The sequence below is a fragment of the Mchenga conophoros genome, linkage group LG23 (assembly GCF_057382185.1).
Source record: "Mchenga conophoros isolate Kocher_MC1m ecotype Shallow Benthic linkage group LG23, M_conophoros_male_GT1.1, whole genome shotgun sequence".
NCBI lineage: Eukaryota > Metazoa > Chordata > Actinopteri > Cichliformes > Cichlidae > Mchenga > Mchenga conophoros.
Window position 1 is genome coordinate 44,690,203 of NC_140547.1, and position 107,776 is coordinate 44,797,978.

A 107,776-nucleotide genomic window follows, 5' to 3' on the forward strand; every position below is an offset into this window, starting at 1 on the left:
TTAGTGAGCCACAGCTGCTTCTCAGCTGGAGGTGAGTGTGACTGCATGTCTGCTAACACATCATGTGTGATGGGCGTAGTTTGCTCCTGTGACGCCAGAACATGAACCCCATGTGTTCCAAGGGCCGCTTCCTTTGCAATTTTATCTGCAAAGGCGTTGCCTAGTACAATGGGGTCAGTGCCACGTGTGTGTGCTGCACATTTACAAACCGCAACTTTACTAGGCAGTAAGACTGCTTTCAACAGGGCCTGCAACAATGTCGCATGCTCCACAGGTTTACCTGTTGATGTTGTCATGCCTCGTCTTGACCACTGAGCGGCAAAGAAATGAAGTGTAGCATATGCATACTGACTGTCAGTATATATAGTCACTGCCTCCTGTCTCTTCTGCGCCTGTTCTAACCACAATTTAGCGGACGCCACTTGTAACTCTCTCTCCTGTTTCAATTTCCCTGTCGCACAAGCTGCTTTCACTGTCAACTGGTCTACTAACATTTGACATTGTCCTACAACCAATTTACCTTCAAAATCATATTTCTTGCGCCAATGTCCTAAATACTTTGCGCTACCGGGAGCGAATTTCACCATAAACTTCTCGTCACCCTCTGACACACTCTTGGTTGCTTGGGAACCCATAATAACAACAACAGCTGCCGACGTCACAGACCACGTGTTCTGCTCCGCACACACTCACACAACAACAACAACAACAAAAAATATCCTCACACACAAACAACAAAAATTAGGCCTATTGTCTCAACGCAGTCTCACACAGTGACTGCGTGCTTTGTCGCACACAGTGGCAAAGACTTACATAGCAGTGATCACGCGCTTTATCGCACACAGTGATAAAGACTTTCAACGCAACCTCACACAGTGGATGCGCGCTTTGCTGCACACAGCGGCAAAGAATAGTCGCACACAGTGACTACACGCTTTATCGCACACAGTGATAAAGACTTTACAACTCAGCCTCACACAGTGGCTTAGATTTTTCACATACCTACTTGGTGTTGCTTATTGCGAGTAGCATCAGTCCCGAATCCCGTCAACCGTCATCCATCGAGGAGAAAAAACAGACGGCTAATCCACCGGCTCGATGACGAATTCTCACGCCTCGGGACTTTGCTGCAGGACCTCTATAAGTCCTGGCTGACGTCAGTCTGTCGGCGTGTCTCTTTTCCCCTCGGTGAATGTCGACTCCAGGGATCCGGCTCTCGAAGGACCAATTAATGATAGGTTTGTAGTTTGAACCTATCCACTGGAACGTTAAGGACAATCTGCTACGCAGCAAAAAGCAAGACACAAGGCACCAAAGTTCTCTGGTTTACTCATGCATGAGGGAGACCTGGCTGGAGCCAAGCGTCGTTCCACCACTTGACCACCATCAGACTCTCAGCCAGGCTCCCCATAGCACTCCTTTTATTGTGGTTACATGAATATGCATAGGGTCATTAACATATAGCATCTCACATAGGTATACATGTGAACAAAGAATACTGTGTGTGTGTGTGTGTGTGTGTGTGTGTGTGTGTGTGTGTGTGTGTGTGTGTGTGTGGTACTGCTGATCAAAGGGTCATATAACATCCTTGATCAGGAAGAGGGTAGACCCCCCTTCACCCTAGATGGTTCACCCTAGATAACATGGTGAGGAAGTCCAGCAGTTCATCTAAACAAAAAGCACTTAGACTAGAACAGACGTAGCTACGTTAATCCTGCCATAAAACAATAAGAGAAGGTACGACCTCTCTCGTGCTCCCAGGATGTGGGTGTGCATTCTAGTGTGGAATACACACCAAGCCCCTGCAGCCTGCTAAAGATCACACATCCTATCACTACACAATTGATTATACACCTCTAAGAATATATGGTTAAATATTTCCTAATACAAATGACAATAATAAAATCTAAACCCATCAGAAAGCGAGAGTTAAAACACTGAACAGTGTCCACTGAGCTTCTTATGCTATTCTCATGCTCAAAGAAGTTTAACAGGAAGGACGACTCGTCCATCAGGCGTCCAGCTGTCCGTGACCGTGTCCACAGCAGAGTGTGACTGAGGCTTCATGCTAACACGCACACATGAAGCTAATACCACCACGAGCAGCTGCTCAGTGGATTTGGAGGACAAATGTCTGCAGCTTCTCACAGGCAGTATGCAGAATGTGGATCTCCACAAAGACTGTGGAGAGCTCGTCCCACACTCTAAATCCAAACTTGTCTGCACAAAACTTCTCACACGTTCCCGTCACAAGTGTCTTCTAAGTGAAGCTACCAGGTTCAGGTGCAGCTTGTTTATCTGGAGCTGCAGGAGATGATCCATCCTCACAAAGCAACACAGCAGATATGCAAACACACAACACAACCAAAGGATTCTCTCTGCATGTCTGTGGCTGATGCTGCTGGAACGAAGCTGTTTGAAACCTTGTTGTTCTGCACTTTGGGACCAGAAGAGGAAACTGAAGCTCTGTGCAGAGGGTCCAATGGAAGCAGCCAAGCGCGGTAAGTGTCTGCTGTACAGGGATGCTGGTTCAGCTGTGGCTCAGTTTCACAGTGTGACTCAATAAAAGCAGCAGGAAATCAAAGCTTGATGCTTTCATCAGTGTGGAAATAAGAAAGTTTCCTGTGACAGACGCTGGAGCTCTTTCACTCTCAGCTTCACAGTTTCAGCTTCAAACTTCTTCCAACATGTTTCTAACACGGCCACATTCCACCTTAATGGAGCTGATATCTTGTGCATCAGCACATTTTCTAAAGGCAGCGATCACATCTTTAGTTTTGGATGTTTAACTGCAGATTGTTTATGTGTTTATAGCACATTAATTACAGCAGCAGCGTTGACCACAGTGCTGTACAAGAATCCAAAATAACTATTAAAATAACTCCTAATATTAATATCACACATCAAATATCAAATAACTCTCATGCTGTATTAAAAGCCAGTGAATACAAATGTGTTTTGAGAGCAGATTTACAGAGACTGACAGCAGGAGCTGGGGCTGTTCGATAGAACGATGTATATATGATGACCATATGAAAACGTCTATCGTTTCATATCACGCTCTTTGTTTCCTGCTTATGTGTTTGTGTTTTCCAGATAAAGCTTTCAAAATAAATCTGAAGATCCTGTTGAGAGTTTTCAAAATAAACACAATACATTACTGCGGTCGCTCGTTTATCGAGTTACGTTCTAAAAATAAGTCTCAGAATGAAGTAGCAGCTTTATGTTTTACAAGTATTATAGAAGTTTTAAGGCAGTTAAACCCTCACTGCACACTTTCTACACTTTTCTCAGACAGGCATGAACATTTTCACACTTTTCTCTCTTGTTTAAACAAAGTTCAAACCTTCATAGAAAAATAAGTTCATTATTAAAGAGTGAAAGCAAAGTGTTTCTGAAACGTGTCAAATCAGCCTTTGCTGGCATTAAATGAGCTTCTGTGTGAGGAGCACTCGTCCATGGCCTGGGCTCCTCACTGTCAGGTAAAGTTTCATAAAGCTTTTGAGTTTTTCTGCAGATAATGTTGGTGTCCAGCACGATGTTCTTTTTCCTGCGGTCACTGAGCCACAAAGCCAAAGCTGACTCCATCCTTACGATGTTCTTGTTGTGGACAGTTACAACCTTTTTGCCTCCTTGTTGAAACTATGATGGTCAGCATCTTCCTCTGCCTTTGGCTGCTACCACAGGTGCAAAACGTCTCGTCATCATTGTTGTTTGTTGGGACAAAACGTACAAACATACAGTGCAGCACTGCAGAGTCACACTGCTGTAAATTTGAACACATTCTGTACTGTACAGGAGACACGGCACGAGATTGGCTGACAATGGTCTACAGCCAATCAGGACGCAGAACACAATGCGCTGTAAAAAACAAAAACATGCAAAATTGCACAAAAAAGATCAGCGAAACAGCGAGGCCGCCAAAGGTGAACTGTGTTACAGCGAGGGACCAGCGTATATGTGGTTGTTGGGACGATAAATGTCTTTGAGCTTGTGTCAGAAGACGAGCTGCAGCTTTCTGGACCAGCTGCAGTCTTGCCAGGCAGGTCCCACTAACTCCAACATATAAGGAGTTACAATAATCCAGCTGGGACGTCATGAAAATGTGGATCGCCCGTTCAAGGTTTTTAAAAGATATAAATGATCTCACCTTAGATAAAAGCCTCAGTTTGAAGAAAGACCGCTGTACAACTGAGCTCAGCTGTTTTTCAAATTGCCGTCAAATATAAGCCCCAAATGTAATAATGCGATTTAATAAAAGAGCTGAACCAGTCTAATAGAGCGCCCTTGATGCCGCCATGCTCCAATGGTGAGGTCAAGATGCTGTGGTCAAGGCAGCTGTCAGATCCAAAAGCACAGCGGAGTCTCCTGATCAGTGGCTGATAAAAGATCATTAAGAACTTTTCAAAGTGCAGTTTCAGTGCTGTGAAGAGCTTTAAAACCAGACTGAAACCTTTACAACAGATTGCAGCTGAACAAATATAATCTTTTACAAAATCTTCGACAGGAAGGGAAGCTTTGAAATAGGCCTGAAGTTTGAGCGGACAGAGGATCCAGATCAGGTTTTTAGTACAGGCTGTACAACAGCATGTTTAAAACAGGCTGTACAACACCTGAACTAAGACTGCTGTTAAAAATCGCTAAGATGTCGGAACCGACAACCTTTAAAATCTTTTTAAACACGTGTTGGAACAACTTCATTTGGACAAGATGATGTCTTTATAGCATCACATCGTTCCTCCACCTGATCAAACCACACAGGCTCAAACTGATCAAAAACAGCTGAGCAGGTGAATATTTTAGCCCCGGTGCGATCTCGGGCGAGAGTATCGATGATGGCCAAAGGGCAGCGTCCAGCTCTACGGCCGCTGAAGAGCAGACTCAACAGACGCGCGTGATGTGGATCCTACTGCTCTAAAACTGGAGCTTCTTCAATCCATTAAAGAGGACATTAGTACGCTGTTAAAAGAAGAAGTCAGAAATGCATTGAAAGAAGATTTTGACAATATAAGGGCTGACGTGCAAGGACTGAGAAATGAGATCGCTAACAGCATGGCGGCAACGTGCGGCGAAGTTGATGGAGTAAAGGTTACAGTGAAAGAAGCTGAGGATGGGCTGTCAATGTGGAGCGATGAGGTGACCACCCTGCAGTCTACAGTAGAGAGTATGAAGGAGGAGCTGTCTGACCTGAAGGATAAATGTGATGAAGGCAGGAAGCGGAGAGCTAACATCCACATCATAGGGATCCCAGAGGGCCTGGACTCGAGCTCCTCCACGGCCGTATCCGTGCTACTACGTGAAGTGCTGGGTATGGATAAAGACGTTATTGTCGATCGCTCACACAGGAGCCCTATCCTGAGAAAGCCAGCTGGTAACCCGCACGCCGTCATAGCCGAGCGTCACTACTACCAGGATTGTGTGGCTACGCCGTGCCAGGGCCCAAGCCCCGCTTGAGTTTAACGGACAACCTATTGCAATATTACGACTTGGCGATATGACCCAAAGTTCATATCTCGATATTCTTTAGCTGGATGGTGATATACGATATATATCTCGATATTTTTGAAGCCAGAAAGTACGAACAAAAAGAGAGTTCTTAGTCAAAGCTGTGTCCCAAATCTCACACAGGCACATTTATTAACATACAGCGTAGATGTACATGAAACAATTACTCAGGAATAAATGATCAGCATTTATTAAATAATAATGCTCCATAAATAAAAGAAAACAATGTTGTTTTTGTGCATAACAAAAAGCTCACAATCGTGCAGTCAAAATGTAAACAGACGCTGAGCATAATAACAAGCAGCTGCTCTGTTCCCAGGTTCTACTGCGTGACTGACAGCCTGGAGTTTGAAACCCTCTTTGTAACCGTGTCTCTTACAGGTGCCATTTATGGTCCTTATACACACTCAATACAGTAATATTACGTTGAAGCAGAGTACGTATCACTCCGCGAGGCTCCTCGTAGCTGTAATGCTCCAACAATCCATCAAGCGGTGCGGCCTCGTAGCTGAGCAAAGTCGTACCAAAACATCTTTTAAAAGGTTTCTGAGCGCCGTGTAGCACATAAAATCGGTTCGAGGTCAGTAAGCACAACCAGAATTCATCCATAAGGCGCACTGTCGATTTATGAGAAAATTACAGGATTTTAAGTGCAGAAAACATAGTTTATGGTTTTCATTTGATCTTAGCAAATATCTACGCCTCTAATTGGGACGATCACAGATTTTTCACTAATGTCTTTGCGCGGCTCCCCAATATGTCATCACACAATATCATCTTTGAGGGAGACCTAAACTGCTCATTATCTGCTATGGACCACACTTCACACAAAAGTACACTTAGTCCAAACTCAGCATGCGTCATTCAGAGCTTTCTTGATAATTATGGGCTGGCTGATGTATGGAGATTTCATAATCCTGCTTCACATCAATACTCTTTTTTTTTCTAATGTCCATAAAACATATATTTGTATAGAAAAACGTCTCCCTTTAGTTACAGAATGTGATTATAAGACTCTGGTGATTTCTCCTCTTGTTTTTTCAATGTGTATTCCTGATGCCTGCTCCAACTATCAGCCATGGAGATTCAACTCAGTGTTGTTAGCAGATGAAGAGTTTGTCAGTTACAAAAGGTCTCAAAGACATTTTTTTTCTATCAATCAGACCCCAGAGATGTCATCATCAGTCATTTGGGAATCTCTAAAAGCATCTGAGAGGCCAAATAATTTCATTTTGTGCCAAACAAAGTGCAACACTGAAAGAACATCATCCATAAATATTGAGTAAGAACTGGACTCTCATACAGCGAGACTCAAATGCCTTTAAACATCAGCTTATCCTGCTGATCCAAGTCCAACACTGAGTTTGTAAAAACATGTTTGTCAATCATTTTGTTTGGTTTCTGAGGAAAAAGATTCAATAAGTTGCTGCTAATACACAACATTTCATCATATTTCCTCATAACCCTCTTTTGTCTGACCATTTGATCCCATTTGAATTTGCAATAAAGGATCCACAGAGTTTGGTGACAATAATGACAGTAGATGTTTGTGTGAAAGTGCTGGAAGCAAATGAGTGTGTGATGTTCTTTCAGTGTTGCACTTTGTAGACGCTCCCTGAGCACTGGTCTCACAGCCAGCTGCACATAGAGACCAGTGTTGTTAGTCCAGGTCAGAAGATGACTTGTTGGAATGAAAATGAGCTTGTAGTTTGTCTGCTTTAATAATGTGACTGGAAAAAGGTGTTGGACTTCAAATATGTCCATTTCTTTCACACTTCACCTTTAAAAGTGAAGCCATGTGGTTCCTGGAAGGAAAAACACGACTTTTTCAAGTCTTTGTCCTGTTTTTATGAGAAATGTACGACTTTAATGTGAAACATTCAGAGTTTTTTCTCTTGTTGTGTTTGTTTGAAGCTGCTTCCTGTTGGCTTCAGCTGTTTGGAGTTTCCATTTTCTAAACTTCTACATTCTGAACCTTCTTCAGCTCTGAACAGATGATGAAACACTGAATGATTTCAAGCACTTTGTCTAATAAACTTACATCTTTCATTCTTTATACAGATTGATGGGCTGTGGTTTGTCAGAGATCAGCTGTGATTATCTGGCAGCAGCACTGAAGTCCAACCCCTCCCATCTGAGAGAGCTGTACCTGAGTAATGACTCCTCCTCTTCTTCAACTAAGAACAACCTGCAGGATCCAGGAGTGAAGCATCTGTGTGGTTTCCTGGAGAGCCCAGGATGTAAACTTGAAACTCTGAGGTCAGTCAGCATGTTTTAGTTGTGCTGAGATGAATATGATGTGAAAGTTGTGCTGACACTAAACTGCAGACATCAGGCTGATATTATACTGATCCACACTGAGGATCTTCATGGTAAAGTCTGTTTTCTTCTTCTCTGGTTTAGTCCATTGACTGCAGCAGAACAATGTTCACATTTCAAACAGTGATACTCAACGTATGGCCCGCGGCCCACACGCGGCCTGCCCACCTTTCCTAATTCAGAGAGAGGGGACCCTGATTAACTGTGTAGCTTCTTCCTCACAGTTCTAAGTATCAGACACAACAATGAATAATCCACAGCTGACTGTCTTTAGCAGGTCAAAGGTCACGGCACACAGCACTCTGGGAAACAGTTTGGAGCAGGAATTCTTGCACATTTACAAACTGACACTGCTGCACGGCATGCTGGGTAATGCTAGCTGCTCAGGTATGGGTGTGGTAACGGCTGTGAGACTCTGTGGCTGCAGAACACTGAAGAAGAGAAAAGAGAGGTGGAGGATGAAGAAAAGAGGCGGAGATGAAGCAGACGTTTAGCTCCAGAGAGGAGCTGTGTCTGTGTGGGCGGGGCTCAGGCAGCTCCGCCCACACAGTGACAATGAAGCAGGTGAAGAGTAATAAATGAAGACAGCAGACAGGATTTGATAAGCTGATGTACAAACATGTAGTATGATGGTGGCAGCTACAGAAACAGGTCCATACAGACTGAAGCGTGTCTCAGTCTGAATGTACACTGCTGTTATAAGAGCTGTGGAAACTCAGGTCAAAAGGACGTAACCACACTGCTGACAGTTCCAGGACAGTCACAGAGTTACAGCATCATTTGTGACCATAAAGACAGAAAGCTCATCCAAATCCTGGGATTAAAAGTCTGTCCTGGTGGTGTCCAGTCAAACACGTCTCTGTGAAAGCTTCAATCCAACAGGCTCCAAAGTCCTTCTGCTCATTTCCTCGCCGGGTTCTTGATGCTCCTGTACCATCTCTCTGTCATCCTCCTCGCTCCCTCTTTGCACTCACAGTCTTTGTGCATCATTAACACTCACATGTGGAAAACCAAAGTTTTACTGGGCAGAAGATGATCATCAGTGACGCTGTCTTTAAAACACTCTTGTTAGAAATGTACGACTTTAATGTGAAACATTCAGAGTTTTTTCTCTTGTTGTGTTTGTTTGAAGCTGCTTCCTGTTGGCTTCAGCTGTTTGGAGTTTCCATTTTCTAAACTTCTACATTCTGAACCTTCTTCAGCTCTGAACAGATGATGAAACACTGAATGATTTCAAGCTCTTTGTCTAATAAACTTACATCTTTCATTCTCTATACAGATTGAAGAGCTGTGATTTGTCAGAGATCAGCTGTGATTATCTGGCAGCAGCACTGAAGTCCAACCCCTCCCATCTGAGAGAGCTGGACCTGAGCTCCAACAACAAGCTGCAGGATCCAGGAGTGAAGCATCTGTGTGGTTTCCTGGAGAGTCCAGGATGTAAACTTGAAACTCTGAGGTCAGTCAGCATGTTTTAGTTGTGCTGAGATGAATATGATGTGAAAGTTGTGCTGACACTAAACTGCAGACATCAGGCTGATATTATACTGATCCACACTGAGGATCTTCATGGTAAAGTCTGTTTTCTTCTTCTCTGGTTTAGTCCATTGACTGCAGCAGAACAATGTTCACATTTCAAACCTTCAAAGAAGAAGAAAAATCCTCCACTGGAAAATTCACTGTGAAACTCTCAAACTCTTCATTGCACCTTAAAGTCTGTGTGACACTGAAATCCAAAGCAAAATGTGTGTTTGCTTTACAGACAGCAGTCCAACACAAACATACACACATCATCCAAAACACAGTCCAACATCCAAATCTCCTCCACTGCCAGCATGAATGATGGGAAAGAGAAGGAGGAACACTCTGACATTCAGGGTTAGAATGAGTTTCATCAAGCAGACTGTGAAGATCAAAGCTGCATTAGAAAGCTTACATGAATGAATGAGTGGACAGAAGTGGACAGAGATCATCTGAAGCACTTCAAAGGCTTTAAATCAGCACATTTCTCTTTATTCTTTATCAACTCTGTTAGTTTCTCTCAGTTTTCTGTGGAATGAAGCTAACAGCAGGCTAATAAGATGCTGACCAATAGGTTTCTATTAAAGGTTGTAATTTGTATATGAAAAAGTGCTTTGGCTCAGCAGGGATCAGCTTACAGGTAGAATACAGCTGCTGGATGGGATTAGCATGTCATAGCTATCTACCAAACTGCTAACTGGGGGATTTCAGGCCATCTATGGATCATTTTTGCTAACTGTTTATTCAGCTTAGGCTCACAGGGCTGCAGCCTGTGCCCTAGCTGTCATAGGGCAAGAGGCGTGGTCCACCTGCACAGGTGAGCAGTCCATCACAGGGCCAACAGAGAGCGACAGAGAAGCACTCCCTCACATCCACACCTACAGCCAATGTAGAAGCACCAATGAACCTAAGCAGCATTTCATTGGACTGTGGGAGAACATCCAACCTCCACAGAAAGGCCCAGCTGACCAACAAGCTTCAACCTACAACCTTCTTGCTCTAAGGCACTAGTGCTAACCACTTTTGCCCATTTCAGCCCAAATCCTGCATCTTCCTGTTTCTGACTCCAGGCCAGCTCCACTAACACTTTCTCATCAGACACTGCCACCTAGTGGAGGAAGTCTTAGTTCCATTTGAAGCTTCAGATTACAGTTAGTTCCTTTACAAAGAGGTGGAGGTGGTGGGGCCACAGCACCATCATCACTGAGTGCCATAGGACACTTAACCTTTGTTTCCATATGCTGGGAACTTCCTGTTGTTCCAAGGAGGACTGGAAAATGTGTGAAAATCTCCCAGTCAGTTCCTCACAGCACACTTCAATCATTTCCCTCCCACAGCATCAGGACCAGGGCTTTTTCTCTCTTTGGTCCCACTAAGAGATTTCCACACAAACACCTCATCAGTGGGACTCTCAGAGCTACCAGCCCTTTGCTACAATCACAAAGCTCTTCATTGAAATCAATGATATCAAAGCTGGAATCAAATGAGTCCAAGTCTTCTGCTGATTCAGCATCACATTCATCTTTGCTCCTTGTTCTGCATCCCCACCATGGACTTCATTCCTTTCCAAGCCAGCCTTGAGTGTCCTTTATTCAGCTCATCCTCTGCTTTACTTTTACACCTGATTTTAGCTGCTTTATCTCTCTTTCAACAGGTTTCTGTGCCTCAATCTTTTTCTTCTCTCCCTCATAACAAGACAGCTTCTTCTGCCTGAGAACATGTTGGAGTGATTTACTAATCCAGGGCTGCTTATTGGGGAAAATACTTCCTGTTTCCAAAGTAATCCCCATTTTTCCCAGAAAGAAATGTCAGTAGAAATCGATGATCTAAGTGAGAACATGAGCCTTTCAAAAGTCCCAGTGGGTGCAGTCAAAGCAGTCCCTCAGTCCCAGTATAGAGTCTTTGGTCCAGACTGGAACAGCTGTGTGCCCAGTTTGAGCTCTCTTCAGTGCTGTGACCTGACAGACCCAGAGGGGCCATCACATCACATTTAGAAGCTTCCCTGATGGAGCCACAACACATGTCCAATACTTAGTCTGTCTTGTTGGACCAACTGGAAGAAATGATTCAAGGACTTAGTCACAGAACAGAGATTCAAATCTCCAAAATCCAACTGGCTGCATCAGGACATATAGTCTGAAACTCTGCACAGTTTCCTGTTTGAAGCTGCTTCCTGTTGGCTTCAGCTGTTTGGAGTTTCCATTTTCTAAACTTCTACATTCTGAACCTTCTTCAGCTCTGAACAGATGATGAAACACTGAATGATTTCAAGCACTTTGTCTAATAAACTTACATCTTTCATTCTTTATACAGATTGAGGAGCTGTGGTTTGTCAAAGATCAGCTGTGATTATCTGGCAGCAGCACTGAAGTCCAACCCCTCCCATCTGAGATTGCTCAACCTGTACTTCAACAACCTGCAGGATCCAGATGTGAAGCAGCTGTCTGATCTTAAGAAGAGTCCAGACTACAGACTGGAGACTCTGGTGTAAGTAGAGTGATGGAGTGAGTGGGTGGTGCTGTCAGCAGTATTGTACTAAACACAGTCAGTATGAAACAAAGATCCAGTGTTTCCTGTAAAGCTGCAGCTTCTCAGTGAAGCTGTGAGAGGAGAACGGTGACAGGCTTCAGGATTGGACACAAACACTTCCTGTTTCTCACCTTTATGGTCACCATAGTAACGGCTGACACGCTCTGATCAAACACTGTCAACAGCCAATCAGCTCTCTGAACAAAGCAGCACGCAGACCAATGACTGCATTGATTTCCAAGTTTAAAGCAGTGAAGAACACAGTCTGTAGGTGAGGAAGAATTTAGTGAGAGCAGATGTTTGGATGGAATTCCTCCAGTTAACAGCTGGAACCGTCCATCTGGATTGTTGGGCTTGTTGTTGGGGTTCCTACAGAGCTCAGAGTGGACACACCAAGGTTCTTCTAATGAATGAAAGTCCAAACTCAAACTAGGAGGGAAAAACATTTTCAGCAACTTCAATAAAAATCCAAAGATTAGAAAAAGTGAAGCAACAATGAGTCCTAGTACAGTCCCAGCACTGACGTCCCTGCTGCTCTTTATACTGGATGTGCTGCATCACTGACTGACAGCTGATGAAGAGTCTCTGGAAACACTCGTTTATCTCCTCTGCTCTTCCTCCTTCTCTCTGCAGGTGGAGCTGATGATGGTAAACAGGACGGTGTGTGTGCTGAGAGAGGAGCAGCTGTGTCCTGATGATCCAGAGAGGTTGAAGCAGCAGCAGCTTGTGTGTAGAGACGCTCTGACTGGGCCATGTTACTGGGAGGTGGAGAGGAGAGCTTCATCCAGCAGTGACTGACAGAGGAATGAAGTGCAGATGACTGTCAGTGCTGCAGAGTGAACTGCTCTGAGAACAGCTCCACTGTCAGACACAATGTAGAGTCCAGCATCAGCCCTGTGTGTCCCTCTGGATCTGACAGAGGATCATCAGTGTATCTGGACTGCTCTGCTGCTGCTCTGTCCTTCTACAGTCTCTGCACAGTCTCTGTCTCACTCTGGAAAGATTTTACAACTTGCTGTAATTACAGAACGTTAATATAATATTCAAACATGTGATCTTCTCTTTATTTCTGAATCTTTACCAAATAAAGAAAAACCAAACTAACAAACAGAAGCTGTCGTGTCCTTTTTCACCACATCTGTGAATCTTTTCTGTGTTTTTCCTCTTTTCCTCCTTCCTGCAGCTCCATCTTCATCATTCTGTGTCCAGTATATGTGAACACGTCCAAAGCATCTGAGCCTCATGTTACCCGTTTGTGTGAGTTACGCCTGTCGTTGTGTTGTGGTGTATAAATAAGGGGCAGGAGACAGCGCTGGATCTCTGAGTTCTTTACTCTCAATTTCTGCAACATCTGCAATATCTAGAAATGCAAACCTGTGAGCTGTGTGTGTTGTGCGTCTGCTCGGCCACCTCTCCTCCGGCCGTGCTGGAAGCAGCTGTGCGTTTGACAGTTTTATCGACTCGACAATAATCGAACAAATTAAATGTTCAAAAATATCAACTTAAGCACTTCAAAGTCAACAAAAAGCTTAAAACAATGAAATAATATTTCACTGACAAAACAACAGCTCATAAGAACGATACACAAAATAATACAGAAACAAACAAATAAAAGTTATTAACCAGGATCCATGTTTTTGTCACAAACACTGAATCAGCTGATTCACTCTTTATGTTTCTGAGTTTGTTTTGTGATTATAGTTCTGGTTTCTGTTTCTGTGTCTTCACTGTGTCCCACGTCTCCTTACTTTGGACTCTGTGTTATATTTCCTGTTTTACTTTGACAGTCCTGTGTTACTGTTTCCTGTCTCGTGTGTGTAATTGGTCCCAGCTGTGTTTCCCTCCTGCCTCCCGTTCCCTGATTACTAAACTGCGTCCACGCCGCCGGCGCTCCTCTCCACAGCTGGATTCCAGGATTTCAGAGCATCCAGCTGTGGTGAGTGATGGAGACACTTTCTCTGCTCCCTCAGTAATCAGGACAGTTTATTGAACATCAGAGGACATAAAGGACTGTTTTTCACCTGCCCGTTCTGAACCTGGACATTAAAGACTGCTGGCTTCAAGGACATTAATCCCAGTGTCAGCCAGCCAATAACAGCCTGTGTTTTTCAGCTCTTTAGGAGTCAGAAATGAGAAAGACACAGACTGCTAACCGCTCCCTGCAGGAAATAAGCTCCGCCTCTTCCTTTCCTGTATATGAGTGATTTGATTCTGACATGAGACACAATGAGTTTCCTGTTTATTGTGACTTAAAGCGAGCAGCAAAGACACTAAACTGTGTGTTTCCAGCTGAAGCTGCTTTTTGTGTTGCTCCCACAATCCTGTCTAAAACAGTCAGTGAGGAAAACTCAATGTGACTTCAGAGTGACAGAGGTAAGCGACTCATGTTGTAACTGACGTCAGACGCCGGAGATTTTGGCGGAAAATTAAAGCGAATGGTAGTTTAGAATTGAACAAATTCCTTTAAGCTTCAGTATTACCAAATACACTTATCAATAGTCTTCTAACTAACAATATTTGTCTAAATCATCTCCAACACCCTGGAGAACAACGGGGAGAGTTTAGAGGCTCTCCAAGATTACATTGATCAGTGCTTCCAGGATCTTGTGATGAAGAAGGCTCAGAGTGCAAAACCTTCATCAAAACCCACCTGAAGCTGCTGGAGGACACGGTGAAGAACATCGCCTTTGATAGAGTGCATCGCATCGGCCCCATGCGGGCTGCGACCGGGAGACCACGTCCTACTGTGGCCAAGTTCGGCCACTTCAAACAAAAGGAACAGGTGAAAAGTCTCCGTGTCCATCGGTGTTTCTCCACGTCTCTCTGCCTTCTTCGTGTCATCTCTGTGTTTCCCTGCTGCCCTCATGTTTTCTGCTTTGTCTGTTAGTTCTTCCCAGTTTAGGTTGATGTTCGCTTCTTCCCTCACCTTTGTTATTTTCACTGTAAATAAATCTCCACTCGCATCTCCACCGCCGTCTGCATCTTGGTCCTCATTCACTCCACCACACGACTGCTGCCCCAGCCGTGACAACTTTTGATGTTTCCTCTACATTTACTTTTAAAAATTATTTACTTTGCCTTGTTTGGTATCATTTGGTATCAGATGGCCGACTTCTACATGGTCACCATGGTCACCACCGAACTTGAGGAGTTTGCCCCCTCACATATACTAATGTGCCACAAACAGGACTTTAACATCACCAACCATTCCCATGTTATTACGGTGTATCCATATAACTGGCCCACCCTGTACAGTTATGCTTTCATGTTGACATACTGTATTAACACAATTCAGGGAGGATTCTAGGATCAGAGCTTTGGGGGGCTGAGCACCCAGAGAGCTGCCCAGCCAGCCAAGATACACTTTACTCGTCACAATGAGACTTCTTCCCCGTCTCTGTCCCTGCATCCTCCCTGTCCTCATCGTCTGTTGTCTTCGCCTCCTTTATCAGTCATCATAATTTTACCATCTCTGTGCAAGTCTGCAAATTTCTTTATTAAATCAAAAGATTCTTAAATTCATCAAGTCTCTCTGTGCCTGGGTCCTCGTCACAAAACATGACATCACTGTTTTGTACTTTTTAACAATTTAATCCCACATTTGTGAAAGAAAAGCAAAACACTTTTTTGAAAAGTCTGTAACAAAACCATCAAATCTGATCAAGGTTATTTAAATGCTGCCAAAGAAGAATGGATTGGAATAAAAAAAATACATATCCTAACCTTAATTACTGGAGGAGAATAATGAATGATGCTCATAGTGAGTAAGAAGTAAACTGAGTGCATATTTTGGACAGAGATTCACTTTTAATGTGTTTGTATAATATAATACAGATACATAAAAACACTCCTGAAACAGAATAAATTATTACAAATAAATTATTACAAAATATTAAAAAATATTATGGATACTTTTGTTGTTAAAATGTTACCTCTCAACCAAGTTCTGCCTTTTATATTTTTAGTAGTGTGTCACACAAACAGGAAATATTGTCAAAAAAAAGTAAGTAAGTGCTGAAGCACCCCAAAAATGAACCAAAGCACCCCAAAAATGAACCAAAGCACCCCAAAAATGAACCAAAGCACCCCAAAAATGAACCAAAGCACCCCCAAAAATGAACCAAAGCACCCCAAAAATGAACCAAAGCACCCCAAAAATGAACCAAAGCACCCCAAAAATGGGCTAAAATCGCCCCTGTTAACAAATAATAGCCCAACAGTCACTTTTATGCTTACTGTAGCTGTTAGCTAAAAACACTAATTTAGCTTAGTTTGCCCTGAATTCAGCTTTGACAGACATGATCGACTGTTTCCAGTAGAATTCCTCGTTGTCATCTTGTTCCCTCTCAGAGCCCCGTATGCTTGCAGAGACCCCTACAGTAGGGAAATGTGCCAAAGAACGTCCAAAACATTGCATTTTAGGTTTATTTATGCCTTACACACAATCCCAACTCTTTAGCTAACTTAACAACTTTGGCTAAAGTCTATAGTTAGTCTTACTCGTTTGTACAACATTTCTGGATCGCCACTGTTTGAAATGATATGACATATGACTCTCACTGAAACAGCAAACTTTGTAGAAAACACAACACTTCTGATTCTCTATCTAGCTGTTTGGTCACAGCTGTAGATTACATTATAAGTGGTTGTTCACTCTTGTCAATAATTACATTTCTAAATTCTATTTGTGCAGTTACATGTAAACAAAGTCCAATATTGTATCTAAATGATTGTGTTATGGTGGGACAGTTTCCAATTTTGTTGTATTATTGTACTAGGTATGACTGTGCAAGAGTTATCTTATCTTCCTTGCTTGCACCACACTCTTTGCAGAAATGGTGCACAGCAGCACTGCATCATGTTATTGTGTTGTATAATATACCAGAACTAATACAAAGCAACATCCATGTACACTATAGGTCCATGCCAATGTGCCCAAATGGGACCTCCATAAATGGTAAGGGGCGCAAAGGCACTTTAAGACCAGTGGGCACACCATCGGTGCACATCCGCTCGGATGCTTTTTTCTATTCATTTATTTCCCTGTTTATTTATCGATGCACAAAAGCAATTATCTCAGAGACACCATCCTCTTAACAGAGACTCAAATCAGGAACCTGCAGATTATTAGTCAGCAGCTTTAACTTCCTGTCTTTGTCTCACTAAACCTTCCACGTGGAAACTTGAGCTGCCCACTCAAGCACAGTAGGCTTTAACTGGCTCTGCTCAAGTCACTTCAGTATCTGAGAAACTGTCTCGATGCATGCCAAAGAACACTTTGACAATACGCTTGTGTTGAGTCAAATCCACCACAAGCATATTCTATGGCAGTTTAATTCCACTCCACATAAAAATAGTCACGTATTATTTCCCCCCACCACACTTCCTGCCAGTAGCTGGTGCCCCCACCCACAGTGCATTAGTGGTTCTCTGTGTTTAGTGGCTCACTCTGGGCGGCTGCTCGGTGGGGCCCGGCCCCCTGGCTCTGTTGGGCCTGTGCTGCGGGTGGGGTGCCCTCAGGTGTCGGCCCTCTGGGCCCATTTACTGCTCAGTAACATTTAATATCTATTATTTACTACTACTTACTAGCCTACTTACTGCATATTATTGGTTGTTGCTGTGGGTTCCCCACTGTGTTGGTTTTTCCTTGTGTTTTTCAGCAGATGATGAAATAGATTTTCAGTATTTTTTCTCTCTTCCTCTCCATCTATTTCTCTTCTTCTCTATTTTTCCCTCTTCTTCTGTTAACTTTCTCCCCAGCTTATCTTTTTTCTTCTTTCCTGACCCCCGTTCTGATTCTAATGACTCAAAATAAAGTAAAATCATCATCAAATATGACTATCAAGTGGACCAGTATAGCAAAAACCATAATGGTGGCAGAGGCCACAGAGCCAAGTGGAGGATTTTCAACGTTCAAACCAGATAAAAAACAGAAATTAAATGGTGTTAAAAGCCATGAATTAAGGCAATTCATTCACAACATCATTACAAGTTTTACTGGACGTTAATATTTTTCTCTTTTTTCAGTGCAAAACAAACTAACAGTACACATGATGCTGGCAAGTTAAAATGTCAGTGTCTTTTATAGATAGCATGTCTAGCATCATAGTTTTATAGATCACGTAGTCAGGGTAAAAACTCCATCTCTGATTATTATTGTACATGACTGTGACATGCAGTGGCCTCAGCATCATGATGAAGGCGACCGGAGGAGATAGTTTGGTAGACATCGATGTTTTGCCGATGAAGGCTCATGTAGCGGTCCTCTTTGTCCTAAACAACAATTTACACTGTCATTTACATTTAATTAAAGTGCAGCTTAAAACACAGACATAATGCACTGCAGCCTCGGCACAATTAAGTGTAAAACAGAACTATGGAAAACTCACAAACATCTGGCGAGTTTCAGATCCTGTTAAGTTAGTTAGACCTGATCTGTTTTCTCTGTTAGGATAAAAACATCAGAGGTCATGGGGTGAAAAATACCTCAAAAACAAGACTAGCTATGTCTACAACTAATGTGTGGTGTTTTAAAAGAACCTATGAGATACTTTGAACACCACAGTGGCTGCTGTATGCAGTAATGTGCTCAAGTGATTTCAAAGGGTCATTTCATGAGTTTAAGTGCGTCAGTAAAAGTTTTCACCTGCGAGGATTTCTCCTCAGGCTGTAACCACAGGTTATCACAGCCACACTGATGAGTGAAGCAGCAGCAGAAATGATGGGAACTGTAGCCATGAACTTCATGCCAGAAGAATCTCCATCGTCTGTTGAATGTTGCCACACACACACAAAAAAACTTCATTTTGAAAACATGAAAAGTCACGAAATTTGCATTAGCCTGTTATATTAAAGTGGAAAACATGTTTATCTTTTCATTACATTAGAGTTACAATTGCATCATTCAAACATTTCACTGATGAAATAACACCAAAGTTGTGATTGGAGCAGTTTTATAATGAAATTTTAAAAAATTAGCCAGAAGAAGAGCTTAAAAACATTCCAGATGTTCATCTCCTGACTGAAACCTTTCATTAATCCGCTGCAGGCGGGAATGACGACCTCAAACCATGTATGACAGAAAAGAAAGTGTTAACGCAGTTCCAAACATCCACCTTGAATCTGCGGTGTGGGTATAAATAGAAAATGTTTTTACCTCTCACAGTCACACTGAGATGGAGAACATACAATCCACCACGAAATCCACACTCACAGGTGTAGTTCCCACTGTCTTCAGATGTTAAGTTGAGCAGGTGGAGAAACACAGTCTCATTTTCTTTGATCAGTGTGAACCTGGAGTCACAGCCATGAATAAAGCCTCGGTCGTAACGATAGAGCAGACGACGCTGTTCTCCTCGGCTCCTCTCTGTGCTGATCTCACACAGTATCATCACAGTAATATTCAGAGTTGTTTTGCTGCATATTTGAGTGGAATCGGGTTTCTTTCCAATTGTCTTCACAAGAGTCTCTATAAATTGTTCCAGTTAAAATGAAACAAAATTGGGATTATAGTTTCTATATATTTGTTGTTGTGGGAAAATCAATCACATATATTATTTCACTAACCTAACTAAAGCTTTCTTCTTAAACACCTGGCTTTACAGCTTTTCTTTTTTAATTATATATATTTACCTTCACTGCTAAAAACCACAAGCAGAAGCAGGAGAAAGCAGAGTTTCCGTGCAGTCATGCTGGTGAGGAAGTAACTGTGGCTGACAGTGTGAGGTAGACTATAGTGAAAGCAGGAAGACTTGCACCCTCCTTATTTCACCTCTTGTGTCTACACTGAAACTTTTACTATGTCTAAAATAGAAGTGCATAAAAGTGGAAGGACAGTAGAAGGTAAACCACCAACATTGTTTAAGCCAGACTGATCTCTCTGTTTATCTGGATGGACATTGTGTTCAAATTATGATGAGATGTTTGTTCAAAAACAAAACTAGTCTGATACAAAGAGTCATGTTTGCCACAGTTTATTGTGTTTGTATTGTATTAAATCTGAGAGCCTGAGTTGGAGTATTATGACTGAATGGTCTCCATTACTGGGAAACAACTATCCAGTGTGAAAAGATGGACGTTTATTTTAATATATGAATATTATTATATTAGTATGTCACCTAAAGTTTTATATACTTTAAAATGTTTCATAGAGCTTTATTATCCACTCCCACAGTTCCTGCGCTTCTTGCTGAGCGTGTCTTGTTGTCGTGTTGATGGTTCACTGAGATGAGAGTCTGGTAGGAATCACTCGATGGCTGCTGAAGGTTTGTATAGGGCTGATCTGGCTCATCGTCATCCTTTAGAAAAGTGAAATATTTTAGGTATTAATCAAGTTCAACCCGGTCTACCCACACACTCTATTGATCTTTAAATCTCTCCATCTGTTGCCTGGATTATTTAATGTTTCTGCTCATTTCTGTAAGAGCTTCTTCACAAAATAAAGGACACTGAAGTTGGCACTAATAGTATTATAACACTAATCTGTAATTATCTATATAAGTAACATCCTAAAACATAAATGTACATGTTTTACCAAGTCTGCCAGAGCTCATATTATATTTTTACATGCTGTAGTGCCATTTTTGGGAGCATTTCAAGTTGATATACATCAATACAACCATTATAGCCCAAATTCTAATAATATGTCTGCATTAAGTGCACAGTAATTACATAAATTGCAAAAAAATGCAATAAACTACCAAAAAATTGAAAATCGTTTTTGTTTTTTAACATATATTTCTAGTTAGAGAAATTTAAGAGGCTTATCTCTCAAAACTGTAAATACAAAATAGTTGCACAAAATAGTTTCCCACCACAGGAAATTTATTTTGAGTGTCTTCATAGTTTTATTTCTGAAATACACCAATTTTTATATAATGCAGGAAAAACAAAAATAAATATTATAATGCAAAATTAATCATCAAAATAAACTATTTCCAGCAGTGCAATTTGAGTTCTAAGCATCCCAGAAATGACACAGAAAGTCATAAAGTCAAACATAACTTTTAAAAACACCAGTATAGGCTCATAAGGCCCTGATGGTAAAAAACTACATTTCTGCAAACTTTTAACTAGCTGCTGTAGATCGTAGCAATAAATTGCTCACCAAACCGTTGGGATTTTCAGGTACGGACACTCCAGATGTTCCTGACCTTAAGCAGCCACGTTGATAAGAAAGGATGTCAGCATTAGTGTAATACTATTCACATTCAAACAGAGAAAAATCAAGTAAGAACATCTACATTTATATTATCTTCTCTCTTAATAATGATAATTATTTTTGGAAGGATAAAAAGTGTTCATTCTAGACATGATGTTTAACATACACCGAATTCTCATTTATTGAAATGTGATGTTTCCTTTTACTTTCTCTACATCTATATCATCTTTGAATTACTACAGCAAAAATAGTCTCACCCATTACTTTTCCTCCAGTAGATAAATCCCACGATAACTCCAGTTATAAAGATGATCACAACACCGGGCAGATAAACGGAAAAAGATTTGTCTGCTGAAGTGTGGGCCTCGTTTGTGTCTAAATCATTGAAAAGATGCATTTGTCAGTAAAGTCATTTACTTTCATTTCCTGGAAATCAAAACACAAATCAAACACAGTTTACGTCTACTGAAACTCTGAGTGAAGTAATGAAACCCCAGTTTTATAACCACAGAGCTTTAAATATTGTCACTGTGCTCTTTTCTTTTGTCTTCTTCTTCTTCTTTTGCATCTTTTCTGAATATTACTATGAACTGAAATTGGTCCAACTGCTTATATACATTCACTGGCCACTTTATGAGGTATACTTGTTCAGGGTGTAACACAAATATTTCAGTGTTCATTTCATTTGTCAATCACATGTCAGCTTCATCTTCCTGGTTAAATAAAGGTTAATAAAATAATAAAATGTCAGCAAATCAATGCTCAAACAGAGCAACATGGCACATGTTACTGGTCCCAGTGCTTCACAAACTGCTGATCTGCTGGGATTTTCCCACACAATCATCTCTGTTCACAGACAATGGTCTGAAAAATAGAAAATATCCAGTGAGCTGTGATTCTCTGGGTAAAAATGCTGTTTACACATCAAACCTTGAGGCAGAGCGGACCACACTGGATATCACTGCTGTCCTCTAACAACAGCAAGCTGAGGCTACAGTTTGCAAGTCTGGACAACAGAAGACTAAAAAAACGATGCCTTGCCCGATGAGTTGATTTCTAACAGTTCAGACTGCTGGTGGTGTAATGCTCTGTGAAGGATTTTCTTTGCAAACTTTGGACCCTGTAGTAACCACTGAGCATCATTTAAACACCACAGCCTGCCTGAAGGTTGTTGCTGACCACATTCATGTCTTTATGCCCAAAAAATACCCATCGTCTGATGGCTGCTTCCAGCAGGATACCACACCATGTCACGGCGCTCAAATCATGTACGGCCTGCGCAGTCACCAGATCTCAATCCAGCAGAGCACCTTTGGGATGTGGTGGAACAGAAAGTTTGCTTCAAGTAAGAGCAGCTGACGAATCTGCAGCAACTGTGTGATGATGTAATTTCAATATGTCTTGAGAATCTTTGAGGAATGTTTTTAGCGCCTTGTTGTGCCACAAAAAATGAAGACATGTTTGATGGCTGAAGGTGGTCCAACTCGGTTCAAAGATGTACCTAATAAATGAGTCAGTGAGAGTATTTAAACTGCTGTAAGTGAAAATAAGAAGAAAAGAAATGAACAAATTACAAGAATAAAAAACACATAAGCAGGTCAATACAATGCTGACACAGTGCTGAATAACTGTGTCAAATAAAGAAACCAAAATGCATTTACCTTCCACAGTGACACTGATATGGACAATATATGTCCCTTCAGTGTTTGTACACTCACAGGTGAAGTTCCCACTATCAGCTGGTGTTAAACTGGTCAGCTCCAGAAAGGCAGTCTGATTTTCTTTTGTTATTGAGAACCTGGGGTCACATTCCTGAGTAACGTTCTCTCCGATACAGCAGATGACACTCTCCTCCTGTGTCCCTCTGTCTTTTGATCTTACAGATAATCAAAACAATAGTAGTCTGACTTTCCTTGTTGCAAATCCGAGTGACATCGTGTTCTCTCCTGACTGTCTTCACAACAGTCTCTGTAAACAGGGACAGCAAAATACGGTAAATACAAGATTCAGCCTGTGTCAGAGAGGACTTTAGTTTCTATATTTTGTGAATGTTAAACCATCTTTTTAATCCCATAATAATGTGTTTAGTTTAAACTAAAAGCAAGGAGGTTATAAATTTAAAAATATTAATAATGCATAATGAAAATAGTTTCCTTGTATTACCTTCAGCATCATGGGACACAGCTAGTGGTAACAGCAAAATCAAGCAAAGTTTTGATACGTCCATGCTTGTTAACATGTCTGTGAGCCACCGACAGTGAAGAGGAAGATGTGCGGAAAGAAACAAGCTGAAGCTTTCCTGGCTAAGCAGACGTCAGACTGTTGCCCTTCACGGGGCAAGTGTGAAATGATGTAAAAAGGAAGTGTACTGACAGGACTTTCATATTAAAAGGCTGTAAAGTTGAAACACTGTGCCAGCTCCCACACAAAAAGAAAACAAGCTAGTTTTTCTTTATCACAGAGGAATTATTACACTGCTAACTGTCATGTTCGCTGAAGCTGAAGGATGGATAATATTGTAAAAGTAACAACAAAACTACCATTTATCATAACATTATAAGTATTTTAAACTAAAATTGCGTGTTACGTCATCAAACCGCTTCATCCAATCACTCATATACTTACAACGTTTTGCCTGCATTACCTTTAAAATTTGTACGAAGATGAGCATAAAATGAATAAAACTGACATGCTTGCATTTGTTGTGTAGTGCAACAGGTGTATGTGGCTGAGGGATTCCCATGATGCAATGCGTATTTCTTCTTCAGTCACCTTTCCTACTCACTGTGTGTTAATGCAGCTCTCTGCATTGAATCATATCTGTTATTAACCTCTGTCTCTCTTCCACAGCGTGTCTTTATCCTGTCTTCCTTCTCTCATCCCAACCAGTCGCAGCAGATGGCCCCGCCCCTCCCTGAGCCTGGTTCTGCTGGAGGTTTCTTCCTGTTAAAAGGGAGTTTTTCCTTCCCACTGTCTCCAGACTGCTCACTCATAGGGAGTCATATGATTGTTGGGCTTTTTCTCTGTAAGTATTATTGTAGGGTCTGCCTTACAATATAAAGCGCCTTGAGGCGACTTTATATTGTTGTGATTTGTCGCTGTGCAAATAAAATTGAATTGAAAATTGAATTGTGAAGGCCACACCAGAAGCTACACAATTGGGAAGTCAGTAACGTCAGACACCAGCATCTTTATTTTAATTTTAATGCACATTTCCACAAACATGCAAAGACATGCAGCTTGTGGGGATAGGTTAATTGGATAATCCAAATTGCCACTAGGTGTGAATGTGTGAGTGAGTGTGAATGGTTGTCTGTCCCTATGTGTTAGCCCTGCGACAGACTGGCGACCTTTCCAGGGTGTACCCCGCCTTTCGCCCTATGACAGCTGGGATAGGCTCCAGCGCCCCCCGCGACCCTGAAAAGGATAAGCGGCAGCGAATGGATGGATGGATGGATTTCCACAAACATAAATAACAACACATGTCCCATAAACAATTTCTGGTTAATGTTTTACTGGTGCTGGAGGTCTGTTGGACTGCTGAGGGTAACTGGAGAGAAAATGATGTGTTGTTTTCATTGGGCGTTAAGGCGTCTGGGAAGGGATCTCAGACCATTTACATCCTGGGCCATCTGACCTCAGGAAATCACATGATAAGGTGGGGCCAGGTTTCACAATGAACACACCCGAAACCCTGGCTGATTAGGACCCACATCCGCTTTCACACCTTGGCTCATGTGATTAGGTAGAGGATCATCAGGGGGTCCTTTGTCCCTCTTTGGGGGGAAACTCCCACTGGTTTTAAGTCTGGGACTCCCCACCATTGACCCTTAGAACTGAAGAAGCTTCTCGGATGAGAGGTGAAACGTCTTCAAGCAACTCAAGAAGTCCAGACGCTTTTCCTTCCAAGCTCCTTAGACTACGATGACCTGGATGACTGAGAACCTTCACAGACTTAAGTATTAAATTAATAGTTGGTTTTCATTCTTTGTTTTTAGATATTTTTTTTCTATTCGTATCCCCTCGTGTATTTAATTGGCCAGTTCAGTCCAATTTACTTTGGGAAATATTTAATCTGAGGTAGGGATGCACCGATACCGGTATCTGGTATCGGCCTCGATACCACATTTTCTAAAGTACTCGTGAAAAGTTCCCCGATACCGAGGACTGATACCACGGTCTGAGACCTGTCTATGTTTGAGCGGCATGTAAGGGGTTAATCACAGGCGCCGAGTGCCTGCCCCCAGGCCCCGGCTGCATCTCAGAGCTGGGAGAAGGCGAGGCGAGACAAGTCAGCCGTGTGGAACTATTTCAAAGTGAACGAAGACACGAAAACAAAGGCGGACTGCAAATTGTGCTCATCGAAATTGTCCAGAGGAGGCTCAAAAGGTAGCGCATTTAACACAAGTAATTTAATCAAGCACCTAAAATCCCAACACGACAACGAGTACAAAGAGTTTGCCCACGCTTATTTACCCACGCTTATTAGCACAGAGGAGCATAGCTGATGCTAAAGCAGTGGGACGGAAAATAGTTGGGCATTTTAAACATTTTAAACGCCTTAGCCTACTCCCGCCTCGAGGACATTCAGGGACAGCTCAACCAGCCAATAAAGAGACTGCAGCAGGACGTACAGACACGCTGGAACAGCACGTATTACATGACATCAGTCCTATTTTTCCACATATTAATACATTTATGAATTTTGTGCAGGTATAAAGAGCGCTTCTTCTCCAACACTGCTCCAGAGGCCAAGCTGCACCTGAAGCAGGAGCTTCTAGAGGTGAGGCAGAGGGGAGTCGGGCAGAAGCTGCAGAACCTCCTGCTAAACTGTTCCTCAAGGCCCAGGCTGCCGCTGGCAGCAGGTGCTGCCATTGAGCTCGACACATACCTCGGAGAGGCCCCAAGCCCTCGTGAAGACAGTCCTCTGAAGTACTGGGGTGTCAACAAAATCAGGTTCCCCACTTTGGCTAAAATAGCCTGTAAATAGCTCTCAGCCCCATGTAGCAGTGTGGACAGTGAAAGGCTTTTTAGCTCAGTGTCACACATTATAGATGAAAACAGAAACAGTCTGACTGCTGATGATGCAGAAAAGCTACTTTTCTTAAAAAACCCTGCCACTCACTGTTTCTCTCCATTTAGTGAGTCATCTTAGACTTGATGTTAATACCTACCTCAGCTGCACTGACTGCCACAGTTCTATGTCAGTGGATGTTGTTAGTTTATTCACATATTGTGCACTAAATGGCAAAGATGTTTATTAATGCCCCTTGTGTTGTCCAAAGCGGCAGAGTTTAAAATAAACTGAAAAATACTTGAGTTGCACTGTCACTGTTTACATTTTTTTATAATTATTTATTCTGTAATATGTTGCATACAACATGCTTTTATTTTAAATAAATGTTCTTAATTCCAAACCAGTCCCTTGTTTGTTTGTTGTTAAATTATAGGACTAAAGCTGTTACCTGTAAATTTAAATCATGTTTTTATTAAGTACTCGGTATCGGCGAGTACTGAAATGCAAGTACTCGTACTTGTTTCCAAAAAAGTGGTATCGGTGCATCCCTAATCTGAGGTAAACATTTTGCTTTTCATTTGACCCCTGACCTGTCTGCTGTAATGCAGGAGGCAGGTTTATGACCTATACTGCAGACAGACACCACAGGAAGCCTTCCTCCATGTTTTCTTTACAGTAATTGATTCAGCCAGTTTAAGTCTCCTTTGTTTTTGTGCATTAGATCACTGTGTGGGTTGTGTTGAGTGCTTATGTATTTGTAAGTAGCCATTATGACTTGACTAGTGGTGTTTATCTCTTTTAAGGGTCTAGTATCATCAGTTAATTAGTTTTTACACTTTGCAGGCACTTTGCTGTAAATACAACAATGCTGCTGAAAACTCTAATTTAAATAATTACTACTGATGCACCTATCAAATAAACTAACATTTGCACAGGTGTTGAAATGCTGGACTCTTCCTCTCCTAAATCTGTGGCAGAGAAAAAATGTTGCAGGAGTGTTTTTTTACATGATATGTAAGAAAAATAAGAAAAAGAAAGAAACCCTGTGATTTTAATGTGAATGCATTACTGACATCTTATCCAAACACACATTGTGCACACCACTTTATCCCTTATTACAACTGCAGCTTTTATTAGTGCATGTTCACGGGACTTCTGATTCTATAGGGTCTTGACAAAAGTCTCTGCAATCAATTGATTACAATCAAGTGATTCAATTGAAACATGGAAATCAGCATTTCACCATTTTATACTATACATACATGTTTTGCTTTCAAGACTGGACAGGAGTGGCATGTGGGCGGCATTGTAGAGTGTGTTGACAGGAGGAAAACTTACACGCTCAGTAAATCACCCCCGTCACTACCTAAACCTCAAAGTCTCTAAACAGGAAGTGCATCTGCATGAAAGCTTCTGTTTTATATGCAGACAGATGACCTTTTGATGTAAAACCTTTCTCTGTATCTAGAGAAACACTTTAACTATATATTCAACTATATAGTTTAACATTTGGTCCGTAACTATCATTTAAAAACAATAAAAAGGTTTAAAAGAATATACATAGGCGGCTATAAAGACTGCAGGTCAAACATCGTGCAGATACAGAAGGACCTCCTGGGGTCCAAAATGTCGCACTATTACAGAGCAATGCTTACAATAGTCTTGCATGGTTAGCCAGTTAGACAGATGCAAATGTTAAAGTGCTAAAACAGACATGTAAATAAAATACAACATCATGTTAGCAGCTTATTGGTATTAATGTCTCTTAAAGCTCTCCATGACCTAGCTGCATCTTAACTCTCTGAGCTGCCACAGTCTTATAAACCCACCCGCTGTCTCAGGTCAGCTGATCAGCTGTTCCTGAATGTTCCCAGGACTGAGCGTAAACTTAGAGGACATCGTGCTTTTGCTGCAGCATCTCTGAAACTGTGACACGATCTGCCTTTAGAGATTAGACAGGCTTCTTCTCTGCCTGTTCTTAAATCACTCCTGAAAACTCATCTCTTCACCCTGACCTTTGACACCTTGTAAGATGTTGGTTTTTAGTTTGAGTTTTTTAGTTTATTTTTGCTGTTTTATCTTGTTTTGAAATATAGGGCTGTTTACATTTTTTATGTATTATGTGTTTTATTTTTTTACTGTTATGTTTTATTCTATTGTTCTTAACTCATTTACTGTACAGCACTTTGGTTTTGTCCTGGGTTTTTTAAAGTGCTTTCTCAATAAAGATGGATTGGATTGGACTGGAAGATAAACACTTTAGTTTGCAGTACTGTGGTGAGTTCACAGTAAAGCACTGTGTTGGACTGGCGCACAGTGATTGTGGCGTTCATGGTCAGTGTTAGGTTACCTCAATTACAGTGGATTCATTTGCATTTAAGCTGATGATGCTTCGATTAAGTCATCAAATTTCACCTTTATATCAGCTCTATAAGCCAATTCTCAGGATACTGTTAGTGTAGGAAATGGAAAGACAACCAAGATATCTGTGAAACGTCTGCTTACATCTTGAATTCAGCTCCGGCGTATGTGGTAAGTTGTTAATGAGTGACTTTAATTTATTATTTGTTCACATGTGGCTATACACTCTACTGAGAATAAGCATACTGTCATGATATGAGTGGATCTTCAAAATAGACATCGAAATAGGTCATGGAGAAAATAAGTATAAAAAGTAAAGATCTTATTAGGAATAATTCAAATTCAAATTCAAATTCTATTTCTATACACAACCATACACAGTATGACATGGGGGTGAAATGCTTGTAGCTGTACAATGCCCGACCATTAAATGACAGAAGAAAAGTTTTACAATATTTACAATTTACTACAAAGATTTACAAATTAACTTAGGAATTTACAGTAAAGAATGTGCAAATAGCAGAAGAGATTATAAAGATAAGGATTATAAATTATAGGAATTATACAGTGGGGCAAAAAAGTATTTAGTCAGCCACCGATTGTGCAAGTTCCCCCACTTAAAATGATGACAGAGGTCAGTAATTTGCACCAGTGGTACACTTCAACTGTGAGAGACAGAATGTGAAAAAAAAATCCATGAATCCACATGGTAGGATTTGTAAAGAATTTATTCGTAAATCAGGGTGGAAAATAAGTATTTGGTCACCTCAAACATGGAAAAATACTAATAACACACCAGGAAAAAGCCAACAGCACGAGTCCTGAAAGGCTTAAAGAGAAAATAAACGCACAAAGAATGAAACAAAAAAGCACAAAACCTCAAAACAAGAGTGAATTAAATCTGAGCGACACACAAAGATGCTAAAAGCCCCAAACATGAACCTGTGAGGTCATTAATACCTGTGTGTGTGCATGTTTACATGTCTTTGTGGGGACCAAAATGCCCGTCCCCACAAGTTTGAAGACATTTTTGAGACTCAGAATGTGGTTTTAGTGTCAGGGACAGTCAGGTCAGGGTTAGGCATTCAGTCTTAATGGTTAGAGTAAAAGGCTGAGGAGAGCATGATGTCAAATAGATGTCCCCACAAGGATATGAAAACACAACCGTGTGTGTGTGTTACTGTGAATTTGTGAGACAAGTGAAGATTTCAGAATCAGTGAGAAATGTTTCACTTCCTGTTGGTGAAGAAGAGCAGACTCCTCTTCAGCCACAGAAATGAAGAAGCTTTTATTTTGTCAGCCTGACAAACACGAGCTCAGCCACGAGCAGAGGCGACCCTGCAGAGGTGAAGGTCACAGTCAGAATCAGCGCCAGAGAACCGCACAAGGACGGCCTCATTGGTCACGGCTGAGTTCATTATGTGATGGTAACAAGCTGATTATTACAGAACAGGAAACACACGTCTGCTCATCAAACACCAGCTGCTGCTGCTTTTATCAGTCTGCCAACAAAACCTCACAAGAAAGAAGTTTTTGTGAGTTTGCAGCGTTCCTCTAAACTGAAAACTAAAACAGACTGAAAATGGGAACACGCACCCACACTCGAGAGTCAGGCAGCTTAAATGTGTTTGTCTTCATCTGTAGTTACGTTTCATTGGCTGGAAATGTGCTAACTGGAATCCTTCATGAGTCCAGATGAACAAAAACAAGTGTTTACTGCTCCACGCTGCACGAATCTGAATCAAAATCACTCAGACGCGCCCACGTAGGCATTCCACTAAAACCATGTGACCACCTTCACCTTTAAACCTGTCGTGAATATAATTTTAGACTCTTCACTTTATTTTGAAAGAACAGATTTGCAGGAAGTGCGGCTGCTGCAGAAACTCTTCACTTTTCACTGGCTTTAATCTTGAAGGTTTCTCCAGATGTGGAACATTCATGCTAAACATTCAACATCTGACGACCGTCTCCGTGTAAAACACTGACAAACTCAAACTTTATACGGTAACTGACAGATTTATTCCTCCATTTTCAGGCATTTCACAATGAACTTGGATTAGTTTGATGATTTTATTCACGTTGGTGAATAAAACCAGCCAAGAGGCTGATTCCTGCAGAGGAGGAGGCAGAGTGGAAGAATCTGCAGGTTCTGTCTCTAACACACAACCAGAGCTTCAATCATAACGTGCACATAATAAAACCATGATAATAATAATGGATTGGATTTATATAGCGCTTTTCAAGGCACCCAAAGCGCTTTACAATGCCACTATTCAGTCACTCTCACATTCACACACTGGTGGAGGCAAGCTACAGTTGTAGCCACAGCTGCCCTGGGGCAGACTGACAGAAGCGAGGCTGCCATATCGCGCCATCGGCCCCTCTGGCCAACACCAGTAGGCGGTAGGGTAAAGCGTCTTGCCCAAGGACACAACGACCAGGACAGAGAGCCCAGGGATCGAACCGGCAACCTTCCAGTTACAGATACGCTTCCCAACCCCCTGAGCCACGGTCGCCTCCCCCTGATCGACTCTTTTAGCCTGTTTCCTCTGGATCGAACAGGATCTAACAAACCCCTGCTTCTGCTGGGACACTGGTCAGCATGGGAGGAAAAAGATGGCTGCCGTGTTGCTGTTTCCTGTCTTACACCAGCGTTATACTTCCTGTATCTGTGGGTCTGAGTTTTTAATCAGAGGATGAACTTAAAGCTTTCAGTCTGCTCTACAACCCACCACCTATCCACACGTCTGCTAAGTGGACTGGAAATCAGTAAAACTTCTACCAGACTTTAGTAAATATTGCATTAAGATGAGCAGACAGATTTTAATCTCAGCATCGTGCACACAGATTTTTCAGGACACTGGAAGAGTTCCTGCCGTGGATTTAGATGTTAGTGTTGTGTGGATGATCCCATTCTGTGATCTTTGTGTTACTAACACTGATGCTTTTACACTTTAGGACCCTCGAGACCTCTGCTGCTCAGCCGTCCTGATCGCTGCCTCCACTTTAACCAGAGGCTGTAACCTCTGATCATTTCACCTGCACCGACAGTAAAACTCTTCTCCACAAACGTGCCATAAACCCATCACAGCTTCATCATCAGCTCAGTCTCAGCAACATGCAGACGACCGAGCAGCAGAAACTCTGCAGGGAACGTCTGAAGTCTGTTCTTCAGTTTTCCCAGCTCACTGTTTATTGAACATGAGACAGAAAAATAACTTCACCTTTAATGTGAAACGTTTATCGCCTGTGACATGTTTGCAGGAAGTTTTCATGCTGTGATTTAGTGTCACAGCCATAAATATCACACAAGGTAAAAACTACAAGTCCCAGCATCCTCTGTGTTTAGGGAGGAGCAGTGAAAGTGTTGATCCTCCATTCAGAGTAGTGATGGGATTTCCGGCTCTTTTTAGAGAACCGGCTCTTTCGGCTCCAAACCGGCTCTTCAGGTTGTTTTGTTGCTTTAATTAATTTATTATTAACAATAATATAAAATTATGCACAAAAAGGAATTACTAACGTAAAAAAAAGTGGTTATGGTAGATATATGCGGTGGCCCCTTGAGACAAAACACGTACAAACTCCAAAACACATTTCTAGCATGAACTGAACTTCCAAAGCAGAGCTACTAGATCACTTAAATTACACAATTGAAAGCATGTGTGTATTGTTTGTGTATTTATACACAGGCACTCATATATATATTCAAATAATTTAAAAAAATTTTTCATTTACCTGTTACTACCACACACCAAATCCAGTCGTCGGTACTTGCTGGCTTGTGTAGCCACTAGGTAACAAAAGCTCAACACTGCGCCCAGCATCCTGGAGCACTTCTGTTGTCTTTTGTACGTGTTTTGAGTTTTTATGTGCTTCTGAGTTTTTATGTGCTTCTGAGTTTTTATGTGCTTCGGAGTTTGTATGTGTTTTGGAGTTTGTACGTGTTTTGGAGTTTGTACGTGCTTCAGAGTTTGTACGTGATTTGAAGTTTGTATGTGCTTTGTCTCTAGGGGCCACCGTAAATATACTTTTATTTATTCACTCCACATAAAATGTAATAAATAAATCATATAATACAAAAATCAACTATTCACATTTCAACTTTTAACTGTTTAAATTTTCAGCTTTTTCCTTTTACAAATTTAAAGTGAGACAACACAACACAATTAAATATAAATTAAAATATGAAAACAAAAAGAACATGCATATTCTCTGTCATATGGACCTGCATGAATAAACTTTCTGAATCCTTTATCATCTCCAACTGAAAATAGTTGTGGATGATTACTATACCTTTCTAATGTGACGTTGTTGGCCCTGCCTCTTTCTCTCTCTCTGCCTCTGTTCCTGTGAAGCAGAAAAAAAGTGCAAGAGAGAGAGAGAGAGAGAGAGGCTGAGAGAAAGAAAAAAAAAACATGTGACGGCTCATGATAAGGAGGCGGCTGCGTTGTTCACGTCTACGATCCGGCTCTAAGAGCCATTTCGTTCGCGAACGACCCATCACTAGTTCAGAGCAGCAGGAGGAGGAAGGTGGAGCTGAGGCAGGTGAGTGTTAACATGAATATGTTTCTTCTTATGACATAAAATAATTCCACACTGTTCGTGTCTGTGGGTGAAACGTGAGGCCGGTCGGCTCCTCTGAGCGCTGGTTTCCTGTAAGTAGAGAGGAAGTGAGTTTAGCTGAGAGAGCAGGAGGAGAGTGAGAGCTGTGCTGAGGCAGCTGAGTGTTAACACCGCTCTGACATTACTGTGTCTCTGTGGCGGGAACAACAGGCTCCGTCAGTGGAGGCAAAAATAATCAGACTTTGGTTTTTCAAAGGAAACTACTTTATGTTGGGAGAAGCCGCGCGCTCATTGGATAACGGCTTGTCAATCTCAAGTTATTAGCCAATGAGCGCGCAGGTTCACAGTAAGACCCGCCCTTATCACGACGTCTTTTAAAAACTAAAATGGCGACAGAAACTTTTTTTTTTTTTTTAATTAAACTTTATTTACAAACAACAGTATAACATACAAGGCACCATAATTAATCCGATTATGTTACATCCTTGGTTGAGCATCAGAGGCGGAGCCAGATATTTGAAACACCCGGGGCTTAGCCCAAAGAGTAGTATGCATGTGGGACTTTTTTTTTTTTTTTTTTGGGGGGGGGGGGGGGGGGGGGGTAGAAATGACTGAAAGATTAATAGGCTCTGTTGAAAAAAGAATGACTTCATATAGGGAAAAATATATATCACATGTGCAGGACACCTTAAACGAGTTTTTTAATTAAGCAGCAAGGCAGAACAAGGTCGGGCCTGTATCAAGACACGAGGACTAAACCCCAATTCAACCAGACCCAGAACTGATCCAGAATTAAAACAGGACTACAACAGTTCAAAATCAGGACTACTGAGGACTTAACCAAGACAGAACCACAATCAGAACTAGATGATAGCACTAAAAATCATCATAGACCTGCACTACACTTGTTTTTTAATTCTACCAAAGTCCACTATTTAGATTGAGAAAAGTTTATATAATTATTTAGCCTTGTTGTACAAACAAGCCTGCATAACTTAATAAATACAGAATTTGAAAAATAACAAACCTAAAAAGAAACACTAGGTACGAGATACATGAGGACCTATGATACGCTGATACTTTTGGTAAACAACCATTTGACTAACATGTGTGTCTCACCTGCTCTTGTTCATCTGTTCTGTCCTCGTTCTCCTCTCTCTCCCTCTTTGTGCTGACAATCATCAAATATACAGTTGAAACCAGATATTTACTCTTCAGATAAAAACACTTTTTTAATTGTAACATCAAATCAGACAAAATGTTTATTTTTTTAGATTGATAAATATAAAAACATATTTGTTAACTTTAAGAGTAAAGAGAGAAACTATCTGTATTTCTTAATAGCAAATGGCACCAAATTGTATTCAAACTGAGCCACACTTATGGAGCTCCACAGTTCTTTTCCTGGTGTTTTGGTTGATATCTCTTGATGTTCCCATGTCAAAGAAACAGGCTCTGTGTTTTGCCTTATATGCATCCACAGGTGTGTCACCAACTTACTCACATGGACTCTACTAACCTATCAGAAGCTTCTTCAACTCAGAATGGAATCGTCTGGAGTTTTCTTATTAATTAACAATAAACTTAATGTATATGTACTCCTTAATATGATGAAAGTGATAATAAATAGACAGCTCTGTCTCTCTTTATTCTGACATTTAACTAATTCAAAAGATATTTCAATATTTATCTAAAACAAAAGTTTACTCTAAATTGATGTTGTACAGTAAAAATGTTTTATGTTTTCTCCCTAAAGTGTAAATATCTGGTTACAAATGTGAATATCCTGCTGTGTACTGAAATCCCTCTTGTTTTGCATAGAAATATACTGAACAACATACAAAGCATAATATATAAAATAACATTTACCTGAGTTTTTTCTTTGAAAGAACCCTCTAATGTCCATTCTTATATTTCAGTACATAACTGAAACCGATTTAGTCGGGGAGGGTAAGAACTGAAAATATGAAATAAACACACGTAAGCTAAGACTCTCTAAAAAAATAGCATTTGTTCGGCTTTTCATTTCGCCATTTGTTGATTCACTCGAAGAGCAAGTAACGTAATATTGGTCAAGTGATCAGTTTGATATCAATCTTTCGTGATGCACCGTCATATTTACATTATTTGTACAGTACGAATGATTTTCTTTGGTACCTGGTCAAACTTCAGCTCTCCTTAGTATGGCTGGCTGCGTTTCTCCAACAGCGCACTCACTGCTGGCAGCAGCTGCCCCGCCCCCTCGCTCAGTCGCTTAGTGCCTGAGCTCGGATCATACCAATATCAGGGGGGGATTCACGCACAGTCGTAAATTCCCACAGTGTGCACTATGTGCTTCGAATATTGTGTGTACTTTTTGTTTGATACAGTTGTCAGCCAGGCATCTAACTATGAAAAATTACACTCCAAAAGACCCCGGGCTTCTGACAAAACAACCCGGGCTTAAGCCCAGTAAGCCACCCCCACGCTCCGCCCCCGTTGAGTATTATAGCAAAACAAACAAACAAACAAAACGAACAAAAAAACAAAACAACAACAACAACAAGAAGCACAAAGCTAAAAGAGTTAGCACAAAAAGAAAGAACAGTCATTGAAGGATTTGAACCAAAGGCAAAAAATAACGTGCAAAAAAAGGGCAGTCGTGATTATAAAATAGGGAGTTTTTTTTTTTTTAACATAGGTTAAACTCTTTAAATAAAACAACAAGTTTATGGGCTTTCTTGTTATTCACAAGTTTCAGCGATTTAGCCCAGAGTCTAAAGTCATTCAGCCATCTGTTTATACATGGTTTAGCTTTAAAGTATCTGCATTTGTGAAGAAAAAATTTTCCCATCGTAAAGAAAACTCCCTTAAAATATGGACAATAACAAACCTGCTAAATTCCTTCCAGAATCTCTGTGTAAAAGAACAGTACCAAAAAAGATGTGTCACAGTTTCTGGATGATCCCCACAGAAAGTACAATTAGTATTAATGTCCCTTTTAAATTTTACCATGTAGTGACTGGCTGGATAACATTTATGTAGAATTTTAAATGAGACTTCTTTCACCTTATTTACAATCAAATATTTATGGGGGACCATCTAGACTGTCTTCCACTTGATATCTGGAACATATCGGTTCCAATAAGATATTACATATGGGAGAGAGACGATATCTTCTTGGAATAAACTACGTATTCTCTTATTGCTGTTACCAAGTTCCTATGAAAAGCAGATTTTTCCTATTGGTGACTCAGCTGGATCAGGGAGAGCATAGGTGTCAAACTCTGGCCCGCGAAGCCATACCAAATTACTATTAGAGCTGGCCTACTGGTATTATACAGCTAATATATATATATTGTTTAGTATTAAGCTTTGCTTGTTCCATATTCAGTTTTTCAGAAAAACTTGTTTGAGTCCATAAGAAGAGATTCATTCTTAAATCTGGAGTGTTACAGGAAAAATGATTCTATGTTTCTTTACCTTCTTTTAAATGTACAAAGATGCCTTTTGTCTGCCCTTTGCCTATGGTTAGATTAGTTTAGAATTATCTTTTTAGACTTTCCCAGCAAACACATCTTGTTTCTGGGACATATTGTTTTAGATTGTTTTATCTTCCCTAGCTCTCTGCTGACGAGACTAGCACCATATATGGAGTTGTTTTATTTTATCTGTTTATTATTTGTTATCCTGTTCTCACTGTCTCTGTGCTCTGTGCCTATAAAAATTACCAAGCCACTGTGCATGGTGTGAGTTGTTCTTAGCAGCTCACCCGTGTACACGTTTGATAAAGAAAGTAACTTTGTCTCATTGTGTCTTTATTTCTCCTGGGTCTTTTACAGAGTTTTCCCCCAACATTTCTTGGTCCTTCGACAGCCGGAGCGCCTCCATCGTGTCCCATCTCCGTGACCAGTCCACGTTGTTCGTCTGTCGACAGCCCACACACTAGGTGTGTGGTCAAAGACCAAGGGCGTTAAATTCGAGTCTTGGCCAACGTTTTAGAAAGCGACCCACGGTGGTGGGGCCCGATCGAGGTGGACCAGACCCGGCGACACCGACCAGGTAGATACAGACACACTGACACAATCTTGCGTAAAAGCGTATTTTAAATTCAGGGAATTTAAAATAGCGAAAGTAGCTCGTCGCGACTGGAAGCTCCCCACCTCTGTGGGTTTAAAGTAGCTCGTCGGCTGGTAGCTTGGAGCTCGTCGACTGGAAGCTCCCCACTTCTGTGGGTTAGGTTTGGAGCTCTGGGTAGCTCCCCCAGCTGGGTCTAGACAGGGTCTAGGGAATAAGTAGCTCGTCTACAGAAAGACTGGCAGCTCCCCTTATGATAAGGGTTCCGATCGCGCGAATAAGTGTGAATGTGAATGTATGTGTGTGTATTGTTTTAATTAACGGAGCAAGCTGAATTTTCACGGTCCAATAAGAGACTGAGCTGCTCCTACTGTGTTTTTCTTTTACTGCTATTCACTGACGTGCTGGTGAGTTGAGAGAACGGTCGAGTTCCGTCTCGTAAAGTTCACACCGCTTTTGGAAATAGTCCGAAAGTAGAAGGGCGTGTGAGCAACCACTCTCGTCTCTAATACCAGCGAAGGTGATAGCAGCTGTATTGTGTATATATTACTTAAACAAAAATAAGTAAATACATAAATAAGATGGGTAATCAAGCAAGTGAAATTAAAACTCACTCCTGCTGACGAGCAGTGGTGAGAAAAGAAAAGTCCAGACGCCGGACAAAAACAGAGAGAGATTTAAGAAAACAAAATATAAACAGTCAGAAGAACAGAACTCAACTGCCAGTTTAGTAAAACCAGAAGACAAGACACTGTGCAGTTCCCACAACCCTTTTAGAAAGCCATCACTCATTCCTGCAGCCGCATCTGCAGCACCACCCATATCAGGAAGAACATAATAATCCCTTATTAAGTGAAAACTAGAGATCAAAGTAGTTTGAAGTAGTTTAAAAGGGTTGAAAACAGACCCCACTGAGTAGATATAAATATAAAAAGTACGAAATAAAGATGAACAAAGGGAAAATTACAGTAGAAATTATCTTTAGAGTATTTGAAATTAATAATAGCAAGGATAACAACCTGTAAAGTGATATTAACAATGAAACACAGTTGGCATGATGACCATGCCCAGCATGTATAAAATGAATATAAAGCAAATAATTCACACGAAAATATTTTAATAAAATAAATAAGGTATATTAAGGCTGTGTCACTGTTCAGCCAAGGACAGTGTGTGAAAAGGTAACTGTCTCCACCCTGGGAAAAGGATGATTCTGCAGGTCATCTGAAGCCCTTGATGGATACAAAATAAAATATAAATAATATATTATAATAGACCTGCCTGGTCCGCCATGCAATAGAGAGAACAAATGTGACCGCAGATTAGATGAGTTCTAAATTATCTGTTTGCTGAATAAGATGATCCTAACTAATAAATTGGCTCAGTAGTAGTATAGTGGTACACACTGATAAAATATTATAATATGCTATTGCTGTTATATAAGACAAAGAGGATAATATTAACAATGACATAATATTAATATGAAGAGGCACCTTAATCGGTTATGATGTGAGGTGAATAATTGTTAAGCAGTAGTCTGCATCAAGCTTAAGGTTTGCTGAAACTCAGTGTAATGACATGTGAGATGAAGACAATACAGAGAATAACTAAACTAATGAAGTGCATAGAGGCACTTGACCAGCTTGAAACTTATCATTCTAGAATGACACATTGCTGAGATATAGAGCACACCTATAATAACAAACAATAAGCAAAACCCTGTAGACAACAGCTAAAACTACAGGATTGAGAAGCTGAATTAAATATGTAGACACTGCTAAGCTGATGAGCATGTTCCACATTTTCTTTTTATTTATTTGTTTCTTTTAGAGCAGAAGCTGCTGTAACACACCCAAAGAAAGACTCTAGGTCTGACCAACCGTCTCAGTCGTGGGCAAAAAGATGTCAGTCAATAAAATTCTAAAAGATAATTTATTGACAAAAAATATATCAAGAGATAAAAGATAAAACAGTCCAGTGTCCCACTTAAGAATTGTATAAAAACACACAGTCCCAAGGCCAGAGCCAGCTATGCCACACAGCCAAGTTGCACCCCACATGTTGCCTCTAACAGGGTTAGAAGTTGTCCTTGGAGACCCACCACCCTGCAAGCATATAGTCAGTGGTCACTCAAGCCTCTGCAACTCTGCTGCCTTTAGGCTGTGGCATATAATAGGCCCTGGACTGCACAGAGAGACAAAACGACACACTTAATATAAAATTCATAGCGCAAAACCAATCCATCCCAATCATATCTGATTTCATCACATTACATACCTGCACAGAGAGACAAAACAAAACAGCAGTGTTTGTAGTGTGGGCTATAAGTAGACCAGTGTGTCAGTGCAATCAAGTACACCTGCCTCTAATTAGTCCAACCCCATTCCAGCCATTGGCTCACCAAAAATGTGACACACACAAAACCACTCCCAACCCAGTGCAACTTCACACAATAATATGGAGCTGAATTAACACAGGCACATTAGTCTACCATGTTACAAGCTGCATGCTATTAAAAGCCAACATATGCAGACTTCTGCCTTGTTCGGGTGGCAGCATTTTTCTTTTTTCTTTTGTGTCCTGACACGTTTATGTTTTTGTTTTTCTTTGATTATTTTGTTGGTTTTGGAAACGAATTTAAACGAACTTGTGACCATACTTGAGAATCACAGTGACACATAGTGATTAGGCATATGATTGAAAAATGCCTAGGTTTAGAGCTGTGAGCTATGAGCTGTGAGCTATGCAAAGTTAAATATATATATTTGTATAAATGGGAAACAACCCTAACTTGAAAGTTTGAAATGTGTGAGATCCATGCATTGTTTGAAGAACTAGAAATTATCTAAAACTGCCTTAAGTGAAAATGTAGAGTTGCATCTATTCTCCCAAACAAAAAAACAAAAAACAAAAAAAGGGAGAAGCATTCTGTAACTTAAAAATAAGGCTGACTGTTGACAACAGACTAAAACACTAATTCGCAGGTGGCTATCAGGAACAGAGAGGCGAGCAAAGTCACAAACACCAAGGCCGCAGACAGCCACGCAGAAACAGCAGATAACATAGAGACAACGCCTGCTAGAACCGTGGAGAGGAAGGTCACTTCACACGAGATTGTTGCGCATGTGAAATACACAAAGATAAACAAATAACCATTTATGTAGACAGCCAGTATGTTTTCTCTGCTGTGCATCATTTTGCAAAAAATCTGGAAAACCAGAGGAATGATTACACCAACCGGCAAACCAGCATGCCAACCTCTTACAACGCCTACTGACTCTTTCATTACTACAGGCAACAATTTTGCTGACAGAGCAGCAAAATAGGCGGCACAACAGGCAAACATCACATTGATGGCAGTACACACACATCAGATTCCACTGGATGTGTTGAAAAATGAACAAAAAGCAGCAAGCACAGCAGAGCAGGCAAAATGGCTAAAACACGGTGCAGTTCTGACAAACGACTTAATGATGTGTTATGGCAAGCCAGTGTTGCCAAAAAATTCCTCCACAAAATGGCGGCATTAGTGACTCATGGCTGTACGCATTTGTCAACGGGGGGACTGACCAGTATTGTCAACTCTCATTTCTAAACTGTAAATTCTACACTGTAAATTTTGAAACCTCAGCAAAACAATTTGTCAGAACGTGCATGACGTGTCAAAAAAAAAATAATATAAAAGAGGCCGTTTTCCCACACCACCTTATCTTTTTCACACAATCCATATGGACTTTATTGAGCTAAATGAATGCCAAGGGTAAAAATACGTCCTAGTGGTTATAGATGTATTCTCAAAGTGGCCAGAAATCTACCCAGTGAAAAAGGCAGATACAATTTCAGTAGCAAAATGTATGTCTAAGTTGTAGGAAAATAAAGAGATGATTGTAAATGACGAAGAATGTAATGATGTCTATCAAGTGTCTTGCAGATCACAGCCCGGTGACTGGGTTCTGATCAAAGTGCTCCAAAGGAAAAACTGGAGCTTGCAAAATAGCGGAACGACCATCTTGCATCCATCAGAGCCAGTAAGTGAAGCCATCTAAACACAGCTGACGGCAGGCTTGCCCACTTGTTGTGATCTCGCCCGGTGGAGGGGTCAGCTTTCCTGGCCGGGGGGTCTACTCGCGACAGGAGGGTGTGTCCCGTCGTCATGAGGTGGTGGCTCTTAACAACTGCAGCGGCCCTGACCATGGCCGGGCTCCTCATCTTTGCTTCCGTGAGGGACAATAAGTCACGCTATATGAAGAAAAGGCAGACACTGTATGACAAAGGAAAGTACACCAAGTTTCCCCATGGCTATGCCACTAATTTCTGGTGGCAGTTTATGAACACTACAGCTTACTTGAATAATAAAACTGACTGCTATGCAAATACATATACACTTTCTGCCCACCGAGGAACGAGAGGAAGTGTATGGACTGTTCACTCAACGAAACCTGTGCCAGTAACGCGACACTGATGAGCCTCAACTGTCGCTCCAACTACAGCTACCGAATGATACTACAAACAAAGACTCATTACCAGACAGGATGTGCACGGACGGCACCAAGCAGTAAAGGAACCAGAGTTTCGCATCTGAGGAGGAGTGAAATTCTTACAGAGCTTGATCCCCGGCATTGGAGTTGCCGAGGTGCGGGATCATGTGGAAATCAACCGATATGCTCTGCTACGACACATCAACTTGACTAAGACCCTGGGAACCGCCTTAGCAGGAGAACAGCAGGCCATCAGAACGATGGTGCTGCAGAACAGACTGACTCTAGACCTGCTAACAGCATCACAAGGAGGAGTTTGCAAGCTGATCGGGGAAACATGTTGCACTTTTATCCCTGATGGATACGAAACTGGAGGAGACATTTATGAAGCTTTGCAGAATTTGTCCATTCTGCAAAAATATGTCACTGACCACACATCTGGAGCAGCTACACCGCCATGTCTAAGAGTAATGATTTCAAAGATGATAACAACTACAATGACTGCTTATGTTGCCGTGCCTCAAGAAGAACAGCATCCAGTTGCAATTCTGTTAGAGGAGAACTTGTAATAACAGCTAATGAATGACGTGGTGATTAAAAATGACTTGTCAAGTGATCACGCACTGATTAAAACATTAGTAGGTTATGCAGGTTTTCATCCCTTTATTTTTTGAAGTTTTCAGTTTTAAACATAAAGTTTTTCATTTTAAATATAAAGGTTTCATCCTTTTATTTTTGAAGTTCTCATCCTTTTATTTTTTTTTAAAGTTTTCATTTTAAATATGAAGTTTTCATCATTTTACATATAAAGTTTTCAATTTAAGGTTTGCATCATTTTAATATAAGGTTTTCATCCTTGTATTTTTTGAAGTTTTCATTTTACATATTAGGTTTTCATCATTTTTAAATACAAAGTTTTCATTTTAGTTTTCATCCTTTTATTTTTTGTAGTTTTAGTTTTATTATTTTTTCTTGTTTATTCCACTTGTTATTTCATTTACTATGATTTTCATTTACTATGTTTTTCTTTTTATTATTTTCTTTTGTTTTATTCTTTAGACCAAATGACTTCCATTTCTGCTATGCTGACATTTTGAAAATTAAAAACTTGCTAAAGATGCTTAATAAATAACCTTCACAGACAATTGTTGTATACATTTAAAATAAGTTAAAACAGGAGGGAATGTTACAGGAAAAATGATTCTATGTTTCTTTACCTTCTTTTAAATGTACAAAGATGCCTTTTGTCTGCCCTTTGCCTATGGTTAGATTAGTTTAGAATTATCTTTTTAGACTTTCCCAGCAAACACATCTTGTTTCTGGGACATATTGTTTTAGATTGTTTTATCTTCCCTAGCTCTCTGCTGACGAGACTAGCGCCATATATGGAGTTGTTTTATTTTATCTGTTTATTATTTGTTATCCTGTTCTCACTGTCTCTGTGCTCTGTGCCTATAAAAATTACCAAGCCACTGTGCATGGTGTGAGTTGTTCTTAGCAGCTCACCCGTGTACACGTTTGATAAAGAAAGTAACTTTGTCTCATTGTGTCTTTATTTCTCCTGGGTTTTTTACAGAGTTTTCCCCCAACATGGAGGAAGATTTTTTTTTCAGTAAATATTAATGTTAGCCCGCGACCTTGTTCCAGTTTTGAATTTTGGCCCACTGTGTATTTGAGTTTGACACCCCTGAGGGAGAGTGACTGAGGTAGATATTGAGCTGTCAGTGTTTTTATATAATATTAAAGTCCCTGAGGGTATGGCACCAAGCACCATTGAGAATTCCTGAACACTGATTGGAAAATTATATAGTGCAATAAAGTCGTTGTAAGTAAGTAGTTGTCCCTCTTTATTAACCAGCTGAGCCACCAATAGGATCCCATTTTGGACCCAAGTTTCCAGGAAAAGTGATTTATTTTTATATAAAATATCTCTGTTGTTCCAGATAAGGTATTTGTGAGGTGAGAAGTTGTGTTTATAAATGAGGGTCCACGCTAAGAGGACCTGCTTATGGAAGGATGAAAGCTTTACAGGGAGTTTCTCAACATTGTAATTACAATTTAAAACAAAATTAAAGCCACCAAAACGAGAGAAAATATAATGTGGTATAAAGTTCCAGATAGAGGTAGGGTTTTTAAGAAAATGTTTGGCCCAATTAATTTTGAAAGTGTTATTTAAAGTAGAAAAGTCTAAAACGTTAAGCCCACCTGATTCGTACTTATTCATCACAACAGTTTTTCTAATATAATGCGTACGGTTTTTCCATATAAAATTAAAGAGCATACGGTCAATATCTTTACTAATTTTCTTATCCAGATGTAAGGAGACAGCAGCATATGTTAATCGGGATATCCCTTCTGCTTTAGTAATTAACACTGTACCTTTCAAAGACAAGTCCCTTTGCAGCCACTGGTTGAACTTTTTTAGGGTTTTCTGTATAATTGGAGTGAAGTTTGAAGAGAATCTTGATTTTTGGTCTTTGGATATTAACAGTCCCAAGTATGTGACTTCTTGTTTAACAGAGATATTACAGATAGTATTTGCAGGGCAGTCTTTAAATGCTAGTAACTCACACTTTTTTAGATTTAGGCATAAACCAGAGGCCTCAGAGAAATCACTAATCACAGTAAGAGCTGGAGGGATTTGGTTTGCATTCTTCAAGAAGAGTGTGGTGTCATCGGCTAACTGGCTGATGACGAGCTCCTTATCAGCTATGGTGATTCCTTGTACAACACTGTTTGAAATATTAGTTGCAACAATTTGTGTACAAAGTAAAAATAAATATGGTGAAATAGGACATCCTTGGCGAATACCACGTTTCAGGTCAAATCTCGGGGTGGAGCCGTTAATCATTTTAATAGAACTATTGCCATTTGTGTATAAGGTTTTGACAGCTTTACAGAAAAACTTGCCAAAGCCAAATTTTTCCAAAGAGTGGAAAATAAATTGATGTTCAATTGTATCAAAAGCCTTATAAAAATCCAGGAAGAGAATGAAGCTATTGTCAGATACCAAATCAGAGTAATCAAGTAAATCCAAAACCAGTCTAATGTTATTAGAAATGTGTCTGTTTCTCATAAAGCCTGATTGTGTCTCATCAATAATTGTTTCCAAGACCTCTTTAATTCTGTTAGCAAGTATTAAAGCCATAACCTTATAGTCATTATTGAGCAGGGAGATGGGTCTCCAATTATCAATAAAGAGTAAGTCTTTGTTTGGTTTTGGAATAAGTGTTATGAGACCTTGAGTTAGAGAAGGAGGGAGGATGTTATTCTCTATACTTTCTGTAAAAACCTGCAGTAAAAATGGAGCCAGGAGATTAGAAAATGATTTATAAAACTCTGCAGTCAAACCATCTGTGCCGGGAGATTTATTGGCCTTAAGTGCAGAAATGGAATTACAAACTTCCTCCACAGTCAGAGGGCTGTCACAATAACTTCTATCTTCCACAACAATAGATTTTAGGTTTTTAATATTATTGAAAAATCCTGTTGAGACAGCCTCATTATATTTTGAGTTGTATAGTTTAGTATAGAATTCGGCACAGAAATGTGAAATTTCTCCAGGATTGTCAGAGACAATGCCATTAATATTTAGTTGATGAATAGAGTTTGTTTTTGATCTGTATTTTTCAAGTCTGAAAAAGTAAGCAGAATTTTGTTCGCCCTCCTCCAGCCACCTCTTCCTGGATCTTATGAAAGCACCCTCAGCCTTGCGTCGTTATAAACCGTCCAATTTATTTTGAAGTTCTAGTAAACTTAATTTATCTTCCTCTGAGATTTCTTCTGGGGACTTCTGGTAATAAGAGGCAATTCTGCTTATTACTTCTTGTTCTTCAGCTTTCCTTAATTTAGCAATTTGACTCCCATATCTTCTCAAGAATTTGCATGCTTCAAATTTAAAAAGTTCCCAATTGGTACAAAAGGACTTCTCTCTGTTAGCTTTGTTCCAATAATAAACAATTAATTTATTAATCTGCATGTTAACCATTTTATCTTTTAGTAAAGAATTATTTAACTTCCAATAAGAGAATTTATGAGGTATATTATCCAGTGTAAACATTCGGACGTTAATGTAAATTGCTCTATGATCAGTGAGGGGAGTGGCAAGTATATTAACAGTAATATTATCTTTATCAATACAGTCAGAAACAAGCCAAAAGTCAATACGTGATTGCCTGGATCCTGTCTTATTGCTCCAAGCAAAGAGTCTATCATCTGGAAATTTTTCTCTCCAAATATCCACAAGATTAAATTTTCCCATGAAATTTTTTAAGTTTGCACTGTATGAAGACTGCTGCCCTGGAGGCCACCTATCAACCGTATTGTCTAAAGCAATGTTAAAGTCTCCACCAATTAAGAGGACTGAATTTGGGTATTTGGAGAGCCAGCAATTAATTCTTTCTTCTAAGGAGTCAAGTAATTTATCATTTTCAGTTTTATTATTGTAACCATATATATTTACTGCAATGAAAGTACTGTTATTGTGTCTGATTAGTGAGCAGAGGTAGTGTCCTAAGGTGTCACAGTCAGAGTGTAACACATCTACAGAAAAATAATTTTTAAGCGTGACAACTCCAGCAGAACGCTCAGAGCCATGGGACAACCAGACTTCATTACCCCATTGTGATTTCCAAAAATTTGTATCAGCAGGTGTGGAATGACTCTCTTGGAAAAAGCAAAAATCTGTTTTAAATTGTTTGGCAAATAAAAACAAAGCTTTGCGTTTACATGTTTGTCTTAAACTCCTGGTATTAAGAGAAACAAATGAAAAAGACAAAGTTATTAGAAAAAAGAAAGAGAAAAAGTAAGTTCTAAACTTCTACAACTAAGAATAGATCTATAGGATAAGGGGACCGGGTGCTGCACAATTTAGGTAGTAGAACAGTAAAAACCCTGAGTGACTAAGCTTATAAAAATACAGTATTTAACTATCTGCTATGGTTTAAATATAGCATTTTATAGATAAACACACTCTTCAACACTAAATAAAACTTTAACCTGAGGGTGAAAATATCAAGTTCACCATGTAAACAAGCTTACAGAAATGTCATTTCGGAGACTGAATAAGCGTCTCTATGAAGGAGGGAAAACTTCTGATCCACTGATGAATCCTCGGCCTCCCACGAAATAAGCCGGCTTACCCTCCTTAGGGGCTTTGTCTATCATCGGCCACAGTTTGTCACGACGTTCTCTGTCCTCCCTGGACAGATCTTCAGCGAACCTCAAATGATTGTCCTGCAGGTAGGAGGATGTTTTGGCTGCTTTCCATACAGCATCTCTGTAGATTCGGTAGGTGAACTGCACGATGATGCCTCTAGGTCTGGTGCTACCTTGTCGCTTGGCTCCGAGTCGGTGTACGGTGTCGATGACGTCAGGCAGCCTATGATTTTGTTCTGGCAGAACAGACTGGCATATCACAGTCACCTTTCCCCTTGCGTCTTCTTTCTCAGCCTCCCTGACTCCATGTAGTCTGAGATTCCACCTCCTGGAATATCTTTCCAACTCAGAGATTCTCTGTTGGCAGTTGTCCACTCGACCTTCCTCTTTAGTTACTTTTTTTTCCAAGTCGCAAACTTTCCCCTTCATATCTTTCATTTCCGCGCACACAAAATCAATCGTCTTTTTGAGACCCTCAATCTGGAGCGTATTCTCTTTCACCATGTTCGAGTTCTCTCTCACCATGCTCTCAATGTTATCAGACCTGGTGTTTATTAGTGCCGACAGACGAGAAATTATCTCATTTACATCAACTGGGTCAGAGTTGCTGCGTTCGTACATCACCTTCTTCGGAGCTGGCGATTTGAGAGGTGTAACAGGGAGAGGTGGGAACTCATCCACTTCTTCTTCGGCTAACGTGAGTGCCACCGTAGTAGCTGCGTAGTTATGGAAGCTATCCATTAGCACGTTGCTGGGCGTAGCACTCTCCTCGTTAGCATTCTCAGGCGCTATCTTAGACTTGGAACTTTCCAGTCCCCTTTTCGCTCCTTTCTGATTAAGCATTCTGCTGCTTCTTGCCCTATGATTGCTGCATCTTCTCTTATTTAGTGAATTGTTAGTGTTAGCAGCATAAAGTTGAGGTTTTACCGTTGTTCACGAACTTTCTGTGCAGAACTCGGTAGAGAGCGTCTACTCACTCCGCCATTTGGCACACCCCCGATCGGGTAGTGACAGTGTCCAAATTCATCGGCTGCATCCTCCCGAGGACCCGGCCTTCGCGGCGTACGTGGGCTGGGTCCTCAGAAGGTTGGATATGCTGGAAGTAAACAGCTGGGGAAATTGGACGGTCTAGCCTTCTGATTAGCGTCACCGCTGTCTCGGTGGAGTTTAATAAACTCGGCCGTCTGCTCCTTGCTATCTGCAATATAACAGGACACTGGAGTAAATTCTCGACCGTCTCATACTTCTGTTTAATCAGTTTTCTGTTTGATGTTTATTCAGCTGTGTAAAAACCAAGGAGGAACCCACCCGGGGGATTAATAAAGTTTTATTTTATCTAATCTAATCTAATAACTTTAATCTCAGCCAAACCGATTTACTCACGAACAAACAAAACACTGAAAAAAGCCAAACAATAACACTTTTAGGTTGTCTATACAGGCACGTGCAGAGGGGGGGGGGGGGGGGGGGGGGGCTAGAGGGGCTTGAGCACCCGCCCCTTTCCTGATGGGTGCCCAAAGTGCCCTTTTGTTGAGGCAACTTTTAAAAAACTTTTTTTTTTTTTAATTTATTTTTATGTGTGTGTGCGTGCGGAGTCCTGTCTGTGCCCTTCAACAATAATATTTAACTATTAATCATAGTTTTGCTAAATAAAAGGATCTGGCTTGCATCAGTCACATGATCACATTTAACCAATGATCGCCCTCGACGGCAGAACGCGCTGGTTACGAGCCGGGAACGAGCTCACAAAGAGCACGCGCATTTTTAGCGGTCCGGAGCTGTAGGAGAAACACAAGTTAACTCAGAGACACAGACTGATGCGACAAACCCAGTAAGTAGCTGTACAGCGTACACTGTAGTGTGTAGCACACAGGAGTATTGGCTTATTACGTACACGTTGGTAAGCTGTCTTGTGGCAATTTGACGAACTGAAACAAACGAGCGTGCTGTGTGTGCAACAGCGCGACAAACATTACCTGTCCTTTTATTAACTGCACAAGTAGTGCTGGTCATAGCTGCTGGCTACCTGTGTAAGGCTGTCATGGGTCTGTAGCTCTGTCACCGTTTTAGGGAACATATTTAGTTTTAAAGTAAGTTACAGAGCATTTCCTGCCCTTCTGGGGGGATTATATTTCACTAAAAACGATCTAATATACATGTCCACATAATTATGCATTATTATAATATTTTAAAAAACACACGCTGTATTTTAAAGAACATACTTTAAGAAGCAGATTATATTAGATTTATATTTTAAATAAGACAAAATTTGGATTTTACAGCAGTAAAGTTATTGTATCTCTACAGTTTAAAAATGTAATAAGCTTTGCCCCTGCACAGAGTGGATAGTGAAACAAATGGAATCATCATAAATACATTATTTCATATTTATTACTTCCCCCTCCTCATTGCTTTATTATTGTAGCTCTAGTAATAAATAATAATGTAAGGATTCTGGATCAGCACCATGATGCCCATAGTATATACAGTATTCTGAAGAAGGTCTAAAATGTCACTGTGTGTGCATGTGTGTGTTTTATTTAGCTGGATTTAAAAAAATTATTACTCATGATATAACATTGTGCAGACATGGCTGGTAAGGACATGAGGAGGAAACAGTAGGAGCTGTGTGAGGCTACTAAAGGCAGGGCTATAACATTTTTCTGTCATCATTTTATTATAGATTAAGTGCAAGAGTTGTTAGGTGTGGATAATTAGATTATAGTTTATTGCAATAGCAAGTTGTGCCTTGTTCTCAGATAGACAGCAAGTGGAGAGTGATATATGAAATGATGGGATGGAAGGAAGAAGAGAAGCAAAGAGTGATTCACAGGCAGAGCCTAATTTATTTCTCACAGTTTTTTGTTGCCTTATGGTTCCAAGCGCTGTCACCAATCTTTGCATTTTGTTATTATCTCATGACACTTGTTTAATCAGCTACCATCTCTCCTGTGGACTTTTTAATGTCTACAGTCTCAGATCAACACAGCCCTGCCCTTTCCATATTAGATTGTTGATGAATGTGTGTTGTTGTTATTCAGCCTGGTTCAATGTGCCCCTTTTTAACTTTGAGCACCCGCCCCTTTAAACGTCTCTGCACGGCCCTGGACTTATATATCACGTTTAACCTGAGTAGCGAAAGTCCGCGGTGATCTGAAAACGATGTGCCGGGAGTTGTGCCGTTCTCGGCGGCTTCAGTGACCCTCGAGCTCCCGGCTGGCTATAGTGCTGGTGGGTAGCAGACGTCTCCGAAAACGTCGAAGCACTTTTGCAAATATGCGGTATCTTGATAAACCGAGCAGATATTTGATGTTTACACAGCTACTTTCTCGCCTGAAAATATGTTAAAAGTTTATTTTGTGACCCAGAAAGATTAGTATGAGTAATTTTAAAACTTAGTAGCGGCCGCCAAATTGAGGAACTGGATTTGGTGGTCATGAAAATGGCATTAAACAAGTCCCCAGGGACAGATGGACTCACTACTAATTTTTATCAATTCTTCTGGAAGGACCTAAGAACTTTATTGTTTGATGCATTAAAGGAATCGATAGAGAAAAAAAGAACTGATGCCGAGCATGAAACAAGCGCTGATAACCCTGATCCCTAAATCGGGTAAGGATAAAAGAATTTTAGACAATTTAAGACCCATCACCTTAAACACTGACTATAAGATCCTGTCTGGAGCTGTAGCTGAGAGGCTAAAGAAAGGCATCTCAAACATTATCAGTGAAACACAATCAGGTTTTTTGAAAGGAAGACTAATTCATAACAATATTCGGCTGGTTTTGGACCTCCTTGAGTACAGTGAAATAATCCAAGATGTCACGGTCCTGAGTCTGTGGACTCAGTGTTTTTCTGTTTGTATTCGTTATCTTTGATTTCATGATGTGTTTTGATTCTCTTGGGTTTGATTTTTGTCGCTAGTATTCCTAACTCCCTAGGTCCTTGGCATTTCTTGTGTTCTCCTTCTTAGGTCGTGGTTCTGTGTTACTTCTGTTAGTATACAGTCATCTCTGTCAGTGTGTCTCTTGTTCTGTCACTGTATCCCCTAGTTTAGTCCACGTCTGTTCAGTTTCCTGTTTTACTTTGAAAGTCTGTGTACTATGTCAATGTGTTGAGTTTTGCCGCCCCTTGTCTTGTCATGTCTGATGAGTCCCAGCTGTGTTCTCCTCCTGTTTCACATTCCCTAATCACCTCAGTATGTATTTAAGCCCTGTGTTTTTCTCTGCCAGTTGTTGCGTCCTCCACGTTTGTTGTGTGTGTATTCATTGTCGTCTACCTTCATCATCTCCAGTCTAGTTAGTTTAAGTTGTTGTTTATGTATCGCCAAGGGTGACTCACCAGCAAATAAAGCTGTCGTTTAAGTTAATGTTTTGTCTCCGAGTCCTGCACGTGGGTCCAGCCACTGACAGCCACACAACTCATCGTGACACAAGAGAGAGGATACATCCTGTTCTTGGATTTTTACAAAGCATTTGACTCAGTTGAACATACGTTCATATTAAAAACTCTGCAGTCTTTTGGTTTTGGACAGGAATTTATCAATTTTATAGAGATGCTATATAATGACATTGACAGCTCTGTTTTGCTAGAACATGGTACATGTTCAAGGTTTGAGGTTAATAGAGGGATAAGGCAGGGATGTAGCAGCTCACCACTTCTGTTCATCATGGTTGCTGAGCTGTTGTCTATTTTGATTAAAAACAGTCACATTGACAGATAATAATCAGTCAGCTTGCAGATGATACCACCCTGTTTCTAAAAAATGAGGACCAGATTCCTTTAGCCTTACAGGTGATCAACCACTTCTCCAAAGCTTCTGGCCTACAGCTGAATATTAATGAATAAGAAATTCTAGCTCTGCATGAGTGTCCCCTGCAAGCAATAAATAATATACAGATTAAAAAAAGAGGTGAAGTATCTGGGCATTGTAATTTGCAAGGATAAGACATCAACAGAAAATAAGAATATCTGTGCCAATATAGAAAAGTGTAAGTCAATTTTAAACAGGTGGCTGCAAAGGGACATAACTCTGTTTGGGAGAATCTTGCTAACCAAAATGGACAGTCTGTCCAGACTAATCTATCCAGCCTTTTCTCTGCCCATACCTCCAAAACGAATTAAATCTATAAATAATCTTAATTTTAGGTTCATATGGAGGAACAAATGTCATTATATAAAGAAAAATGATATGATTAAGAATTATGAAGAGGGAGGGGCTAATGCCATTGACTTTGATGTTATGAATGGTGTACTAAAACTGAAATGGTTAAGATCTTTCATTAGGAACAAAAATTCCTTTTGGAACATTATTCCCAATGTGATTTTTGGCAAAATGGGTGGAATAGACTTTTTGTTACGTTGTGACTTTGATTGCAGTTCGTTACCTGTTAAACTCTCAGCTTTCCATCAGCAGGTCCTTCTCTACTGGAAGATCTAAAGGGATTTGGGCTGTAGCTCATTTTACGGATGATAATGGGGTCTTATTAAAACATGAGACGTTTTGTGAGAAATTTGATGTAAGATGTACTGCTAACAGATATAAATCCCTAGTGAAAGCCATTCCAGTCCCTTTGAGATCAAGGATAAAAGAAGATATTGTGCACTCTAAAATTTCTCCTGGACTGAGGCAGCTCTGCATAGCTGGAGCTGAATTTGGTGACAGCAGGTTTACAAACAAGGTGATCAGGAATATTTTGATCAACGACATTTGCCCTAATCTGGTTAAAAGAAATTATATCCTTAAAGAATTTGAGACCATGGAGGTTAAGGCGATAAGAAAAAAGTATATTTCACTTCCTCTTTCCCCTATAGTAAAAGAGGTTCACTTTAAAATCATTAATGAGGTTTATCCAACCAATGAATTCTTAAGACGGAAATTTAACTTAGATGTGAACGCCTGCACATTTTGTGAAAATGATATTGAAAGTCTGGATCACTTGTTTTTCTACTGTGAATCAGTGCACTCCTTCTGGACTGACATGTGGAGCTGGCTACAGTCCAGGAGAATTCAGTTACCACATTTGACGGTGACAGTAATAAAATTTGGAATACTTGCTGAGAATGCAGATTTTGACCTGTTGATTAGGACGTTTTTGTTAATGGGAAAATTTTTTCTTCACAAATGCAGATACTTTAAAGCTAAACCATGTATAAACAGATGGCTGAATGACTTTAGACTCTGGGCTAAATCGCTGAAACTTGTGAATAACAAGAAAGCTCATAAACTTGTTGTTTTATTTAAAGAGTTTAACCTATGTTAAAAAAAAAAAACCTCCCTATTTTATAATCATGACTGCCATTTTTTGCTCATGGTATTTTTTGCCTTTGGTTCAAATCCTTCAAAATACATACAAAATCAGTATCGATACTGACGTAAATTAATAGAAATAGAGATGGACCGATACGTAATATCGCATTGGTCCATCTCTATTTCCCTTTCTGGATTAAGGAAGGTTGTAAAAGCAGCTCGATGTACAACCTGTTCTTTGGATCCTCTACCAGCCTGGGCTATAAAGGAACTGTGGTCAGCATTAGGACCCTACAACCTGTTTCTTTTAAATACTTCATTGAGTCTTTCCTGAATGTTTTAAATCAGCTGTGGTAGTACCAATCTTGAAAAAGCCTGGACTGGATGTTGACATGGTCGCAAATAGGGCAGGGTATCGTCACTGAATTCTAGAATCGATTTGATTCCGATTCACAAGGTCCTGAATCAATTCGATCCACGATTCGATTCAATTCGATTTGAATCTGGGAAATTTTGCCTCAGACAGTCAGAAATATTATAATTCAGATCAGTATATTTACATATTTTTGTATCTATAAAAAGGAAGCTGACACTCGCAAGACTTTATCAAAGGTGTGAGCATCACAGCAGAGGCCTTTGTGTCAAAGTAGCTGAAGATAAAACAGAAAAACATGAAGGTGGTTTTATAAAAATATTCTACAGTAGATCAAAAACGAAAGAAAACCATTAATCGACATATGAACATTACCTCTGAAGTTACAGCGGTTTTATTAGAGACACAGCGTTTTGCAATTTGCATAATTTTAAAAAGTTTAAATTTGTTCAGAAGCCTGTTGAACGGCAGAAATTAGGTTTTCTTTTCGGAAGTAAGTAAAAGGAAAAAAACAGCGGCCGACAGCGCTGTAAACAACGGTAGACTTGTGCGTAACAAGCAAGCGAATAATGCAGAAAACAGATTTTTAGACAGGAAACTGTGTGTGTGAGAGAGAGAGAGAGAGAGAGAGAGAGAGAGCGAGCTGTGCATGACGTGTGATTTTATCCTGGTGGAAGCAAAACAGCAAAAGTCAGAGTGAGTTCATGACGATGTTTATGTGAAGCGTAGTTTGGATCTTCTTTTGCTGCTGGTTCAGTCAATATTGTTTGGAGAGAGATAAAACTAACAGCTTTAGAATCAGCGTAAAAAGGACGTAAACACAAAGCTCGGAGCCGCAGAAACATCAGAATCAGTGAGCTGTCGGCTTTCAGCCCCGACCGTGTCCGTGCCATCGGGTGAGAAAGGCGACATCTCACTGATTCTGATGTGTCGGCGGCTCTGAGCTTTGTGTTTACGTCTTTGTGCAGAATCCGTGTTCCTGCTCTCATTTACTGTTTCAGCTGTTTGGTGGTTGTTAAAGTTTTGTGAGGTTTAACCTGAGATTCTGGCGTTGGTGCAAAATGCAGCTGCTCGCATTTTAACAAGAACTGGGAAATTTGAGCACATTACCCCTGTTCTGAGATCTCTTCACTGGCTACCTTGTCAGGTTTGAGCAGATTTTAAGGTCCTGCTGCTCACCTACAAGGCTTTAAACGGATTGGCACCTTCATACCTCTCCGACCTTTTACACCTTTATGTTCCATCTCGTGCTCTCCGATCTCAGGACTCTGGTCTTCTAAAAGTTCTTAGAGCCAGAAAAAAGTCAATTGGAGAGCTTTTTCTTTTCATGCCCCGTTTCTGTGGAACAACCTCCCACAAGATATTCGGCAGGCTGCTCTGTGGAGGTTTTTAAAACCAAGTTGAAGACACATTTGTTCACCCGATCCTACATGTCTTAATTCTATGGCTTTTAGTTTTTACATTTTTATTGTTTTTAACTTGTATTGTGTCTTTTACCTGTATTGCTATGTATCGCTTTTATTTTATTTATCTCTTTAGTTGTACAGCACTTTGTTTGAAAGCGCTTTATAAATAAAGTTGTTATTATTATTATTATTATTACAAGGTCCACGTTTACGGGAACATCTGCCACAGATATGGGAGAATATTTGATTTCTATTGTAGACAGAAGCCACGGGTGTGTTCAGTCAAACGTTTAGAATAAACTTTGGTCTATAAATGTGTTTCATGATTTATTTTTAACTCCAGCTGCTTATTTGTACTATGCTTTCATTTCAGAGTGCAATGAGAAATAAAAAGGATATTTTCAATAAAACTGTCACGATCCTGGGTCTGTGACTCAGTGTTTTCTGTTTTGTATTGTTAATCTTTGATTTCATGATGTATCTTTGTTTATTCTTACGTTTTGGTTCTGTGTTTTGTTGTACCTCTAAGTTCAGTCTTTGTATTTCCTGCTTTGTTGTGAAGGTCCGTGTCTCATGTCAGTGTGTTTAGTTTGCGTTTCCTCTGTCTCGTCTTGTCAATCACTCCCAGCTGTGTCCTCCTTCTGTGTCTCATTCCCTCGTTATCCCTCTGTGTATTTAAGCCTTGTGTTTGCCTCTGTTAGTTGCTGGTTTGTCTGCGTATCTGTCAGGGTCCTGGGTCTCCTGAGCTAGTGGTTTCAGTTCTTTGTGATGTTTGTGTTATGTCAGTTTAGTTTGTGAGTTATTCTATGCTTCCTAGGTTTTGATTCCCTGCCCCCCTTGTTTCTCTGTGCGCTCTGTTCTGTGTTTAGTCTTCTCTGTCCATTTGTTCCGCCCTGTGTTGTTGCCTTCTGTGTCTCCCTCTGTGTAACTGTCTATATAGTGATGTGTTGTGGTGCTTTGCTCCCACCCCTTGTGTTCTGTGTTTTCGTCTTCCCTTCGTGTACTTCTTCATATTCATGTACTATTAGTCTTTAGGTTTTTGCTTAGTTTCCATGCTCACCTTCGCCATTTCTGTTTGTATCACCATGTGATGAATAAACTCACTTGCATCTGAGCTGCCTGCATAAAGGGTCCTTTGATAATTTACACACGGCTCGCAAACCGTGACAAAAACACTGGAAAAATTGGGCTGTTCTAAAACGTTTGACGGGTAGTGTATATATTTAGTTTATATATTTTCTTTATTTATAATAGTTTGTTTTATATTGTAGCAAAGTGTTACTTGGATACTTCTCTATGTGCTTCTTCATGTGCAATTTTGTTGCATTCTGAGCCTAAGAAATTTATTGTGATGAACTGCTGTTAGAATCAAGTTAAATTCTGATAAATCAGACAATTACCTCTCCAGCTGTTGTTACAGTCTTTGTTTATCGGGTCCTTACAGGGTAAAAGATGACGACACCTAAAGAAATCCTTCTGGGGACTTTGGAGGATTTGGGACGTGATGACTTTGAAAAATTTAAGTGGCATCTGAAGAATGGGTCTGTAGAAGGTTTACCAGCAATCCCAGTGAGTGAACTGGAGGATGCAGAGAGGACGGACATAGTGGATCTGATGTTTGATACCTACTCTATCAACACTTTTGAAGTCACTAAAAATCTTTTGGGGAGGATAAACAAGAATGATCTGTTGGAGAATTTAAATAAAACCATCCCAGAACCCACAGGTAAGTCAGGGAATGACTAAACAAAAAACACATAAACAATAAAAACCTTAGTTAACATTACACAGGTGCCATTAAAATCCATATAAATAATAAATCCAAAACACTTGCCAACACTTTCAGGAGTGAGAGACTGCAGAAAGCCAACAGTTTGTGTTTTATGCATCTGCACAAATAACCTCCTGTGTACACACATGAATATCTGCTCTTTGGGTTGGTTTGATTAAAATGGGACCAGCAGCAGGTTTTCTGCCCATTTTACAGATTTATATTGTCAGATTGGTTTTAGAGCTGTTTTATCAACATAAATGAGGCGACAACAACAGTTTGGGACACGTCACAAATATGATCAAAGTGCTATTTCTTAAATCTATTTACCAGTTGAAGGTAAAGTAAAAAAAAATGGCTGCCATTTCTTTCTGCTGTTTGGAGACCCAAACAAAAAAATGCCCACACAGTAAATGCTTTTTATTATGGTTTATAAACAGGACACTAAGGTGATTGGTCAAAGGTTGGAGGAAAGCCACAGTTCTCCTTATATGACTGAAATCCACCATTTCAGCTCATGCTTTTTCTTCTGCAGCTTTCTTGGAGATTCCACTTCAGCCTTCTGCTGGCAACGCTCCCATTACCATGCTTCCCATAGGCAGCATCATTAGAAAACATAGCATACATTTACACTGCTATGCAGATGACACCCAGCTCCATCTGTCCATGAAGCCAGATAACACACACCAATTAAACTGCAGGAATGTCTTAAAGACATAAAGACCTGGATGGCCGCTAACTTTCTGCTTCTTAATACAGATAAAACTGAGGTTATTGTACTCGGCCCTGAAAATCTTAGAAATATGGTATCTAAGCAGATTCTTACTCTGGATGGCATTACCTTGGCCACCAGTAACACTGTGAGGAACCTTGGAGTCATTTTTGACCAGGACATGTCCTTCAATGCACATATTAAACAAACATGTAAGACTGCTTTCTTCCATTTGTGCAACATCTCTAAAGTTAGAAATATCCTGTCTCAGAGTGACACTGAAAAACTAGTTCATGCATTTATTACTTCCAGGCTGGACGACTGTAATTCATTATTATCAGGAAGTCCAAAAAACTCACTGAAAAGCCTTCAGCTAATCCAAAATGCTGCAGCAAGAGTCCTGACAGGGACTAGAAAGAGAGAGCAGATTTCTCCTGTATCGGCTTCCCTTCATTGGCTTCCTGTTAAATCCAGAATTCAAAATCCTGCTCCTCACATACAAGGTCTTAAATAATCAGGCCCCATCTTATCTTAATGACCTTGTAGTACCATATCACCCTATTAGAGCACTTCGCTCTCGCTCTGCAGGCCTACTTGTTGTTCACAGAGTATTTAAAAGTAGAATGGGAGGCAGAGCCTTCAGTTTTCAGGACCCAAAAAGATAGTTGGGTTTTTTTCTGTTGTATTATTGTAGGTTCTTTATCTTACAATATAAAGCACATTGGGGTGACTGTTGTTGTTATTTGGAGGAATTAAAAAAAACGTTTATACTTGAAATTCTTTCATTTATTCTACATATTTATTCATTACTGGCTCCATAGTGTTGTTTATGTAATATGTGAAATGTTGCTAGTATTGATTTGGTGCTGTATAAATAAACATAATTAAATCGAATGTGTCTCTATAAAACCTGCCCTCAGTTATAACTAGAGTTGGATGTCTCGAGACCGGTCTCGAGACCACTTTTACGTGGTCTTGGTCTCGTCTTGGTCTCGACGGACTTTTGTCTCGGTCTCGCTGTTTCGGTCTTGCGTTCTCAAATCGACATAGTGTTCGGGAGATTTGGAGTCAACCATCAGCGGAGCGGGGGGGGGGGGTGGCTTACTGGGCTTAAGCCCGGGTCATTTTTTCAGAAGCATGGGGTCTTTTGGAGTGTAATTTTTTAGTTAGATGCCTGACTGACAACTGTATAAAACAAAAACAACACACGAAGCACAGAGCGCACCGTCGTAAATTCCCCCTAATTTTGGTATGATCCGAGCTCAGGCACTAGGCGACTGAGCACAGCACCCATGTGAGCGAGGGGGGAGAAGCTGCTGGCTGCGAGTTTGCTGCAGACAGAGGACAGCTTAAGTTTTATGGAACGCCAGGACTGCCATAATGAATTAATTAAATACACCATTAAATAATTAATTAAATGTGGCAATAATTAATTAAAATTGGAATTAATTAATTAAATAAATAGTTATGACACATGTAATTAATTAATTATTGACACATTTAATTAATTATTTATGTATTTCACATTTTAATTAATTATTGACACATGTAATTAATTAATTATTGACACATTTAATTAATTATTTATGTATTTCACATTTTAATTAATTATTGACACATTTCATTAATTATTGACACATTTAATTAATTATTTAATGATATATTTATTTATTTCATTTTGGCAGTCCTGACGCCTGGCTCTCGTCATGAAATAATTTTATCTGTCAGCCTCACCCATCAAACTCAGGGGGCGGGGTTAACGCTGCCCATGCAGCTTCTCTAACATTTGATTGGTTGCCGTGCAAAGTAAGTCAAAACAGGTCGATCCTAGAAAATCGATTGCTTGTGTAGACTTGGGGCAGCCAGTTATCCCAGAATGCAGATCAAATCACAAGCAGCAATGGTGGTGGTGTAGTTTTAAAATACCCCGTTTTTCTGTCACCAGCTACACTTTTAACAGTGTTTTAGCCGCGGATGTCGCGACGTATGTCTGGTCAGGTTGTCAACATAGAACATGTTTGCAAAAGTGCTCAGATGTTTTCAGAGATTTCACTAGCTCTGCTAACAGTTAGCATGCAGAGTGCACCGAGGGGGTTACGTTAACCGGTTTGTTTACATATTCCACTCTCCGTGTTCCACATGTTGCATTCGCAGATTCTCATTTTCACCGAACGATCGTCTCTTTCCGCCTGGTCTTGTGTCTCTGTGCTTCTGTAACATAAAGAACGAGCTGACATTTTTCTCACGAAACCAGCGATCAGCTCAACAGACCCTCAGTTTACCTGCATGCATCCTCCTCCTCATCTGTCAGCTGTTTAACACCTGCTGCTAATTCAAGAAACACGCCTAGTTACCTGGTGATAGTCACAGTTTAACTGGACAGCCGGTGCTCGATATAACGCAATGTCAGCGCATTTTTCTGCACAAGATAAGTAAATATAGTGTTTTCCCCGAGCGCAGAGCTGCTGGAGCTTGTTTCCTTACAGAGCACTTTATAGGCGAACAGCTTTATCAGCGGCTGATGTCCAATCACCGGCACGCAGCTTTCAAACCTCAGCTGAGTTTTAGCTCTCAGTGGTTAAACGCTGGACTTCATTCACTCAGGTTCTGTCTGTCGGGTCACGTTTACTTCGCTGTTTTATTTACAACTGAGCAAATCGGTTTGGCTGAGGTTAAAGTTACGTTTCATAACTGCATAGTTTCACAGACGTTTAATGGTTCACTGGAACATGTGTTAGACTGAACTATCATCTAAATATCATCTGTTTTTTAATAGTTATTCAACTGTATTCTAAGCACCAGCTGTCTGTTAGAATGTGATTTTTTTTCTCTCTCTGTTGGCAGAGGTATAAAAATGCGCAGGAAAATCTGACATGCATGGCGAACTTCACCGACGATATTTAGGGAGGAATAAACACACATCAAACATAAATGAACCATTTGTCTGTCTCCATAATTGAGAGAATTTTCTCTTCTTATGTCAACACTCTCTCTCTTTTTTTTTGCTTTTTTTTTGCTTTTTCGGTCATGTTATGTTTACCTGTCAAAGGCTTGTTACAAACTATGAAACACATTGTGCAGACTTCTGGATGTTAGAAGAAAACTAATACTGCTCATGAATGAGACTAAAGGCAGGAAGGTGTCCTTTAAAACTAAACATGTTAATAGGACCTCCCTGTTTATATCATAGTTCATGATATAGCACGTGTATTTCAGTAATAGCCTGCTGAGGCCACTATACGTGCTGGCCTCATATCAAATGTGAAGGCAGACTGAGTCTATGTTTGACGTTTTTTATATCTAATCTTCCTTTTCAAACATTTAAACAGCAGCGAGTCTGCAGCTGAGGGAATACAAATTCAAATTGTCGGAACAGGTTTGCTCGTTTCTTGGATTCATTTGGTGATTTATTAAATGTATAACTGTTATTCTAATCTGCTGCTGAGTCTCTTACACTTTTCTTTATGCTGTATATTTTCACGTCTCTGGAATAGTTGGCAGTTAGATAGTCAGCTGGGAAACTTTGTGTTAACTCATGGAGCTGAGGATATCGTGGATATGCTGACCTCGCTGCGTGGTGTACAGAGCGAGGTCAGCATGATTAATATTCACAATAAAAATATTAGCCGAACATCATGAAGTCTGTATGTGTTTCATAGTGTCGAACAACCTTTGTACAGTTAAAGCCAGCAGTTACTACATGACGGAAACACCAACGTTATCTCTTTTATGTGTTTATACACAGGTCACGCTGATTACTGAACAAAAACCCAAAGATCAGATGTTAAACAGATTTATTTGCTCTCTCTCCTCCTTAAACATGTTTTTAATGTTAGTTATAATTCAGAATTGGCGACTGAAACACGTAGGACACATAAGAACATCAGGAAATAAAACATCGATAAATATAACCTCAGTAAAAGAAGTCAGCGGGGGTTACTACAGCTGTGTACCGGGGCCTGCGCTTTGTCGGTGGGATTGCTTGCGAGGCGAGCGGGTCTATCCCACGCTTTGCCGTGAGACTGGGCAGACATCTCCGAAATCATCGAAACACTTTTGCAAAGAGGCTGTATCTTGACAAACCGACCAGACACATGAAGATTAAACCACTACATTCTCGGCTAAAAAAAATATTAAAACGGTATTTGGTAACACACAAACAGGGTTTTTCAAAGCTCAGTTCTGTTAGCTTCCACATGCCGGTTGTTGTGTGCTAGAAACAATGGCCACCAGGCCAAAGCAATGGTTTTGACTCGATCAGCGTTAACCCCGCCCCCTGAGTTTGATGGGTGAGGCTGACAGATAAAATTATTTCATGATGAGAGCCAGGCGTCAGGACTGCCAAAATGAAATAAATAAATATATCATTAAATAATTAATTAAATGTGTCAATAATTAATGAAATGTGTCAATAATTAATTAAAATGTGAAATACATAAATAATTAATTAAATGTGTCAATAATTAATTAATTAAATGTGTCAATAATTAATTAAAATGTGAAATACATAAATAATTAATTAAATGTGTCAATAATTAATTAATTACATGTGTCATAACTATTTATTTAATTAATTAATTCCAATTTTAATTAATTATTGCCACATTTAATTAATTATTTAATGGTGTATTTAATTAATTCATTATGGCAGTCCTGGCGTTCCATAAAGTTTGACCAGGTACCAAAGCAAATCATTCGTACTGAACTAATAATGTAAATATGACGGTGTATCACAAAAGATTGATATCAAACTGATCACTTGGTTGCGTTACTTGCTCTTCGAGTGAATCAACAAATGGCGAAATGAAAAGCCGAACAGCAACAATGCTGTTTCTTTAGAGATTTACATTTCATATTTTCAGTTGTTACCCTCCACGGCTAAACAAACTCTCTAAATCGGTTTCAATTGTGTACTGATGTACACAATCTTAATGTACAACCTTAAACCTGCTGCTGGTCCCATTTTAATCAAACCAACCCAAAGAGCAGATATTCATGTGTACACAGGAGGTTATTTGAAACCAGATATTTACATACACTTTATGGAGAAAACATAAAAACTTTTTTTTACTGTTAAACATCAATTTAGAGTAAACTTTTGTTTTAGATAAATAAATGTTGAAATATCTTTTGAATTAGTTAAATGTCAGAATAAAAAGAGGGAGCTGTCTATTTTAATCACTTTCATCAAATTTAGGATTACATGTACACTAAGTTTATTGTTAATTAATAAGAAACTCCAGACGATTCGATTCTGAGCTGAAGAAGCTTCTGATAGGTTTGTAGAGTCCATGTGAGTAAGTTTGTGGCACAGCTGTGGATGCATATAAGGCAAAACACAGAGCCTGTTTCTTTGACATGGGAAAATCAAGAGATATCAACCAAAACACCAGGAAAAGAATTGTGGAGCTCCATAAGTGTGGCTCAATCTGAATACAATTTGGTGCCATTTGCAATTAAGAAATACAGATAGTTTCTCTCTTTACTCTTAAAGTTAACAAATATGTTTTTTATATTTATCAATCTAAAAAAATAAACATTTAGTCTGATTTGATGTTACAATTAAAAAGTGTTTGTGTTTTTATCTGAAGAGTACATAAATATGTGGTTTCAACTGTATAGTTGATGATGTTGGTGTTTGGCTTGATTGTCAGCACAAAGAGGGAGAGAGAGAGGAGCAGAGAGGGAGAGAGAGAATGAGGACAGAACAGAGATGAACAAGAGCAGGTGAGACACACATGTTAGTCAAATGGTTGTTTGCCAAAACTCATCAGAACATGTATCTAGTACCTAGTGTTTCTTTTTAGATACCATTTGTTACTTTTCAAATTCTATATTTATTAAGTTATGCAGGCTTGTTCGCACAACAAGGCTACATAATTATATAAACTTTTCTCAATCTAAATATTGTACTTTGGTAGAATTAAAAAATAAGTGTAGTGCAGGTCTATGATGATTTTTTAGTGCTACTATCATCTAGTTCTGATTCTGGTTCTGTCTTGGTTACTGTTGTAGTCCTGTTTTAATTCCAGATCAGTTCTGGGTCTGGTTGAATTGGGGTTTAGTCCCTGTGTCTTGATACAGGCCCGACTTTGTTCTGCCTTGTTGCTTAATTAAAAAACTAGTTTAAGGTGTCCTGCATATGTATATAGAATAGCATCTGGCTGCAGTTTAAAGACTTTTTTTGTCTCGGTCTTGGTCTTGGTCTTGGTCTCGTCTCGTCTCAGTCTCGGTCTTGGTCTCGTCTCAACTTGGTCTTGGTCTTGTCTTGGTCTCGATACCCTCTGGTCTTGGTCTTGTCTTGGTCTCGGATTAGGCGGTCTTGACTACAAGTCTAGTTATAACCCAAGTGTCAGGGCTCAATGGCTCATGAAAAGGAATGGAGTCAAGCACAGAACCAAAAAACGGAGGCTGAGTGACTTTTAACAGAAATGTATTTTACTAGATTTCTTGACGGAGAAAGCTGAATCACGGCTAAATTCAACAGCAAGCGAGGTATTATGAGAAGTGCAGAGCTGAGGCCAGAACATAAGCTGAGGCAGGTCAAAGGAACAACAGGGGCAGAAACGGGCGAATAGAAACTATCCAGGATCACTGGAACAAAGGAGATAATAATCAGAGTGGTCCACAGTGTAGTGAATGAGTCCAAGATTTAAAAACTAAGAGGTGTTACGTGGCTGCAGGTGGAGATCAGCTGGAGGAGGAGATGAATTAAATCTGGGTACAGAGTGAGATGTGGGTGCACAGGGAGGCAGGCAGCTGAGGATGGCAGTTTGCAAGAGGGAGTTTTCCCAGCAGTGGCAGGGCAGAATCCTGAGGCGTGACTTATGGCGAGAGTTGGAAGATGTATCCAGGTGCCGACTAGGGAACAGGAAAAGAGGGTTACGCGAAACAAGCTGAGGAGCACAAGACAAAATGTGAGGCAGAGAACTGACTGTGGTAAGCAGACAATCTGGAGAAGGTTCATTGTGAGTGCTGCTCATAGATACTGCCGGAGTAATTGGCAACAGGTGAGGAGCACGGAGGAGTGAGGAGGGCTCCACCCAGGCGAGGAGAGCTGATGCTGTGGAAAGTTACTCAGACTCACTCGGATCATGACACCAAGAGTCCAGTGAACTGAACACATAACCACAGTAACCAGAATGCAGTTTTCTCATTTGTGTCATTTGCTGTTTATTCATGCAGAGATTCTCACTGAGTGTCAGCTCAAACTCAAGTCAGACCTGAAGCAGAAGTTCCAGTGTGTGCTCGAGGGGATTTCTACAACAGAAAACCCGACCCTCCTGAGTCAGATCTACACAGAGCTCTACATCACAGGGGGAGGGACTGCAGAGGTTAATGATGAACATGAGGTCAGACAGATTGAAACAGCATCCAGGAAACCAGACAGACCAGAAACAACCATCAGACAAGAAGACATCTTTAAACTCCCACCTGGAAGAGATAAACCAATCAGAACAGTGCTGACAATGGGAGTGGCTGGCATTGGGAAAACAGTCCTAACACAGAAGTTCACTCTGGACTGGGCTGAAGACAAAGCCAACCAGGACATCCAGTTCATGTTTCCATTCACTTTCAGAGAGCTGAATCTGCTGAAAGAGGAAAAGTTCAGCTTGGTGGAACTTGTTCATCACATCTTTACTGAAACCAAAAAAGCAGGAATCTACATCTTTGAAGACTTCCAGGTTGTGTTCATCTTTGATGGTCTGGATGAGTGTCGACCTCCTCTGGACTTCCACAAAACTGCAATCCTGACTGACCCTAGAAAGTCCACCTCAGTGGATGTGCTGCTGATAAACCTCATCAGGGGGAAACTGCTTCCCTCTGCTCGCCTCTGGATAACCACACGACCTGCAGCAGCCAATAAGATCCTTTGTGACATTGTTGACATGGTGACAGAAGTCAGAGGGTTCACTGACCCACAGAAGGAGGAGTACTTCAGGAAGAGATTCGGAGATTCGGAGCAGGCCAGCAGCATCATCTCCCACATCAAGACATCACGAAGCCTCCACATCATGTGCCACATCCCAGTCTTCTGCTGGATCACTGCTACAGTTCTGGAGTTTGTCATGAAGAACAAAGAGAGTCAAGATCTGCCTAAGACTCTCACAGAGCTCTACCTACGCCTTGTGCTATTTCACCTAAAAACGAAGGACATCAAGTATGATGGAGGAGCTGAGACAGATTCATGCAGGAAGATCATTGAGTCTCTGGGAAAACTGGCCTTTGATCAGCTGCAGAAAGGAAACCTGATCTTCTATAAATCAGACCTGACAGAGTGTGGCATCGATATCAGAGCAGCCTCAGTGTACTCAGGAGTGTTCACACAGATCTTTAAAGCTGATGAGTGTCACATGTTCACCGGTGTCGTTTACTGTTTCGTCCATCTGAGCATTCAGGAGTTCTTTGCTGCTCTTCATGTCTATCTGACCTTCATCAACTCTGGAGTCAACCTGCTTAAGAAACAATCTCCTCGCTTTAAAATCTTCCAGAAAACACTTACTGTAAAAGACTTCTACCAGAGTGCTGTGGACAAAGCCTTAGAGAGTCCAAATGGACACCTGGACTTGTTCCTCCGCTTCCTCCTGGGTCTTTCACTGCAGACCAATCAGGATCTTCTATGCATGCTGACACAGACAGGAAGTAGCTCACAGACCAATCAGGAAACAGTCCAGTACATCAAGAAGAAGCTCAGTGGGAAACTGTCTGCAGAGAAAAGCATCAACCTGTTCCACTGTCTGAATGAACTGGATGATCGTTCTCTAGTGGAGGAGATCCAACAGTCCCTGAGATCAGGACGTCTCTCCACAGATCAACTGTCTCCTGCTCAGTGGTCGGCTCTGGTCTTCATCTTACTGTCATCAGATCTGGATGAGTTCGACCTGGAGAAATACTCCTGTTCAGAGAAGGCATTTTTGAAGCTGCTGCCAGTGGTCAAAGCATCCAAGAAAGTGCTGTAAGTGAATCTATGAACAAATATGTTTAATAATGCTAGATGAATAAAATAATATGTCTCCATTGTTATTCTTCCTCAGGCTGAGTTATTGTAAACTCTCAAAAAGAAGCTTTGAAGCTTTGTCTGAAATTCTCAGCTCCCCATCCAATCATCTGAGAGAGCTGGAGCTGAGCTCGAACAAACTGCAGGATTCAGGATTGGATTTGCTGTGTGTTGGACTAAAGAGTCCTGACTGTAAACTTGAAACTCTGGGGTAAGGATACAGACTTTTTGACACTTTTTGACTCTTAAATCTGTAAGTTTATCTTGATGCGGACGTTCAAAGTCAGCACAATTTTCCTTTTAAGTTCCTGAGTTTATATTTTTGACTGTCAGGTTGTCTGGACAGATGTTTTTATTTTATTTTATTTTTTTACTTGTCCCTAAAGTCAGAACTAAACCCACATGTAGATGACTTTCAAATTCAAATTCAAATTCAAATTCAAATTTTATTTGTCACGTACACAGTCATACACAGTACGATATGTAGTGAAATGCTTGGACAACTGCTCGTGACCTAAAGAAAACAAAAAAGGAAAAGGCTATGAATAAGATAGGAAATAAATATGAAAAATTAAAAAGGGTAAATTTAACTAGGAAGGAATAAAATATAAATTAAGGTTAAAAATGAAATAACTGTACAACACAAATTAGAATGAAGGGTAAATTTAACTGGGAAAGAATAAGATAAAATACATAAATTAAAGTTGAAAATAAAATAACTGTACAACAAAATACACAATATAGAACTATATAAGAATGTATGAAGAAATATAAATAAATATATACACAATAACAGCAGCTGTACAAGTATTAGCTTGAAATGAAGAATATAGTGTCCAGTGTTGTGCAATCCACATTATGTCTTGTGCAGTGCAAATATGCTTAAAGTGATTTAAGTGATGAAGTGAAAACAATGTCCAGAATGTCCAGTGTGTGTAAGAACTGTATGTGTGGGTCAGTACTGTGTGGTGGTGTGATTGAGAGACCGTATCGCCTGCGGGAAGAAGCTCCTCCTCAGTCTCTCTGTGTTGGTCTTCAGGGAGCGGAATCGCTTTCCTGACCTCAACAGAGAGAACAGTCTGTTGTTGGGATGGCTGAGGTCCTTCACGATCTTCCTGGCCTTGGTCCAGCACCGCCTGCTGTAGATTGAGTGCAGGTCAGGGAGCTCGGAGCGGATGGTGCGCTCAGCTGACCGCACAACCCTCTGTAGAGCTCGTCTGTCCTGCATGGTGCTGTTCCCGAACCAGGTTAAGATGTTTCCCGTCAGGATGCTCTCTATGGTGCACGAGTAAAAGTTCCTGAGCACCTTGGAGGGCAGTTGGAAGTCTCTCAAGCGGCGTCCGGGTACACACCGGCTCACTCCTTGGCGGCTCGCTCGGGCCACTTCGGAGGTGGGGTGCCCCCGGCCTCTCGGCCTGGGGCTCGGTCACTCAGGCACAGCTGGCTGCCGGCGGAGCTCACGGGCGCGTCACTGCAACTCCCCCTGGCTTCTGCTCCGCGGCTGCTGAATGAGCCCTCATCTGGGACTCTCCTTAGCTCTTACTGGGACAGTGGCGCGGCTGCCCCTCTGTGGGTCTTCCTTGGTCTCTTGTGTTCTGGGGGCCTCTGGATGTCTGGAGTTTTGATCTCCTCCATACCTGCTTGATACCATAGAGGACAGGGCTGTGGCCCCCCCACACTCCCTAGCAGATCATTACATGGAGAAACCTTTGGAATGCAAGCATGCTGATCCACACAGGTATGCACACATGGGTATTCATAGACGCGGACTACAGCTTTCTTGGCTGCTGCCTCAAAGCACACTGTGCGCTGTCTATCTTGCGTGCTGCACAATATCGTTTATTATTTAGTAACTATCGATATCTACTGCTAGCTAGTTTATTGTGATGGTGCTTTTTTTTTCTTATTATGTTGCTCTTTGTTGTTTGCTTTCTCCTCTGTTTTTTTTTCTCCATACAGGTGACCCAGGAGTTTTGTTTTTTTTGTTTGTTTGTTTTTTTCTCTCTTCCCCCCCTTCTCACCGTCTCTTCTCCCCTTTGGTTTTCTTTTTTTCTCTCCCTCTCTTTCTTTCATTCTTTCCCCCTGTCCTATCCCACAGTCATGTCTGTCCCGTTTGTAGCAACTGAAAATAAAATAAATTCATAATTATAATAAAGGTCAATCAAATGGACCAATATGGCAAGCCCATGATGATCCACTTGGTAAAATAAATCCGCTTGGCATCTTTCTTGGCCTTAAGACAACAATTCTGATGGCTAAAGATCCAAACGGGACAAAAAAAAAAAAAAAAGGAAGTCTCTCGAGCGTCTGAGGTGGTAGAGACGCTGTTGGGCCTTTTTCACCACGGTGTTGATGTGACAGGACCATGACAGGTCCTGCGTGATGTGAACTCCGAGGTATTTGAAGTTGTCCACTCTCTCCACTGGGCACTCGTTGATGACGGGGGTCTGGTAGTTCCTCTCCTGCTTAGTGCTGAAGTCCACTATCAGCTCCTTTGTCTTACTGATGTTTAGAAGGAGGTTGTTCCTCTGGCACCAGTTCTCCAGATTCCTAATCTCCTTCAGGTAGGCCGTCTCGTTGTTATCAGAGATCAGGCCCACCACGACGGTGTCGTCAGCAAACTTGATGATGGTGGTGGAGCTGGTAGTGGCCACACAGTCATATGTGTACAGAGAGTACAGCAGGGGGCTCAGAACACACCCCTGGGGGGCTCCAGTGCTGAGAGTGGTGGAGGCTGAGACATGTCCGCCCATCCTTACTGCCTGTGGTCTGCCAGTTAGGAAGTTGGAGATCCACTGACACATAGATGAGCTGAGTCCCAGATGCTCCAGCTTGGTGGTGAGTGTGGAGGGAATTATGGTGTTAAATGCAGAGCTGTAGTCTATAATAATAATAATAATAATAATAATGGATACTTTATTGATCCCCATGGGGAAATTACTTGTTTTTCTCTGCATTTGACCCATTCACTCAGTGAAGCAGTGGGCAGCCCACTAAGCAGGCGCCCGGGGAGCAGTGTGTAGGGACGGTACCTTGCTCAGGGGTACCTCAGGGTAGCCGTTAAGTGGATTCGAACCGCCGACCTTCCGATCATGGGGTGCCCACTTTACCTACTGAGCTATCCCTGCCCCCTATGAAGAGCATTTTAACATAATTCCCCCTTCTAGTGTCCAAGTGAGTGAGTGATGTGTGGAGGAGATGAGAGATGGCATCGTCTGTGGAACGATTTGGACGGTAAGCGAACTGTAGTGGGTCCAGTGTGTCTGGTGGTGAAGAAATGATGAAGTCTCTGACCAGGCGTTCAAAACACTTCATCACTACTGAGGTGAGGGCTACAGGGCGATAGTCATTGAGAGAAGCAGGGTGGGGTTTCTTCGGGACAGGAACAATGATGGACTCTTTGAAGCATGTGGGGATCACCGACTGAGATAAAGAGATGTTGAATATCTCAGTGAACACAGGAGCTAGCTGGTATGCGCAGTCTCTTAGGATACGACCTGGGATGCCGTCTGGTCCTGCTGCTTTCCTGGTGTTCACTCTCTTGAAGGCTCTCCTTACTTCATGCTCGGAGATGACGAGCACGTTTCCGGTGCTGGCAGTATCTTCCTGTCTACAGCCGTTAGCGCCGCTAGCACTAGCATTGTTGGAGTCCTTAGCTGCAGCCTCAAAGCGAGCATAGAAAGTTACTGGAGCAGCCTTCCTGAAGACAGCAGTGTGTTTTCATGCTTTTAAAGCCAAACTCACCTTTCAGACCTGGCTTTCATTTATTATCTATTTTTATTTGTTTATTATATATTTATTTCTACTGTTTAACTACTGCTCACATCTTTTATCCTCCTTTTTAATTGTTCATTTCTTTTTACCCAGTGTTTCTATATTGCACTTTGTATTTGTCATCTATATTTATCATGCACTACTTTGCTCATTTATTGTTTGGTTTTAATGTTATTAAATTCCAGTTCTTTTGGTATTCGTTATGGCCAAAAAGACACGGCTCAAAAGTGGTCTTTTTACTTTAAAAGATTATCTTTATTTTACATATCCGGATATGGAGACCTGAACACACAACCCCAGGTCTGAAGCACAAAACAGCAAGCCTAGTCATTTATATAGACATCACACACACTTTAAGTTTCGATCAAACACTCTGCTTAGTTTCACTTTTCGCCTGCAAAAGCATGTAATTTCCTGTCAGTCCTGTCGGCACAGAGTGTACTCAGATTTGGGCCTTTCTTATAAAGCAATATAATCAGCATATAAGTATTTAAGATTATAAATTTAAACCTCAACAATGTTCTTACCTGGGGTCCGTTCTTCGTACCTCGCTTACTACATCCAAGATCAAATCATCGCGCCAACTTTGAGCTTGCTATTCCGGTACTCCGAACACACCTGTTGTTGACGATTAGTATAGCTGGATGAAGTAATGTGAGATCACTGGGTGGCTTAACAGGGGCTACGCATCGATAGTAGAAACATTGATCGGCAACCCTTTGTTTGTTTATTGATTTCACACAGATACATACAGGTCATTTCCTAAAAAAGGGAAATGTACTATTAACATTCTATTACATGTATGTGATTATTACAGATGTAATTCATATTTCAGAGTAGTAATTGCAAATTACTTTGTGTAATCAAGATGAGAGACCACGGCTATAAAAGCGAAGGTGGATTTGGGAAGTCTGTCGCAGCCATGTCCTGTCCGTATACGCGAGCCACCCATTGCGGAAGGTGCAAGATTGATAAGGAGAGTCCTCAGAATCCAGCGTATATTGCGGGACAGACAGGATCCTTTAGCTCAGCGCGACAGTGTGCTCATAGAGAGATATCGATATTCCCGTGAGGGTATTATTTACTTAACCAACTTGTTGACGAGGGGGTGCAGGACCACCACCTGTCTTTTTTGCTCTGCCCTTTTCTTGGTTGCTGTTATGAGCAAACAGATTATTCCAGGGTCTCTTTCCAAGAGACGAAAAGCAATATAAGTGATAAATATTACCATTCTGTAGAATATTCTTATATTTCACTTTTACTTGTTCCCATGTTCTAGTGGGTCCTGTTGTGGCTCTAATGTGAAAGGGGATATAATGTAATATAATATAATATAATGTAATATAATATTGGATAATATTTCAAGGCTGCATTTCTCACCCTCAGGAGCCTGTAGACCTCACCTGTGAGCCATGGTTTCTGATTGGCCCGGACAGTGGTCTCTATGACCTCATCGATGCCTTTTGAGATGTAGCCAATGACAGTTTCTGTATATTCCTGCAGGTCTGTGGTGTTGTCATGTGTGGCGGCCTGTTTAAGGATCTCCCAGTCTGTGGTGGAAAAGCAGTATTGCAGGTCCTTCTGGCCACACACGTACCTGCTTACGAACTGGTTTAGTGACTTTGACCAGGGGCCTGTATGCTGGCATTAGCATAACAGTGATGTGATCAGAGGCACCAAAGTGGGTGGGGGGCTTTGTAATCTCTTGGTGGTGAAAACATTATCCAAAAAGTCGTTTCCTTGTGTTGGAAATTCAATGTGTCTATGCAGTAGTAAACATAGGGGGTGTCCAAATTCATGGGCTGCATCCTCCTGAGGACGCATTTGTAGACCGATTACGTCACAGCGACACGATGAAGGCTGTCCAAATTCATAGACTCCTCTGAATGCAGCCGACCAATGCGTCCTCTTTTTCCCCAAAATTAAAGGATGGGTCGGGTGTGTCCTTCGTGGCCCACCATATCCCAGAATTCATAGCGTGGCCCATCCAATTCCACTTTCCGGCAATGGCGGTCGCTACTAAGTTTTCAATATTACTCTTATTACTCTTTCTGGGTCACAAAATAAACTTTTAACATATTTTCAGGTGAGAATGTAGCTGTGTAAACTTTAAATATCTGCTCAGTTTATCAAGATATCGCATATTTGCAAAAGTGCTCCGACGTTTCTGAGACGTCTGTTACCCACCAGCTCGATAGCTAGCCGAGAGCTCGAGGGTCAGTAGAGCCGCCGAGAACAGCAAACTCCCGGCACATCATGTTCAGATCACCGCGGTCTTTCGCTACTCAGGTTAAACGTAATATATAAGTGACTTAGACAACCTAAAAATGTTATTGTTTGACTTTTTTCAGTGTTTTATTTGTTCCTGAGTAAATCAGTTTGGCTGAGATTAAAGTTATTAGATTCGATTAGACAAAATAAACCTTTACAGTGGCAAAAGTATTCGGTCCCCTTGAACTTTCCCACATTTTGTCACGTTACAGCCACAAACATGAATCAATTTTATTGGAATTCCACGTGAAAGACCAACACAAACTGGTGTACACATGAGAAGTGGAATGAAAATCATACATGACTCCAAACATTTTTTACAAATAAATAACTGCAAAGTGGGGTGTGTGTAATTATTCAGCCCCCTTTGGTCTGAGTGCAGTCAGTTGCCCATAGATGTTGCCTGATGAGTGCTAATGACTAAATAGAGTGCACCTGTGTGTAATCTAATGTCAGTACAAATACAGCTGCTCTGCGACGGCCTCAGAGGTTGTCTAAGAGAATATTGAGAGCAACAACACCATGAAGTCCAAAGAACACAGCAGACAGGTCAGGGATAAAGTTATTGAGAAATTTAAAGCAGGCTTAGGCTACAAAAAGATTTCCCAAGCCTTGAACATCCCACGGAGCACTGTTCAATAGTGATGGGCAGATGAAGCCCCATGAAGCACTGAAGCTTTTCATCCAATTGGTTCACCCCAACGCGAAGCTTCTTGAAGCTTCATTTGCTCTAGCAGGACACCTACTGGACGTAAAAATATTAGTTGGCATGAATTTGAAGAGTGTGGCATTTTGCACACAGCCTGTGAATGTCAACAACAAAAGGAGTGTGTAAAACATCTATATTGTAGTGATGGCAGTATACTGTGTATATTTATGCTGGCAGTATGGAAAATGATTATTTGGAAATGCCTAAAATGGAAATGATCATATACTGTGAGGTGAGGTGTGGACAGTGGTTGTGCTTTTGTAACATTGAGGCAAGGACAGTGATTAGTAGGGGTGCAACGATACACAAAATTCACGGTTCGGTTCGATACTTTGGTGTCACGGTTCGATATTTTTTCGATACAAAAAAAATGTTCATGCCTTTTTAATTTGTCATTTATTAAAATTATAAATATATATTTTAACTCAAAAGTACAGTTTTTAAATTTAACCCTAACCCTTGTGCGTGTTTTTTATTTTGACAGAGAATGCGAACCACTTATGTGCACCCCTGGTTATTTAGCTCGTCATATTGCAGCCACAGAAATTCTTTTGTCCATGAAACCATAAAGCTGCACTTTCTTTTTGCCTTATAGTCTGATTTGTCATAACTTCTCTGTTTTGTGGTAAGCTTTTCTTTGGCTGTCACTTCTTCACCCTGACCTGTCTTATTTGGCTCAGCAGAACTAAAATATATATTCTGCTGCTTTTACACGCGCACTCACATAACGCTCAGCGATTCTCTGCGCGATCAACTTCTCACATGTTTAAGCTTGCTGCGGGAGATTTCACTTGTCATGTTTGCATAGTAAGCTAACGATTAATAAGACAATGTCAGAGGAATTGGTGCACAAATTATCATCACTCACAGATCAGTGCTGTCGCTCTCTATACACAGTTCGCACGATTGCAAAGTGAAAGCAAAAAAACAACCGCAAATTCAAACGCGATTTCAATATGTCACATATTGACAGTGGCTCACCGATGCCAATGACATAATTACCCAGCTACATTTCTGAAAGAATGCAAAAGCATTGACATATATTTTTCCTACAATAGCCCGACGGGCAGGGCAGAGATAGATTTTGGTAGCCCGACTGAAAAAAATCGCTAGTCCCGGGACGTCGGGCTAGCGATATTGCGAGCCCTGTATCTGATTGAGGAATCACTCATCTTTGTCTTTGCACTAGGATAATGTCGGTGTAAATGTGCAGTCATATTCGTTGTGTTCCCACTAGTGCTTTCAGGTTAATCTTGTTGAAATGACCTTAACGCCACAACACGGCAAATCTCCGTTAACGAGCTACCGCCGATCGCCCCGTGCATGGGGCTAGACGGCCAACACATTAACGAGCTAACTGCGCTAACACACTAGCTCCCACCCATGTAATTGAGCATTGCATGGCACATCCAACATACTGTTTTACTTTAGTCCATGACTCGCTTACCTTCAGGGTCATACGTCACATGAAAACCAAAATAATTCCAAATGCCAGATCTGAATGAGGGTGGGCGAGGTCCAAGTTGCAAGGAGTGCTTAACTTCTGTCTCGCTAGCTTGCCCTGCGCTCTTCCTTCTGACGATGCTGTCTGTGTTGAGCGCTCAGTGGATCTGCGCTGGACAGTACAGCCTAGGCGGAGTAGTCGAACGCAGATTCACTGAGCGCTCAACACAGACAGCATCGTCAGAAGGAAAGTTGATAAAATAAATTACAAATTTTGTATTGTTCGATACATATGCGTACCGAACCGAAAGCACTGTATCGAACGGTTCAATATCGATACGAATATCGTTGCACCCCTAGTGATTAGTGTTTAGGGGACACATCATTGGTTTTTATTTAAAAACAACAGTTTCTCCACTGTGGCAGGTCGTAGGCGATTTCTTTTTTTTCCAAACTGTCTCTAACTCTCACTAACCGCAACTCTCCATCAAACGCCCACATTTTGAATGGGGTCTGAGGGGTTTATATCGCTGTCATAGCTCGCGGCAAAGTTTGAACCGCTTCCTGAACCAGTCACGTGGTACAGCCGGACAGCGAGGCTTCGGACGTCATCATTTTCAGCTCCTCCCATAAATGAAGCAAGCCTCGATACGTGCTTCGCGGAAACGCCCCCTCCATTACTCGACACACGCTTCGAAGCCTCGATACAGAACGTCACATCACTACTGTTCAAGCCATCATTCAGAAATGGAAGAAGTATGGAACAACTGTAAACCTACCAAGACAAGGCTGTCCACCTAAACTCACAGGCCGAACAAGGAGAGCGCTGATCAGAAATGCAGCCAAGAGGCCCATGGTGACTCTGGATGAGCTGCAGAGATCTACAGCTCAGGTGGGGGAATCTGTCCATAGGACAACTATTAGTCGTGCACTGCACAAAGTTGGCCTTTATGGAAGAGTGGCAAGAAGAAAGCCATTGTTAACAGAAAACCATAAGAAGTCCCGTTTGCAGTTTGCCACAAGCCATGTAGGGGACACGGCAAACATGTGGAAGAAGCTGCTCTGGTCAGATGAGACCAAAATGGAACTTTTTGTTCAAAATGCTCTGTGTGGAAAACTAACAGTGCACATCACTCTGAACACACCATCCCCACTGTCAAATATGGTGGTGGCAGCATCATGCTCTGGGGGTGCTTCTCTTCAGCAGGGACAGGGAAGCTGGTCAGAGTTGATGGGAAGATGGATGGAGCCAAATACAGGGCAATCTTGGAAGAAACCCTCTTGGAGTCTGCAAAAGACTTGAGACTGGGGCGGAGGTTCACCTTCCAGCAGGACAACGACCCTGAACATAAAGCCAGGGCAACAATGGAGTGGTTTAAAACAAAACATGTCCATGTGTTAGAACGGCCCAGTCAAAGTCCAGATCTAAATCCAATCAGGAGTCTGTGGCAAGATCTGAAAACTGCTGTTCACAAACGCTGCCCATCTAATCTGACTGAGCTGGAGCTGTTTTGCAAAGAAGAATGGGCAAAGATTTCAGTCTGTAGATGTGCAAAGCTGGTAGAGACAGACCCTAAAAGACTGGCAGCTGGAACTGCAGCAAAAGCTGGTTCTACAAAGTATTGACTCAGGGGGCTGAATAATTACACACACCCCACTTTGCAGTTATTTATTTGTACAAAATGTTTGGAATCATGTATGATTTTCGTTCCACTTCTCACGTGTGCACCACTTTGTGTTGGTCTTTCACCTGGAATTCCAATAAAAAATGATTCGTGTTTGTGGCTGTAATGTGACAAAATGTGGAAAAGTTCAAGGGGACCGAATACTTTTGCAAGCCACTTTATTAATCCCCCGGGTGGTTTTCACACAGCTGAATAAACGTCAAACAGAAAACTGATTAAGCAGAAGTGTGAGATGGTCGAGAGTTTACTCCAGTGTCCTGTTATATTTTAGATAGCAAGGAGCAGACAGCTGAGTTTATTAAACTCCATCGAGACAGCGGTGATGCTAATCTGAAGGCTAGACCGTCCCATTTCATAGCCGTTTACTTCTGGCCTACCCGACCTTTGGAGGTATAGTTCTCATCACGCTGATTTATGTCCAAGTTTGATTCTAATTCCGACAGCGGTGATGTTAAAATGGGGTGTAACGTCATCATAGCAGCTTTGACTCAGAGTGATGCTGAAAAACTAGTTCATGCATTTATTACGTCCAGGCTGGACGACTGTAATTCATTATTATCAGGATGTCCAAAAAACTCCCTGAAAAGCCTTCAGCTAATCCAAAATGCTGCAGCAAGAGTCCTGACAGGGACTAGAAAGAGAGAGCATATTTCTCCTGTTTTGGCTTCCCTTCATTGGCTTCCTGTTAAATCCAGAATTGAATTCAAAATCCTGCTCCTCACATACAAGGTCTTAAATAATCAGGCCCCATCTTATCTTAATGACCTTGTAGTACCATATCACCCTATTAGAGCACTTCGCTCTCGCTCTGCAGGCCTACTTGTTGTTCCTAGAGTATTTAAAAGTAGAATGGGAGGGAGAGCCTTCAGTTTTCAGGCCCCTCTTCTGTGGAACCAGCTTCCAGTTTGGATTCGGGAGACAGACACTATCTCTACTTTTAAGATTAGGCTTAAAACTTTCCTTTTTGCTAAAGCATATAGTTAGGGCTGGACCAGGTGACCCTGAATACTCCCTTAGTTATGCTGCAATAGACGTAGGCTGCCGGGGGATTCCCATGATGCATTGAGTTTTTCCTTTCCAGTCACCTTTCTCACTCACTATGTGTTACAGTTTTTCTCAAATGCTAAAACACATGTCACAAACGTTACCACCAGGTCCCCCAATGTCCAAACACAACACCCTTCTCTAAAGCTACATAAACACAACCACACCTTCCCACTGCAAAACTCAAACTCCCACACCAAGAGAGCAGCTCGAAGCTGTCAAAACTGTAAACACTATACACAGCATTACACACTACAGCAAAACAATTGAAAACACAATGCTCAATTTGTGAGAAGGTTCTTTGTTTCATAACTGCCAATGCATATTTTAGAAACTATACAGTAACGGATCGTCGTAGATCCCTGCAGAGGATTAGGCATTTAGATTTGTGAGTTTCATATGAGTAGTATAAATCTATAGAAAATCCTGCATGTACGTACACTACTGTAACACAACTCAATGCAAAAACAATCTATTGCACACAACAGTAATCTTGAAAACATGAACAGGGTGTGAAGTTTTTTTATTTACGTTATTCACACCACACACACACCACAATCACTGTGCGGCATCATGTCGCTGAGCTGTTGCTCGCATCTCGTCCGTAATGATGGTGCGAGGTTGTCTTGCTCTCCCTCCTGGACCTTCTCCTCTCCCATGTTGGCCTTCTCCTCTTCCTCGTTGGTCGCTCCTCTTCCTCCTCTCATTTGAACTCCTCTTCCTCATTGGCCTGCTCCTCTTCTTCCAGGGCCAGCTCTTCTCCCTCCTCTGCATCAAATTCCTCTTCCCCTGACTCTGCCTTCATCCATTGTGTTTGTTTGGAACCTTCAGCATACTGTGCACTCTGAACTTGCTTTTACATGTGGGTACAGCATTAGCAACAAGTGTCTTCAATTTTGAGTCATTGTGTGTAGTGAATGACGCCAGGTGTGTTCCCTGTGTTCAAAGATTGGTGACTGTGGCAAGCATTTTGCATCACATGGGCTTTCATTTGAGGATATGAGCAGAGTTGTTTTGCAACATGTGTTTTAGCAAGGAAAAATGTGTTTAGATTTATGAGTACAGAGGGTTGTGTTTTGTGAATTGTGTCTTCATGTGACATGTGTTTATGGTACTGGAATATGGTGGCTACATTTAGTAAATGTGTTTAGACTACTGGTCATTTGGGTTACAGGATTGGCTTTTGTGTTTTAACATTTGAGAAAAACTGTAACAGACCTCTCTGCATTGAATCATATCTGTTATTAACCTCTGTCTCTCTTCCACAGCATGTCTTTTATCCTGTCTTCGTTCTCTCACCCCAACCAGCAGATGGCCCCGCCCCTCCCTGAGCCTGGTTCTGCCGGAGGTTTCATCCTGTTAAAAGGGAGTTTTTCCTTCCCACTGTCGCCAAAGTGCTTGCTCATAGGGGGTCATATGATTGTTGGGTTTTTCTCTGTATCTATGAAGCGCCTTGAGGCGACTTTTGTTGTGATTTGGCGCTATATAAATAAAATTGAATTGAATTGACTGGCAGCTGCAGTCACGGAGAAACTTGCGTATCTCTGTTCGGGAATAGCAGATAGAGGTAGGCTCTGAGAGGACGGCCAGCGTTTACGCTACGAAGACACGACCGAGTGTTTTAACCTGACAGCCTGAGGTGTTCTTCAGTAAACTGGACTACCCGACAGAAGGACCCGAGGCCCCGCTGCACTTTTTCGGTAAGTTAAACGTGTTTGTAAGCTACTCCGTAACTACCGTCCTTTGCTCGGTCCTGAGACCTAGCTAGCTAAGATGAGCACTCGGCCGTCAGGGTTTGTTTAGCTAACCCGTGCAGGTGAATGAATTTACCCTGACTAAAGAAATCAAGAGAAACGCCCCGGGCTGCTCAGTCACTAATTACCGTTACTGTACTTTTATTACAAGTATTATACTGTAAAGGCAACAGGCTGCACCCCGCTGCAGCTCCTGTGCAGAGCTGAATATTAAATATCTTATTAAACAGCACCATGTTTTCAGTCTCCACATGTGTAAAGACAGTAACACCTACTTTAAAAACCTGGCACTTCAGTAACTCCTCATTAATCTGTAAAAACCGATCAAATAGCAAAGCCTGATATTTACTGAAACCAACGACTTCCTCTTGGCAGCTTAAGTTAAAATTTTAATTTTTCGACTGATTAATTTTTTAGCACTGACTGTATTTTTTATACTGAGTTTGTTGCAAATATTCAGGTTAAAAACTGTCTGAAATATTGTTAATGAGGTATGTTCACAAAGACACATGTGCAGAACTCTGTACAGCTTCCATCCTTTAAGACAAATAGTTTGAAGCATTAATATTTCTTCTTCAATACCAGTGCTGATACCAGTGCTGATACCACCTCCGTATGTTGTGACCAGGATGCAGCAGCACTGAAACCTGCTCCATCATCACATCTTTGCAGATGTCCATTTATAAAGCTCCAACAACTCAAAGGTGAACATGATATAGGAACATCTGTTCGTATATAAGGCTTTTTTTAAATAAACAGCTCATATGTCAGCTGTCAGCAGAACTGTAGGACTGAAAAAATGTAAGAGAAGAGAAGAACACTCCCGAGTGTGTGAGGACAGAAGGATCAGCTTTATTTCAGATTTGAGAGATAAACTTTATTTATTTATTTATTTATTTATTAATTTATTTAGGACAGTGCATGTTAATGAACATAAATGTAAAAAAAAAAATTACATGAATGTAAACATACCAGATTATAGCCAAGGACTAATTTCCATCTGTTGTCCTTAAGCATAAAAAATAGACATAATAATTCATAAAAATTCATCATTCATTCATAATAAAAACTCCGTCACCAAACTTACACACACACACCATTCTGTTCCCAAATAAAACATTAAAACTGTACAATTCATACATGATCGCACACTTGATTTGTCCATAACCAGTTTTTAACCTTTGCCTTAAACAAACTGAGTGTAGAGCATTCTCTAATGGGTTGAGGAAGACTGTTCCACAGATGGCCTCCCTGGACAGAGAGGACGTTCTGCCCAAATGCTGTCCGTCTGTGGGGTATAAACAAGTCTCCTCGGATTGTAGCTCGAGTGGTCCTGTCTGAGCTTTCTTTATGCCTAATGAACTGCTTTAATGGTGGTGGAGCAAGGGAGTGTAAGACTTTATATATTAAACTCACTCTTTTAAGTTTCACCTAGTTATTGAAGTTCAGTAATTTATGTTTTTTTAACACATGACAGTGGTGGTGGGAAGTCGGTTTTTTGTCAAGTAGTTTTAAACTTCTTTTATAAATGTTTTCAATAGTTTTAAGTGTTGTTGGACAAGCAAGTGACCAGGACGTCAAACAATAGTCCATATGAGAGATGATCATTGAGTAAAAATAAGTTTTTGCAACATTCATATTTAAATTATTACGTATATGATTAAAATTTCGATTATTAAATTTAAGTACCTGGGACACTTTATTTATGTGACTCTTGAAGGATAATGTTGGGTCTAGAATGACCCCAAGATATTTAAATTCTGGAGCTAATTCAAGCTCTACTCCATCATATTTATATTTCAGTTTGTGATGATTGTGTTCTTGTTGTGACTACAGGAGCCGTCCTCAGATTCAGACCTCAGCACCACCCAGTGACAGCAGACAGATCATCCTATAGTTTCACTCTTTGTAGTAACTCCATAATTAACTGATGAAAACAGTCCAAAGGTTAAAGTACCACATGCGCTGTCAGTGACAGCTGCAGCTGTTTAAAGATAAAGTTAAAAGGATGAATCACCCATGTAACTGTGTCACTGTATATCAGCATCAACAGGACCTGAGTTTGGTGTTTGAGAGAGCTGTTGTCTACGTCTGTGTGCTGTCATTGCTCAGTCTGACCGAACGATGGACAGACTCAAGTTTGACTTTGAATCAAACTGTGTTGTTAAACAGTTTCATGGTTCAAAAAACAAAACAATCAAAAACACTTTTTTCATACTTGTGTTAAGTTTTGTATAGAAATGAGACAAAATTGATTGTGAGGTTAAATGTGATAGAAACAGTTCACACTGACATCCATCCTGATCAAACATGAGTGTCATGAAGCCTGTTTGCAGTTGTTTGCACTGTTTTCCACTCTGGATGTTGTTTCTGTTCAGCTGTGAGTATAAAAGGCTCCATTCTACAACCTGTTTGTGTTAGTTGCTCAATAGAAACATTATTTTGTGCTGATGTTGCACTTCTTTTATTCACAACCAAAGAGTTTTTGACGTCCGCATCAAAATACAAAGATCAGTATTGTCTAATGTTTTGGCTGCAGTGTGTTTTTGCAGACAGGTATAACTGAACAGCTTTAGTGTTTAGATTTTTTAAACTTGAGTATGAACTTATACAAAATGCAGCAAGATATTAAAAAACGTTTGATTATAAAATCGACTATATTGGATTCATATCGATATCGGACATAAAAAGTGGCATCGTTCCATCTCTGCTTTGATTAGAGACACAGCTCTAATCAAAGAGGTGGTCCGCTTGCCTCCGCCCCAGAGAGAAGGGTTACATCTCCTGGGTTTAGGTGCGGCTTGCCCCTCTGAGGGCGGGGGTACCTGGACCTGGGATATAGAGTATGTTTGGGGAGTGCGACGGTCTGTGCAGTTTCTATTTGTGTCTGTCTACACGTTGGGTGAGTGCCGAGTATTTGGTTGTGCATATGGGGTGGGAATGCACGTTGGTGTCCGCGTGCGCCTGTTCGTCTGTGTCTATGTGTCAGGTTGGGTCTTAGACTCCACCTCTCTGGGTACATCTCAGGCCCTCCAAAGTACGGAGGCCTATCTCCCCTCACCACAGTGCAGGGCTCTAGAGTGCGACCAATTTGGTCGCAAATGCGACCAAATTTTTCAGTGGTGCGACTAAAAATAAATATTTGGTCGCACAGGTGCGACCAACTGTTCCGGTAACGAAAAAAAAAATCTCTGCAACTCTCCGTGTGGTCAACAACAGACACACATTATGCCCCTATCGTGGACTAAACCAATCAGAGATAGTCAGGGGCGGGACTTCTCTGATTGGCCGTGGTCCAGTTGAAAGTGCAGGTGGAAGAGAGAGGTGAGTAGCTTGAATAAAGCGATATCAATTCATTAACGGATTCCACACAAAGACCTAAACACGGAGCGGACCTGACACATCAGAATCAGCTTCGTCTTTCTCGTCTTTCTCACCCGACGGCCCGAACACGGACACGCTGTCGGAGCTTAGCGATTCTTCGGGTCCGCGCTGTGTTTACGTCTTTTTGCGCTGATTCTGAGCTGCAGGTTTTGTCTCTCTCCAACCAAAATTCACCGAGCCAGCAGCAAAAGACGCAGCAAACTGCGCTTCACATTTGATCAATGTCGTCATGAATTCCCTCTGACGTTTGCTGTTTTGCTTCCACCACGATAAAAATCACACTTCCTGCACAGCTCTCTCTCTCTCTCTCTCTGTACTCCAGGAACAGTTTCCTGTCTCAAATCTGTTTTCTGCATTATTCATTCGCTTATTACCCACCAGTCTACCGTTGTTTACAGCGCTTTTTCTTTTTTCACTTAAATGACCTCGGACAAGAAAGCCTAATTTCTGCTGTTCAATACTGAAGAAATGTAAATTTCTTAAAATTATGCAAAATTGCAGAATATTTTTAAGGTTATCTGCTATAAAAAGCCAGACCAGGAAAATCTCCTTCATGTTTTCCTGTGTTTTATTCTCAGTTACTTTCACACAAAGGCATCTGCTGTGATTTTCACAATTCTGATGAAGTCTCATGTGTATCAGTACTGATAAATGATCAGAATTATAATATTTCTGACTGTCTGAGGCTAAATTGAATCAAATCAGGACTTTGAGAACCGGAATTGAATGGATTATAGAAATCAGTGATGATACTCAGCCCTAGTGAGCAGCCTAGGCCTGAGAGAAGTGGATGTAGCTGTGGGTAATAAGAAAAGATGAAAAGAACTATTGATAACTTTTTTGTTAAGTTAAGGCCTGATCTGTCTGAAATTCATAGCCAGTGCTCTGACACGGTGCCATCAATATTTGAATGCTGAAAAAGCACAGTGTATCCAGAAAACACATTATATGCTGCAATAAATGCACTGCCCAAGTGTCCCCTCTCCCCACGGCCTTTCAGCAGCAGACAGCAGCAAACAGGTCGTCAGAGGAGGCCAAGATGATGATTAAGTTTAACATTTTCTACAATATTGACAAAGCACTTTAAGCACAAGTTTGTTAGTTAATAATTTAGAAATTAATATTGTCTGTATGGACTTCCCCCCCCCCCCAAAGAAAGTGCACATGTAAAACTGCGGTGTTAAGCGATGCGGTTGAAAAATTTGAGTGCGCCTAACTTTTGTGCCGGTACGCCTAAATTTTTAAAGTTAGGCGTACCGGTGCGCCCATGTCAAAAAGTTAGTCTAGAGCCCTGCCACACTCCCTGCCGGTGGCTGATGCCCTCAGATGTTGGTGTGTTGGTGGTCCTTGTCGTCTGGGGCTGGGCGCTCATGTATGTACCGGCTCACTCCTGGTGGCCGATTGGCGATTCCCCCCCTTTTGGTGGTCCTCCTCGGGTCCTTGTACTCTGGGGCCTCTGGATATCTGGGGCCTGGATCTCCTCCATACCTGCTTCATGCCTGGTGGACGGGGCTGTGGCTCCCCACACTCCCTAGCAGATCGTTACATGGAGAAACCTTTGGAATACAAGCATGCTGATCCACACAGGTGTGCACACAGGTGTACACACGGGTGTTCACAGACGCGGACTACAGCTTTCTTGGCTGCTGCCTCTAAGCACATTGTGCGCTGTCTATCTTGCGTGCTGCACAATATCGTTTATTATTTAGTATCTACTGTTATCTACTACTAGCTAGTTTATTGTGATGGTGCTGTTTTTATTATGTTGCTTGCTTTCTCTTCTGGTTTTTTTTTTCTCCATACAGGTGATCCAGGTGTTTTGTTTGTTTTTCTTTTTTTCTTCCCCCCTTTCTCACCGTCTCTTCTCCCCTTTGGTTTTCTTTCTCTCCCTCTCTTTCTTTCATTCTTTCTCCCTGTCCTGTCCCCCAGTCATGTCTGTCCCGTTTGTAGCAACCGAAAATAAAATAAATTCATAATTATAATAAAGGTCAATCAAATGGACCAATATGGAAAGGCCATGATGATCCACTTGGTAAAATAAATCCGCTTGGCATCTTTCTTGGCGTTAAGACAACAATTCTGATGGCTAAAGATCCAAACGGGACACACACAAAAAAAGAGACACAGCTCTGTGTTTTCCAATTTGTCATCGTTTTGAAAGTTTACATTTCTTCAGTGTTGAACAGCAGAAATGAGGGTTTCCTGTCAGAGGTCATTTTTTAAAAAATGAGGTGAATCAACCATGAAAACCATGAATCAACATGTGAACATGAGCTGATGCTGCTGAAGTGAAGCAAAGTTACAGAGGTTTGATTAATATTGAGTAAGAACTGGACTCTCATACAGCGAGACTCAAATGCCTTTAAACATCAGCTTATCCTGCTGATCCAAGTCCAACACTGAGTTTGTAAAAACATGTTTGTCAATCACTTTGTTTGGTTTCTGAGGAAAAAGATTCAATAAGTTGCTGCTAATACACAACATTTCATCATATTTCCTCATAACCCTCTTTTGTCTGACCATTTGATCCCATTTGAATTTGCAATAAAGGATCCACAGAGTTTGGTGACAATAATGACAGTAGATGTTTGTGTGAAAGTGCTGGAAGCAAATGAGTGTGTGATGTTCTTTCAGTGTTGCACTTTGTAGACGCTCCCTGAGCACTGGTCTCACAGCCAGCTGCACATAGAGACCAGTGTTGTTAGTCCAGGTCAGAAGATGACTTGTTGGAATGAAAATGAGCTTGTAGTTTGTCTGCTTTAATAATGTGACTGGAAAAAGGTGTTGGACTTCAAATATGTCCATTTCTGTCACACTTCACCTTTAAAAGTGAAGCCATGTGGTTCCTGGAAGGAAAAACACAACTTTTTCAAGTCTTTGTCCTGTTTTTATGAGAAATGTACGACTTTAATGTGAAACGTTCAGAGTTTTTTCTCTTGTTGTGTTTGTTTGAAGCTGCTTCCTGTTGGCTTCAGCTGTTTGGAGTTTCCATTTTCTAAACTTCTACATTCTGAACCTTCTTCAGCTCTGAACAGATGATGAAACACTGAATGATTTCAAGCACTTTGTCTAATAAACTTACATCTTTCATTCTTTATACAGATTGAGGGGCTGTGGTTTGTCAGAGATCAGCTGTGATTATCTGGCAGCAGCACTGAAGTCCAACCCCTCCCATCTGAGACAGCTGGACCTGTGGGGAAACAACAACCTGCAGGATCCAGGAGTGAAGCATCTGTGTGGTTTCCTGGAGAGTCCAGGATGTAAACTTGAAACTCTGAGGTCAGTCAGCATGTTTTAGTTGTGCTGAGATGAATATGATGTGAAAGTTGTGCTGACACTAAACTGCAGACATCAGGCTGATATTATACTGATCCACACTGAGGATCTTCATGGTAAAGTCTGTTTTCTTCTTCTCTGGTTTAGTCCATTGACTGCAGCAGAACAATGTTCACATTTCAAACAGTGATACTCAACGTATGGCCCGCGGCCCACACGCGGCCTGCCCACCTTTCCTGATTCAGAGAGAGGGGACCCTGATTAACTGTGTAGCTTCTTCCTCACAGTTCTAAGTATCAGACACAACAATGAATAATCCACAGCTGACTGTCTTTAGCAGGTCAAAGGTCACGGCACACAGCAGACAGTCAGAAATATTCTAACTCTGATCATTTATCAGTTGTGACACTGTGAGACTTGATCAGAGGTGTGATCATCACAGCAGAGGCCTTTGTGTCAAAGTCACTGAGGATCAAACAGAAACACATGAAGCAGATTTCACGGCACACAGCACTCTGTGAAACAGTTTGGAGCAGGAATTCTTGCACATTTACAAACTAACACTGCTGCACGGCATGCTGGGTAATGCTAGTTGCTCAGGTATGGGCGTGCTAACAGCTGTGAGGCTCCGTGGCTGCAGAACACTGAAGAAGAGAAAAGAGAGGTGGAGGATGAAGAAAAGAGGCAGAGATGAAGCAGACGTTTAGTTCCAGAGAGAAGCTGTGTCTGTGTGGGCGGGGCTCAGACAGCTCCGCCCACTCAGTTTGTTCCCTCCTGATTCATCTGCATGTGTTCTGCTTCACACTGCTCACCTCCACCAAAGACTTCACAAACATCTTCTTTCTTTGAGTCCAGTTTGTCCCACAAACACTTCCAAATCTCCTCCTCTGAGATTCTGCAGCTTCTTGCAGTGTGACTCAGCTGACTTCTGACAGACCACAGACTGGCACAGCATCCACATGTGTCTCCTTTCAAACAGGCTCTTGATGTTTCCTCCCACATCATTCTGGCCTCTCAGTCTCCTTTGTTCTCCAACTCTGTAGCTCCAGCTGGTGAAGCTTCAGTTTTCCATGTTGGTAACAGTAAACTACAGCCTCTGCTGTCAGCTGGGTAACTAAACAGAGCTGCAGCACGTCTCTGCGGTGGTGCTACATCCAGCCTGCAGACGGCCGTCTACATGTTGTAGTGGTTTACAGTCACCAGGGGGCGCTGTCCCAGCCATGCAGGCAGTGGGCTGCTCTGCTTGTGCTGTTGTTGGTGAAGCTGAAGTGAAAGCGAGAGTTAAAACCCTGAACAGTGTCCACTGAGCTTCTTATGCTATTCTCATGCTCAAAGAAGTTTAACAGGAAGGACGACTCGTCCATCAGGCGTCCAGCTGTCCGTGACCGTGTCCACAGCAGAGTGTGACCGAGGCTTCATGCTAACACGCACACATGAAGCTAATACCACCACAAGCAGCTGCTCAGTGGATTTGGAGGACAAATGTCTGCAGCTTCTCACAGGCAGTATGCAGAATGTGGATCTCCACAAAGACTGTGGAGAGCTCGTCCCACACTCTAAATCCACACTTGTCTGCACAAAACTTCTCACACGTTCCCGTCACAAGTGTCTTCTAAGTGAAGCTACCAGGTTCAGGTCCAGCTTGTTTATGTGGAGCTGCAGGAGATGATCCATCCTCACAAAGCAACACAGCAGATATGCAAACGCACAACACAACCAAAGGATTCTCTATGCATGTCTGTGGCTGATGCTGCTGGAACGAAGCTGTTTGAAACCTTGTTGTTCTGCACTTTGGGACCAGAAGAGGAAACTGAAGCTCTGTGCAGAGGGTCCAATGGAAGCAGCCAAGCGCTGTAAGTGTCTGCTGTACAGGGATGCTGGTTCAGCTGTGGCTCAGTTTCACAGTGTGACTCAATAAAAGCAGCAGGAAATCAAAGCTTGATGCTTTCATCAGTGTGGAAATAAGAAAGTTTCCTGTGACAGACGCTGGAGCTCTTTCACTCTCAGCTTCACAGTTTCAGCTTCAAACTTCTTCCAACATGTTTCTAACACGGCCACATTCCACCTTAATGGAGCTGATATCTTGTGCATCAGCACATTTTCTAAAGGCAGCAATCACATCTTTAGTTTTGGATGTTTAACTGCAGATTGTTTATGTGTTTATAGCACATTAATTACAGCAGCAGCGTTGACCACAGTGCTGTACAAGAATCCAAAATAACTATTAAAATAACTCCTAATATTAATATCACACATCAAATATCAAATAACTCTCATGCTGTATTAAAAGCCAGTGAATACAAATGTGTTTTCAGAGCAGATTTACAGAGACTGACAGCAGGAGCTGGGGCTGTTCGATAGAACGATGTATATATGATGACCATATGAAAACGTCTATCGTTTCATATCACGCTCTTTGTTTCCTGCTTATGTGTTTGTGTTTTCCAGATAAAGCTTTCAAAATAAATCTGAAGATCCTGTTGAGAGTTTTCAAAATAAACACAATACAGTACTGCGGTCGCTCGTTTATCGAGTTACGTTCTAAAAATAAGTCTCAGAATGAAGTAGCAGCTTTATGTTTTACAAGTATTATAGAAGTTTTAAGGCAGTTAAACCCTCACTGCACACTTTCTACACTTTTCTCAGACAGGCATGAACATTTTCACACTTTTCTCTCTTGTTTAAACAAAGTTCAAACCTTCATAGAAAAATAAGTTCATTATTAAAGAGTGAAAGCAAAGTGTTTCTGAAATGTGTCAAATCAGCCTTTGCTGGCATTAAATGAGCTTCTGTGTGAGGAGCACTCGTCCATGGCCTGGGCTCCTCGCTGTCAGGTAAAGTTTCATAAAGCTTTTGAGTTTTTCTGCAGATAATGTTGGTGTCCAGCACGATGTTCTTTTTCCTGCGGTCACTGAGCCACAAAGCCAAAGCTGACTCCATCCTTACGATGTTCTTGTTGTGGACAGTTACAACCTTTTTACCTCCTTGTTGAAACTATGATGGTCTACAGCCAATCAGGACGCAGAACACAATGCGCTGTAAAAAACAAAAACATGCAAAATTGCACAAAAAAGATCAGCGAAACAGCGAGGCCGCCAAAGGTGAACTGTGTTATAGCGAGGGACCAGCGTATATGTGGTTGTTGGGACGATAAATGTCTTTGAGCTTGTGTCAGAAGACGAGCTGCAGCTTTCTGGACCAGCTGCAGTCTTGCCAGGCAGGTCCCACTAACTCCAACATATAAGGAGTTACAATAATCCAGCTGGGACGTCATGAAAACGTGGATCGCCCGTTCAAGGTTTTTAAAAGATATAAATGATCTCACCTTAGATAAAAGCCTCAGTTTGAAGAAAGACCGCTGTACAACTGAGCTCAGCTGTTTTTCAAATTGCCGTCAAATATAAGCCCCAAATGTAATAATGCGATTTAATAAAAGAGCTGAACCAGTCTAATAGAGCGCCCTTGATGCCGCCATGCTCCAATGGTGAGGTCAAGATGCTGTGGTCAAGGCAGCGGTCAGATCCAAAAGCACAGCGGAGTCTCCTGATCAGTGGCTGATAAAAGATCATTAAGAACTTTCCAAAATGCAGTTTCAGTGCTGTGAAGAGCTTTAAAACCAGACTGAAACCTTTACAACAGATTGCAGCTGAACAAATATAATCTTTTACAAAATCTTCGACAGGAAGGGAAGCTTTGAAATAGGCCTGAAATTTGAGCAGACAGAGGATCCAGATCAGGTTTTTAGTACAGGCTGTACAACAGCATGTTTAAAACAGGCTGTACAACACCTGAACTAAGACTGCTGTTAAAAATCGCTAAGATGTCGGAACCAACAACCTTTAAAATCTTTTTAAACACGTGTTGGAACAACATCATTTGGACAAGATGATGTCTTTATAGCATCACATCGTTCCTCCACCTGATCAAACCACACAGGCTCAAACTGATCAAAAACAGCTGAGCAGGTGAATATTTTAGCCCCGGTGCGATCTCGGGCGAGAGTATCGATGATGGCCAAAGGGCAGCGTCCAGCTCTACGGCCGCTGAAGAGCAGACTCAACAGACGCGCGTGATGTGGATCCTACTGCTCTAAAACTGGAGCTTCTTCAATCCATTAAAGAGGACATTAGTACACTGTTAAAAGAAGAAGTCAGAAATGCATTGAAAGAAGATTTTGACAATATAAGGGCTGACGTGCAAGGACTGAGAAATGCGATCGCTAACAGCATGGCGGCGACGTGCGGCGAAGTTGATGGAGTAAAGGTTACAGTGAAAGAAGCTGAGGATGGGCTGTCAATGTGGAGCGATGAGGTGACCACCCTGCAGTCTACAGTAGAGAGTATGAAGGAGGAGCTGTCTGACCTGAAGGATAAATGTGATGAAGGCAGGAAGCGGAGAGCTAACATCCACATCATAGGGATCCCAGAGGGCCTGGACTCGAGCTCCTCCACGGCCGTATCCGTGCTACTACGTGAAGTGCTGGGTATGGATAAAGACGTTATTGTCGACCGCTCACACAGGAGCCCTATCCTGAGAAAGCCAGCTGGTAACCCGCACGCCGTCATAGCCGAGCGTCACTACTACCAGGATTGTGTGGCTACGCCGTGCCAGGGCCCAAGCCCCGCTTGAGTTTAACGGACAACCTATTGCAATATTACGACTGGGCGATATGACCCAAAGTTCATATCTCGATATTCTTTAGCTGGATGGCGATATACGATATATATCTCGATATTTTTAAAGCCAGAAAGTACGAACAAAAAGAGAGTTCTTAGTCAAAGCTGTGTCCCAAATCTCACACAGGCACATTTATTAACATACAGCGTAGATGTACATGAAACAATTACTCAGAAATAAATGATCAGCATTTATTAAATAATAATGCTCCATAAATAAAAGAAAACAATGTTGTTTTTGTGCATAACAAAAAGCTCACAATCGTGCAGTCAAAATGTAAACAGACGCTGAGCATAATAACAAGCAGCTGCTCTGTTCCCAGGTTCTACTGTGTGACTGACAGCCTGGAGTTTGAAACCCTCTTTGTAACCGTGTCTCTTACAGGTGCCATTTATGGTCCTTATACACACTCAATACAGTAATATTACGTTGAAGCAGAGTACGTATCACTCCGCGAGGCTCCTCGTAGCTGTAATGCTCCAACAATCCATCAAGCGGTGCGGCCTCGTAGCTGAGCAAAGTCGTACCAAAACATCTGTTGAAAGGTTTCTGAGCGCCGTGTAGCACATAAAATCGGTTCGAGGTCAGTAAGCACAACCAGAATTCATCCATAAGGCGCACTGTCGATTTATGAGAAAATTACAGGATTTTAAGTGCAGAAAATATAGTTTATGGTTTTCATTTGATCTTAGCAAATATCTACGCCTCTAATTGGGACGATCACAGATTTTTCACTAATGTCTTTGCGCGGCTCCCCAATATGTCATCACACAATATCATCTTTGAGGGAGACCTAAACTGCTCATTATCTGCTATGGACCACAGTTCACACAAAAGTACACTTAGTCCAAAGTCATCATGCGTCATTCAGAGCTTTCTTGATAATTATGGGCTGGCTGATGTATGGAGATTTCATAATCCTGCTTCACATCAATACTCTTTTTTTCTAATGTCCATAAAACATATATTTGTATAGAAAAACGTCTCCCTTTAGTTACAGAATGTGATTATAAGACTCTGGTGATTTCTCCTCTTGCTTTTTCAATGTGTATTCCTGATGCCTGCTCCAACTATCAGCCATGGAGATTCAACTCAGTGTTGTTAGCAGATGAAGAGTTTGTCAGTTACAAAAGGTCTCAAAGACATTTTTTTCTATCAATCAGACCCCAGAGATGTCATCATCAGTCATTTGGGAATCTCTAAAAGCATCTGAGAGGCCAAATAATTTCATTTTGTGCCAAACAAAGTGCAACACTGAAAGAACATCATCCATAAATATTGAGTAAGAACTGGACTCTCATACAGCGAGACTCAAATGCCTTTAAACATCAGCTTATCCTGCTGATCCAAGTCCAACACTGAGTTTGTAAAAACATGTTTGTCAATCATTTTGTTTGGTTTCTGAGGAAAAAGATTCAATAACTTGCTGCTAATACACAACATTTCATCATATTTCCTCATAACCCTCTTTTGTCTGACCATTTGATCCCATTTGAATTTGCAATAAAGGATCCACAGAGTTTGGTGACAATAATGACAGTAGATGTTTGTGTGAAAGTGCTGCAAGCAAATGAGTGTGTGATGTTCTTTCAGTGTTGCACTTTGTAGACGCTCCCTGAGCACTGGTCTCACAGCCAGCTGCACATAGAGACCAGTGTTGTTAGTCCAGGTCAGAAGATGACTTGTTGGAATGAAAATGAGCTTGTAGTTTGTCTGCTTTAATAATGTGACTGGAAAAAGGTGTTGGACTTCAAATATGTCCATTTCTGTCACACTTCACCTTTAAAAGTGAAGCCATGTGGTTCCTGGAAGGAAAAACACGACTTTTTCAAGTCTTTGTCCTGTTTTTATGAGAAATGTACGACTTTAATGTGAAACATTCAGAGTTTTTTCTCTTGTTGTGTTTGTTTGAAGCTGCTTCCTGTTGGCTTCAGCTGTTTGGAGTTTCCATTTTCTAAACTTCTACATTCTGAACCTTCTTCAGCTCTGAACAGATGATGAAACACTGAATGATTTCAAGCTCTTTGTCTAATAAACTTACATCTTTCATTCTTTATACAGATTGAAGAACTGTGGTTTGTCAGAGATCAGCTGTGATTATCTGGCAGCAGCACTGAAGTCCAACCCCTCCCATCTGAGACAGCTGAACCTGAGTAATGACTACTTGTCTTTGAATAAGAACAACCTGCAGGATCCAGGAGTGAAGCATCTGTGTGGTTTCCTGGAGAGTCCAGGATGTAAACTTGAAACTCTGAGGTCAGTCAGCATGTTTTAGTTGTGCTGAGATGAATATGATGTGAAAGTTGTGCTGACACTAAACTGCAGACATCAGGCTGATATTATACTGATCCACACTGAGGATCTTCATGGTAAAGTCTGTTTTCTTCTTCTCTGGTTTAGTCCATTGACTGCAGCAGAACAATGTTCACATTTCAAACCTTCAAAGAAGAAGAAAAATCCTCCACTGGAAAATTCACTGTGAAACTCTCAAACTCTTCATTGCACCTTAAAGTCTGTCTGACACTGAAATCCAAAGCAAAATGTGCGTTTGCTTTACAGACAGCAGTCCAACACAAACATACACACATCATCCAAAACACAGTCCAACATCCAAATCTCCTCCACTGCCAGCATGAATGATGGGAAAGAGAAGGAGGAACACTCTGACATTCAGGGTTAGAATGAGTTTCATCAAGCAGACTGTGAAGATCAAAGCTGCATTAGAAAGCTTACATGAATGAATGAGTGGACAGAAGTGGACAGAGATCATCTGAAGCACTTCAAAGGCTTTAAATCAGCACATTTCTCTTTATTCTTTATCAACTCTGTTAGTTTCTCTCAGTTTTCTGTGGAATGAAGCTAACAGCAGGCTAATAAGATGCTGACCAATAGGTTTCTATTAAAGGTTGTAATTTGCATATGAAAAAGTGCTTTGGCTCAGCAGGGATCAGCTTACAGGTAGAATACAGCTGCTGGATGGGATTAGCATGTCATAGCTATCTACCAAACTGCTAACTGGGGGATTTCAGGCCATCTATGGATCATTTTTGCTAACTGTTTATTCAGCTTAGGCTCACAGGGCTGCAGCCTGTGCCCTAGCTGTCATAGGGCAAGAGGCGTGGTCCACCTGCACAGGTGAGCAGTCCATCACAGGGCCAACAGAGAGCGACAGAGAAGCACTCCCTCACATCCACACCTACAGCCAATGTAGAAGCACCAATGAACCTAAGCAGCATTTCATTGGACTGTGGGAGAACATCCAACCTCCACAGAAAGGCCCAGCTGACCAACAAGCTTCAACCTACAACCTTCTTGCTCTAAGGCACTAGTGCTAACCACTTTTGCCCATTTCAGCCCAAATCCTGCATCTTCCTGTTTCTGACTCCAGGCCAGCTCCACTAACACTTTCTCATCAGACACTGCCACCTAGTGGAGGAAGTCTTAGTTCCATTTGAAGCTTCAGATTACAGTTAGTTCCTTTACAAAGAGGTGGAGGTGGTGGGGCCACAGCACCATCATCACTGAGTGCCATAGGACACTTAACCTTTGTTTCCATATGCTGGGAACTTCCTGTTGTTCCCAGGAGGACTGGAAAATGTGTGAAAATCTCCCAGTCAGTTCCTCACAGCACACTTCAATCATTTCCCTCCCACAGCATCAGGACCAGGGCTTTTTCTCTCTTTGGTCCCACTAAGAGATTTCCACACAAACACCTCATCAGTGGGACTCTCAGAGCTACCAGCCCTTTGCTACAATCACAAAGCTCTTCATTGAAATCAATGATATCAAAGCTGGAATCAAATGAGTCCAAGTCTTCTGCTGATTCAGCATCACATTCATCTTTGCTCCTTGTTCTGCATCCCCACCATGGACTTCATTCCTTTCCAAGCCAGCCTTGAGTGTCCTTTATTCAGCTCATCCTCTGCTTTACTTTTACACCTGATTTTAGCTGCTTTATCTCTCTTTCAACAGGTTTCTGTGCCTCAATCTTTTTCTTCTCTCCCTCATAACAAGACAGCTTCTTCTGCCTGAGAACATGTTGGAGTGATTTACTAATCCAGGGCTGCTTATTGGGGAAAATACTTCCTGTTTGCAAAGTAATCCCCATTTTTCCCAGAAAGAAATGTCAGTAGAAATCGATGATCTAAGTGAGAACATGAGCCTTTAAAAAGTCCCAGTGGGTGCAGTCAAAGCAGTCCCTCAGTCCCAGTATAGAGTCTTTGGTCCAGACTGGAACAACTGTGTGCCCAGTTTGAGCTCTCTTCAGTGCTGTGACCTGACAGACCCAGAGGGGCCATCACATCACATTTAGAAGCTCCCCTGATGGAGCCACAACACATGTCCAATACTTAGTCTGTCTTGTTGGACCAACTGGAAGAAATGATTCAAGGACTTAGTCACAGAACAGAGATTCAAATCTCCAAAATCCAACTGGCTGCATCAGGACATATAGTCTGAAACTCTGCACAGTTTCCTGTTTGAAGCTGCTTCCTGTTGGCTTCAGCTGTTTGGAGTTTCCATTTTCTAAACTTCTACATTCTGAACCTTCTTCAGCTCTGAACAGATGATGAAACACTGAATGATTTCAAGCACTTTGTCTAATAAACTTACATCTTTCATTCTTTATACAGATTGGAGAGCTGTGGTTTGTCAGAGATCAGCTGTGATTATCTGGCAGCAGCACTGAAGTCCAACCCCTCCCATCTGAGAGAGCTGGACCTGTGGAGAAACAACCTGAAGGATCCAGATGTGAAGCATCTGTGTGGTTTCCTGGAGAGTCCAGGATGTAAACTTGAAACTCTGAGGTCAGTCAGCATGTTTTAGTTGTGCTGAGATGAATATGATGTGAAAGTTGTGCTGACACTAAACTGCAGACATCAGGCTGATATTATACTGATCCACACTGAGGATCTTCATGGTAAAGTCTGTTTTCTTCTTCTCTGGTTTAGTCCATTGACTGCAGCAGAACAATGTTCACATTTCAAACCTTCAAAGAAGAAGAAAAATCCTCCAGTGGAAAATTCACTGTGAAACTCTCAAACTCTTCGTTCCACCTTAAAGTCTGTGTGACACTGAAATCCAAAGCAAAATGTGCGTTTGCTTTACAGACAGCAGTCCAACACAAACATACACACATCATCCAAAACACAGTCCAACATCCAAATCTCCTCCACTGCCAGCATGAATGATGGGAAAGAGAAGGAGGAACACTCTGACATTCAGGGTTAGAATGAGTTTCATCAAGCAGACTGTGAAGATCAAAGCTGCATTAGAAAGCTTACATGAATGAATGAGTGGACAGAAGTGGACAGAGATCATCTGAAGCACTTCAAAGGCTTTAAATCAGCACATTTCTCTTTATTCTTTATCAACTCTGTTAGTTTCTCTCAGTTTTCTGTGGAATGAAGCTAACAGCAGGCTAATAAGATGCTGACCAATAGGTTTCTATTAAAGGTTGTAATTTGTATATGAAAAAGTGCTTTGGCTCAGCAGGGATCAGCTTACAGGTAGAATACAGCTGCTGGATGGGATTAGCATGTCATAGCTATCTACCAAACTGCTAACTGGGGGATTTCAGGCCATCTATGGATCATTTTTGCTAACTGTTTATTCAGCTTAGGCTCACAGGGCTGCAGCCTGTGCCCTAGCTGTCATAGGGCAAGAGGTGTGGTCCACCTGCACAGGTGAGCAGTCCATCACAGGGCCAACAGAGAGCGACAGAGAAGCACTCCCTCACATCCACACCTACAGCCAATTTAGAAGCACCAATGAACCTAAGCAGCATTTCATTGGACTGTGGGAGAACATCCAACCTCCACAGAAAGGCCCAGCAGACCAACAAGCTTCAACCTACAACCTTCTTGCTCTAAGGCACTAGTGCTAACCACTTTTGCCCATTTCAGCCCAAATCCTGCATCTTCCTGTTTCTGACTCCAGGCCAGCTCCACTAACACTTTCTCATCAGACACTGCCACCTAGTGGAGGAAGTCTTAGTTCCATTTGAAGCTTCAGATTACAGTTAGTTCCTTTACAAAGAGGTGGAGGTGGTGGGGCCACAGCACCATCATCACTGAGTGCCATAGGACACTTAACCTTTGTTTCCATATGCTGGGAACTTCCTGTTGTTCCAAGGAGGACTGGAAAATGTGTGAAAATCTCCCAGTCAGTTCCTCACAGCACACTTCAATCATTTCCCTCCCACAGCATCAGGACCAGGGCTTTTTCTCTCTTTGGTCCCACTAAGAGATTTCCACACAAACACCTCATCAGTGGGACTCTCAGAGCTACCAGCCCTTTGCTACAATCACAAAGCTCTTCATTGAAATCAATGATATCAAAGCTGGAATCAAATGAGTCCAAGTCTTCTGCTGATTCAGCATCACATTCATCTTTGCTCCTTGTTCTGCATCCCCACCATGGACTTCATTCCTTTCCAAGCCAGCCTTGAGTGTCCTTTATTCAGCTCATCCTCTGCTTTACTTTTACACCTGATTTTAGCTGCTTTATCTCTCTTTCAACAGGTTTCTGTGCCTCAATCTTTTTCTTCTCTCCCTCATAACAAGACAGCTTCTTCTGCCTGAGAACATGTTGGAGTGATTTACTAATCCAGGGCTGCTTATTGGGGAAAATACTTCCTGTTTGCAAAGTAATCCCCATTTTTCCCAGAAAGAAATGTCAGTAGAAATCGATGATCTAAGTGAGAACATGAGCCTTTAAAAAGTCCCAGTGGGTGCAGTCAAAGCAGTCCCTCAGTCCCAGTATAGAGTCTTTGGTCCAGACTGGAACAACTGTGTGCCCAGTTTGAGCTCTCTTCAGTGCTGTGACCTGACAGACCCAGAGGGGCCATCACATCACATTTAGAAGCTCCCCTGATGGAGCCACAACACATGTCCAATACTTAGTCTGTCTTGTTGGACCAACTGGAAGAAATGATTCAAGGACTTAGTCACAGAACAGAGATTCAAATCTCCAAAATCCAACTGGCTGCATCAGGACATATAGTCTGAAACTCTGCACAGTTTCCTGTTTGAAGCTGCTTCCTGTTGGCTTCAGCTGTTTGGAGTTTCCATTTTCTAAACTTCTACATTCTGAACCTTCTTCAGCTCTGAACAGATGATGAAACACTGAATGATTTCAAGCACTTTGTCTAATAAACTTACATCTTTCATTCTTTATACAGATTGTGGAGCTGTGGTTTGTCAAAGATCAGCTGTGATTATCTGGCAGCAGCACTGAAGTCCAACCCCTCCCATCTGAGAGAGCTGGACCTGAGCATCAACAACCTGAAGGATCCTGTTAAATGTTATGGTTCAGAAAATATTGGAGATGGACACCAGAGGAAAAACCCACAATAACAACACTGGTCCGGTCGGGTTGAGTCAAACGATGATTTAATGATCACACACGTGGGAGATGGACACTGTATGCAGACAGTCTCAGATCTCATCTCAAAAAACACATTTCCATAGTTTTATGAAATCAGGGTATTAGAACGCCCCCTCATGCGTAGTGACAGGTGTAATACAATCAATGTTGACAATTTTATTTAACACAAAGAATAACATTGTCTCCTTCCCGAGGGCAGACGCTAACTGCCCCCCTTCTCCTGGAACCGTCTGTACCCTGCTGAGACACAACATGGCAACTACAAGGACTCTTTCATTTATTAAGACCATCAGTGTGTATTGCTCTAAATCAAGTATATAATATTAAATGAATATTGCTGGATCAGCTACTTCTACTTAAAACATATTAAAACATGACTAAGCACAAAATCACCAAGAATGACATCTTATAAGTGCTGTGTAAGCGCGTGCGGCCTTCCAAGCTCAAAGCCTTTGCCCTCCATAGATCAGCCAGACTCGCGCTGGCTGTAGCTTTTAACCTTTAATTACCTTGAGCACAACTCTAGAATGAGCAACAAACTGCAATGTGTATGGAATGATCATGGTTACATCTGCAATGGAAAATCATGTTATTATTCTGGTACCTGTAAGAAAGATCAAATTAAAGTTATCACCATCACTGTAATGCAAAGAATAATGTAAGATCAAAAACTTCAATTTATGCTTAATGCAAAGCTGGTTATATACTTCTAAGGAACTAATAATGACATATTAAAATATTAAATGATAATGAGAAAAACATCCCCTCCTTATTCTACAATCCAGATGTGAAGCAGCTGTCTGATCTTGAGCAGAGTCCAGACTACAGACTGGAGACTCTGCAGTAAGTAGAGTGATGGAGTGAGTGGGTGGTGCTGTCAGCAGTATTGTACTAAACACAGTCAGTATGAAACAAAGATCCAGTGTTTCCTGTAAAGCTGCAGCTTCTCAGTGAAGCTGTGAGAGGAGAACGGTGACAGGCTTCAGGATTGGACACAAACACTTCCTGTTTCTCACCTTTATGGTCACCATAGTAACGGCTGACACGCTCTGATCAAACACTGTCAACAGCCAATCAGCTCTCTGAACAAAGCAGCACGCAGACCAATGACTGCATTGATTTCCAAGTTTAAAGCAGTGAAGAACACAGTCTGTAGGTGAGGAAGAATTTAGTGAGAGCAGATGTTTGGATGGAATTCCTCCAGTTAACAGCTGGAACCGTCCATCTGGATTGTTGGGCTTGTTGTTGGGGTTCCTACAGAGCTCAGAGTGGACACACCAAGGTTCTTCTAATGAATGAAAGTCCAAACTCAAACTAGGAGGGAAAAACATTTTCAGCAACTTCAATAAAAATCCAAAGATTAGAAAAAGTGAAGCAACAATGAGTCCTAGTACAGTCCCAGCACTGACGTCCCTGCTGCTCTTTATACTGGATGTGCTGCATCACTGACTGACAGCTGATGAAGAGTCTCTGGAAACACTCGTTTATCTCCTCTGCTCTTCCTCCTTCTCTCTGCAGGTGGAGGTGATGATGGTAAACAGGACGGTGTGTGTGCTGAGAGAGGAGCAGCTGTGTCCTGATGATCCAGAGAGGTTGAAGCAGCAGCAGCTTGTGTGTAGAGACGCTCTGACTGGGCCATGTTACTGGGAGGTGGAGAGGAGAGCTTCATCCAGCAGTGACTGACAGAGGAATGAAGTGCAGATGACTGTCAGTGCTGCAGAGTGAACTGCTCTGAGAACAGCTCCACTGTCAGACACAATGTAGAGTCCAGCATCAGCCCTGTGTGTCCCTCTGGATCTGACAGAGGATCATCAGTGTATCTGGACTGCTCTGCTGCTGCTCTGTCCTTCTACAGTCTCTGCACAGTCTCTGTCTCACTCTGGAAAGATTTTACAACTTGTTGTAATTACAGAACGTTAATATAATATTCAAACATGTGATCTTCTCTTTATTTCTGAATCTTTACCAAATAAAGAAAAACCAAACTAACAAACAGAAGCTGTCGTGTCCTTTTTCACCACATCTGTGAATCTTTTCTGTGTTTTTCCTCTTTTCCTCCTTCCTGCAGCTCCATCTTCATCATTCTGTGTCCAGTATATGTGAACACGTCCAAAGCATCTGAGCCTCATGTTACCCGTTTGTGTGAGTTACGCCTGTCGTTGTGTTGTGGTGTATAAATAAGGGGCAGGAGACAGCGCTGGATCTCTGAGTTCTTTACTCTCAATTTCTGCAACATCTGCAATATCTAGAAATGCAAACCTGTGAGCTGTGTGTGTTGTGCGTCTGCTCGGCCACCTCTCCTCCGGCCGTGCTGGAAGCAGCTGTGCGTTTGACAGTTTTATCGACTCGACAATAATCGAACAAATTAAATGTTCAAAAATATCAACTTAAGCACTTCAAAGTCAACAAAAAGCTTAAAACAATGAAATAATATTTCACTGACAAAACAACAGCTCATAAGAACGATACACAAAATAATACAGAAACAAACAAATAAAAGTTATTAACCAGGATCCATGTTTTTGTCACAAACACTGAATCAGCTGATTCACTCTTTATGTTTCTGAGTTTGTTTTGTGATTATAGTTCTGGTTTCTGTTTCTGTGTCTTCACTGTGTCCCACGTCTCCTTACTTTGGACTCTGTTATATTTCCTGTTTTACTTTGACAGTCCTGTGTTACTGTTTCCTGTCTCGTGTGTGTAATTGGTCCCAGCTGTGTTTCCCTCCTGTCTCCCGTTCCCTGATTACTAAACTGCGTCCACGCCGCCGGCGCTCCTCTCCACAGCTGGATTCCAGGATTTCAGAGCATCCAGCTGTGGTGAGTGATGGAGACACTTTCTCTGCTCCCTCAGTAATCAGGACAGTTTATTGAACATCAGAGGACATAAAGGACTGTTTTTCACCTGCCCGTTCTGAACCTGGACATTAAAGACTGCTGGCTTCAAGGACATTAATCCCAGTGTCAGCCAGCCAATAACAGCCTGTGTTTTTCAGCTCTTTAGGAGTCAGAAATGAGAAAGACACAGACTGCTAACCGCTCCCTGCAGGAAATAAGCTCCGCCTCTTCCTTTCCTGTATATGAGTGATTCTGACATGAGACACAATGAGTTTCCTGTTTATTGTGACTTAAAGCGAGCAGCAAAGACACTAAACTGTGTGTTTCCAGCTGAAGCTGCTTTTTGTGTTGCTCCCACAATCCTGTCTGAAACAGTCAGTGAGGAAAACTCAGTTTATGCTTCCAAGCTCATTGTGAGAGGGCACATTGTGTTCCTGCAAGTGCTGATTTTGTCTGCATCCCTGAGTTTAGTGAGCTGCCTCCAAGGACTTGTGAAGCCCAGTGTGTTAAGGCTGCATCTCCCAGATGTTTCCACCTTTCCAGCAGAGACGATAAATGTTCCCACAAAGGCTCAAAGACTGTTTGATTTTCTGAGTGTTGGCCTCAAGAGATTGCTCAGTGAGTACCTGAGTGTTTCTGGGACATCGGACACTAACTGGAACTTCAAGTCTGGTTCTGAAGCTGCACATGCAAAGACTGTTTCTGGCTGTAGAGACCTGGCTGTTCCAGGGATTGTAACCTCCCCAGAGGCTGAGCTGCTGACCTCAGCTGACTCTGGAGCCTTGAAGGTAACTAAGTTTGCACCGCTCGGGTGAGCCATCTCAGCTGCAACAGCCTCCACAGAGAGCTCACGCAAGCTTACCCAGCCTGCTGAGGATTTTATGCTGCTGCAGCCCAAAAGGCATCCTGAGCTGGCTGACAGCCACCCACAGCTTCAGCTGCCTCAGCCAGGGGTCTCCACACCTGCTGGCCCTGCATCTGCTCTGACTGGGGGCTCCGGAGAGCCGCGCCAGCCATCCATCTCTGCTGGGGCTCCTGTTTGAGAATGTAGGAGTGTAAACTTCAAATATCTGCTCGGTTTGTCAAGATATCACATATTTGCAAAAGTGCTCTGACGTTTTTGGAGACGTCTGTTACCCACCATCTGGATAGCTAACCGGGAGGTCGAGGGTCATTAGAGCCGGCGAGAACAGCGGACTCCCGGCACATCGTTTTTGGACCCCCACGGCCTTTGGCTGTTCAGGTTTAAACATGATATATAAGTCACTTAGATCACGTAAAAATGTTATCGTTTGGCTTTTTTCAGTGTTGTTTGTTTGGTTTGGCTGAAGTTACAGTTTTCACACAGCTGAATAAACGTCAAACAGAAAAGTGATTAAACAGAAGTGTGAGGCGGTCGAGAGTTTACTCCTGTGTCCTGTTAGATTTTAGACAGCAAGGAGCAGATGGCTGAGTTTATTAAACTCCACCCAGACAGCGGTGACGCGGATCTGAAGGCCAGACCGTCACAGCCGCTCACTTCCCGCCTACCCGACCTTTGGAGGACCCGGCCCACGTAGACCTTGAAGGCCGGGTCCTCAGGAGGATGCAGCCTGTGAGTTTGGACACGCCATGACACATGATGTTCTACAGCTGATGTGTTTAAATGAGCTCTACAGGTGAACAGACTTATTAACGTTACCAGCATAATAAACTGTCCTGTCACTGAAGGTGTCTGCCCAACAAGGACGTGGTGCTGAATGCATCCAGACCCCTGCTGACTGTCTTTGCAGCTTCGGTCAAAGGTACAGTGTCCACTGTGACCCCGAGAGCAGGACACAGCCAGAGGTGAGTCAGCAGTTACAAACTAAATGCTGCTGACATGAATCAAACTGCTGGATAACCCACTGCTCATGAAAATGGCACCTTTCTGTTGCTTTTTGAGATTACTGAGAATATTTGAATTGTGACTCAGATGGCAGATCCAGGCTCTCAGCCTCCAGCTGAAACTTCCAGTCCTCCCCCAGCCAGAAGCTCTGATGCTGGGCTGAGAGACTTTGATCCTTCCCTGGATCCAGAAATCCAGGAGGGAGAAGGAGAACAGGACCTCCTTCCTGATCTGGAGAGGCCTGAGGGAAAGAAAGATGGAGCAGACAGAGCTTTGAACAAATCCAAACCTCCTGAGCTTCACCTCCACAAAGGTGCAGACACTGATGCACAGATTCACATGTGACACCTGCAGCGTCCAGCTTGTGCCGCTGACATTATCTCCACTCTGATACAAGCCTCATTCACTCGCTCACACACGTTCATACAATCACCTTTTCCTCACAGTCACACACATGAATGTAATGAGGGGAACTCGGGTTCACTGTCATTCCTCAGGATCCTTTGATATGCAGACTGGAGGCTCTGTGGATGAAACACCGACTGTCTGAACCACTCTGAAGTGTTCATGATGGACTTCATCCTGATTAACACTACAATACTTGTTAGAGGCCTTTTATATGTAATAATATTCTTTTCCATTAAAGCTCTGAACATTCTCACTCTTTCTTGACCAGGTGTGACAGGTGAAGGACACCGGCGAATAGGAGGATAGAAGCTGAGAGCCATTAGTCACATGACTTCAGCTGCTGCTGCCTCACCAACCACTGGCCCCTCGGTGAGTCTAGAGTTACAGCAGTGACCACAGGAAGTGCACACGTGTGATCTAAAGCTACATGTGGGCCTGTGACCATCAGTCTTCTCACTGTGGTAGACGGGTTTGTGAGTCCCTGTGATGCTGGGAGTGTCCAGGACAGTCGCTCCTGATCGGGTCTCTCATGGAAAGCTGGTCCCAGGAATTCCTGGAAAATTCCTCCACAAAAGAGAACTGGGAACATAAGTGCAGAGTGACAGAGGTGCTCAGCAACCCTGCTGTTATATGGGAATAGAACCAGAATAGTCGGCAACCACTTGAGTTAAGTTAGCCAAAGAGATGCGACTCAGACTGACTTCATCATGTTGGCAACGTGTCTGCATTGATAAACTCCAGTTATTGACAAATCAGAGAATAATTCCAGTCGTTCAGAGACAGATTGTGATTGTTTGGAGGATGTAATCGTTTCCCTTCAGGGAGCGTGTTGGACGCTCAGTGTCCGGGTGATTAGCTGATGCAACTACTTAGAATCAGTTTGTGAATATGAAGAAAATCAGTGCAGTCACTGGACAAACTCTGATTCTTCCTAGTTTCACTCTTGTTTCAGTCCAGTGTGACTGAGGTGGTAAAAAATGATCTGACTTTTAGCCACACAGCTGTCTGCTAGAGAAAAAGCCTTTGTGCACAACTTTCTTAAAGGCAAACGGCACCATGTTCACTGCAGCTGCAGCAAACGCAGCAAAGAGTGAAAGTTGGACTGAGAATGTTGTGACTGTTTCATGAGAAAGAGCAGGAAAACAAGCATCACACACCCAGACACAGTGCTGGGATTAGAATTAGACTTTAGAGCCAAATGTAGGACAAAAGCTTTAATATGAAAGAGGAAAACCCAACAACAGCCAGAGCATGAAGCTCAAATCTATACCAATCACCAAGAAAGCTGACAGGCCTGTGACACGTCAGAGACGCCGTTCAAATCATAAAGAAGTTGGTTTATTGACAAAATGTAAAAAACCAAAAGAATCAAGTCAACCTTCAGTTTCGAGCGAGTAGACCAATCAGGCACAGCAGCAGCTCTAGAATAAGCAACAATTTGATGTCTTACAAACAACCTTTCATATACACACATACATATGGCTCATATGCTGTTTAAAAAGGGCTCAAAGACCCAACAGATTACACAAAGTACAAAAACACTTTCATTCAGACAACAGTCAGCTGTGCACGAGACAGAGAGCCGACTACAGTTAGTAACATGGACTCACTTTGTTTCAGACACGACACAAAGTAACACAAAGCCACAAAGAGCAGAAACATCAAAAAGGAGGCAGAGCAGCAGCAACTCTCCATGAGCTGTGAGGCTAACAGCCACCCACACTTCCTGTGATGCATAATGAAAACAACATTAACCTGAAGGATGATAACAACAGAAAGAAGTCTAAGCTAACGTTACACAGCGCTCACACAGCGCTGACTGTACAGGCCTCACACAGCTACGACCTGCATCCACAACACCTGATTCTACTGAACACAAACAAGTTAATGATATATGAGCAATCCAGGGAAGGCTTCCAGGAAGGTGAGGATCCAAAGACAGCTCTACAACAGCATCAGTCAGCAACAATGTTACTAATCACTGACTCTTTCATCCTTTTATACTCAATCAAAAAGTGCTGTGTTCACATTTGTTTCTGCTGAAATCCAGAGACTGAAAATGCGTCTTTTTAAAGTTTGAATAAACTGACTGAACTTCTCACGAGTCCAACCGTGAGGAACACTTCCCCCCATGACACATCACAGGACAACGTCTCAGTGGAGGGGGGACAGTAGCTCAGTTTAGGCAGTCACACTCAGAATCGATGCCTCCAGTCAGGGTCAAACGTGGTCCTCAGAAACCTGCAGATGTTTGGGCCAAGCTCTCACTGGTCTCTGCGTCTGTAGACTGAGCTGATGTTTCTCCAGGTGTCTGGTAAAAGGACGATGCTGCTGTCCAATGAGGCGAGGAGAGAAGTAGCCAAACAGGCGAGAGCCGTGAAGGAGGAACGGCGGGCAGCTCTGGATGCCCGACATAAATACCTGATGAGCAGGCTGGCCGACGCCGGCAGCCTGGAGGAGGCGGCGGTGGAAGACGCCATCGTCTCTGATGACAGAGTAAGTTCAGAGACGTGATCCTTCCTCAGAGTTGAACCTTTGAGTCATTAATGTCTGATTCTTCCAGTTCAGTCTGATCCATGAATTCTTTGCTGCAAACGGATCCAAGAAGCTGATTTTCTTCTATCAGGATGTCAAACAGGTAACTTTGATCACATTTCAATGACTGACACATGAAGGTCTAACCGCTCTTCATAATCTGCTGTCCTGTTTGTTGCAGCGTACTTTGTATTCATATCTTTTAATATCTGCCTTTCTCCCAGAGTCTGTCCTCCCGTCAGTCTTCCTTTGTGGACGCATCAAACTCAGCTGTGGCTCAGAGGAAACTCTTCCTCACTACGGGGAACTCTGAGGTTGGCTTCAGCTTTTTATGTTTAGTTCATGTGAGAATCACAGAAAAATGCTGATATGAGTGGAAGGTTCTGCTGGGAAATTGGCAAAGAGCAGATTATTGAACAGCGAGGCAGACGGTTCATTTCAGTGATGCCAGTTTATTAGAAACGAGGACTGTGGGGCTGCTGGAAGTCAGGACGGCCGTTCTCTGGATAAACCTGACAGCTGAGGTGGAGAGCAGGATTTATCCACAGACGGCTTCTTCCAAGCAAATGTCCTGAACACACCTGAGCTGAGTGTTACACAGTGTGTCCTGTGTGATCTCTGCTTTATGGTGGTTGAATCTCACAAATGTGACCATCAGACCTGACGACTTATTTGTGATGTTTTCATTAAAAATATCCTGGGTGAGGTGTTTGGGGCCTGTCCCATGAGGAGGAGTCTCCAGGGCAGACCCAGGACACACTAGAGAGGTTATATCTCTCAGCAGGCCTGGGAATGCCTCAGTATTGTCCTGGATATGCTGGAGGAAGTGGTTGTTTAGGGAGGTCTGGGATTCTCTGCTTAGACTGCTGCACCTGTGACCCGGGACCAGATAAACAGGAAATGGATGTTTGAAATTCAAAGAAATCCTCTTTTAATAATGAGGAAAAAAGACAGCAGGAGATCCATCGCAACTAACAAAACACTTCAAACACATCAATGCATCAACTTTAATCAACTTCATTTGGTTCAAATGAAGGAATCTAACAAAGCACTCACTAAAATGAAACACCAGTTAGTTTCCCGAGCTCAACAGGTCGAACACCTGAGTTTGGTTTGCGGTGCAGTTTTTATTTCTTCTAGATAACTTGGGTTATTTGCACAGGAAGGTTTTTTAAATGTATTTCTTAAGTACGATCTTATATGGGGGTTGATTTTATAGCATAACAGAATAATGTAATAACTCTAATAGAGTATGAAACATTTGCAGAATGAAGTACAAGGTGAAGAAAAGTCAGAACGTCCCTATTTGAAAATACAGTCTCAGAAGGTCAGAGATGGACAAATTCAGCTACAGAAACATGTGGCCATTTTTTTAAAGCCATAGAGCATATTACAGACGACACAAAGAGCAAACACTGTAAACTTCTAACCACAGACCTCACACAGCTCACACACGTCAGAGTGAAGCTGTCATTTCCTGAAGCTTCCACACAAGAGAACTGGCAACAAGGTGGAGTCCTCATGGATCACTAGCAGAGAAATGTGGGTGGGTGCCAGACCACATGGACTCGACTCACTTTATTTCATACAAAGGAGCAGACTAATGCTGTCATCCTTAAAGATTAACTAGAAACAAGCAGTGCGCTCGCATCGACTCGACTTGTTTTGCAAGTTTGAAGTGAGACGGTACTTTGGAGTCAGCCTCCCGAGATGATGGCTGGTTTTTGAGAAAAATCTCATATTTATACAATGAGCAGCAGACTTTCCTGACTTGCAGAGGTCAACGTCCTCCTCAGTCATGCGCCATGAGTGGCACAGATACTATTCATCAAATAACTAACATGGCCTTGATTGTTACTCCAGAGACTTATCTGCGATGTAGCTTTATAGCATTTTCATTAGCAATCGTATGATTTGTGTTACAATGACCTTTGTGGACGGGCCCGGACCCCCAGGCCTCGTCCGTGACGCCGACGGTGAGCGCAACGTTTTTGTTTTCTTGCGCTTAAAATAACCTGATCAGCGTTCTGTGGACGGTTTGTTTACATTTCTCACATCTGTGATTGTTCACACGGGTTGGACACGAGCAGAGAGGGCTTTCAAGATGAAAAAGCCAACGTGAAACTTTAACGGACGACAAAGTTTTCCAATCAAATCTCCGTCACACCCTTCCTTGACCTCATCACGTTATCCACCTTAGTCAAGGAACAGTGGTTCGGGAAAATATGCATTTGTTTTTTGGACCAGTTTAAAACGTATCTCAACTAGTGATGTGCGGATCGATACTGAAATATCGATTCCTCCGATACCCGTCATTGTGTCCGGCCCCTTGGCGTGCACACTCACAACAATGGCTGAGCGTAAACAGAGTCATGTGCAGACGTATTTTACCTCCACGAACAGCTGAGACGTGGTTTGCCATACATGTGGCAAGAATGTGAGGTGTTGTGGTAACACCGCTGACCTGGTCAAACACCTCAGAGTGAATCATATCACAGAATATGACGAGCGTATGTTGAGGCGAACTGAAGAGGAGGAGAGGGAGAGGTG

The 107,776-nt window shown here is 41.6% G+C and overlaps 1 protein-coding gene and 1 long non-coding RNA gene across 2 annotated transcripts; both read left to right on the forward strand.

Moving 5' to 3' along the window:
* The first annotated feature begins 32,795 nt into the window (after positions 1 to 32,795).
* On the forward strand, positions 32,796 to 43,048 carry LOC146548096 (uncharacterized). Its single transcript, XR_014890906.1, has 3 exons — positions 32,796 to 32,957; positions 36,797 to 37,016; positions 40,016 to 43,048. It is a non-coding gene; the product is annotated as an uncharacterized LOC146548096 (long non-coding RNA).
* A 13,099-nt stretch (positions 43,049 to 56,147) lies between these two features.
* LOC146548097 (NACHT, LRR and PYD domains-containing protein 3-like) lies at positions 56,148 to 98,661 on the forward strand. The gene is made up of 7 exons (XM_085266168.1): positions 56,148 to 56,421; positions 64,364 to 66,134; positions 66,214 to 66,387; positions 85,343 to 85,519; positions 92,255 to 92,449; positions 94,825 to 94,998; positions 97,374 to 98,661. The coding sequence occupies exons 1-7, from the start codon at positions 56,148 to 56,150 to the stop codon at positions 97,546 to 97,548; spliced, it is 2,940 nt and encodes a 979-aa protein (XP_085122294.1). The 3' UTR covers positions 97,549 to 98,661.
* Positions 98,662 to 107,776: the final 9,115 nt, after the last annotated feature.

Excerpts from the sequence above, each read along its gene's own strand:
- LOC146548097 (XM_085266168.1), top strand. The coding sequence starts at position 56,148 with ATGACGACACCTAAAGAAATCCTTCTGGGGACTTTGGAGGATTTGGGA. Across the intron at positions 66,135-66,213 it reads AAAGCATCCAAGAAAGTGCT|GCTGAGTTATTGTAAACTCT; the intron begins GTAAGTGAATCT and ends ATTCTTCCTCAG. Across the intron at positions 92,450-94,824 it reads TGTAAACTTGAAACTCTGAG|ATTGGAGAGCTGTGGTTTGT; the intron begins GTCAGTCAGCAT and ends TTCTTTATACAG.